Source organism: Penicillium canescens, assembly GCF_028828765.1.
Source record: "Penicillium canescens strain IBT 15451 chromosome Unknown utg000010l_segment0_segment0, whole genome shotgun sequence".
In the NCBI taxonomy this organism is placed as follows: domain Eukaryota; kingdom Fungi; phylum Ascomycota; class Eurotiomycetes; order Eurotiales; family Aspergillaceae; genus Penicillium; species Penicillium canescens.
The window spans coordinates 1,684,328-1,821,751 of record NW_026703972.1 but is presented as its reverse complement, the minus strand read 5'-3'; the positions used below and the strand labels follow the sequence as shown (position 1 = coordinate 1,821,751).

Below are 137,424 nucleotides of genomic sequence, written 5' to 3'. Positions count from 1 at the left end.
ATCGTATTCCAATTGCTCGCAGCCCAGTACCTCTTTCTCATTTGACTTGTTAAGCATTTTTGGCTCAGTTTCCTCAGGCATCAATGAGGTACTACCAGACGAAAATAACAAGGTCCTTGCTGGATATCATGATGTTTCCCGGTGGTCAGTCTCAGCTTACATCCTGGGATTTGTTTCCACATGTATGGCTGTTATTTTTGGCGTCACCACAATGTATTTTTCTCGAGGAAAAGTATTGCTTATCCTCTCTTCGTTGGTAAGGCCCTGGCACATTGATTCTATATACACAAGCTGACCATTGCTGAGTCTGCCGCTATTTTTGTCACCGGTGCATCCATCGGGGTTACGGTAATCTACGGGTTGATTACGGGTGCCATACAGAGTATCCTTCATCCTCTGGGGGCAGATGCAAGTTTTGGGGCGCATTCGTTCGCTGCAACCTGGCTAGCAGTAACATTTTCCTTCGCAGCCCTTTTGACATGGCTGATTGAGATGTTTTGCTGCTGTATTTGATGCGGATATGGAGTAGTACAACGCGGAGTAGGTACAGGTCCGCTTGAAGTCAGTTTCACCACTTTATTCTCTTCAGTTCTTCAGTCTTGGTAAGGCCCACTTCAATCTGCGTCTGGACTAGTTCATCTCGCTATGTCGAATAGCGAAACGGTTGTGAGCAAGGGTCTGTCATTGACTAACCACATTAAGCCTGGAGTCACTATAATATGACATTCGAGAACCATTCAAAGAGAACAAAACGCTGAAACTTATTTCGATCCGCCTTGTAGGATAGACAACAATACATGGGTTAAACTAGATAGACTACCGTTTCCAGAATCGACTTCGAGAAAGAATGACAGGGAAAGAAGTGGTATTTTGAATTGGTTTCCATCCATTTGTAATAGACTTGTACTGTAATTGCGGGCAAAGCTTTATTGCCCCTGATGAGGTTGTCTGTGCTTTACGAAGTGGATGACTTTGTCGGCCTTCGTGCTTGATCTTTTGATGAATCAGGTATTCTGCTGTGTTGCAGGAATTCAGACATGCTCTTCGAAGCTATCTTACAGTCACCCAGAGGATCATCCACTGGTACCATTATAAAATGCATCGACCGTGGGCTATCACAAACACCCTGGTAAGCATGCTTCACGACCTTTCGAAGTGCTTGTATCCTATCGCCAAATTTGAAAGTTTCACAGGCCGAGTAGCGAGAGTCCAACTCGCAAAATTCTTCGCAGGCCGACTGCGCCTTACGCGCCTGGTCAGCCAGGTTATGCACGGAGGCTTGAAGCTCTTGCGCAATTTGGTAGACTGGGTAAAACTCATCATCCGATGAGCCAAAGTCGCCGGATTGGTGTAAGTGAATTAGCTCCTCAGAAGCTTGCTGGGTCTTGTCCTGTAGGTGTTTGAAAAGGGTGTAGCAGGCTCGAAAGTATACATTTTCTCCCTGTTGTCGGCCAATCTCTCGAACAATATTGACGATTTCCTCCATTGAGATCTGCTTTGCTTAACACTTGGGTGGGAATATAGCTGTTATTTCCCGCAGCGGTGATGATTTATACTGTAAGTCCACCTACAAGAGCTCGATTGCGGGAAACGCTGGCTACGGAGATGCAGGGTTCGGCGACAACCAGGCGAGAACTAAGCTCCCCTCATAAATGAGTTCTTTACAACCGGTCAAGAGGTTTTGGATTTTCAGAGATATCCGGTGAAGACTGCCATTGTGTTCGCCCGAATGAATAGCTGAAGCGAAAGTGGCAGGATCTTTAACCATAGAATTGAGGGTGGCAGGACAGGCGGTGTTGGCCAGCTTTGCTAGATCAACATTTAAGAAGAAATCTTTTAGGTCGAGTGGATCCAATTTAATTATTTCAACATGAGACGCAAGTTGCTGTGTCAGTTACTACGGGATAGACAGGGATGAGCCAGTGGTCAATCTGAGAAAAAGCTAACTTGGACCGCCACATAGATGATGCCCGCCCAAACAGGGCACAAGTATTCAAAGCATGTTCAAATGAGCTGGACATCCTTCTCAGCCTCCCTTTCTTAACCGTTTTTAACCGTCCTTTCTAAAATCCATTAGTGAATGCCATTTGTTAACCATTGCACAATATCTTACCCTTTCCCCTCTGACGTTCTCCTACTCAGTTGCGTTGTTTTATCCGAGACAATGTGCACTGATCGAGACGGCATCTGATCCAACAGCTGCTTCGCTCATGCTATTCAGCTTAAAAGCCCAGCTTCCCCCATGTCATCGCTCTAACAAGTATACCACTTAAATGGCTGACCCAAAAGCGCAGTCCCTGCACAATTTTGCGATCCTCACCATAATCAATGTCTTTGGATTGTTTTACTTCTACCTTTTTGTGATTCATTTCCTGCTCTTCTATTTCCCTTCATCCCCGGAAGGTATTCTAGAGTCCTTGTCCGTGCTAGCCTTTTGCGCAGGTGTCATATTCTGGTGCTTCTCAAGCCTCTTCTACCGCTTTCTAGAGGCTTTCCGGGGCAATGATGCGGCGGGGTGGCAAAATCTGGAGTCTGGTGCCATTTTTGTCCTGATTTGGACAGCCACCCTTCCTTCGGTGGTTGTGCTATTCCGCACTGAACCCTGCCTCCAACTCGGATACTTATCGGCCTTTACCGTTGTTGCGATCGGGATTCTGGCGGACTTTATGGTCTGTGACCCCAGTGTCTATGCGGTTCAGTACCGATTTCCGTACAGCTGCATTTCACTGGGCTTACTTTCACTCATACCAACCATTTATGCTCTGACCGGGACGTTCCAAAGCCCACCCGCAGTGGCGGTGCACTTCAGTCGAGCCGCCACTCGCAATTCTCTTGGCGCTGCGTTCTATCTGTGTTGTGATATGAGGCTGGTGCAGATCAGGAACCAAGCCGTACCATCGGAATTAATCCCGAGGTGTCTATACGAAGAAACAAGTTGATTTCCAATCAACTTGATCTACTCTTTGTGTATATATAGCCTCAGTTATTCCCTCTAGTTCAGTACAATTCAATCTTCCTTTGAACTACAACACTGTCACAGGAGAATAATTCTCCTGTCAAGTGGCAAGTTGCTCCTTGTCTATCTGGTCTGTAGAACGTTCTAGAAGCTATGTCTTCTGTCCTGCGTAAAGCTTCCCCGTAGAAATTGTACTCTCTTTGAATCCGACACAACCCCATCATCAGCCCCATTCAATCGCCAGTCCGATATCTCTAGCAGATAGCTTGTAGAAACTATGCCAATCATGGACACACCACATGAGCTTATGTAAAAATATCTCCGGTTTTTGCACTAAAACCGAGGAACCGATTGGCTTTCGGATATGGATTGACGCTGTGGGTCGGCCCTCCTGCGGCCCCGAACTTTATTGCAATCGCCCTCTGCATCTTCAGACTCCAGCGATAGAGAATCTTTCTAGTACCGCGCTGGTCCAATGTCCTGTACATGAGCAGGTAGAGAATGTGGTGATTCTATGCCAATTCTCTGGACTTCTCTTTTAGGCTGTAGGACTTAATCACGAGCAACCTAGAAAGCACGTGGAGCAGAAAATTTGTAGATAAGCTTTTCTCGTCGATCATTCATGACAGCCGCATTCTCTCACCGTGTGACCGTTTCCATGGTTCATCGAAATTCTATTTCAGGGTTCAGAGATTGATCGACGACCCCGGTAATGTTCCACCGTGTTTGGGGTAACCTTTGTCAAACCATGGCCTTGTAACTTCCTCGGTATTGTTGTAATTCCGAAGAATGATGCTTGTTTATATTTTGGAAGTAGCTGAATTCATACATACAACCACTGAGATATTCATCATGCTGCGTCTTGATTGCTCAGCTGCCACATCCTCCGTTTGTAGCATCATCCAACAACACTCATTCATGGAGAAAGTTACTATGGTTGCTTGGCGATCACAATGTAGCGCGCATGCCAGTAAACTGCTGATAGCATGGAGGTTCCGCGCATCGGTATCTCATCTTCCTGGTTGCAGAGACACGATGTACGTAGTCCCAAATCTGCGATGACGATCGCGTTTCTTTACGCCGTGACGGACGGAGTAATGACATCGCGCGGCCTGTGATTGATGATCAGCTTGTAACAAACGTTGGAAGAAGGTCACCTCATACCTCGTCTCCAGCCTTCCGTCTTGGTTGATTCAATGCTGTCGATATGGCTATGCTCGGCTGTTAAGATTGTTTGAAACCACTTTTCAATGTTGCTTTGTGCAGGCCTTTTATTAGGGAGAGTTGCCAATGAAGCCCTACGGCCAACCGAGCGTCGAACAGTTCCTGCTCGGTTTCGATTGCCTGAATGCTTAGGCGATCTGGCACCAGAGCGACGTTGCTTGCGCCAGATATGGTACATTTTCCCTCGTAGAGACTCAACGCTTCGGTCCACCTGATATTGTTCATAATATGCGTCGGACCGGGTTTCCACGACAGCGCCCGATGGGCATCCAGCCAGGAGAGAAGGTTCTTCTCCTCCCATTCCGACCAGACTACCTCGCTTCGAGGAGGCATAGCGCTCGCATGAACTAACAGGATCCAGAGAGATCTTTTGAGCAATGGCACGACTTAAACTCCGCATGGATGGGAAATGTGAGCCTAAATCCCCTCCAGGTCCCAGTAAAGCTGAGATAGTATCCTTGGTTCCTCTGAAATTTTCTGAAGGCTTGTGGCATGATCATGGACCACTCTGGACAGTCGCTTCGGTCAGTCTGAGTTGTACTCTATCGGCTCCGTATTTCAGAATCCCCCGGACTCCAAGCGCCCGAACACATTCAGAGTTACAAGAACGATCACCCTTCAGTTTAGTACTTGTCAATATCTCGAACACAATGACTGTCTGTGGAAATGAACAAAGTAATGAGTTCTTAAACCGAGCCCCACCGGGTACTAAGGTAACATGGAACAGACTTCAGAGGCAAAAACTTTGCCTTCTGACGAAGTCCCTTCCTCTAAAGTTGAATGACTTTCGTGCCTGATTGGCTAAAATGTATTCCAAATTAAGCGACGATTGCGGTACGTACTGAGGGAAGATAGTGCGCCTTGCAAACCCTATCGCAAACTCCGGTTTGGAGAGCAAATTCTTCATAAAAGCCTCAGCGACTTCTCCTGGAACATCCGATTTCAAAACTCGTTATCTCACCCTGACACAGATTCAGCTATGGGTGGAATTCGGAAACTTCCGTTTACTGATCAACGACAAAGCTTTCGGAGCCGTTTACAACGTGCACTGTCCCTGTCATCCTCCGGATCTGAGGATATCTGGATTCCGCCCAGATCCACGGCGGGGGATACTACGGAGGACGAGTGTTCTCAGGAGGACGACTCTTTTGGCAACGACCGCAATGGAATCACAGTGGATGATGGCCAGGAAAGTCCTCTGCACACCTGCAGTACGGGCGCGAGACCAGACGAAGAACTGGAACAACCCGGACAGGATCTCTCCGAGAACTGCAATATGATCGCCTTCCAATGTCTGGCAGAGTGAGTGTCAATCCGCTCCCTTGGAATGGTGTTTTGTGATATGCTGACTTACAACGCTTACACTAGATGTCCGAACGAAGTAAGTCGTGCGACCCACCAGAAAAAGAACACAGGCTGATTATTTTGCAGGTCCATGCAGAAGTCATTGAATAACCAGAACAGCTGGATTGGAAACATTCGCAGTGATCTGGAGGAAATCCGCAGTCGGTTGGCTGTCGTGGAGACGGCTATTGAAATGAGGGCCAAAAAGGGGGAGAACAATGCTACTGAGGGTGATACATCTAGACGATCGCTTCGGTCGCAGCAGTGATTCAGACCGGAAATATGATGAAATTAAGTCTATAGTCTAGAGCCGGATGTCAGCCCTTAACTGAGGTATTCTTATTACGTTGCCCTATGCGAACAATTATATTTCACCTTTGCAGACTCTCGCTTGAAGTTACATATACACAGGATAATGTCTGACAAGTCTTGGCTTTCCCCTTCCGTTTTAGTGCTCACCCCATGCCGCTTTTTGCTCACTGAGTAAAACTGAGCACACCCCTGAGTATTATATAAGCATTGTTTTCGCTCACTGAGCATCACCTGACCATTATGTAAGCTAGATGATCCCTCACTGAGCAATCCGATCCCACTCACTGAGCGTGACCTGAGCGCTCTGATTTGCTCACTGAGCGTGACCTGACCGCTCTGACTTGCTCACTGAGCGCGACCTGAGCGAAGCGGAAGAGCTAAGTCAGCAGCTAAGTCAGCAGCTCACCTCAATAAAATGCACCACGCTAGCCTCATCCAATGCAAGTTTTTGACCAAAACACTCGACCGTTGTCCCCTCAACGAAAGGATGGCATGGCGCTTGATCCTGGTTGTTTCGTCTCCAACAGCACAGTGGGGCCACATTCATTGGCATTACTATCTTGCGGCTATGCCACCATTCAACTCGTCGAGTTTCCCATCCCCGATACAGTCTTTACTTGGTTGCGTAAAATATCCCACCCTCAATTTTTGGTTTTACAAAATCTAGGAGTATCCCAGAAACTCCCAATTAACTGGTTTGTAATCCAATCTGGTAGATTTATTCTGCTTCTTTTTCCGCTTGATCTTCGACGGACTGTCACTGTTGCTGTTTGCCGCTTGCTCCTAGGAATACGACTTCAACTCTAGCGACCTGAACATCTGCAAAACCATTCTAGACGTATCGTCCATGTCTACTGGATGGTCTAGCCCCTCCCATAATGGCATTCGCGACCCCTCACTTGTCCGAGATATTCTAACTAGCACAAATAAAACACCTCATACTAAGCAAACGAAGCCTGGTAGGTATTCCTAGGAGCTTCCAGACCTTTTGTGCCACCACAATGTGATTGGTGAGACAGGATAGATCCTAGGAGCTCAAGTGCTGGTACCCATTCGCGAGAATTGGTACCGCTAATGCTAGAGTCAAAGTATATAAAGAAATACCGATCCCTCCTCAAGGCCTCATGAAATCTGTTCATAAGTTTAGCAACTTCAATCCAGGTCTGTCTCTTTTCAACCCCTCAGCCAGAGTAAAAGCCTAACTATTATGCAGATTGTCTGATGCCGCAAAGAAAACCGACAAACCTGATCGAATCCAATATTTCACATCCGATGAGAGTTGCAATGCCGTTTCCTGCATATGCCCGAGCTCCGAGTTTGTTATATATGGTCAAGAGTCAGATGGGAAGATGTACGTGACTTTCATTCTTGTACCCAGGGGAGGGTGTGAATTTGCAGGGGGCCTGTGGCTGACTTATTTTAAGAGCATGGAATCCACCGAATTTTGAGAGAGAACAGATCTTGGCTTGATTCCCTGGTCTGACTACACGTACTAAAACCCATTTTACTTGCGCATGCTCATTTTGTCAGTTACCCCGACGCAAATAGTAAATCGGGTATGGCGTGCTTCCCCTGGTTGAGCTGGACCAACGATAGCAAGTAAGCTTGATCCGTGATGCCCATTCTTCTCGATCTTGCCAGGCACGGACATAGACCAATGGCTGTGAGACGTCTGAACATTTCACTAAATTGGCCTAAACTGATACTTATTTAGATGAGATTCATACGGCACAATAGTACTACTTCGGAAACTCAGAAGGCCCCAGGTGGAGTATTACACATGAAAGAGAAAGTTTGAAGATGCCACGAATACGCATCAAAATGAGCCCTCGCCCCTTTTATCGCTAATGAGCACGTGTCTAATCTCACTATCGGCCATGCTACGATGATCAGCCTCGCTTGCCAGTCTTCAGTCTGTATCATTCCACTCTGACTTATAGGTCCTTTTGCCTCTGGCCCGTACTTGTTCGACCATGCTTCTTCCGGCTGTAGGACTTGAAAACTCTCAATCGAGACATGATATTCGAGAGAACAGGGAGAGCTCACCTATTAGAGCGAAGATGCGCATCCTGCAAAGCCAACATCAACTGAATAGCTTTCTACACTCAAATCTTATGCATAGAAAAGCATCCTCAACCTCTTCAAAACAATCCGCTCCATTGGGTCTCCGCTTTCGCTGCCATGAAGCGCACCTGATAATGACCAACAAAAATTGACACCGAAATTCTGTGGCAATTTCAACCTGTTCGGACTTAACACCGAAAAGGCCGTATTCTACCTTATGCCCTCGGCGTTCCAGCTTCATGTTGCAGATCTGGATTACAGTTTTTATTTATCTTATTATATTGTCTATGTTTGCCAGGTCGATGCAGTTGGATTACATATGACTGGTTTAGAATGTTGTGATTGGGGCTCTTGCAGAGTATGACCCAAGCCGCACCATCGAAATCGCATTATCAATAGGAATGAACGAGCTCATTGAAAACCACTTGGACTTCATCTTGTATCCCTTTACGGTGGATATATGGACAAGGCCCGATAACCTACTCGCATATACTTGTGTCAGAAATATGGTGGATCTGCGTGTGGATTTCTGGGTATTTACCCAGAATATCTTACGACATCAAATCAGACACCTCACATAAAAGTGCATATTAGTCTTTGTCAGCATATCCTACAAAATTGTCAAGTTCATAGTTTTTAGTTAGAGAGAGTTTAATATTACCGTGAGGAAACCCATACAATGTTGGTCACTGATTTCTGTTAACTTGGATTATCGCTGAAACATGTTGAATCTTAGAAAATTAAAACTCGCAGGAAGTGTAATTACGTCTTAAGACTCGATTGATAAATAGCCGGACCGATTCGGTCATCTGCTTAGTACAGTGGTGTAGCAAAAGTATTTGAAGGTCATGTTCTGGGCCCGTATTCGATACAACTTCTTGTTATTTACCAATGTAAGGTAATTACAGGGGCTTCGTCCAGCCTGCACAGCCACCGCTATAATACAGATAAGCCACAATACTTGGAACATCTGTAATCTGAGAGTTACATGAAACAGGTATGGTCCTGTAAGATACTATTATCGTATAGTGCCGTTGCGGCTCAGTCCTTTTGGGAAATGATACCTCTTATGGATCGTGGGATTTCATTTAAGCGCTCCATAAACGAATACCGAATCATGAAACTGTCTTAGACTAAACCTTGCTTCTGAGGACTACGGCCTCTCAGAGGTCGATGACACTTATCCGAGGGCTTACCAGAGTATCCTAGCAGCAAGTGAGTTGGTTCTTCTTGTTCCTGGGAACTTCTAAACTTCACAAGTACTCCTAGGAGCTTCCTTAACTGCTGTCAAGGATATAGATGAAGCATGCGGAACGGATGGAGATATGATCCACACGGGACCCACATGGTGTACATGGGTTCCCCTGAACGCGAGGAAGCTACCTTTCTTTTGCTTCCTCGCGCTACGTCTTGTATCTGGAGTCAACTATAGTTGTTCTTAATACTGATTGTTCATCTTGGAACACTTTCCACCTCTATGTATACGTGAGACCCTCACAACTGCTGGAACGGTTTGTGGATGCTTGGGTTTTACCACTACGCCATCTAGCCGAAAAGGCACGTTTGGTCGGCGACCAAACACCCAAGCTTGATCTCTGACACCCCTAGCAACACATCAATTCCTAGGAGCCACTACAGTTGCATTTGAGAGTAAAACTCTTTCAATTCAATATTATTTAAATACCGTTAGGGATCACGGTTGCTTGCTTTTTACCGCTAGCTAAACCGATGAGAAATAACTTTAACAGACCGGGTCTGTTAAGGTTTATGCACCCTTTTACGGTATAAAAGTAGCTCCCCCCCGGGAACTTCCAATTTATATTTGAGGAATTCCCACTATGGGAAGATAAAAGTCCTCCCAGGTCAGTAGGTAGTGCAAAAACGGGTGACGACTTTCCCGTCAACAACTTATGTCGTTGGTGTTCCATATTCAGGTAACTGGTGAAGGCAATTGAACAACTCGCGTAATCGGCCTACAGCATGGACAGTAAAATTCTTTAGAAAGGGGTTTTCCCACACGTGTAGAATGGAACAGATGAATTTGTAATACTAACAACTGCTGGCTATGATATCTTTGCAATTGTGGGGGCTACCACGAGACAAAAAAATATTCAGTTCCTGATCTGTGATGATGGGCAAAAACGAGATTGGTCAACACAGCAGTGTGTAACTGGATGATTTTTATTTTGATCCCACCGCCTGGTCAATTGCTACCCTGGACAGCCGGTGTAAAAGATACGTAGAATTGAGTTCAGGAATGGATCTTAACATCCCCCATTCGTCATCCGCCGATAAGATATCGTTTTAAACACCTCTCATGAATTGGACTCGTGGGAATACTAATAATGGACAAATCAACGATATGGTAGCTTTGCACAAAGTTGAAGTGGCAAAGCATGCGATGGTGCCGTGCACATTTTGACCAATTTATTATAGGCCAAAATTTCGGGGGCTGGGGGTTTGCACGACCGACCTTCTGCTTATTCGCAAACGGGGTGCTTTTCGGTTATTGACCCCAGGAATCCTTAGTGCGTTTGTTTGCAGTTTAACTTGTTCTTAACTTGTTCTTAATTTGTGCTTAACTTGTTCTTAACCGTCTGCTGCTTACATAGTTGGTCATACTCGATATCATAGGGCAGTTGGTGCGCAAAACTACACACAACTTCTAAATAATCCGGTTGAACGGCGTGTTTATTTCGTCGAACCTAGCACTACACTCTCCCTGCTCTCACATGATTGCCTCTTTTGTTATCATCGACCCTAAGCCAGTTGATGTATCTTTAGCTAATACGTTCAAATAGCTATCAAACACTGTCAGCAGGATCGCTTGCTAGGCTTCTTCAACACTTTCCCAGCTTCCCATCCCCATACTCAACGAACCGAATTTCATCCAAAAATGTTACATAATCTTGCTCGGACAGGTGTCGACAACACTATAATCGACAAATCTCCTAATAGTTTCTAGTAACCAGACAAAATTCAGACGAACTACAGTGTATGTGGGGAGGACCACCTGGCGCCAAGTAGCTAGATGACCCGGCTGGAGAACTCCTTCCCCTTCCTCCTTCTGTACAGCGGTGCTTGTCATCACTTGTGAGGGTATCTCTCTGGCCCGGAGAACCTCAACGAGCGACATTTTCACTGAGCAAAACACCCTGGTGCTGATTGTCAATGGCGAAGATGACCCGGTGACTCCACTGGCCCCTGCCGAGCGTTTACGGAGTCAACTTCCTACATCGTCCCGGTTGGTGACCAGACGAGGCCCAGGCCATACAACAGTCAGCGTTGTGTCGTTGGGTCTAGTAGAGGCAATCCGCGCATACTTCATTGACAACACCCTCCCAACCAGCGCCGTTCACGACCTCAGCCAGCTGGTGTTCTCCTCGGCAATCAACGCCGGGACATTAACCACCCCCCTCTGGTGTTCAATGGCACATACACTGACGCAGAACGGACTATATTGAACTCTACATATAATATCTTATTACCTTTCCTCAGCTTGGCATAAGTGAGCCAGCACAGTAAGTATGGATAGCATGTAGAGTACTACGAAATACATTAGTATGTAAAAGATAGAGAAATAAGAGGAGTGAGAGGAGTGAGATAAAACAAAAAGGCCTCGTAAGAGTTGCCTGTATGGACCCTTTACTCCTCCCAGTATCCGAGTCTATCCCCAAGGGATGCTAGGTTCACAAGGAACCCATAATGGCCGATTTGCTCTTAGCCATCACCACTAGGGTAACGGACTTCGCAGCCCTCAGGCTAAGTGAGTAAATGTCAGCACGGGCTCAGACTCAGTGATCTGGTCAATGCAGTCATGTGAGAAATCACTATCCGATTCCCACGTGACTGGCCCGCCAACCCCCGCAAACCTCGCCAGTCCTGTCTCACGCAAGGTTGGAACGCCAAAACATTCTGCTTTTTTGAGACAGCTTGTAATGGCGGACCGGCGGAAGGCTTCCGCGGCCACTTAAGCTAGCAATGTCTGAAGATGAGCACATGCTGAGAACAGTGCGGAAAATTGCCTGCTTTAGGTGTGTGCCCCGTCGTCATGTCACCGTGTCTGAAGTGTTAATGTACTGACAACGGACTGAGGTGTCGGAGTCGGAAAAAAAGTGCGACCGCAGGATTCCAGTCTGTGGTGCATGCAGAGATGTTGGACAACCGTGCATGCAGATACAGTCGCGCCGACTTACGCAACAACGATCAGATGCCCACCCGGAATCCTTGCTTTCCTTCATCAAAGCTCTCGAGACGCGAATTGAGAATCTTGAGGCACGCTCAAATGCCACCTCTCTGTCGACGCAGCAACTTCAAACGCCTTCGAAGTCAAGCGCAGCATACGCGCCCAAAGAAAAGGAGGGCCTCGTCGCCTTCACTACAACAAAGGTATTTCCGGTGACAAACATCGCCTCCGACCTCAGTGAGTCCAGCGATGAAGTCACTAGCAGTCTCCAACGAGATAACTTCGGCACACGACTATGGTATTGATACCCCCAGCAACTTGTTTGAGGCATGGTCTTATTTTTACTTTTCGCTCAGGTCTAGTCCTCTCTGGCGTTCTCATCCATCACGCGATTTTTGTGACATTCTGGAGGGGGAAGGAGCCGGTTCTATGGCACAATCGCCTTCAGCGGCCCAAGATGATTTGACCGGCCAGTATTGTCAGGGTGGCAAGACTTTTGGGTCTTCTGAGCGAGTCTACCTCAGCCTCTACTTCCAAATGATTCAGCCTCAGTGGCCCCTCCTTAACCAAAGCCAATGTCAGGCTTGGTTTGCAAGATTGGAAACTCATGGCAGGTGTGAATTCGGTTACCAGACTCCTATTATCTTCATGATATGTGCTGTAGGAGCTTTGTTCTGCAGTTCCTTCGCACGCAACTGCCCACATCTAGCAGGGTCGATATTCCTCTCCCAGCAATCGATTGCCGATCAAGCCGACCGAAGCTCTCCGAGATCGATCGCACGGTTACTAATTCAACTACTGCGCGTTATTTACCTGCTACACCAGCCCGATTCAGAAACAATCAACGACGGCTTTACCACGACCGCTAAGGATTGTCGAGAATTGTTGAAGGACGTGGGATGGCGGTTGTTAAACATATCTGATGAGAACACGGTGTCCTTGCAATCCGAAGCTGGCGAAGATTTCAACAAGGATACTCTAGATGCGATCATAACCACCGCTTTCACGATTAACGAGGTAGTATGCTCTGTGTGGAGTATACCTGGATCAGGCGAAGATGGAAGACTAGATCAGACAGTATGTATCCATTTTTCGCCCCCTTTCTGGTTAGCTGAAATATATGGAGGCTCGCCATACATGGCAAACTGACTTGTCCTTCCCACCTAAAGCTTTGGGACCAATGTGCACGTCTTATGGCACGGCGTCCATTGAACCCGACTGCATCAGAACACCTACTTGAAGTCCGCTGTCTTCAATCGGAGATTCGACGATTCAATCGCAATACAGCGCATTTGGCACACGGTGATGCACGACGTGCCACGTGGCGGAACAATCTCAAGGATAGATTGGATAATTGGAGGGGGAAGATTTCTTCAGTATCCGATGACACAGATGCGTCACTCAACCACCATACTCAAACGATGAAAAAGATGTATGATTATTGTCTCTGCAATCTTTTTCAGGAGGAGCTTCTCACTCTCGATGGCTTTCGCCTTGATTGTGTCTTGCGAGCCGCGAGCGAAGCTTGTTTTTCATTCAGAAAAATCCAAGAGAATGAGGCAATGATCTATTTTACGTGCTCAGCTGTAAGTTTTCGCTAATAGCTGACTCATTGGACCTTCAGTGATTGACTAACCTTTTCCTTTTCCTCAATGTTCGTTAGCTCCTAACCCAGTTTCGCATGGGGATGATATTACTCTGCTGCTTTTGGATAACGGACTACTATGACCGCACTCCAGTGTACCTGTCTCCAGAGACGCTCGAGGCTATAGAATCTTGCTTTGATACATTATCTCGATTTACGGCTCGGTGGCCCAGCGCTGCCCTCTGGCGGGATACATTCGAGATCATAGCCAGTGCAACGCCTCTTATCCGTTTGCCGGGCCAGAAAACCCCTGTTTTCCCTGCCCAGCTTGCTCCCAGGTTAACGCAGCTTCGTGAACAGCTGAAGAAACGACATACGGCTGATGTGGTTATTGTTATTATAGATAGGATCCTATCAACTTGTGTAAACTAAACAGATATACATACAGTCTTGGTTCCAAGTCATTAGCAACGGTCCAGTATCTGAGCCTTCACAGAAGAGCCCTCAAACCCCTACTCTTTCAGAAACTCCTTGGGCTGATGTTGCCTAACAAGTAACTGGACACATTCATCATAACTTCCAGGATTATCCATGGAGCTCATGCGGTGACCTTGAGCTCCTTACACCCCAATGCCCACCCCATCAATGTAGCGAAGGTTTTTTCCCCGTCGTGTCTCAAGTCAAAAGAAGCGCGTGTGGATGCTAATTCGTCCTCATCCATATTTCCTGAGAATGCGCCTCCGTCCGTATCGAGTACGTTTCTCGAAATAGCAGATGTAAACTCAGGGTGAGCCTGGAGGCTTACAATATTTCTTGAAGGGTAATAGAACATTGAGTTATCTTCTGCCAGAGCAACCGCGTCCGGAGCAGGCTGAGCAACTCTGCGCATTCGGAAATGTGGTAATTTCTAAGGCGAATCGACGTTAGCAGGAACGTGTGAACAATAATCATATCGAAGCAGCCAACCTTACCAGAGTCTCTGCTTTGAAAAGCCTCTTCCCAGTGGCGGTGAGGCGTTCGAGTTTAGTTCCAATCTAAATCGGCACTATTACTATCATATGGCCACCATGCCAAATATTTAATATCTATGCCTGGAACATACCACATGCTTGTTGGTCACAAACGCCACTTCACCACCTAAGGCACGGGCAATTGCTTGGTGACCCCAGCAAGAGCCAATAACCTTCGTGGCCGGTGCTTTAAGGTGCATGGCCCGAATATAATCCAACTCTCTCTCAACCCAAGGATCGACTTTCTCCAGTGCCAGATTGTAGACTCCTCCTGTGAGGAAGATAATATCGTAAGTATTTGGACATGGTAGAGCCAGATCTGTGACCGCGTTGAAAAATTCGATATTCGCCTCAGGAGCCGATACTTTAATCAACGAAGTAAAAGACTCGAGCATCTTGACAGCCCATATCGCCTTGGATTCGCCAAAGTTCTTAATGATGGCCACATTCGGCCCACGGGTGTGCACAGTCATCATCGAATTAATTGTCTGTCAAAAGGTAGAAGAACATGTACAATTCCCAGAGCAATGTTGCTGTGTAGGGTTTTATGGCTCTCGGGAATGGCAGTGCGCTTCAAGGTCCCAGCTCTATTATCGTCTGCTTTGTCGGGTGACTCCATTGGAAACGGCGTGTCGGACTTTCGGACTTCAAGGCCGCCAAGTGGATGTGGGCTAAAAAGCCCACCCGCATCGTCAGAGTTGCATGCCCAATCGCAAGCCGTACCTACGGGAGTTCGCCTGGGAATGCTGACCCGATTACGGGTCTTCAACAAAAGCCCTTATCAACTCGATGGAGCTAGCGAACTTAACAACTGCTGGCCCAAATGACCATTACTCTTTGGCGTGACGTCCTCTTGCATTTCTACAGCTCCAGTCCACACGTAGCTGACTGCTCTGCCCAATGAACTCGCATAGCGGGCTGATTTCCGCAAGACAGCGACAACTCTAGTCTGGGTCCCTGGATTAGCGTAAGTATATATATCTGTGAACTGGTCGAATGGACAAAAGCCCAAATTGCACAGAGACCAGATAATAACTTTCCTACAAGTTCTATACTTGTCGAACTTAAGCAAACAATCAAGATGGCCATGACAACCGAAGCACTCGTTGTGGCGGAGCTCGGCGCGAACCCTACACTGGAGACAATTCAAATCGACGAACTGCGCCCTGACGAGGCTCTTGTGGAGATCCATACCGTGGGCTTATGTCATACGGATATTTCCTGCATCGAGGGAACGATACCGGTCGAGTTTCCCGCAGTTCTCGGGCATGAAGGTCAGTATTTCATATTCCTCTCAACCTTCGCGGTTGGATATGGATCGTCTGACCAGGGTCCAACGGTTCAGGAGGAGGAGTCTTACTCAAGGCGGGCGCTCATCTTACACACCTTACCGCGGGAAGTAAAGTGCTTCTCAGCTTCAACTCCTGTGGTATTTGCCGGGAGTGCGTGTCTTCCTTCCCTTCCTACTGTCAAAACTATTCAAGCCTGAACTTTGGCGGACGGCGCGAGGACGGCAGCCAGCCATTATCTTTACCGTTGGGGACGAAATTGTTCAGCAACTTTTTCGGTCAAAGCGCGTTCTCTAAGCTTGCAATAGTCAATGGTCGGACGATTGTTCAAGTACCACAGTCAACAGATCTAGCGCTCTTTGCACCACTTGGGTGTGGCATCCAGACGGGCGCGGGGACTATCTTGAATACTTTGGACGTGCGCCCCGGCCAGAGTCTGGTAGTCTTCGGAGTCGGGGCTGTGGGATTGGCCTGTGTCATGGCTGGGAAGCTCCGAGGTGCGGACCCCTTAATTGCAGTCGATATTGATCCGACGCGATTGGATCTTGCGATAAAGCTTGGAGCCACGCATGGGATTCTAGCTTCAGACATCACTCTCGGCATAGTGGAGGAAATAAAACGGCTATGCCCCGGAAACGGCGTCCAACGTGCTGTGGATTGTTCTGGAGTCCCGTCGGTGATCGAGCAGATGATCAAATCCCTGGGTTCGAGAGGGAAAGCCGCCACAGTCGGGGCTCCCGCGCCAGGGAAATCTGTAAACATTGATGTCTTCACCCATATCATCAAGGGTACACACTACATTGGAAGCTGTGAAGGGGACTGTGTTCCTTCAGAGGTGAGAGTCCTACTCGTTGAGAGAAATGGCACATGGAAATGGCGTATTAATGATGGCTCTAGATTATCCCTTATCTGATAGAGAAACATTCGCAGGGGCTTTTCCCGCTTGAAGAATTGGTGACAGTCTATGACGGAAAGGATTTCACAAAAGCGTTCGAGGATGCACGTAAAGGAATGGTGGTCAAAGCTGTGTTGCGCTGGAAGTAGGAGCCGGGGCCCCTCAGTCAGAATTTTAACTATAAGCTCTGGTATTCCACTGATATCATTGATAATTACAAAGACAATTGCTTGAAATACCCTGATGTAGCTTTATCATTATCCTGGCAAGCTAGGAGGGGTGAGCGACGGACACTCAAGTTTGTAAATTGTTCCATCTCAGCGTTCAAATTAGTATTTGGAACAGGGTACAAGACCCGCTTATTTTTTCTGCCAGTAGGACTCCAGAACGTCAAATACTCGCTGGAAAGTTCAAGTTCTTTGCCTTGTGCCACAGAGTCAGCAATAGAGAAGTCAGTAATAGACGAAGCCGTAGAGAATTAAAGTGAAGATAGGACGCTGTAGCCTCAATAATTGGCGCATTTCTACATGCAGGTGCAGCAGATGGATAGCCAGGCCGCATAGAAAAGCGGTACTAGGATTGAAGTAACATCGCCAACTAGGAATGAACGGTCCCTGTATGAGAATGAAGCTCGTTTTGTTAAAGAGCCGGACTGGTAAGCCATGATTAACGCGCCGTGTGGGAGTGTGAAGAGGTGCGTTGTAATATGGACTTGCGGATGCGCGGCCAATGAGAGCGCATGTAAATCAAGAGAACCTGGTATATTTAATGGCATTATTGATGAAGTACTCCCGCTTCATTCATACCGTCCTAATTCAGTCTGCTTCCTTGATACTCTGAGTTCTGAAATGGTTCAGGCATAACTCATGGAAACCAGATCTAGGAGAGTACATACGCTGCCACTCTTGCAAGTAACCCCTTTCTCGCGGGCGACTCCTGGTCAACATGGTGGTAGAAACGCCGTCCGTCGTCCAGGTCAATATCTGAAGCCTTCGGCCACCAGCGCCCACGGTACACAATTCTGCCAAGAAGGAATATGGCAACTGACACAATGACAGATAAGTAATTCGTGAAGAAATTCTTCGCCGAACTAGGTGCCCCAAGGGGCCAAACCGCGAGGTAGAACTCGATGATCACAATAAGCACACACCAGAAGAGACCCCAGCATGCTGACCATGGGAACACCCGGGATTTCCATGGGAGTTCACAAGCGCTGCGCCCTTGTGCCTTCCAAGCATAACGCATCCGAAGGTGTGATAAAAAGATCATGCTCCATCCAAAAAGAGTCACTAAGGACGTGAGGTGAGAAAACCAAGTAAACACGGTCGCCCCGCTGTTATCGACGTTGAGAAAAGCCAGGGCTCCTCCAAATAAGAGGGATGGAATGAGTCCTGCCCAAGGGCGCCCAGATTTATCAGCTTTCGAGAAGATAGCTGGTGCCATACCCAGCTCTGACAGTCCCAGCAGGGTACGGGCTCCAGCATAAGCCTGGATACTCCCCGTAGACAGGACGGAGATCAAAATTATTGCGTTCGTAAAATGAGCCAACACATCGAGTTTCGCATCGCGATAGGCAATAACAAAGGGGGATGCGTTGACACCAACACCCCCGTAAAGGTTGGGATTGAATGGCGAGACTGTCAGAGTCACCATTACCGATCCAAGAAGGTAAAAAAGAGAAAGCCTAATCCAGACTGATACCACTGCGCGTGGAATAGCTTTGCGTGGATTGGCTGCCTCGCCAGCGACCAAGGCCGAAGCTTCTGATCCAGCCTACCCAGATTGTGGAATTAGATCAATTATTTGTTAACTGGGCAGTTAGACATACCATTGCGAAAATGCAAGTTGGGATCGTATTCAAAAAACCCTTGAACCCATTTAAAAAGCCACCAGTCTCTCCCCAGTACCTGAAGCCAATTGGTGATCCAGCTGGCGCTCCGCCAGCAGTTATGACTAAAGACGAGTTATTAGTTATCAGACCTGGCAAAGGAGGAAACGTGTCTCTACCAAGGAAAGAAATGATAACGACAATCATCCAGCCAAATTTAATTATGGACAACACTACTTCAACCTCTCCGAAAATTCTAACTGGCCCTGCATAAATTCATCAGCTGGACGCCCAACTGTCCACGAATTAATATACACGTACCAATATTTATAAGAATTATCACGGCCCAAACGATCATGAGTCTTACAGCGACAGTTGGCTCACTGGTCCAAAACGAAATAACAGTTGAGGTTGCCTACACAAATTAAATGGTGCAAACTCCCAACTCAGTTTCAGATACATACCGAGATCTCATTCGCCATTGTGATAAAGTGACCGAAAACATAACTCCATCCCAGTGCTAGAGCTGCGGCGCGACCCACGAACTTACCCGTCCATTGGGTAAAGGCCGATGGAAGCGGATATAGGACTGCCATCTCTCCAATCGAATGCATCACCGACCACACGATAGATGAAGCAAGAAGATACGCGATGAAAATGGCGGCGGGGCCACCATGTTTTAATGCTGTTCCGCTTCCCAGCCAAAGACCAGTGCCAATTGAGGACCCAAGAGCAATCATTGTGATGTGGCGGGTGCTCAATTATCGCTGGAGTTGAGATGACGCTCCATGATCTTCACTAACGACGGTGCCTTTGCTGGCTTCAACATTGTGATCGCCAACAATGGTGGCGGATCCTTTTTCAATCTCTGTAGTAGTCATGTTCTTTGTGGCCGTATTTTTCTTGCTGGATGTACGGAAATACCTACTTCTTTCTGCATTCCGGGGAGATGTCTGTTTAAAAATGACAGGACCGCTTGCCTTCTATATCTCTTCTCTACCTGATGAGCACGCCACACTTGATATAACGGTTTCCTATTCGATGACATTTAGCAGGAAATTCTTCGGGGTGTAGCGGACTTTGGAGTCCGACTCCCCACTTTCCCTCTGACCTGGAGCCAATACCCCGATCCGACCTGACGGCGTCGATCGAACCATCGGTGGAAGCCGATATCCGGCGTTCCGTGATAGAGAATACTCCATGATAGCTGGTCGCCTGGTAGTAGGTACCCCAGTTTCAATAATGCTTATCGGAAGTGGAGGTGGGGGTGTGGTGGGCTTGAAGCAAGTGCAGATCGAACTTGTGGAGCAGTCTCAAAGTTTGGGTTGAGCCTTCATGTCGCACTTTCGGACCCAAAAAGTCCGGTAGTGATGTGGAGTCGGGTAAGGGTAAGCCTGGGTCTCCATGACGAATTGAGAAAAGACCTACCGCTTCTCCCTGGTTGCTCCGCGCTGTTAAAGGGATATTGTGAAGTGGAGTCCTAGGACTGTGACAAAATTCTCTCTTGATATTCAGATATCTCTCTGCTGAAGTTGATGACCATTGGAGATCATGGAGTAAGAAATTTGGGGTTTGATTTGATTTTGATTTTAGACTATTTAACGTCGCTTGGCGGGACACGCTGGCACGTAACCCGCTACCGGACGTGCTACCTAAGCAAAATGCCTGAAAGTAAGATGCTGAAAGAGTAGAAGGGCCCTAGAAGGGCCCCGAGTACTACCCTGACTCGGGTTCCTATGGGCAGATAAGCAGGCCTAGTTTTTCCCAACAATGAAATTTTTCCTAGCAATGCCACAGATCCCAGGTCCCTGATCCCGCGGTGTTGCAGTTCCCTAAAAGAGCCACTTCTTTAGGTTATACCAGGCCTTGCTAGTGTAGAGGGGAAACGACCCAAAACCCGTAGGAAATGGGGGAAAAGACCTCCACAAATGTTGGTGTAGACATGAGAGGGAGTGGATCCTCCCTAAAGAGGAGGCGAGGCTCACGGGGAGCCCAAAGAGGCGCTCTGCTCCTGGCCATCGCTAAGGCGATGTTACCGGGCTGAAGAACGAGGAGGTGGCAGAGTCGGTCTTTGCAGCCCTAAGAAATTGGGGGCGAGAAAAGGGAGAAATCGATTGCACCGGCTAGTGACGTGACTGTCGCCTTGTCTTGGCAAGCACTTGACGTCTGTATTTTAGCCGACCAAGGCCAGAGGGTTCCAGCCATGCACCGAGTTTGTCGGGCGCTCTGAGTCCATGATGGTGACATTCGGAGCTGGTTCTAATGACTTTTCGGAAATACAAGATGAGATGCTCGCCGATACAGATGAAAGTTTGTGATACCGCCTTCACTTGAAGCTATTAGAATGGCCAAGGTAAGCTCGAATCTTGATCAGGGTTAAGATCAAAGAAGGCAATTTATGTTGTAGCAGGTTTGAAGTTCTGATAGTTTGCAAAAGGAGACCCAGCACGGTGGTCCCATTGTTATAAATACAACAGCCTCTGCTATCCGCACACTCCGCTTGCTTGCGGATTTCAAAGGCTCAGACCTCGTTAACAGAAAGTTGCCTATCACGGTGTTACAATATTGAATCCAGCGACCGGAAGCCTTATAAACGAGACGATCAGTCGCAGTTTCTCAATACCGTCCTCTTCCATCCTTTCGACCTCCTGAGGCAAACGGCCTGTACTAAGAGTCGTCAACAATTGGCCCTTGGTGAGGGAGCAAGCCGCGGTGCCATCTCTTCGGTTTGCTGGGCTGTTCTTTCGGCGGATTAGGGCGCCATTGCTTAAGAATATCCGGTAATTCTCGTTGCTGTCAGTGATGTCCAAATCTACTGCTATAGTTTCATGCTGTGCGCGCAGACCATCTATCCGCACTGCAAGCGATGAAAGGATCTGGTCGACATTCGCAGCAACTAGAACACCGCCGCTGATTTGCGCCGGAGCCGCCTTGGGAGAACCCTTGCGTAGCTCAAGAGCAGCAACCAGGTAGCTATCCCTCCACGGAGCACACATAGAGCACCAAGCTAGCTGCTCATATACACAGGCCAACCGTTCCTTCGCTTCGGTATGTGCTGGCTGGGAGAAGACAGCGTGGTTGAGCAAGGCTACGGCGAACCTGAGGTCGCCTCGATCAACAAACTCTGATGCCTTGCGAACTGTTTCATCTATGCCTCCCATACAAGCGACGTATCGCTCTGCTAGTTGAACTGGCGGATATTCCCACAAGTGAGCGGGATTTCCATCGTACCACCCCATGTAACGCTGATAGATACTCTTCACATTCTGGTTGAGGGAGCCATAGAAACTCTGAGCATGCCAGGCCGTTTGTAGGCCTTCGGGAAGGGTCAACTCCTCGGCAATTTCAGTGCCCGTAAGGCCCTGGCTCATCATGAGAACCGTTTGATTGTGGAGGTAGGCGTATAGATCACGCTGCTCGGACAGAAAGCGAACAACACTTTCTTTGCCCCAAGTTGGCCAGTTATGACCACCAAAACAGACTTCCACATCTTCAGTGAAGAGCACGATGGCTTCGTCCAGATATTCACTCCATGCCTGCGCATCTCGAACCTGTGACCCGCGCAGGGCAGTGATATTGTGTAGACTTTGACTGGCGTTTTCAGAGATGCACAGCGCGCGTCGGTCTGGAATAAGGAAGTTCATCTCGGCAGGCGCTTCAGTGCCAGGCGTCATTTGGAAGAGGAATCGGACACCATCAATCACTTCCTCCTGGCCGGTTTTTATGATATCCTTATTCGGTGGGATCAACTCCCTTGACCCTTTGGAAGTACCAAGACAAGTACCACACGCCACATGTCCCTTCGGGCCTATCTCCAGGCGGCCACCAAATTGGAAACCGGATCTTCGACCCATCGGTGGACCGGCGATCACATTTTCGCTGACCGCATGGAACATAAAATCCTTTGGTGCATATATCGGAACCATTGGTTTCTCCTCGGGAAGTACCCCACGCGCCCCTCCGTAATGATCCCCGTGTGGATGAGTGTATATAATCGCCGTAACTTCGCGATTACCTCGATGACGACGGTACAGTTGCATGCCCTCAGCGGCTGTCTCTATGGACATGAGAGCATCGATTACAATGATCCCCTGATCACCCTCGACGATCGTCATATTTGACGCGTCCAGTCCTCGAATCTGATAGATTCCTTCGCTGACCAGGAAAAGTCCATGAGGGAGACACAGTTGAGCCTGACGCCATAGCATCGGTGCCACCGTACTCGGGCATTCGTCTGATCGCAGGAAATCGTACTCGCGAAGGTCCCACACTGGCCGGCCATCCGCTGTTCTAATGACGGTTTGTTCAGTTGAAGCGATGTGCCCGCGTGCTGCGTTCTGAACGACTTCTTCGGGGGGGTTGAACGTCAATTGCATGATTGATTGAAAAATAGAGAGAAAGAATCGAGAGAAAACGCAGGGTTTTGCGCTCGAAAGATACGCGATACCAATCAGGATTGCGCTCTTTTAAGTTCAAAAGCCAAGACAAGCGAAGCGAAGGTATTCAGGCGCCAGAAATCCGCTAGACCAAATTAAGATTAGCTGTCGGACATGGCGGACTCGAAGTGCGTTGCGAAAGTCCTTATCAGAGGTGGGACAGACCAGATAGATACGAAGATAAGTAGCCACTACAGATTCTCGGAAGAGGTTCCGAACCCTCTCCTGACGGCAAAGTCACTCACAGGGATAGCCTTCCAGCATTGGTGACGTCGCCCAGCCCCCGCGCCCTGCACTCCCCGTTTCCCCAACGACCTTAAAGAGTCAAAGAGAGTCGCCACTCCCCTTTTCCCAGACCCATAATCGGCCCAAACCTCAGTCAACGTCCTCCCTCCCGGTGTCCATCAACCACTGCCCAACGAGATCAGCTTACTTTGATTCTGTCGCATCGTCGCCATGTCTTCTCAGATCAATACTACGGTCAGTCTTTTAACCAACTAGGCTATGTAAAGACGTATCTGATGGGTAACAAGCATTATCCGGGGAACATAATCAATAACCAGTTCGTCCCTACCGCTAAGACCCGCCATTCCATCAACCCTTCTACTGGCGGGGCATTATATGATGTACCTTATGTCACCGAGGAAGATGTCGACAAGGCTGTTGAGCACGCACGCAATGCCTTCAAGTCCTGGTCCAGAGTTCCTTTTCAGGAGCGTGCAAGGCTCCTTGTAGCGTATGCGGACGCCATTGAGGCAGAGCGTGTGCCACTAGAGAAGCTTCTGGTTTTGGAACAAGGCAAGCCTCTTGGACTGGCCCAAAAGGAGTTTGATATGAGTCTTCATTGGTTGCGAACATTTGCCACTATGGAGGTCAAAGATGAAGTCCTTGACGATAATGAGGAGAGGACTATCACCCAGACCTTCCCGCCACTGGGCGTGTGCTGCGGTATCGTTCCCTGGAACTGGCCTGTGTTGCTTGCACTCGGTAAGGTTGGACCAGCACTCATCACCGGCAACACCATGATTGTGAAACCATCCCCATTTACTCCTTACTGCGATCTGAAGCTCGGCGAAATCGGCATGCGCATCTTTCCACCCGGAGTCCTTCAAGTACTAAGCGGAGGAGATGACTTGGGACCAATGCTCACACAGCATCCTGGCATCGATAAAATCACATTCACAGGTTCAACTGCAACTGGAAAGCTGGTCATGCAGAGCTGCGCCAAGACACTGAAACGCCTTACACTTGAGCTGGGTGGCAACGACCCGGCCATCATCTGTGAAGACGTTGATATTGATGCCGTCGTTCCCAAGATCACTACTCTTGCATTCCTGAACTCGGGTCAGATTTGCATGCTCATCAAGCGGGTATACATCCACGAGAGGATTTATGATGCCTTCCGTGATGCTATGGTCGCATTTGCACAGTCAATCAAGACGGGAGATGGGTTTGAGCCCGATGTGCTCGTTGGCCCGATCCAAAACAGCATGCAGTAAGTGTGGAGACTAGGTCCCTGACAGGATTTCACAGTAGTTGAACTGTTATTGACAAAAGTCTTTAGATATGAGAAAGTGAAGGACATGTACTCTGAGATTGGAAAACGCAGTTGGAAACAGGCTCTGGAGGGCAAGGTGTTCGAGAATTCAAATGGTTATTTCATCACCCCTGCTATTATTGACAACCCTCCCGAAGATTCCCGCATTGTTCTAGAGGAGCCTTTTGGGCCCATTGTGCCCCTTCTCAAGTGGTCCGAGGAGGACGACGTTATTGCACGTGCCAACAAAGTGAAAGACGGATTAGGTGCCTCCGTCTGGAGCAAGGATCTCGATCGGGCGGAGCGAATGGGCAGGCAATTGGCAGCTGGTAGTGTTTGGTTGAACTCGCACTTTGATGTTGCTCCTAATGTTCCATTCGGCGGACACAAATGCAGTGGTCTCGGCAGTGAATGGGGTATGACCGGCTTGAAGTTGTACTGTAATTCCACCTCACTTTGGAGGTGGAAAAAGATCATGTAGTCATCCCTAAAGCATATAGTGACTCGTTTGCATGGTCTTGAGTTCAGTGGGCTTCTCAGGAATTTCTTTTGCTTTTTCGAAGGAAATATTGCACCATACAAGATAGCCTCGTGTTTCACCAAATCCCAAGAGTTTGACGCATTTATGAGTTCCTCCCTTTTCCGCTTGGAGCAACCATCAATCTACGACTAGTCCTGTACCGCCCGATCGGCGACATTCTTTACCAACCGTTAATCCACGAACACATCTTTAGTGCCAGCCACGTTGCGCCAAAGCTTCGCGCGAGTTGGTACCAGTTTTCCCAACGGCCAGCGAAATTACCTGTTCATTCAAGCTCTAACCCTAAATCTTAGTGTGCGAAAGGCGGAACAGCCTCGAGCCTATTATTAGTGAAAGCCTTTGTAATTGTAGCTTATGCAGAGCAAACTTCTTCAGGAAAACCCCCTCGCTAAGAGGCAATGACTAATAGTATCTTGCACAGGTAGGTTTACTGGAGCACGACACTCAAAAACCAGCGGCGATCTTTGGTGGATGCCACGTAGGAAATGCCACTCTAATCGATACTTTGACCATTCCCTCGCTTTCTCTTGAACCACAAACCACAATGTAAATAAACTGAGGACTGTGAATTCAACAATCTAGTTGAATGTTGGTGGTCCAAGTCCACCGTTCCATATAAGTATTCCAACCAGATGAGCCTCCGTGCTACGGTAGTCCATTCCCCAGATCCGCGGTCACCGGTAAGGTCGAGCCTATGGAATTTGTCTTTCTCGCCAAAAAGCTATTGCATATAGTTTGGCCATACTGTACTGCGGTACTCCGTACTTTCGCTTCATTTTGGGTTGCGCGACTGGACTGGAGGATTTCGAGCTCATATTCATTGATCTTTGGTAGAATATAAATGCGAACAAGATAAACCCCGCTCCGTAAACCACCAACAAGGGAAATTCGAACGAACGTCACCCTTGGCTTCCTCCGTAACCAGAGTATCCTTCACAACTCCTTCCACTACACCATCCTTTGCGCGGCCATCCCGGCCGTCGGCTGCCGCTATTATGTTCGCTTAGATCAAGTTACCGCTCCATGTCTCAACGTCAGGTTTGCTACCACATCCGATTGTTCAACACTGTCTACCGCATTATTAAGCTGTAAAAGAGGCGACCTTGGTATAAGACAAACCTGGCAGACTTCGCCATTCTATACAGGTTAGTACTCTTAACTATATTGCATAATGGTGGGACCTACCGGACAAGAACCTCTAGAGTAGATGATGCCAGCTTCATTGCATCCACCGACAGCAAAACAGCATTCGCCACCATCATCGCAGTAGGCATTAACGTCCTGGTCCGCAATCTGGTAATCGGTGCAAGGATCTGCAATAGTGAAGGTAGCAAGGCTAACAAGGCCTGCTACTAGAATAGTCAACTTCATAATGTGTTGAGTAGCGACAAGGAGAGGGGTTTCACAGGAGTTGGATATAGATAAAACAGAACTTGGTTATCCGATGGGTATTATATATGTATTTTCTGGGCCTACTTCGTAGCTTCCTCATGTGAGGCTTAATGACAAACTGAACTTATTGGACAAGCACTCTGGCCAATGGAGAAAATGCCTCACGAGTACACGTATTCTGCCTAGCTTATACCGAGCTGTCGCTCTGGACTGACTACTCAGTGCGAGAAAGCGTCGGCGAAGATGGGGATACAAGTTGGTAATTTGTTTGGGGGCAGATTGCTCTTTTTTGCTGGAGACCGGGATGCAACGTGTCCTTCTTCCCTCCATTAAACTATGTACTTAAGGGCCAAACTGACTGGAACGTAATTTCAAGTCATCCTAATCCAAACAGAACTCTGCTGTTCAGCGATCACAGTCTCCCTCCCCACGCTCAGGCCCCTTGTTCGGCAGGTACTTGGTGTTAGTTGGTTGAACAGTGGTTCCTTGAGTGATACCCATTCCTCACGGACGCCAATTATAGCGTCAAGACCAGCCTATCATATTCCTCTGGATGCATTCGGGGTCACAAGATGGGAGGAGCGAGATCATTATGAGCCCGGCCACCCGAGGTCCGATCATGAGGGGGTTGAGCTAGGGAACAACACGACGTTCACGGCGGAACCGCAATATGAGGGTGCTAGTGGTCTGACGGATGAAGGTGATAGCTTGAGACTATAATTGAGGACTCCTGCAAAATCCTGCCATGATCGGATACATCCGTATATTAGGCAGGAGGACGAAGTCCAACTGTATTTGTATTAGATATAGTAATTCTAAAGAAGGCTATAAAATATTATTCCACCCAGAAGTTATCCCAACTACCAATCGCCAATTTATCTTATTCCTAGCTGTCAAAAAACGTATTCCTAGCTGTCAAGAGCGTATCACTCTGTGTATCTTCTCTCTCAACATACTCAGCCCTTGGCGTACAAATCCGTGGTAATCAGTATTTTACAGCCCTAGTCTACAATTATCATCTGATGTATGAGATATCTAGGGCATTGGATTATGATGATGAAATGAACACAATATGCATGGTAGTTAGCCGGGATATATTGATTGCTTTATAACCTTAAAAGTGTATAAGGATTGAGATTTTAGAGAATGATAATCGGCATTACTTAACGCTAGATCCCATATTTCCCATTACGGATTAGCGTTACAGTACGTCCCGAAACCGGTGTGACCACTTTCACTCTTCCACTGAATCTTATCAGTTCAAGCTAAAAGTGTATGGACTAGTATGCATATTTGACGAATGAGATCAAGCGGAACCAATTCAAGATGAAAAAATGATTGATTGAACAGAAAGCGTGCGGTCGAGGGCAGGTTGAAATACCCCCGGAATGTGGTGATACTCGGTGGTTATAACACCGAGATTGCGAATTCAACCAAATTACTATACAAAACACAAAGAAAGGTGGGTTCCTGGGCAACCAATCGCATGCTAGTGGTAAATAACCACTCCCTGCGCTGACAAATCTCTAGCGCCGATGCCAATATACACTAGCCTATTTCTGGAGTTGTTCCGGCGTACACCTGTCAGTTCTACACACATGTAATTTTTTATACACATATTACATATGTAGTACCTCCAGGTTTGTATTAACGTGTTTGCCAAGCGAGCCGCCACCCCAAGCGAGCCGCCACCCCACCGCTATCTAATTATTTTAAATGCATTTATCTTAACCAAAACGCCATTAAAATTCGATAAGCTAAACTCGAGGTCTATTAGGACATGTAGTTATTCTATGACCCTGAATTCCACATACACTACACTTCGTTTTTGCCCTCGTACGCGGCTGAGAAGGTGCCGGAGCTAGCCCTGCCTCATAGGATCCTTGTGCTAAAACTGCTTGCTCTGGCTGTGAAGGGTCGAAGCAAGTCTTGATTCAAACTAGCTAAGCCGTCATGCTGTCTATCAAAAGCTTAAGGAAAGGAAGATCTACGTGGCCGTGCAGCGGTGTAAACATGCCTAGTCACGTGGTCAGCACGTGATGTATACGGGCCCTGGCCCGTTACAGTACCCCCCCTCCCCTCCGTCACCCATTAAGAGTGAGTTAACGTGCGTTGAGTCGGAGATTGGTCTATCGTGTGTCGAAACGTCACCGAACCGCTCCTCAAACGCTTCTAATGCGGAGCAGTCTTGCAAGTTCTTCACAGGTTCCCATGTTAACTCCGCGTAGCCAAGCCACTTCACTAACACTTCGCGACGTCGCCCTCTACCAATCTTCCTCGTTCTTGCTGCTATAACTTCCTCGACCTGGTATTCGAGTTCGTTACCGACTTGTATCGGTGGCGGCTGTGAATCGTCTACGAATTGAGAGTGTAGCGGATCCGTCGCGGCTGGCCTAACGAGTTCGACATGGAAGACTGGGTGTATACCGGACGGGACGTCGAGTTTAACTGTGTGTGGTGTCGGGACTTCTAGCACTGTATAGCGCGCATGTAACCAGTCGAGCTTCTTCGATAGTCTCTGCGAGCGGACGTTCCGGAGGTTCAACCATACTTTATCGCCCGTACGGTAGACTGGTGCAGCTTGCCTTGTCCGGTTCGACTGATTCTGTTGCTTCTCTTGTGCGTTTGCGATTGCTGCTTGTGCCCATTCGGTGGCTTCTCGTAGGCGGTTCACGAACTTTTCGCCAGCGTTTTCCGGTCCACTCGCTGCTTCTTGTACGTTTCCTTGTTCAAGCAACCCAATCGGCTCGATATGATAGCCGTGTGTGAAGAAGAAAGGTGAAAGTCCTGTCGACGCTGCTTCTCGGTTGTTTATCGCTCCCGTAACAATAGGCAATAGACTTTTCCAGTCCGTTTGTGCGTAAGAGGCGAATATCCGTAGGATTCGTTCGACTTCTTGATTCGCTCGCTCTGTAGATCCGTCTGATTGAGGGTGAAAGGCAGTGGATAATCGGCGTTGAATCCCTAGCCTTTCGCATACGCGTTCCCAGAACCCACTCACGAATTGTGAGCCTCGATCACTCTTGATAGCTACCGGTAGTCCATGATACATGTAGAAATGTATTAGGAATACGTCCGCTAGGGCGTCCGCTGTAATCGACTTTATAGCTACGGTGATAACGCTCTTAGTGAGTCTGTCCGTGACTACTAGGCAATTCGTAGCGCCTTCATGCCCCGAGGGTGGTAGGTCGGTAATAAAGTCCATTGAGATCTCGGCCCATATTCGGTCAGGTATTGGAAGTGGTTTAAGCAGGCCCTGCTTAGTGTCACGCCAAATCGTGCTTCTTCCGCAAACTGTACAATTTCGGAGGAATCTTCGTACGTCCTTCGCCGCACCGGGCCAGAAAAACCGGCGAGACAGTATCGCATAGGTGGCGTCTCGACCTGGGTGACCCGTAATATGAGAGTCATGGACACGTTGTATCACTCCAGTCCGTAAGGGTTCGTTATCTGGGATCCAGATACGGTCACGGAAGCAAAGAAGTCCTTGTTCGTTCAACTGGCATTCGGCGAGGCTTATTTTAACGTCTATTTCGGCTGCGATTCGTCGCTCTCCGTCCTTCAGCGCTTGAGAGATCGTACGGTACACTTGGTCGGACTTTCGGCTCGTTTCCCAGAGAGATTGTAGTGTGGGCTCCTCGAATAGAGGGACTGGGGTCTCGAAGTCTAAAGTGGAGTCGTCTACTTGGACCCGTTCAGTGTTCACGTTCACCTTTTCGTGTATAGACCGCGGGTGGTTCGATGTCGTTTCGTCGGCGTTTTCTTGGGGAGTTTCCACGGTCTGGCCCGTATCCACGTTCACTTTCTCGAACATATATCGGAAGCGATTCGATATCCTTTCGTCAGCGTTTCCCTGAGGAGCATCCTGGGTTCGTCTTGAAAGGGCGTCCGGTCTAGAAGCTAGCTTTCCAGGACGGTACTGTAGGTCGAAATCGAACTCTGAGAGTAGGTCTGACCAACGCATTTGCCGTTCGTTTAGGTGCCTCGCTTTTGCGAAATATCGAAGGTTCTTATGGTCTGTGAGAATCTTGAATTTCGGTACCATTTTGAGTTCAGGCCGCCATTCACGAAGTGCGCGTATAATCGCTAGTAGTTCCTTGTCGTGTATCTCGTAGTTCGATTCCGCCGGATTCAGTTTTTGAGATAGGTAAGCGACAGGTCGTAAAGAACCATCATCGGAGACTTGGGATAGGACTGCTCCAGTAGCCCAGCCGGACGCGTCTGCTTCCACAATTGTTTCTCGGCCTTCTTCGAAATGAGCTAGTATCGGTGCATCGATAAACTTTTCCTTCAATTCTGTGAATGCTCGTTGGCAGGCGTCGTTCCACGTGAATAAGGCTTCTTTTCGCGTTAACTCGATTAAAGGTTTCGCATAGTCAGCGAAACGCGGTATAAACGAGCGGTAAAAGTTGGCGAATCCAATGAAACTCCGTACGTCTTTTACTGATTTAGGCACTTCCCATGATCGAATTGCGTCCACCTTCTTTGGGTCAACACAGACACCCTGCCCAGCGCGGATGATAAAACCAAGGTATTTCACAGAGTCGCGTTCGAATTCGGACTTCTTAATGTCGCATTGAAGTCCGGCATCCCGCAGTTTTCCTAATACTTCGCTGACCTTTCGTTGGTGATCCGCTAGCGAATCGCTAGAGTAGATGATGATATCATCTACGTATGCGGACACAAAATCATCGAGGTGTTCTTGTAGCACTTGGTTGATATACCGTTGGAAGGTTGCGGGAGCGCCAGTAAGACCGAAGGGTGTTACGTTCCACTCGTAAAGACCGTATCGTGTTCGAAAGGCCGTTTTCCATTCTTCGCCAGATTGTACACGGATTTTATGGAAAGCGGCAATAATATCGAGTTTCGTGAACCAGCGAGCGCTGGCCATATTCCGTAAGGTTTCCTTGATCAAGGGTAATGGGTATCGGTCCTTAATCGTGAGTTCGTTAAGACCTCGGTAGTCTACACAAAAACGTATTCCTCCACCAGGTTTTCGGACGAGTAACACTGGCGAAGCGGCAGGCGACTTGCTAACTCGAATAAAGTTCTTATCGAGTAACTCTGTCAAGGTCTTTCGTAACACTAGTAGCTCTTCTCGATTCATGCCGTAAAGGGGCCCATAGGGCGGGGGAACTTCGTTGCCTGACGCGTCTTTTCGTAGCGGTATACGATGATCGATTCTTACTCGATGAGGAGGAAGTTGGTCCGCTAGCTGTTGACTAAACACGTCTAACCAAGGCCAGTACTGCTTAGGGAGTCGCGTTTTCGGGTCGACTGGGTCTTTCGTCTGTAAAGCTTTCTCGATATCAGCCAGAGTTACTTTGCCGATTCGTAAGCGTTCTGGTTGCGTTTCGTTGTCGATGATCTGGTAGAGCTGGGATGCTGAGATGTTCGTCACTCGAAGAGGTTTCATTCCTGGAGGTGCGATCGAGGGGTTCGCTCGATTCCAGCACCGGGTCGTTCTGTCCTCCTTGTCTCGAATGTCAAGATAGCCTTTCGCTGGCGAATAGACACCTTTCACCTCGATTAACCATGGGTTTCCGAGAATCATTGCGTCGAGTTGTCCGTAGATAACATACGCATAGACTCGTCCTTGTCTGTGACCATGGATATCGGCGTCAAAGTACGTCACATACTCGATTCGTCCCTGGTTCCCCACTACACCGTCTAACGTTCGAGTAGGTATACGAATGCGCGGGAGATCAAAGCTTTCGACAAGAGAATGACTAACAGTGGCGTAGCAAAGACAGCCACTATCAACTAGTGCTTGCGTTGACTGAATTTCGTTTAATTGTACATCAACTTTGAAAGGCTTATTCTCTTGTTCACACAGCTTTTTCACTCCGTTTCGCTCCTGTTTGCGACTGATAACAGGAGCTACTCGTTTTCCGAACTCTCTTCGTCGTGTGATGGAGTAGCCGCTCTTAGTGATTTGCTTCTCCAACTTGTTTTCTTCTTTAGTGTCGAGACACTAGCATTTTGGTTGCTTTCCTCTACCGCTGCGGTAGTGACACGAGGGCGTTGAAGTGCTTGCTGTGGTGGCTTCGCGGGTAATAGAGGGCATTGACGGATGCTACATCCATCCCTTCCGCAGCGGAAACATCGGCCTTCTCTCCGCCGGCATTCGAGTACGTCCGGAGAGACCCATTTCGCTCGTTTTCCCGCTAGCTGTTGGTCTTCGCTAGCGTTTCGTGGCTGACTTGCCCGCTGATAGACGTTATTCACGGTAGTCCGAGTAGGTGTCCAATCCATAGGATCGTGCGTTATGTCACCAGCATGTCTACCTCTCTGGGGTCGATTGATATCGAGGGCGTCCCTATCGGTGCTGATCTCGTGTAGGCGGGAGATCAGTCCCATAAAGGTAGCGGGAATGCCGCGATTCATTAGCGAATTGGTCATAGTTCGATTTAACGAACCTAGTAAGATTTGTCGCTTTGCTTCATCATGCCACTCGAGTGCGCCAGCGTCCGCGAATTCCTTTTCTAGTTGAGGAAGGAATTTTGAGAAAGGTTGGTCTTCGCGTTGCCGTATCTGGTGGAGGCGCCTCGCTGCTCTAGCTTGCGAGTTCGGGTCTCCGTATATCTGCTCTAGGTGGTCTAAGAGCTCCTTCGCAGTGCCGTCGTTTCGCCGTAGTTTCACGTACGTTCCGGTGTTTTTCCACGCGAGTTTCTCCAAGCGGGAGAAGACATACGCGAATTGGTCCTGATCGTTACCGATAGCAAGACCGTCCACGCTTAGCTTATTTTCCATTGTAATCCGCCAGGTAGGCCATTCGGTAGTGCTACCAGCAAACATTGAAGGGTCTGGGAGGCGAGCTCTCGGAGGGTGAGCTATAACTCCAGTTTGTTGATCGGACCTTTTCGTAGGTTCTATCGTTTCACTCGTGGTTCGCTGGAGAGTAGGGGTAGGTTCGCTAGGTGTAATGGTACTCCGTAACAAAGCCTCCAGTCTATCAATTCGTTCGTCTTGTGCTTGGATCGCGTTTTCTTGTGCTTGAATCACGTTTTCTTGCCTTGCATGGTTTTGGGCAATTTGTTGCATTAGGGACTGAGCCCAATTCGGGGGGCTTGATGATTCGCTGCCTCCCGCCATCGTTTCGTCTACGTCTCGTTGCTGTTACGCTATGGTTTCGCTCGTTGATCGCTATAGCGGCACTCAGTAGCACACGCTCTTTTTCGTTCGTTGGTAGCGGTTCTCAGTGACACGCGCTCGTTCGTTCGTCGGTCTCGTTGGGTGGATAAGAAGCTTTTGATATGTGAAGGGTCGAAGCAAGTCTTGATTCAAACTAGCTAAGCCGTCATGCTGTCTATCAAAAGCTTAAGGAAAGGAAGATCTACGTGGCCGTGCAGCGGTGTAAACATGCCTAGTCACGTGGTCAGCACGTGATGTATACGGGCCCTGGCCCGTTACAGAAATGGGCCATTTTAGGATAGGTGTAATAGGAGTAGTCAGCAAAGCCATGAATTGCGAGGTCCGTTAGAAAGTATAGGTAGAGAGATAAGATATATTAGCTAGTATTATAGTAATAAACGGGTGAGGGTTAGTATTAGTGTAAGGGGTAAGGGTTATATTAGTGAGAGGGGTAAGGGTTATATTAGTGAGAAGGGTAAGGGTTAGTATTACTAAAAGGGGTGAGGGTTTTAAAAGATATAGGGGGTAGGGTTTTAATAGTAAGAGGGTGAGATTTAATAGATAGGTAGGTAAAGTATAGTGAGAGAGGTGAGGTGTAATTAGACCTCGAAAGGATCCGTTCTGATCTGTATCCGGATCCGCCCCGATCCGCCTTTGGGGCGGATCCGGATCTAGTTCTTCGATCCGCGGGGCGGTTCTATAAATCTTTGATCCGCCCTGTACGGGGCGGATTGATCCGCCGGATTAACAAAAAGGACAAACATAAGAAACCCTGTGATATGCATATTTTATGTAGATTTGGGCTGTATTTTTAAGTATTTGGCTTACAGATTAATCAAAAAAGTATACTAATGAAATAGAAATTGATTTGGAACTCTCTAATTCTATTAAATCTAGGGCTTTAAGTACTCCCATTCACCATCATCCCGCTTTGAACGCTTTGGAACCCGCCCTGATGTACGCCTCTGAGTACCACTTGCATCCTGCAGATTTGAATTATCAGGTAGCGGGATCTCATCCTCTTGGACTTCTTCATCCTCGTCTCCGAGTTCAATCAGAGGTGTATCTCTGATATCTCTAAGAGGTCTTTTACCAAGCGCAACCCTGCTCGGGCCCTGCGATGGTTGAGCCTTAGCTGAGAAATCTTCTTCAGTATCACTGATTAGATCAAACATATCATCATCTAGCCTTTCGCTCTTCCTTTTCTCCTTCACTGCTTGTATCTCCTGTGCTGTAAGATACTCCTCTATCAAAGTATGCTGATCACTTTCAATGTCAAACCTCGATGTACATAAATACATCATAAGATCCTGGATAGTTGTCGGTTTAAGAGACCCTCGGCGGTAATGACAGATATCACGAGCAGTATTGAAGAGTCGTTCAACACCAGAACCAGTCGCAGGAATAGAAAGAACATCGCGTGCAAGGCTCGCAAGAACTGGGAACTCATACTGATTACACTTCCAAAAGACACATGGATTAATCTTGCGAGTACCTAGTAAAGGATTAGTAAGAGATAATAAAAGGTATTTAGTAATGATTCACTTACTACTTCCAAGATATTGTGTAAGCTCATCGTCTTGGTTGATCTCACACCCCTGGGCTTTCTGCCTGTCACCTATCTGATCAACTATAGAGAACTGCTCTATAGAAGAAACTCCATGCAACGCTGGCCGAGTTTCAAAGTAACGCTTCTTGTATGGCTCAAGGTATTTTTCAAGACTCTCGCGGTATTGTTTGCGATAAGGCCCATTCCAGTCCTTCCCAGAGAAGTATTCAAGCTTGTTCTGGGGTGCCATGATAGTCGCAATCGCATAGAGATCACCATAGGCCTTGTCGGTCTCGGCATAATAGTCTCTTAGCTTCTGTGTTGCATATTCGAGAGCGGTTCGCATTATTATCTGCCATCTTGCTTTCTTTCGTCTAAGCTGGTCCCTAGACCTCTCGAGATGATCGAATAGCTGATTGTAGATACTAAAGACTATATGGATAGTGACATCCTTAGTCTTTGAGAGAACACTTGTGAAGTTGAAGAAGGGTTGTGTGATAGAAAGAAGATAGTCAATCTGCTTCCATTCGTCCTTAGTGAGCACAAGGTCAGAGAGGCCACACTCAGAGCAATACTTGTCGCAGATAGTCTGTAGTCTTTTGGCACGCTGGAGCATCAGAAATGTAGAATTCCACCGGGTTTTAACGTCCTGCATCAGAACAAGCTTTGGTTCTTTGGACTGGAGCTCGAGGAATTGCTCTCTACGCTGAGGGCTTCTATTAACCCAGACTGCTAGTCGCCGAACCTAGGTTGATATTAGTATAATATTAGCTAAGAAAGAAGGAGGGGGGGGGGGGATTTCTTACCTTATTAAGGGTAAGCACGATATCTTTCTTCTCTCCATGAGCTTTACCCCGGGACTCAGAATCTGTCCATTCCATTTCTTCTCGGTCATTCTTTGGGGCTGCTTCCATCCTGCCGAGAAGCTCGTTTAAACTGAGTTGAATAACATGTGCCATACACGGGATTCGAACAATAGGGGTACCATCTGGTAACACGAGTGAATCAAGAGCTTTCATGATACTATCATGGAGCGTCGTGTTATTTGATGCATTGTCAGTGGTCATTGTTAAAACCCGATCTTCGATGTGATGTTTTTTTAAAAGATCCAAGAGGACAACACTAAGGTCGGCCCCTTTATGGCTTCCATGAAGTGGCTCAAATCCAAGCAAGATCTCACGGTAATGCCAGTCTATATCGATAAAATATCCGGTAATGGCCATAAAGGCTTGGCGGAAGGGCGAGGTCCAGCAGTCTAATGCAATAGAAAGCTTCGCACCTGACGGAAGCATCTGTAGAAGGCCTTTTTGGCGTTCTATCACTTTCGCCTGGATCTTCTGTCGTACTAGATATGCAGACAAAACCCGAGGCGGAGATGAGGCGAGACTAGCCAGTTTGACTAGTTTATGAAACCGAGGATGTTCAACAAACTGAAATGGTAGTCGTAACTCAGTAATTAGAGATATCACACACTCATCAAACTCCTCGAGGGTAAATTTCTCTGGCTGAGGGCCATTAAGTACCTAAGATAAACAAGTTAATTGTAGGTTCAAGGAGGAGTAGGCATAATAAAAATAAGTTCTAACATACCCCTGATTGAAGAAGCTTTCGAATATCCTGTGAGGGTTTCGATCTCCGGCAATTAACACCCTCCCGGACATGCTTATTTAGGGAGGATGTCCCACGATTTCCGACCGCGGGGTGGATGATAACCTGGCTGCATACTTTGCACATGACCTTAGGTGACCCATTTTGAATCATAGCAACCTGATAGAAGTGTTTCCAACAGTCCGCTTGGCGTCGTTTCTCGAAGATATTCCTTTTCATCTGACTTCCATACTCTGTCATCAACCACCACCCACAGAATTCATCATTCATCTCCTCAGTCCAGAGTATAAAGTGCTTCTGGTTTGTCGTAGGCCCAACACGTTCTAGAGTCGGTGGAACAGGAGGTACTATTAATGGTCGAGCGGAATCGCCGTCAGGTGTAAGGGTGGATGTCTGCTGAGATAGAGCACTAGGGGTAAAATATATTGCTCCGTCAGAAGGAATATCTGAAAGGTTATCTAGAGGATTATCCTCAAAGATAGAGGAAGGGTAGGTATCCGAGAACTGAGAGGCTTGACTTTGTGACATAGTGAATAAGTATCACTACTAACTTTAGTAAAGAGAAAGAAGGAGACTTACAGGGAGGAAAGAAGCGAGAAAGAAGGGAAATTAAAAGACGCGACCAGGAGCGCGAGCTGAACGACATTGTAGATATATCAATTCTAATATGGGCTAGGCGACCTACAGCCCTACTATATGATTGGCTTTAAGAGCAAAACGAGCCCACAATAGAACGGATCTTAACGGATTGATCCTGATCCGCCCTGGGAAAATCCTGACTGATCCGCCCCGCCCCGCCCTCCTAAAACCTTTTAGTATGTTTGAATTTGCCTGACTCTTTAATCCAAAGTATGCTATGTAGGCTACAGAGATAGGTATTTCGGTAGGAATCACTTATTAAAAACAAAGGAAGAAATGAAGTACCTTAGTTTATCAGCTAACTAATCATAAGGATATAATGATTTTAGAAGGCTTTGCTTTAAAATAGTTCAAGAAAGTTCCGAAAAAGTGTGACATGATACTTGGGTGAGAATATATATTTCCCATGTCATTACAACACCTCAACTTTACTTTAATAATTGGCTAACAACCAAGGTCGGAAATGATGTTACGACTTCTATTATTCAAATTCCATCGGTAAAATGATTTACATACGGTTTCAAAACATGAAATTTCAACCAAAAAATCACTAAATCTTAGGAGTTATTGACAAACTAAAGGAGCGGTCAAATACCGCTATGGCCTTTTGGGATAGGCTTGTTCATCGTTCACCCAATTTCCCCTAGTATTTGTATGGTATTCGGACTAAATTCGGATACGGTGTCATAACACGCCAGAGCACGGACAGTAGACTCCAGAGATCGCTGAACCGATCTACACACCTTCAATCAATCATCAGATTCTATTGGACATGTGCAGTACTAGCCAGTACATTAATTCCTCATCCTGACAGTTATGAGCCCGGTTGCCAGACTGTCTGAGAGATATTAGACGACCTTGCACTGTATCTTGCAGTCTACGAACCCCCTGAAGCGCTCGGTCGGATACCCCTGAACGACAGTCACCTCTTGTGAGCTCTTACGTTCAGCGCACGAAGATCCGCACCAAAGAAAAGCCGCCTTTGGAATCGACATAAGAGGAGAATCTGAGTATCTGAGCTACATCTTGTGCGAAGATGTCCGATATCACGAGGGAAGATCTGATGCAGGTCCCGCTTGACCAAAAGCTTCAATCAGAAGCGCAGTGGAGGGTCTGGATAGGCCATATCAAGTCAGCGGCTGTTGCAGAAGATGTATGGGACTACCTTGATCCGGAGAAGGCGGATGACGAGGTCCTGCAGGTGCCTAAGGCTCAGGAAGAGCCCTCGATACCACGGGATAACCGCCAACGGGAGAGAGATATCATGGAGCTAGATGATGCCGAACTCAAGAGATATACGTTCGCCGTTCAAGCGTATGATCGCCGCGACCAGCGCCGGCAGAGGCTATTGAAGACTATGTCACGGTTGAATAACCTCATCACCCGCTCGTTAGCTACGGAACACCACTATCTTGTTGTGGGAGAGGACTCACCGCGGAAGAAGCTAATAAAGTTATCTGAAACGTTTAAACCAAAGCCTCAAAGCCGCCAGCAACAACTTCGCCGAGCTTGGAGAGAAATGATTAGACAGAAGCCTCAAGGCGACACTAACCACTGGTTAACTCAGTGGGTTAGCCTATTTGAAGAGGGCAAGATCGCAGGCATACCCGACTGCTCCAACGGAGATCACTTCGCGATTCGAGATTTCTTGGACGCCATTCAATCAGTTGATGACACTTGGTGCACAGCCTGGCGCGAAAGGCTCGCAGATCAAGAGAAATCTGTCACGTTTCATGAGGTTATTGCTAGCTACCGTAGCCGCCGGGGGGATCTAGCGATCTCTAGCGGACGGAAGCAGCCAAAGATAGCTCTTGCTTCTTTGAACGGTGAACCTGAGGCTAAGCCTGTGGAGAAGACCTACCGGAAGAAATGTCCGTGTGGTAACACTCATCCCCAACATCACTTCTCTAAGTGCTTCTATCTTAATGAATCTATTCGACCAGAAGGATGGAAACCGAAAGAGGGCACTATTGAACGGATATCTGAAAACATCAAGCAGATGAGTCCTCAAGATCAAGAGAAAATCGTGAAAATACAGCAGAAGAAGGCCGAATCAGCTCACCTAGCCGGTACGGCTCCACAAGAGGGTCAGCCCCTAGTGTTCTTCGCCAATGATACTCAAGCTATCGCATCATCAGCGATGGACGAAGACCTTCTCAAAGATAGCTGGATTCTGGATTCTGGATCCACTGTTCACATCTGCAACGATCGCGAGCAATTCTTGACATATGCGCCGCGAAAAAGCACTGTTAAGACGGGTAAAACCGAGACACCGATGATAGGCTATGGGCAAGTCAGAATCACCGGAAGACACCCTCATACAGGTGCTGCGGTGCCTGTCATCCTAGATGACGTGTGGTACTCACCCGGCTTCCATACAAACTTGATCTCACTCTCTGTAATCGAGGACAAGGGCTTCTGCTTCAAATCTGATGAAAAAGCAGTCTTCAAAGGCAATGAAGCTGTTCTTGAGGTCGAGAGATATCACGGCCTCTACACAGTCATCTACAGCCCGAACCGCCAATCAGCTTTTGCCGGACGGCATTCGGAGAAGCCTCACCTCTCAGTGGCTTCAGCGAGGCGCTGGCATCGTCGGTTGGGCCACGCCTTTGATCAAAAGTTAGAGAAGCTACCGGAGATGGTTGATGGGGTCAAAATCGACGGAATATGCGAGGATAATCAACACGATAACCCTGAGAGATGCGAGGTCTGTCAATTGACCAAGGCTAAGCGTCAGATCTCTCGGCGGGCAACAGGCACGCCGTATGGAAAATACGGACGTATCCACTTCGACCTTGTTCAAATCGACCCAGGCTACAACGGAGACCGCTGGTTGACGCACTTTTACCTTGAAGGTGTTCGTCTCCACGCGGCCTATACACATGAGAAGAAGAATGGCTGCCAAGACGCGGTTAGTCAGTTTGTTGCACTAGCTAAGAAGCAGTGGAATCTTCCCATACGTGCATTCCGATATGATAACGAACGATCTGCTGGTCGCACAGTAGAGGACTTTCTGTTGAATGAAGGATTCATCATTGAACATAGTGTTGTGGGCACTCCAGAGCAGAACGGCTTCGCAGAGCGATCTGGGGGGTGATAATCACCATGGCTCGCGCTCTTATAGCCGATGCAGGCCTCCCGAAGAGTCTTTGGCCTGAAGCTGTCAAAGCCGCTGTATGGATCATCAACAGATCGCCCACAAAGCTACCAAACGGCCAGTGGATAGTCCCTTATCAAGAGGCTTTCCTTAATCAACCACAACAGCGTGTGAATCTCGCGAATCTAAGGATCTTCGGTTGCCGAGCGTATGTGCGGAAGCAAGGTATTCCGAACGCCGCGAAGATGGAGCCACGTGCCGAGATAGGCTACCTCGTCGGCTATGAAGCATCGAATATCTGGAGGGTATGGTTTCCACGTAGAGGATCCGTACGATCAGTGCGAGATGTTGTCTTTGATGAAAATGTGTTCTTCAACGCTCGAGAGCTAGAGAAGGAGTCTATCAGTGACATCCTAGAGTCTATGCCATGGGTTGTTGAAGAAAATGAGGATATCGACCACGGCACCTTTGCCTCCGGAATAAACCTGGATATTCCTCAACCAGTCAACGCGGGCTCGCAGGTGACGGAGCCACAGAGCTTGGATACGCCTTCCCAGGAGAAAGAAGCTACTTCGCAACTAGTGGAGACTCAACAAATGATGTCACCGTCACCCACGCCTCCCGTTCAGCCAGCGCAAGCCTCAGAGCCTCGTACGGCACCTAGAGACATCGTGGGAGATATCTCATCTCGCAACATTGTGTCTGGCTCACGCAGGCGAAGTTCCAGAGACACTAGTAATCTAGCCTTCTCAGTGGACGACGACGAAGAGGGTGTACTCGCTGCCTTCGCAACTGGCCTCAACGGATCCTACTCACACACGAGAACACACCGCGATGATCTACCCCCAGAGCCTCAATCTTGGAGAGAGATGTTGAATCACCCGTTTAACGAAGGCTTCCTAGCAGCTGCTGGACTTGAGGTCAAAACCATCGAACGGAAGGGCACTTTTGAGGTTATACGGCGTCCGAACGACCGTGGCGTGCAGGTCCTCCCATTGAAGTGGGTCTTCAACTATAAATTCGATAGTGACGGATATCTCGTGAAATTAAAGGCGAGAATCTGTGTGCGAGGAGACCTCCAGAAACTCTCTACAGAAGAGAAGTATTCAGCTACACTCGCCGCACGGACGGCCCGCGCCGTCCTCGCCTTGGTCCCTGCGTTTGACCTTGATACACATCAATTTGATGCTGTCAACGCCTTCCTAAATAGCTTGCTAGACGAAACGGTGATAACAGAGATGCCCGAGGGTTTTAGGCAGTCTGGCTATTGCTGGAAGCTACTGAGAGCTCTCTATGGCCTACGGAAATCTCCGAGGCTCTGGCAGCGCGAGGCCTCAAGGATCTTGACCCAACTAGGTCTCAAAGTCGTTCAAGAAGACCTCTGTCTCTTCGCAGCAGACGGTATCATTGTGTTCTTCTATGTAGACGACATAATTGTCGTCAATCACCCATCTCAGCGCCAGCGCGCGGCTGAGATCAGAGAAAAGCTTAACACCGCATGGGAATTGAGACACATGGGTGAAGCTTCATGGTTCCTTGGGATTCGTATAGTCCGTGATAGACAGCAGATGGCCCTCTGGCTCTGTCAGGACTCATACATCTCCTCTATGGCAAGCAGATATCACCTTACCACCCATCGTCGCTTTGATACACCCCTTGCGCCAGCTACATTAAAGCCGTATACTGGGCAAGCCACAAGTGAACGGATTAAGGAGTATCAGGAGAAGGTCGGCTCCGCTCAATATGCAACCACCATCACACGGCCAGATGCAGCCAAAGCAACCTCCACATTAGCTCAATTCCTCACGAATCCGGGTCCGGACCATCTAGAAGCCATCAACCGCGTGATATCATACCTCTATCACACACGCTTCCACGCCCTCACTTATCGCCCACGCCAATCCGAGGAGGATGAAGCCGTTACTCTCTTTAGTGATGCCTCGTTCGCCGATAACCCTGACCGGAAGAGCTCGGAGGGATATATCTGCAAGATCTTTGGAGGACCTGTTGACTGGAGAGCTGGCAAACAGCGCACGGTGACTACTAGCACAACCGAAGCGGAGCTGCTAGCGATCTCTGAGGCTGCGAGGACTATGAGCATGTGGAAACGCCTCTTTGAGGCTGTTCGCTTTGATCCAAAGCACGAGCTTGCTATCCGATGTGATAATCAACAGACAATTCGGCTTCTCACCAAGGAAGCTCCTCAGCTGCGGACGAAGCTACGTCATGTTGATATACACCACCTCTGGCTTCGTCAGGAGGTCCAGGCAGGCAGGATTCTCATCAAATGGACTGAGACGAAGGGTATGGCTGCGGACGGACTCACCAAGCTATTGCCACGTCAGAAGCATGCAGAATTCGTTCAAATGATGGGCATTGAGGATATTGGAAATCTGCTAGATTAACAAGAAGAGGTTGGAATTGTGCGAACGCTGGGGGGTGTGACAAACTAAAGGAGCGGTCAAATACCGCTATGGCCTTTTGGGATAGGCTTGTTCATCGTTCACCCAATTTCCCCTAGTATTTGTATGGTATTCGGACTAAATTCGGATACGGTGTCATAACACGCCAGAGCACGGACAGTAGACTCCAGAGATCGCTGAACCGATCTACACACCTTCAATCAATCATCAGATTCTATTGGACATGTGCAGTACTAGCCAGTACATTAATTCCTCATCCTGACAGTTATGAATGCATTGACCAGAACAAGTGTATATTACAGTATTTTATTTAGATAAGTCATCATTTATATCCGCCAAAACAGGAAAGTCTTGGCGAGTTTATGCAAATCAGGATCGAAACGGATTGATCCTAATCCGCCTTGCGTAGAACCGCGGTGCGGATCCGGATCAGGATTCAAAAGTTGGATCCGGATCCGCCCCATTTCGAGGTCTACGCGTTTTTGGATGGGGTGGCGGCTCGCTTGGGGTGGCGGCTCGCTTGGCAAACACGTTAGTTCGTGAATTCAATACATCTGACACCTCATTACCCCACCTCTTAAAGCAACCTCCCGTCCTTTTTATGCCAGGGCATTTTGATCAGCACAAAATTTCTACAAGGCTCACCGCCAGTTCTTGCGGAACTCCTGGATACAAGCAGTTATTCAGGCCGAAGCTGTTGGATTGTCTCCAAGTTGCGAAGGTCGCCTGGCTGCATGGTCAAATCATGATCGCTTGGGGTAAGTTCTGGGTAGTAGACACAACCAGTACAGAGTTAGGAGAAGGTGATAGCAAAATATTACAAATCTCGCTACTACGGTAGGATCTGCGTGATTGAAATCCGTTGTTGGACTATTGACTGCTAGGGTGCATGATGACCCCTTACAGCTTATAGATATTCGGTAGTGAGGTGACAAAGTTTGATAAATAGCAGCTCTATTCCTTCAACACTTTTTGCTTACGACCTCTTCTCGCATTAGAACGAAATCGGTTCTCTTATTTGCTCAATATTTTACAATTATTCGATACTTCATTGACGCTGGGATCGCTCTTTGCTAACGTCGTTGGACTATGCGTTATTGATTTTTATGTTTATATTCGGTCTTGCTAAAAGTCAAGAAGTTTGCGTTGGCACGGAAGTAAGTATTTATCTTCAAGTGGAGAGTATGATTATTGTGATTTAGGACTGACTGTCAAGGTTGTTGTTTGTGATATGGACGGAAACAAATACTTGGATGACTGTGCTTTCAACCGTGCTAAGGCTCGTAATCCTGAATTAACGCGAGCTCAGTGTAAGTGATGACCACTAATTTTATGAATACTACTGAAACAATGTGTTAGGTCCGGGCGCATACTGTGAGTGACTATCTCTAAAAACGGTGTATACTATAAAGGATTAGGGCTAACAGGTTGTTGAAAATGCACAGAATGGTAGTGAGAATACACGCTCTCATTTTACGTTCCTGCGCTAGTCTTATCCTTTCACTGTGGATATTTATGCAGAAAGATTTCGTAGGAGGGCATCTGTGTTAGGAATGGAGCGACCCGGATGTTTTAGATTTGTCTCGTTATAGGTTTGTCCTGTTCTGTCAGGTTTCCCTCTATCCTTAGTGCAGATGCAGAAACCCTTGAACTATTAAAATCTTAGCTGTGCTTTCTAGCCTAAGCTTCTTGCGTTAATTAAATATCGTTGTTACGAGGAGCTAGATGACACCCGAATTGCTAAATATAATGACATATCTTAGTAGGGTAATCTATCAATACAGTAGTGGAATGTTGAACCTAACTCGTTGAGTCGGCGTCCAAATCGTCATAATCTACGTCTCCAATCAAACAGTGCGCACAGTGCACAAATAAGAGTGTTCAAATGCTCAATTGGTTTTCAATGGTCAAAGCTGCGGGCTACTGGGGAAGAATTATGGATACAGCATCACCATTGTCGACAGATTGGCAAGAAAGACTACGATTGTTAAACGCGATGGCGATTGTTTAGCTGGCAAGTACATCAACAGTCATAAGAACCCATGAGTAAGATAAGTTTAGCATTCCCGGATATTCATTGCAAATTGCGGATGCGACGCTCCAGTAATGATCAGCCTGACCCGGTGCCTCTTCAAAATCTTTGTGTACAATCGTTCAAGTAGAGAATGACAGCCTTCTCGATCAGGATGCAGGCGCTTGTAGGTCTTGAAGACTTCTGACTTCTGACTGGCACTCGGAAGTATTATGCACGCTCGTCAGAAACTCAACAAGGCTTTTAAACCAATTCCAAAACCCTCCGTGGCAGGCAGCCTCCTAGTTAAACACCATCTCCATCAATAAAAGGACGGCGTCTACTGTCTATTTAACATGATTGGCTTTGAGCTCACAGCCTCGCCTGAGATACGTGCATTTCCCATTCCACGATCGTCTAAAGCTACTAGACCACTTATCGCCACACTCCTATCTCTTTCAGAAATCCTACCTCAATTAGATTATCTGTTGGCAGCCGGAGGTTAGCGATTTTGTTCCTCGCGTTATCCCGGATCCATAAAAGACGTGTAGCAAGGATTTTCGGACGAGCGCTGTGTCGGGCTTGATTTCCATCTGGTCCTTCCCCACAATATAGAGCACTTTGTGTGTATATGCCATTCAAGATACTGTTCTTTAAGATAATCTTCGTTCGGAATAATGTTTGTTTGGATTATGTTCACTCAAGGTAACTCAAGATAATGTTTGTTCAAGGTCATCTTCGTTTCAACTAATGTTCGCCCAAGACAATCTTGGTTGGTCAGATAACGTTATGGTACATCCGCTATGCAGCAAAATGGCAGGACTATTGAAACTGCGATGAAGCTATGTTTAAGCGAGAACACATATATGATGGCCAATTGCCGAGAAAGACACTACTGGAAATCCAGTATACCGAATCCGGCTGCGATCTGACTCAATTTGCCTTTTCTAACTTGCGACGCTATCCGCAATCATTCCACTGGGCGGGAACACATCGCATATGAAGCGGATTCGGGTGTGAGTGGGAACGTGAAAATAAATGCGTCTGGTGACATCAGATATTGTCGCTAGTGATCGTCCGTGTAGTATGCAAGTGGTGTTACCTGGAAAAGCGCAGACAGGATAGATGATTAGCTGGCTGATGAGACGGTGGAGTGTGCACATTTGTAGATGCATATGCTGAGAAACTCAATGAGAAATATGTACCGGAAGACTATTCGACAGAGCATTCTGGGAGTGTGCTTGTTGCTGCTGTTGCCCAAGTTCGAAGTCTGCCATTGTTGCGTAGCGTATGCTGAATGGACTGGTGGAATCCTTGTCGTAGGCGCTTTTGCCCGCCGTGTGCAGTGAAGGAAGCATAGGCACTACTGTGAAAACTGGATCGCTGTATTCCGTCTGATAGGTGGCAATTTCGTTGTAGTTAATCGAGGTAGCATGGTAGAAAGGAGACTGGAAGTAGGCTGATTGCCGGTGGGCGTCGTATGGGGACATCGAAGGATAGTAGAGGGCTTGTGGGGGGAATTCCGAGAGCTGGCGAGTGCATACTTGAGCGAAAATGTTTTGGCGATCATCTGAACTCGTGTAGCACTCGTAGGACGCAGGTCGGTCTGATGAATGCGAGTTGTGAGGCTTGACATCTGCCACAGACATAGACGTCCGCATCTTTGTTCGGGTCTTGGTCGGAGACGACTTTGGTAGAATTGGCTTTGCGTGTGATTGTTCCGGAGAAGCTGAAGACGCAGCTCGTCTCTCCAGATCCTCCAGTCGGCGCTTCAGCTTCTTGCCTATTAGGTCACGGCAAATGAGAAATATATACGAGACTGCCAAGTCAATAACGGGTACTTACGGTAGTTACGCTGAGCTATGCGGTTCTGAATGCGACGGCGCTCTGCGAGATCGGAAATTTTGGACCAGTCTTCATTGGCGTGGGCGTTACTGTGACTATTAAGAGAGCCTGAATGGTTATCGTACTCAGTGGAGTAATGCATGGTGGAGAAAGATGGAAGACGATCGGCAGAATGAGAAGTATAAGAAGAATGAAGAGTACAGAACTGTATAGGAGCCCTCGAAATCAGTTTCACCATTTCACCATTTCATTCTCTCTCTTTTTATTTTATTTTTTTATTTTTATTTTTTGGCAAACTCTACTCTGAAACAACGCTCTAGCCTTGTTATGGCCTAGCATATGTAATTACTCGAAATGTACTGTAAAGGAAAATCACACGATGGGTCGCTCCGTAATTTTCCGGAAGTAATCATACGCTACCCTTTATCCGCAAAGGACCAAGCGACTGAGGCCCGATGCCACCACCCTCACCTTCCCTCATGTGGGTTAGGTTCACGTCAGTAGTACTAAAGTGGGATTTATGCCAGCCAACACTGACGAGATCAATGTGTCATACAGGAAATGGGACCCTACTATAATAAACTTTTACACGGAAAAACCTCAGACACCCTACCCTGCCCTGTGCATGCTCCCGAATCTAACTACTGATAGAAGAAGGAAACAACAAAAAAGGGAAAAAGGAGAATAAATTATCATGGCAGAAACCGGTTCTCCTATCTCGGATCGCTCAGACTTCTCGGACCCCCCAGAATCACCCCATCAAACAATGACCAGGCGCAGAAACCGCCTCGTGAACATCATCAAGCAGAACGACCTCGCTCAACTCCATCAGTTCATCGCCTCATGCTCTCCCGAGGCTGTGATCGCCCCTGGGACGCCCTACTTAGAGGACACCTTGTTCAATGCAGCCTCATACGGCAGTCCTGAGGCTCTTCGCATCATCTTGGAGGTGTACACTGCGGCCCCGGACGTTGTCGAGAGGTTCAACCCCAAGATTTGTCTGCTGCTCGACGCATGTGGTGCGGCAAATGTTGATGTGGTGCGCTTTATCTTGGACAGCCATGACAGTCCGGAGAATCAGTCACCTCTCGGAACGGTGGATTTGCATCAGAGAGATGACTCCGGAGATACGCCGATCCTCGCGGCTGCAGGGTCGCTGATGTGTCTTGCCAAAGATGCAGATGAAGAGGACGAGACTGAGTGGATTCAGGATCGGATTTCAAGGGGCCATCAGTTGATTCATTTCCTTCTTGACTGGGGCTGTTCAGCGACAGATGTCGTTCCCCCTTTGCCAAATAATCTCTCTCCTTGGGGAAGTCAGGTGCAGGATAGTGTGCTTGGGCTTGCTGTGTCGAGGGCTAATGGTCCATTAATTCAACGGCTCATTGACTCCGGTGCCGATATCTATCTTAGGCATCAACACTTGCATCATGCCAAGGTACCGTTCCAGTTGAGGATGACAAAGGATCACGCATATGATGTCACAACGCTTCATCTGGCAAGTTTCTTCTACAATCCTGATGCTGTTAAGTTGCTCTTGGATCATCAACATTACAAGAACAATACCAACCCTGACCTGGCTTCCTCCCGTGACAGTGATGGGCGACTCCCACTGCATTGGGCAGCCAGCGGCCCTGGAGGTTTTAACTGTGGACTCCTGGATAAGCAGCTCAGAATTACAGAGACCCTTCGACTGCTTCTTAACTATGATTCTACTGGTATCAACCTCGTTGACAATACTGGATCCACGCCGCTGCACTATGCTGCTATGGCCCACGCTATGTGCGGTTGTAGCCAGCACGCTCAGCTTGCTATCCGCACTTTTCTCGAATACAAGGCTGACCCCCGGATCCCCGATGGCTCTGGCCGTACCGTCCTACATCTATTAGGGTACCACTCCCATCAAGGTGAACCCATCGAGACCACATTCCTGGATTTAATCCTGTCACACGGTGCCAATATCAACCATACCGAGAACAACGGCAAAACGCCATTGCACGTCTTTGCTCAGAACCTGCGGCAGGTCTCGGCGGCAAAGTTCTTAATTACGCATGGGGCGGATTTCCGCGCTCGGAATAGTCTCCGGGAGACGCCCTTTCACGCGGCAGCGCGGGGGTTTTTGAATGATCATGTACGCCGTGATGGGACAGATGAGCAAGTGACAACTGTGAACAAGATCAGGCTTCAGGATGAGATGATGCGTGCTCTGCAGGAGGCTGCCGGGGAGGATACTGCCATCTTAATGAGCCAACCAAATGCGGAGGGTAAAACTCCGCAGGACTTACTAGAGGAGACGAGAAATCGGTGGCAGGGGCGGGACCAGCGCATACCAGGCCCCGGAAGAGGCAGAGGGCAGCCAGTAGGAGCTTAATTACAGTTCCGGAAGAATCTCTCATAAGGGTAGCCATCGTAGCACTTCTGACATATTTTGGAACTATTAGAGTTTATGTTTGCTACACCAACAAGGGTCCTTGCCATGCTTCAGGTCATTATAGTAGAAAACTAATCACAAGCTCTAAACAAATCAGTGCCACCCCATGAACATAGTCGTGAAGGGAGCTCTATAGTATCTCATAAGTTCCACACGCAGACCATTGGTCGTGCACAAATCCTGGATCAAGTACTAGGTCGGGTTGCGATGAGATCTCTCTTGCAGCCCTTCAGCAAATGACAGACACCTCTTCGCGGTGCTGGAGACTATTACTCGGTTTAATCTGAGCCGAGGAAGCCAAGGGAAGCCAAGATCTGTCCTCAAATTTTACACAACATTTTACACAGTGCGTGGAACTGGCAAGAAGTATTCAGAATTTTAAACTGTCAACATTATTCAAAGACCCTGTGTCCGCGCAATTAACACCGTCTTTAAATGGCATAGGATACCTGAAAGAGGCAAATAATAATCGCGGAACGACAAGATAGACTCTAATTATCTGGTTGCAATGAACAACACCCTGCTTCATACAAACTTGTCTTTATACTGTGGCAAGAAGGTCGTTGTCTCTATTAATGGGAAGCCGTCCATCCTGCCTCTCTTTATCGGAGACGGTTGTGGGCGCTGTAGTATGGGGCCTTCAATTAGCAGAACATGGAATTCAAACGCCGCTCCGGGTTGACCTGAGTCATGAAGTGCTTCAAGCGCTGTCTGGAGACGCCTGTCACGCTGGCCACGTAGAGATTTCCTGGGAGTTTTTTGATGAGCTTGTCTATGAGTTTGATGCGGGTACCCCAAGCAATGCTGAGATTGCCACCGCTGAGTTTTCTCCTTCGTCCGGGACTCCGACATGGATGGCGGCAGGCTCATCCGCTAGCTATGCTCCTGGCCCATGCATAACCTGTGTGGAAAACGAGTGGAAATGCGGTGGTAATGTGCTTGAGCAGCGCATCGGCAGTACCTGGGGCCCGCGTGTTACTTGTGCGGTGGGCACCAGCTGCCAGGGCGGTTCTAACCCTTATTGCGGCTAAACCTATAAATGTGACAGTCGTCTGTACCACTACAGTATCAGTGAAATCAGTGGTTGGGCCTCAACAGGGCTTCTGCAGCAAGGCATAAAACCAGACCTTTTGAGTCCCGGAGGTGCAGATGATGATAGAAATACATGAAGAGCCAGCAAAACCCGAAGGACCGATGGCGAGGCATCGCTTATTATTCTTCTCGATCATGGCATCAGGTAGATAAAACCAATGCAGGATATCATGTCGTGGACAGAGTGAATCAGAAAGTCACCTTCCATTCGCTGAATTTCTGCCACTGAACAGTCTGATATGACGGTCGAGGTTAAAAAGGGACGGTTGCTTATCAGCTTATGGGAGGAGGCGGATAAGTGTATATCACTTAGCAGGATGGTTCAGCCACAAATGGGTCTGTGCACACGATTTGGGGTAAGTTACCCGCAAACCGAATGCCGACAGATAAAGATGTTGGAGAGATTGGAGACCGAGAAGATAAGTTACTGTCATTGGAGAGGCATAGAGTGGACCTTTCCCAACCAGATTGGAAATCTGTAAGTTAAGGGGCGTCGCTGCGTGTGACATGATGACTACCTAGGTTTGTAGAGTGAAGCGAATCCATGCTGAATGTTTATTCCCCGAGGTAATTTTTAGCTAATTGTGCTTTCGTGATATATAGGATATCTACGGAGCCAACTACTTCATCACCGATGTTCCAGCAGAGAACTTGACCCATCTTGTCTTTGCTTTCGCCAACGTCAACACTACTACTGGCAACGTGTATGAACACATCCACATCTTCGGGGGGTAGGCTAGCTAATAGATGTTATATATAGGATATTGAGTACACTTGGGCGGATCTCCAGTATGCGTACCCTGGAGATAATACCAGTGCTTCGGGAGAAAATGTATATGGGAATATCAAGCAGATGTTCCTGTTGAAGAAGAAGCACCGCCATCTCAAAACGATGCTCTCCATCGGTGGCTGGAGCTACCGCGAGAATTTTCCCCCTATGCTTGCATCTAGCACCAAGCGGCAGAACTTCGTTGATACGGCCGTCCAATTTGTCGCAGATCTCGGCTTCGATGGAATTGATATCGATTATGAGTACGTCGCAGACCACAGCCAAGCGGCGCAGATGGTCGATTTGCTTAGGCGTCTGCGCCAGAGTCTGGACCAACTGGCAGAGAAGACAGACGCTACATCCCCATTCCAGATCAGCTATGCCTCTCCAGCGGACAAGGACAAGGCTGTCATGTTAGACCTCACTAGCATGACCCCGTATCTCGATTTCTACACTGTTATGGCTTTGGACTATATGGGACCCGGATTCAGCAATTACTCTGGCTACTTGTCAAACTTGTTCCCGGAAGTCCGCAATCCACGTGCAACTGATTATGATACAAACTCGAGCCTTGATTTTTACATGTTTAACGGTCAGGTTCCACCCAACAAGATCGTTCTGGAGAACCCGCTGTACGGTCGTGTCTTCAATGGCACTAATGGCGTGGGCGATAAGTTCTCCAATGGCGGCACACAGGGCAGCCTTGGTACCGCTGGGCTTTGGAATTACAACGCGCTTCCCCTACCAAAATTCGACGCAAAGGTTGTCAACATTCCCCGTGTCGGCGGAAGCTACAGCTACGACGCCAAGCAGAAATACCTGATTAGCTATGATACTCCTGAGATAGCCGCCCTCAAGGCTGAGTATGTCCAGTGTTTGGGTCTTGCTGGCACCGCCTGGTGGGAAGTTAGCATGGACCGGAATGATACTCTGAGTCTCATCGGAACCACTGTCTCTCTGTTTGGAGGCGCTGGCGCTTTGGATCAGTCTCTTAACAACTTGAACTATCCCACCAGCACATATGTTAACCTGAAGGATGGCTTCACTAGCAATTAAATCAGCCACCACGTTAAGGGAACTCGAATTGTGTTTGGTTGACCAACTGCAAGGTTTTCTGATACCTGGCATGGCCAGCCACCCTACTGATCTTGCGTATTCCTCGTTTTGTCCGACTTGGATTCAATGACTAGTCGCTTTCCACCCTTTCGTTATTCATTGCAGAGAGGCTTTCTTCCTTTTATCATTTCCTGCTTTTTACTTTTGCACGTGTGCCTCAAGGTAATCACAGCCACAACCAGTTTTGTGCCTTTTACAGGCCCTTCTGGTCCTACCAGACCTTTCCCTCCTTTTCTCCCCATGGCCAACATTGTCCCTTCTTACTAAAAGTCAGCTCAATCAACTTTCTTAATTTGGCTTTTCCATTTCTCTTTTTAATCCTTGTTGTTTACCAAGTGTTATTTCTCCCCTGTCTGCTCGGGAAGCAAAATTAGCGTTGTTTTTAATGCATACAATTAGTGGATTCTAACAAGGATTCTCGTACATCTAGTGCTAAGGGAGCCAATTAAACGAACTATTGAAGAATTAATTACCAGGTCGCAGCTGGGATAAGGACTTTCGCATGCACTAAAATGACTCAATCATGAACAGCTAGATCATGTGCAGAGGCGATGGCCAGCCTAATCTCATCTACTTTCCCCCGTATCAGGTGCACCACTAGACAATATGAAATCGCGTTTTCTTTTCTGTATAACGGTGGTAAACCAACGCAGGGATTTCCAGCCTAGCAACCACCTCTTTTTTCTCTTTTTTCCCCTTTCTTCGAGGTCCGCAAAGCCGCAAAAGCACCCAAGTAGATCCTTACAACGCTGCTTAAATTTAGGAATAATACATTGAGGGTATAGAACTCACCGGTGAATCGACAACAAGAGTCGGAGAAAGCGTCCCTAGTATCCAGCCTATAAGTTGCTCCTTGGCTTCGTAATCCATCAGAATTGGGGACCTGCTAGTGTACAAAAGAGTCCAGGGGCAAAAAAAAATCCGGGAGAGATAGCCACAGCCGCAACGTCGGCCTTCATTTTATTTTATTTTATTTTATTTTTTTGCACTGGATTATTCGCATAAGTTTGAGAGACAATGACATTAAAATGAGAGAAGAGGTATTTCCTGGCCGATTTAACCGAGAACAATGAGATATTTATTTTTGCCCCTATTCACAACCAATGTGAGACCTGTATAAATGCACATGTGCAGCTTCGGTCGGAGCTTACAGGTTGTGTCAGTTAGATTAGAATCCTGGTATTGAAACATTTTTCGCCACATTCGATGGGATCAAGCCATGTGGAGCTCTTGCATCTATCTCAAAGACTGACGGGAATTCCAGTTGCTCCAACCTGAGCAAGAGATTGCAATTCGTCTAGCGTAGTAGAATGGCCAGCAGATGTGAAGCACACTAAACAGATGCATGCACGCATTCGAGGAAGATTTCCGTCAAAACCGTGCCGACATGAAACGCCACATTAATCTATGGGACGATTTGATGCTAAGCTCAGCCAAGCTCGGTTCGGTTCGTCTTGTTTGTCTTGAGTTTTTTTCCCGCTTCTCCACTACGTAGCTGGCTAGTTATCGTGGCTCTTTCGCCTGAACTTTCCATGATTCTTGGCATCTATAACCGAGCTAGCTAAATATTAGTATCACCCACCCAGGTTCGGCTCACAGTAGGTTCACTCTCTCGCCATTCCACTTTTGAGTTCTTCTCTGGAGGTCATCCTTCAGACCGTCAGCGTGATCTCGCGGCTCTGGATGCTCGTCGCAGCGGTCTTGGCAGGCCTTGTGCCTCTGTCATTTGCACAGCAGTTTGCCAATACCACGATGTTTACAGCATATGCAGGGCTGAGCACTGAGTGTCAGGAGGCTCTGGCGACTAAAGTCATTTGCTCACCCACCTTGGGCCTAATATCTCAAAGGTAAACAGCCCCTGCATCAGCAGTCGTTGTTTCGAGTGACTGATACATGTATAGCCCACCAGGAGGGTACCTCAATGACACCACAGTCATGTCAAGCAACTCGACTGCGCCTGGAGCCAATATCACCACTGCCGCGGCTGTGCCAACGAATGCCGTTGAGGGGACTAACACAGACTGCGGTGCCTGGCATACTGTAAGTGGAAACTGCACTCCAGTCAGATCTGAACGGAGTCGACTAACTTGCACTTAGGTTGTGACAGGAGACACATGCAGTCTTGTATCCATAGCTAACGAAATCTCTCTCACGGACTTCTATTTCCTGAATCCAGAGATTGACGCCAATTGCACCAACCTACTCCTCGGCGAGTCCTACTGTGTGGCGCCCGTGGGTTCCATCACCACATACGCTAGCTATCCCATTACAACACCTCTTTTTACAGTAACCCCGGCCGCCTTCTCCTCTGTTGACACGTCAATTTCTACTGCCACCAACGACCCAGGATATATCTATACTCCGACCTACTACCCGATTGCGCCCAGCACGAAGGCGGGTTGTGCCACGTATCGCAATTACACGGACAGAACGAACATAATTATCGATTCCACGGACACGATGATTACGATGCTCAACTCCTGCAAATATGTCGCGTTTGCCTATCAAGTCACTACTGACCAGCTCATGGAGTGGAATCCTAGTCTTTCAACAAACGCGAGCACCTGTGCCTTACAACCTGGCTATAGCTACTGCGTCTTGGAGAGCGAGGATTCCAGTAGGTCTCAATAGTCATTCGTCGTCTTGCTCCTTTAAACTTACAAGAAACATAGTAACCCGGGAGGACAGCGGCACCGTCTGCCTATCCATCAACGCCACAGAGTCTACTACTGTGTCAAACTGTAACTGCTTCACCAAGGTCTTTGGCTACATGAGCAATGGTAAGCATTCCACTAAATAGGGAGGACGAACACAGGATCAAAGGTGGTGTCCAGCCGACTGATGTATACACTAGATTACACTTGTGCGGGTATTGTAGACGACGTGGACATCACAGAAGCCGAACTGCTGGCATGGAACCCCTGGCTCGCTGGTGATTGCGATACCGAGCTTTACGTGAACATCACCGGGAATGATGTTCGCGCAGTGTGTATCGGAATTGATACCAATGCAACAACAACTGCCTCGAGCACCCCAGCAGTTCGTTCCAACCCCGGCCGACACTATTCCTATTTAACTATTTTCCGAGGGTGAAGCACCTCCCTACAATACTTTTTGGTCAGTGCTTGATTGAAATTTCATGAAAAGGAGGGGTTGCGTCCAAACTCGAAAACACTGGGAGACGCAACAAAGTGATTTGAGCGCGGGGTATTCGAGAGTATGGAGTATTATTGATATGATATCAAATGGCAACGATGTATTGTGGTGTTTATGTCGAAACGCGCAACGTTGGTGGTTGTAGGAAGAATTTTGAGGGAGGAAGCAACGAGATCTCCGGTCCAGAAAGACATGACAACTGAGTCGTACGACTTTATGAGGGGTGAAATGATTTCGTGCGCCTGGAAGGTGCGGGATTATAAAAACTGCCGGTGATGAAAGGCGGTGAAATGCAAATAAATCAGTTTCCAATTAGTGATGGCTTGAGTGGATGGATGCTCGCACCACATCTATTTGACCATTTCACATTGTCACATCGTTAGATCAACCATCAAATGACTCCACGATTATAGGACAGGGAATCAGATTGGCGCATACCAAGTTTTGTTACAGTATGTGGGGTGTAATTATCATCTTCCCAGGAATGGGATATGTTGTGATATGAGACTGGTGCAGATCAGGAACCATGCCGGAACCGTTGGAATTAATCCCGAAGTTTGTATACGAAGAACCAAGTCGATTGGAAATCCACTTGACCAGGAACGTGACCGGTGGCCTGTAGTGACGATGGGTAGTCTTACAAGCTTCCTGAGTCTCCACCTTTTTCCTTACTTGGTATAACGCTGGCAACACGACAAGTGTCTCTTATGGAAGGCCTTCTATCCGGTCTACTTTGAATAGCCAAATTCCACAGTGACAATATATTCTATCGAACATTGAAGAGAGCTATCGCTTTCCCAAGCCACGAAGCACACTCGTCCACACCAACCACTCTGTCAACCCGAGATTCCATTTATGCGGCAGTATCGTCCTACTCTGCTTTATTTACCATGTATCTCAATGCCATTCATCCATGAGCAATACAGTCACAGATTTGGTTTCTCTCTTAGCCAATCTCATTTTTTTGGGACTTCTACCTCTTGTCGCTACATCCTGGGTTCGGGAAAGCAGCTCCCCTCTGCCTACTTCCTGCTGGGCCAGCTTAGAATCATTCTTCACATATGGGGGACGTCTGTATAGTCTTGCTTTTTGAAGCTACTGGTGGTGAAAATAACAATTTCATTTTCCTAGAAGAGTCACACTGGGCGGGGTGGTCTGTGCCAATTATTTGCTTACATGTAGGCATGAACCATAAATAACCCAATTACCCAAGTTCTACCAATCCAATTTAGCGAAGGAAGAATCTGACCATGATGTTGCGTTCGTATTGCCGCATTGACTTTTGTGGGGTATTTGAATTAAGTGCGTATTCTGAACTGATACGACGAAGGTTGAATTTGTATCTAATAGAAAAAGCTTTTACTCGGGTTACAACGTTTATATGCCCTCAAGAGAGGATGCATGATATGCGGCAGCGGGGTTATACGTCTCCGCTGTAAGCATGGTGGCTCCAGGAATTAACAAAAGGCCCTTCAGAGCAAAGCATCTGTTCCTGGATTAAGATTGTGACCCAGGAGCTGAAGTACCGGGGAGCGCGTGGCAGCGTTCCTGGGGACGGTTCCTGTATCCCTAGAGACAAGCCAGCCGGTCTCCAGGAGGGTCGCGTCTCATTTTATTTCTCGGATTTTATAGGTGTCCCCACCTGCCTAGGAGCGAACATTAATTAATTGATTCATAGGCTGTCCACAGCCGCCCTATCGAGTTAGTTTACCCAACTAGACCATATAGTGAGTTTCGCGCGGTCGTAAGTCATGCCACGGGGAGGGTATTTTGCTCATTTTACTCATTGACTCACGCTGTTTATTTCGACTGAGAACTTACGGTGTAGAGGAACTATTCAGAATACAACATGAACATCGTAGATCAACGTAATAACGCCTTGCATAACATAGTGAGTTGGTTAAACCGTCGAGGTCAAAGGAGAGAACAACTTTAGTTTTAATTTCGTAATGAACAGAAAGAGGACTGCTCGAGCCGACGTGTTAGACTGAATTATCCGTTACCCTTTGTGTTCGTTGCGAATGTGTACGGCGGTTCAACCGACTACGAGAGAACAGTTGGCTTTCAGCGGATAAATAAACAAACAGCAAAGGTTATTCAAGTCAGGCACGCACAGACACAAGCAAACAGACAACTCAAATACAGCATTTATGTGATCTTAACCAGACGGAGCATTGTCTACTGTTGTATTATCTTATGTGTCTTAAACGTTTGTGTCGGCCTGTGTGCTGGCCAAACTCTGACTGACTGACTCGATCAGGATACCAGCTGACTGGGCCAAGGATAAAACAGATGGGCAAAGGACACGACACTTGCACGCCATAGAATCTAAGCATCCGTAACACACAATTCGCGGAGCTACATGAACACCAAGTCCAGTGCATTCCGACGAAGCCGAATGGACATCATGGTCAAATTCCTTTCGCTAAAGTGGATTGGTAGGACTGTGGGTAATTGGGTAGTTTGGGGTTCATGCCTACATGTAAGCAACTCGTGTAACGTATTTGTCAAGAAAAGCGGTCCTTACAGTACTAGCTTACTCGAGTTTTAGCAGCACCCATTTTTGCTTACTCATTTGCTACAGTATAAATGGCTACTTCGCCAAGCCATTCACCGCTTCATGAGCATTGGTTAAATAGCGCAGCATCAGCTTGTCCTAGAATTTACACTCATTCTATGATATCAAGGCCGACCAATGGTCTGTTGTAGAACTAGCGCGTACCGTATCTCTTGGAATCGACAGTTATGAGCCCGGTTAGCAAGCGTATCATTGAATAAATCAGTATTCGAGATCGCAAACCTCGAAGCCTTCCGAGCAAGCCTTCGAGCCCCTGAGCAAGTCGCTTCCAGCAAAGTCGCTTCCGAGCAAGCACGCTGAAGCCATCACAAACTCCCTCCGAATTCAAACAAGAGAACACGCCGAGATGTCACTCCCATACGACGAGCTCTACAGACATGAGCCCGCCGACGCTCAACGCTTCGGCCTAGTCCGAGCGAGCATTGTGCTACACTCCTCCGCCCAGTGGAGGACTTGGTACAGCCAAATCCAGACAGTTGCTAAGGGCAATGACGTCTGGGAATACCTCGATCCCGAGGACCAACACCCACCGGCCCTACCGACGAAGCCAGTGAGACCGAGCAAATTCGACTACGAAAGAGAGTCAGAAACAAGCGATAAGCTCACGAAGGAGGGTCGCCGGGAATACCAAGAAGACAGAAAGGAGTATGATACCGACCTAGCCGAGTACAACACTATCAAGCGAGCCATAGACCGAGTCACCGAGCGAATTCGAAACTCACTTGCGCCAGAGCTCCAGCAACTTACCGTTGACGTATTCGACGTACATACCCTCCTTATCGCACTTCGAGACCGTTTCTCACTTGCTGAAAGAGAAAGGAAGCAAGAGCTACGCACCCAGTGGAATGCTCTAGCTTCAACACCAGTCAAAGACTCTGGACTTGACGCAATGATCATGAGATGGGAAAACCTATACCAGGAATGCAAGGCTGCAGAGGTCTCATTCACGAAGGATGCTGATGATGCTATCTACGACTTCCTTACTGCTATCAAGCAAGTGGATCCTCAGTTCTCCTACACTTGGTATCAGAAGACTTTCAGGGAGGAAGGCAACGTAAGCTTCACGAGCATGCTAAATGCGTTCCGAACGGAGAGGACCGTTTTTCGGCCGAAAAAGGGTCTCAAGGCAACTCACGCTTCATTCGCTACGCTAAATGGCCAGGAAGAAGCCGGAAAGCCGCAACCTCAGCGCAAAGCTGGTAGCGGAAATGACCGAAAGAAACTGCCTAGCAATCCTACTTGCGTCTGCGAGGATAAGCATCTCTACCAAGCTTGCCCATATCTCGTCAAAGCTGTCCGACCATCAGGATGGAAGCCTGATCCTAGCATCAAGAAGAAGATCAGCCAAAACACGGAAAAGTTATCTTCAGCAGCTCAAAGAAAAGTCAAAGACCTCACTGCCAAGCTAGCTGAAAGCACCGCAAGCGATACACAAGCGCACTTCGCTGAATTTCGAGAGGACGAATCTCCCTTTAGCTTCCTAACATGGGATGATAAGCCGATAACAGCATTCCCTACCACACAGCAAGCATCAATCAAAGACAGATGGCTAATTGATACGGCTTCTACAAGGCATATCTCAAACAAACGAAGCCTATTCACTGATTTTAAGGAATCAAACGGCACTATCAAGGTCGGAGACACCTACTGCACCCTTCAAGGAAGTGGAAAAGTCAGCATCAAGGCACTTAGTCCTACCACAGGGAAGCCAGTGACAATTACGCTTGACGACGTCGAGTACTCACCAGGATTTCACACAAACCTGATCTCACTTGGAATCATCAAGAAGCGAGGTTTTATAGCGGACTTTGACAACTTAACGATCGTTAGCAAGCAGTCCGGCAAGTGTATTGCAAAGATAGAGGAAATTGGTAACCTCTTCGCACTCTCAGAGGTAGACATACTGTTTCCTGCCTCATTCGCAACAACTGCATTTGCTTCAACCACTAAGCGTTCTACCGTACCGCTTGTCTCAAAAGCAACCGCTGAAACATGGCATCGCCGACTTGGTCATATGCATGATCAACGTATCGAGAAGCTTGCCGATATGGTAGATGGCATCGAAGTCACAAAACCTACTGGTCAAGCACAACAAGACAATCCTGAGCACTGCGAAGTGTGTCAGTTGACAAAAGCGCATCGCCAAGTGTCTCGAAGAGCTCAAGGAGCCACATTCGGACCGCTTGGTCGAATTCACTTCGATCTAATTCCGATCCAAGAAGCCTATAACGGCGACAGGTGGATAACTCATTTCTATATTGATGGCATCCGCTACCATTGGGCTGCAACGCACCCACAAAAGAACGGCTGTCAGGAAGCAGTCACTAGCTTCGTGTCACAAATGAAGACTTGGTTCAACTTGCCGATCCGTGCCTTTCATTATGATAATGAGAGATCAGCAGGCAGAGCTGTCGAGGATTTCCTCACTCACTGCGGTATCGTCATCCAACACAGCATCCCCGGCACTCCTGAAATGAATTCGTTTGCCGAGCGATCTGGGGGGTGATAATAGCAAGGATGAGATCACTTCTCGAAGACTCTAAGCTCCCCTAAGAATCTCTGGCCGGAAGCAGCGCAAGCAGCTATCTATATACTAAACAGATCGCCCACCAAGCTCAATGATGGCCGCTGGATCATCCCACAACAGGAGTTTCACCAGCAAGGAACTAGCACATGGGTTCCGATCAACCTATCAAATCTTCGAGTATACGGTTGTCGCACCTACGTCAGAATTCAGGGGATCCCTCAATCCGATAAAATGCATCGCCGAGCTGAAATTGGCTACTTGGTCGGATATAAAACAGGCAACATCTGGAAAATCTGGTTTCCTAGGTCTAATACCAGCAAGTACGTCCGAGACGCAGTGTTCGATGAGAATATGAACTATTCACACCAGCCGAAAGAAGCTCCAATCATCAGCCAGATACCCTACACAGAGGTTTTCGATCAGGAAGAGCTTGAAGCAGAGCTTGAGCAGGCCCTACGCCGACTTGCTACATCACCAATCATACAAAATGAGCCACAAGATCCGCAAGAAGCAATTGAGACCCGATCTCAACAAATGCCAATTGAACAAGCCGAAGCATCACAACAAGTGTCAAAACTTCAACAATCCACTTCGCCACAATGGCAACAAGTGACCCCGTCACTCACTCCACGAATGACTCCGCTGCCAGCGAGTCTTCCGCCAAGTCCGATACCAAGCGAGGTGCCGCTGCCGACCAGCGTACCAAACTCGCCATTACCGGCACCACTCACGGCCATTCCATATGAGCCTGTTACACCGGATCAAGCGCTTCGTCCAGCTTATCCGCAAGCACCAGAACGAACAGCATTCAAGCAAGTGGACGTAGTTCCAGTACGACCAATTGTCTACACTCCGTCAAGTCCAGCACCGGCCTCCTCTCCAGATCAGCAAGTTCCGGGAAGCTTCCCCACAGCTTCACAAGGTCACCAAGCCATTCGAGATATTAACGGAGACGTCTCTACAGACAACGTTATCCAAGGCACTCGAAGAAGGACAGTGAGAAAGGACCCATACCTTGCGAGTTACTTCACGTACGATGACCAAGATGACCATGAAGGCGTACTAGCTGCATTTGCTTCCGCGCTCTCATCCACTCGCCCAGAACCTCGCTACCATCGCGATGATCTTACTCCTGAACCCCAAAGCTGGAAGGAAATGATTAATCATCCGTTTCGGGACGGTTTCATGGCCGCAGCAGGCCTCGAAGTGGAATCTATCAAGCTCCGTCAAACATTCAAAGTTGAACCACGCCCTCAGGACCGCAGCATTCAGGTCCTACCACTCAAGTGGGTTTTCAACTATAAGTATGACAGCAATGGTTTCCTCACCAAGCTTAAAGCACGAATCTGTGTTCGAGGCGACCTACAAACCATTAGCTCAGACGACAAGCGAGCCGCCACGCTTGCTGCCCGTACAGCCCGTGCAATATTCGCACTCGTTGCTGCATTTGACCTAGGAACCTTCCAACTCGACGCTGTTAACGCATTTCTCAATAGTGATCTCGACGAAGAGGTGTATACGTATATGCCTGAAGGTTTCCACGATTCAACAAGCGTCTGGAAGCTCCTTAAAGCACTTTATGGCTTACGCAAGTCTCCGAAACTATGGCAGCAAGAAGCCACACGCGTTCTTAGAAAGCTTGGATTTCAGCACGTACCAGAGGATATATGCCTATTCACGAGAAATGGAGTCATTGTGTTCTTTTATGTGGACGATATAATTATCGTCTACCACCGAGCGAGATACCAGGAAGCTTTAACGCTGCGCCAACAGCTTAAAGAGCACTGGGAACTTCGGGACATAGGAGAAGCAAGCTGGTTTCTCGGCATTCGCATCCTCCGGGATACTAAGCAGCATAAGCTATGGCTTTGCCAGGATTCCTATATCGCATCAATGGCCGCCAAGTATGGTCTTACCAACGGACGAAAGGTTACAACACCTCTACCAGTCAATCGCATGACTCGGTATACGGGACAAGCAACTAAGGAGCAGATTCACGAATACCAGCAGAAGGTAGGATCAGTCATCTATCCAACAGTCATCACACGTCCAGATGCTGCCAAAGCAGCAAATCACTTGGCCGAGTTCCTCACGAACCCCGGACCCGAACACCGAGAAGCAGCAAACCGCCTTATCCAGTATCTCTACCAAACAAGGTTCCTTGCTCTCGAGTATCATCCAACTCTCACGGAGTCTGCACTCCACTTCTTTAGCGATGCATCATTCGGAGATCACGTTGATCGGAAAAGCTCAGAAGGCTTCCTCTGTAAGCTGTTTGGAGCAGCAGTCGACTGGAAAGCCAGCAAGCAACGAACCGTCACAACGTCGACAACTGAAGCCGAGCTGCTAGCTATATCTGAGGCTGGCAAGTCAGCTATGTGGTGGAAAAGGCTACTTCACGCAGTCAATCTCGACTATCAATCAGGACTAGACATCCACTGCGACAATCAGCAAACCGTCGATCTTCTCACTAAGGAGCAACCTCAGCTTCGCACCAAGCTTCGCCACGTCGATATCCACAATAACTGGCTTCGTCAAGAAGTTGAAGCCGGCACTATCTCAATCAAATGGGTTCCCACAGCCGAAATGGCCGCCGATGGACTCACTAAGCTGCTTCCATCACAGTCCCATGCGCAATTCATTCAGACACTAGGATTGGTCGACATTAAGCACTTGGTGGAGGACAAAGTGGCATGAAAGAGAAGCAGAATGGCTGCTGAGGGGGTGTGTCAAGAAAAGCGGTCCTTACAGTACTAGCTTACTCGAGTTTTAGCAGCACCCATTTTTGCTTACTCATTTGCTACAGTATAAATGGCTACTTCGCCAAGCCATTCACCGCTTCATGAGCATTGGTTAAATAGCGCAGCATCAGCTTGTCCTAGAATTTACACTCATTCTATGATATCAAGGCCGACCAATGGTCTGTTGTAGAACTAGCGCGTACCGTATCTCTTGGAATCGACAGTATTGTGTAAGCGAGTGGAACATGTAAGCGAGTGGAACACCTACGCGTTAGTTTCGCGTCATGTTCATTACATCAATTTTCAACCACCCACAATGCCACCAATTCGCTCTCAAAGCTCTCAAAAACGTATAGAGCAAGAGGGTAGGATCTTATTAGCTATTCGCTCTCTTCAGTCCGATGAAAAATGCTCAATTCGTCAATTGGCTCGCGATTTCGACGTCCCGCTGAATACGCTCCGTCGCCGTATGGCAGGTGTCAAAAGTCGCGAAGAAACCCGCGCCAACAGCCATAAATTGACTTTTTTGGAAGAGGAATCCCTTGAGAATTGGATCATCTCATTAGATGAGCGTGGAGCTGCCCCTCGGCCAAATACCGTACGAGAAGTGGCCAATTTGCTCCTCGCGGACCGTGGGACTGACCCGACCGAGACAGTCGGGGTGAAATGGGTCTATAACTTCGTCCAACGGCATCCTAACCTCTCCACGCCCTTAGATTGTAAAGATATCTCTCAGATCAACTCGACCCCACTCATCGGGGGCTCCTAACTGATATACTGTCTATTCAGGAGATGTCTCGGTAGCTTACAGAACGGGCCATCATACATGTCTTTTCCCTGCTCTTCCGTTCAAGCTAGGTTCACATACAGTCAGGCCATATCCACAGCCACAGGTTTCACCTTTTTCGTCGTCCCTCATAGCACGCCGTCCAACCGCAAGTCCCCCAATCACCCCCTGCTTCTTCCCAACAACCTCAATACTGCGACCGCACTTTCAAATTCCACACCTATTAGCATGGCTAGCGGGTCCGTTGCTGAGCTCATGACGTATGTTAAGCACCTTTTCCTGAGACGTAATAATTACGTTAACTTAGTGTCCTCCAGGAACGAGGAGTATAAGCGGAAAGTCGAGCATTCAGTTGACCCAATTGTTGTCACCTTCCTTTCCCCTTTGGACGATAAATGCAAGGCGGTCGCTTCGAATATTAGGGAGCTAAGCGACGAGTTCACAACCGTCAAGTCTACTTTGGGAATAACTGGTATCATACTCCAGAGCGGCCATATGTGGTGCCGGTCGCTCGTTATCGGGCAACATCGTAGCCACAGTCACGTATCCTGTCGGCCCGTAGGCAGCGATGCTGGAGGAGTAGTGCATAGCCTTAAGACGCTGATGGTTGGCGAATTCTAATATGGACAGCGTTCCCATGATGTTTGAATCCCGGTGACAAGAGTACGGAGCGATGTAACTGACCTTAGCACCCAGGTGGAAGATAACACTCGCCCAGGATGCCCAGTGGCCGTATTGGGACGTGTCAAGCCCGAGTTTAGCGAGAGCAAAATCACCAGGAACTGTAATAACTTTTCGGAGGTCAAGCGAGAGCCCGTACATCGGGGCTCTGCCAGTCGGGAATTGCAGTGCGTTGTGGCCGCAGAGTCTGGCCCAGCTGGGCATCCCGTATTGGATGATATTGAAGGGAGAACAGAATAACCGGGAGGTTCATGAAACGGGCTAAGGGTGGCCAGTGGACAAAACTTTCGAAAAAGAAGCCATATTTTGTTGGTGATTTTGTATCTGCCATTACATACGTGGTAATTGCCGTTGTCTGACGTCCTTGCTACCTGCCCTTTTGCCTAGAAAATCGCCTTCTCGCGGTGCTTGCCGAACTGACATGGCAATTTCGTCCAAAGCACTCCCGTGATTCCTATCCCTTGGTAGATATAGGTCTAATACCCAACATTGTCCATTGAAATTACGCAACGAGGTTGCAGTAGCCAATTAGCCACTTGCCTGCATTTGATTAAACCGTATAATATACCCCATAGCGACGACTATTCTGCAACATGTAACGTTGAAAGTCAGCAAGCGCTAGACTGGGTGGCATCACATATTGTCCTGTTTCACCAACTGCCCTTGCCAATTCAATCTGGTACCGTGCAGGAAAGCCAAAGTCTTTCGGAAACACTCTCTCATCTGTACCCAACAAAAGTTTCTTATTCCTATCAAGCTTGTTGTCCGTGTGTTGCGACACGAAATGGCTCTCTAGCAGCTCCTTCCATTCGTCTGCTCCCGCAAGTCCGATAGAATAGACCCCAGAGCAGAACAAAAACACGAAACCGTCTTTAAATTCTTTTTCTTCCCGATGGCACATTTTCAGATACTCTTGAAGCCGCTTCAGTGACGGTTTAACGGGAAATACTGTCCAGAACGGAATCAGATTATACCTGATTGCCAACCAGGGCTCCATTAAAATGAAACTTTCAACGAGAATCGAATCGATCGGGCGGCACAGTTGCTCCTTCCATTGGCGGTCCGCATCAGCAACGAGAGGACTGACATTTTCAGGACTATCGTAGTCAAGATACGTGACCTTAAAGCCATGATCCTTTGCAAATTTGCTCGCCAGATTCTAGAATCAGAACTCGCATATTTAGGATTTATTTTCCGGAAGTCAAGTCCTAAGAGTGTGTAGTCAAACTGGTTTCGAAAATTACTGTATCCTAGAACAGACTCCACTCTAAATCAACTGTCCACGTGGAACTGTGATCTCCTTCGGGCCAATAACTTTATTGGTTGCTTCGATGGGGGAATGCCTTATTGCAAAGTGTCATCCTCTTAAGTGTTGTTCTCAAACGGCCACCGGGCGGGCACCCCTCGCTTGTTAAATATCACGCTCTCCGGGGTCATTTCATCGTTATTCCACAAGACCCAGGGCCACTGCTCGATATCCTACCAAGCCCAGAGTTAACGTTACATAGCCTTATCAAGGTGTTCTGGTTGGGTCCTCGTCCCTTCACTGACTCACGTGGAAGACAGGTCGTCGGCTGACACAATTATCCGGAGTGTCCAAAGAAAAGTCGTAAATTTTCGAAGGTAGATTCGCTTTTCTAAGGAGCTCACATATCGCGTGAACTGTCAAACTGCCTGCGTCGGGTTTTAACATATGGTTTACTTTTCTTCAGACTTACATAACTTTCTTATTTAACTATTTCCTTTTCCCCTCTTATCTTCAATTCATTTTTAGTTTATGGGTAAATTTGTGCTTTCATGCTTGTCCAATCATCACACCCTTGTTACGCGGTGCCGACTGGTCACTGTGAGTTAGAAGGTTCACGGGTTATACTTGCCTGGTTCTAACTGCAAATTCCAAGAGTATCTCGCAACCGTACCGTTGCTATGCAAAGCCTTACGTCGGGTTCGGGTCCTGTTGAGTATCTTGCAGAACGTGCCAGAAGTGCGCGCCAAGTAAGTCAATCACTAAGTATTACCACTGCGTGAATCCCCTACTTGTAGGTTGGGTTGTCTTGAGGTGAACTGTGAAGTGCAAAGTACTAAAGGTAGTAACCAAGTAACAATGTGCAATTGATCGCGAAGAACTAAATACATGATGGTAAAAGAGTGTCCTTATATATCCAGTCCTTCCTATCGGACGGTGAGCCGTCCTGTCCTGTCGTGGGATGCGTCCTATCCGCTGATGGTATTGGTCACGTGGTTGCTCGATCGGGTAGTTCGTTGTGCCGGACATTACTCAGTATATATGCGGCTATACACACAGGATATTGTCCGCCCCAAGGACACGGTGTCCTTGATCACCCTGAGCGATCACTGATCGTGGTTGTGTAAGATGTCTTTTTACACGGACCCACTTTGCTCCTGGGAGCACCTTGCCCTGAAACGAAGGAACGTAGTGAAAGGGTTTACAACCCTGCGCGAGCTGCCCGCCAACCTTTGCTGGCCTCTCACTGCCAAACTCTTCGTTTTTTTCGTTGCTAATTGGTGCTTTCTCGTGCCAAGGAATGCTCCTATTGACTGCCAATACGCTCCTTCTCGTTTGCTGCTGCGACTCTCCAGGCTCTCCTCCGATTGCTGCTCTGTCTCTCCGCGCTCTCTTCTGATTGCTGCTCACCTACTTTCCTTTCCTTCCTCCTTAGGCTTCGTGCTTCCCGAATTCGTATTCGGCCTCTGTTGCTTTTTCTCCGTGTCTAGGGATCCCGGTGTTCCCGCTCGTCTTGGAGTCGGTGTTCCGGCCTTCTCGCCTTTCTATTATGATTCCACGCTTATTTGTCCTGAGCATCCTGCAGATAGTACTATTATGCACTCATGTGCACGGTGACGTGTTCGACTTCTACTATATGAATGATCAACACGGATCTTTCTCGCTGGCCCGAACTTTTTCCTGTCGCTCCTCTCCCAGTGCGCCTTGGAACGGATGCCGTTTGCTGGTTTCAAGTCATCTCTTCTCTAATGACATCTCCTCCTGCGCAACGTTCTTTCTGCTCTGGTTGCGCCAGACCATGGCGCTCTACACAGTTTCGGTCCTGCGACAATTGCCGCAGGAGGGCTTCTCAACGGGCGGTCAGAGCCCGACAGCTTTCAGCTACTGTAGGCACGAGTAATATTTTAACTGGGCCACCTCCGCCTCTAACTTCCCCTACTGTTCCTGCCTTTTCGACGCTACATTTTTCGTGCTCTACATGTGCACGCCCCTGCCGGTCGTTGTATCATAGGACGTGTAATCGCTGCCGCCAGGCAGCTACACGGAGGACGGTAGCATCGTACCAGGTACTGGGAGTGGTCCGTCCTTCTTATCTGCTGCATTGTTGACCCTGTTCAGCACACACTGCAGCCCGTTCGAGACCTGGAACGTTTTTGCCTGCAGGAGGTTCTACTCTAAGGCCTCTGGCCCCAGTTCCACACACGCCACATCCTGTTCGTGATCCTAGAGCATCCTTGCCCGCAAGGGCATCTCCTTTGAGGCCTCTAGCACCAGCTCTCCGCATACCAAGTCCTGTTAATGACAATTCTGTACATGATACTGTAGCATACTTGCCAGAAAGGAGATCCCGTTTGCGGCCTCTGGCACCAGTTCCGCAAGCGCCGTTGGCTCCGCCTCCATCGTTCGATATTCTAAACGCTGCGCTTCGGCCCGTCCCTGTGCCATTATATTCGAGAACCGGGCCGGGACCCCAGAGAGTGCTACTTCCTGCAGGTCCTTTGCCGGTGTCCTCCCCACAGTCGCCACGGATCTCACAGGCATCTCCCATCAATATAGAGACAAGATGCTATCCGAATCCTTTACAGGCCACGGTCAACAGGGAGAGAACGGTAGATTTGGAGAGGTCGCTGGCCAATTTAAATCGAGCGGTAGGTTTCCTGCGTGCTGAGCTAGAGGCTCGTGCCGTCGCCTCCGATGCTTTTCCCCCGGATATCTCCTGTTCGCATATACGAGCATCCATAGCCAGATACGAGGATGAGATTTCTGCGGCTGCGAAGAGATGCGTCTGTTGTTCGTGCGGGGAACTTGTCTCCGACACAGATATCTACCGCGCACATAATGAGGATCCTTTGCTGCTGTCACTGTTGGGGAGTCTTGATCCCTGCGGCCGACATGGTAACACTTGGAATCTGTGCTCGTCGTGCCATGCTTCGCTCAATCGAAATATGATCCCCAAGTTCTCTGCGAAGAACCTTGTGAATGTGACTCGGTGCCAGGACTATCCGTCTGCTCTGGAAGGCCTCACTCTGATAGAAGAATGTCTCATTGCAAAGTGCCATCTTCTCGGTGTCGTTTTCAAACTGCGACCAGGTGGCCGCTCCTCGCCAATCAACTACCGTGCTCTCCGTGGCCATTTCATTGTCATCCCACAGGACCCAGAACCACTTCTCGAGATCCTACCGAGCCCGGAGTTGACATTACATAGTCTGATCAAGGTGTTCTGGTTGGGTCGTCGACCTCCCGTAGATTCGGACCTGATTCAATTCCTACTCGTGCGGAAGGCGAAGGTTCTGGCAGCCTTGGAGTACCTTGTCCAACATAACCACCTCTACCGTAACACCATAATTAACCGTCCCATGATCGATGACTGGGGCGATGACTTTATCCCGCCGGACCTGCGGGATACCATCATCTATCTCGACGAGCCGGATCACCACGAGCGCGAAGGTTACACGGTAAATCTACAGACAGGGAACTACGAGAACGATCTTCAGGCTGCCCAGGATAGTGCATTCGACGCGAGTGGCGGTAGCCCTTTCAATACCGGCTCTGTCGCCACGGACATAAACGGAGAACGTCAAGACCTGGATCGCCGCGTTTTGGACGCATTGTTCACCGTCCTTACGAACCAACCGGCCCCGTCGAGTGAGAGTACCTCAGCCAGAGAACGTGCAAGAGGCACACGGCCCCTTGGTCATCGAAAGATACCATTAATTTCTTACACAATCCGTGGCCAAACCACCCTGGTAAATCACTGGACGGACCCTCGTTACTTTACTGCCGCGTTTCCAACCTTGTTTCCGAGAGGCATTGGGGGCCATCTCGATGAACGAACTGTCCCGGTGTCAATTGGAGCGTTTGCCGAGTGGGCTTTGCGTCACCACAGTAGAAGGTGCGTGGCTTTCTTTGGAAAAAAAAAAGAAAAAAAAAAAAAATTCTATAGATACTGATCTTTGTCTCTCCTTATTCCTGTAGGTTCGCACGCCACAAAACGTTCATGTACCTGCTGTATGATGTGATCCAACTCCGAAAATCCTCGCTAGGGAACGCATTCCTCATTAAACGGCAGAACTGGCAGTCGGCAGTGGACGACATCGCCTCTCTAACAGTGACCCAACTCCAGAATGCAGCGAAGACCATCGAAAGCGGCCAGAAGATTGAGGATCCGGTCATCCGACGACTGCTGCGAAATATCGAGACTGTCGGGATGCAAGTCCCGGGATCCTTCGCCCAGAAACTAAGAATGCGTTCTGAAATTCGAGGACTGATTACACGGTACGGTATGCCAGCTTTCTGGATCACTATCAACCCCTCTGACCTACGTAATCCTTTGGTCCTGATCCTGGCTGGCGTAGAGTACTCTGGGAACAACTTGGCTGCGGCAAATGCCGCTATCCGTGAGGCCGCCGTTACCTCTAATCCGGTGGCAGTCGCTGAGTTTTTCCATCAAGTCTGTAAAGCCGTTCTGGGCGGCCTTTTCGCTACTAATACTGACCGGATCGGTATCCTTGGCGATCTCTCGAACCATTTCGCTGTTGTCGAGACGAATGGTCGAGGCATGTTACATCTCCACGGATTAGCATGGGCGCGAGGAAACCTGGCTTTCACTACTTTGCGAGATCGGCTCCTCCAGGATAGCGACTTTGCGGCTCGCATGATTCGCTACTTAGAGTCAATCATTACCCAAGGCGTTGATGAGAGTATTTTGCAAGACCCTGAAGTGAACCTTCCCGGCATGCCACCGTCGGCCAAAGATTTTGAATCCGATGACGACTTCCATCTTCGACTATCGTATGACAGCAATTGTGTCGCTCGTAAAACACAAGTCCATTCGAAACACCATCTCGCCACATGCTTCAAGTACCGGCAAACAGGTCCCGGAAAGAATGCTTGTCGATTTGGCATGCCTCGAGATCTGGTCCCTGCCTCTAAGGTAGATGATTTTGGACTGATTCACCTCGCTCGAAACCATGCCTGGATAAACCCGTGGAACCCCGCCATTGCTAGTTGTGTTCGTTCTAATCAAGACATCTCCTGGATTCCGACAGTCTCCAAGTCTTTGTCGCTGATCTATTACATCACCAACTACGCCACGAAAGATGACGTCTCTCCCTGGCAGATGGTTGCCAAGGCGGCTTTGTTGAAGCAATCTATTGAGAATGCAAAGGTTGCTGAGCCACCAACAGCGACAGATCTCCGACTTCGAGAAAAAGGTGTCAATAATTTTGCACTACGCTGCTTTAATGCCCTCTCTCATGACCGAGAGATCAGTGGTGTGCAGGTCGCTAGCGTCTTGCTTCAGCTACCAACCTATTACACGATCAGCTACAACTTCGTCCGTATCAACCTCTGGTGGCTAAGGCGTTATATTCGGGCAATCATTCAGCCAGATAACCTTGAAAGCGGCCCCTCTTCTGATCCCATGGCAGAAGAACCTTGCACATATGAAACGGGCGACACCGGCCCCGTAAGCATCTTTGACAATTATAAGTGGCGTGGACCGCACCTGGCTCCTCTTTCATTATTTGAATACTGCATGCTTGTAAAGACTAAGAATATACGCGACGCTGTTGCGAATGACGTGGACTTCGAACCAACCCATCCTAGATATGGCACGCATGTACAGCACTTGGCGCGCACAACGTCCCAGGTGGCCGCCGTGACTTTCAATGGACAGCTAACGGAGTTCCAGGCCGCAGAAGACGCGATTCCGGGAGGCCATCCGAAAACGACTGCGATTATAAATGACATGGCTGAGATATTACTGGGCCTTTTTGTTCCCTGGGATCACTTGGTTGATCTCTTCCGCCGGCATGCGACAAAGCGGGACGCCCATGTTCAAGTATGGGCGGCCGTTGAACCAACCCTCCCATTTCACAATCGGGGATTTGCAAGAAACATCGAGTTGCTGCGGAAGTCTAAGGAAGACTGCCAAGCCGATGCAAGCTTGTGGAAGTCGGCGAATGGCGCAGCTGATTCATTTCACCATGACGTTGACGGATTTGAGCCGCCAAATTTTGCTTCTGATGGCGACGAGAACGATGAATGCTTTCAACTGCAGGATGAGACTTTTAACACCGAGACGTTGATCGCCGCCTATCACTCCATCAGGAAAGCATGGCATCGAGAGACGCTGGTCACTGGACGCCGGATTCCTCCCTTGCTCCGCGCCATAACCCCAGTGCGAAGCTTGCTACTACAGAGCCTCCGGCCGCTGGATATCTTTCATACTCCTGCATACGAAACATCTGGCCTAAAGTACCTCCCACCATCCACTTTACAAGCGTGGGAGGTTCACCTGAAAAGTTTCGCCAATCTTGATCATGGGCAAAGCACAGATCGTAATGCCACCAGCTCTAACTTCGCACTCGACGATTTCGACATCCAGATTGAAGATGGCATCTTGGAACCTACACTGGTTGGCTCATACACGGTCCCTGCTATGGATGACCTCCAGTCCCGGGTTGACCAGAGTCCCACTGGCGCCTCTCTGGCGTCCCTGGTCGTTGAAGTGATTCCCCTAAATCAGAAACAGCTAATGGTCGTGGAGAGGGTGCTATCTGAAGCTTTGGCCTGGGCGGACCATCCTTATGACTCAGCGCAACGCAAACAGACCCTCCTGTATGTCGGGGGTGAAGGGGGCACGGGTAAGAGCCAGATCATCAAGGCAATTGATGCCGGTATGAACCTTATCGGACGAAAACACGAGGTAATCCTCATGGCCCCAACGGGTGCAGCGGCCGATAACATTGGCGGGAATACGTACCACACATCTTTAGGGATCTCTATCGACCGCTCACGGGGAACTGCGATGACATCTCGAGTTAGACGACTCTGGTCTCGCAAGACCATCATGTTCGTGGACGAAGTAAGCATGATGGATCTGACCATGATCAAAGTCATTGATAATCACTGCAAGATCGCCAAATCCCTCGATAGATCCTCCACTGATCTTTTCGGTGGGCTTCCTGTCGTCATCTTCATCGGTGACTTTTTCCAGTTTCCACCTGTTCGGGGACCGGCCCTATGGAAGGAGCCTAGAAGGGGTAGAGATGAGGATGAGAACGGTCGGCTCCTCTGGCATCAGTTCAAACAGGTAATCATCTTGGATGAGCAAATGAGACAATCAGAAGATGCTCCGTTTCGTGATCTCCTTTCACGAGCGAGGACAGGAACTTTGACAGAAGCCGATCGAGCCTTTCTTAACAGCAAAACTATCACGTCCCTGGTCAGCCCGCTGTTGGAAGACGCCACCACTGTCGTGAAGTTAAACTCTCTGCGTCACCAGGTAAACCGCGTTCGAATTGAGCAATTCGCGCGGACCCGGTGTCAGAATGTATATGTCTTTCCTGCGCTTCATACGCGGACCAGGTCTACTGGTCCTATCAACCTGCGGCTTCGTGCAGACGACTTGCTCCAGCAACCGGACCAAGGAACCAAAATCCCTTTTCCCGGACTCTTTCTCTACACCCCAAATATGCCTGCCGTTGTACTGACCAACATCTGCACCCTGCTCGGCCTGGTTAATGGCGCAGCGGGGACTGCTGTAGGAGTCGTGTTAGATCCGGCCGGTATGTTGATCTTTCGTAAACAGTGATGAAACCATCCTCTTGACACCTCCCCACTAGCTGAATTCTTTGAAATCGACGACCTCTATATCATGTGCACCAAGCCACCTGCCTGCATTTTATTCAAACCAGACAGACCAAGACCCACTGCATTTCAAGACCTTGAACCTTCCATCGTGCCAGTCTTTCCATTAGAGCGATCTATCACTATGAAGGGCTATTCGGTCCGAAGAAAGCAGGTTCCCATGTGCCCAGCGTTCTGCCTCACCGACTACAAAGTTCAAGGCTCGACTCTTGCAGCTGCGATCCTAGACCTTAAAGATGACCCCACCATCCGGGGGCAAGATCGCCATCGGAAGTATTGCTCGCTATATGTGCAGCTATCCCGGCTTCGATCCTCCAAAGGACTTCATCTTCTGCAGAAACTCGAAATAGAAGACCTTCGATTCGGACCCGATCCTCGGCTGTTGACTGAAATGCAAAGACTTCAAGAGCTCGAGAAGGAAACGATTGCTGCATGGCAGGGAAATTGAAACATACAAGCAACTCTTCACTAAAGGGTCCTTTTGCAGATATATTCTATTCTGCATCGATACTCATCCAATCACACGTTACGCCACAGGACAACGTGAGGTGGCTTGCATACAATTAGCGTATCCTAGCGAACGTTCGTGTAACTTTCCGGCACCTTACCAAATCCAAACTTTCAATGTTCATGACATCTGTAAATTCTTCCTCATTTCCCCCGGTTTCGTTTCAGGGCCACAGCGTGCGGTAGCGCGCGTCACCAGTTTCTATGTGATCTTGCTCCTGGGAAGCATATGTGTAATGCTTCCTATTGGTTGCACGTGACTCCTGCAGGTGTCGTCTTTCTTGCGGGTTTGGTTGGCTGTCGTTATCCCCCGCGGGTTTCTGACGGTCTGCCTCGTAACAACCCTACGCCACACTTTGCTACGTCACTCGGTATGTATATAATTAGCTGGTCCTACGTTAGCGGACATCCGTGTGAACCTTTCCGGTGCGTTATCAAAACTAATAGTTCAATATGCGACAGCGCGCGTCACCAGTTTACAAACCACGATCAGCAGCTAACCTGGATAGAGACTAATGTATTTTATGATAGGGTTGGAAAATTACTTTCTGAGTGAACGCGGGGGAATCTGATTTCGAATATGGCAGTAAAGGAAAAGGAATAAGGTAAAAATTGATATAGAAAATTTGAATCCCCATAGCCAAGCTAGATTCATCTTCAGCTAAGCTTGCAGAAACTGTCCGCTAATCCTCCTAGGCCTTGGTGCCGCTTAAAATAATGTGGCTGCTCCGTATACTGTAATGAAACTATTGAGTTTAAACACGTGAGCTCACCACCCTGAATTTTTCGACTCCGCTGTGTACTTATCTTTGTCTTTTATAAGTCAATTTCCACACGGAGGGCGGCCTTTTAACGAGTTGGTTATGCATGTTGCTCTGGTTGGGCCAGGCGCAAAAAGCGTTCTGCAACACGCCGTAATATCGTTTTGTGATACCGGAGCTGCCACAACAGTAATAGGGACTAGTGAAATCACTAGTTCAAAAAGGATCCATTTGTTGAGAATATTCATGTTGTTAATATAGAATTCTCACGTATCAAGGCAACTAAATTCATGGATTAGAAGCAGAAGGAGAGCATAACTTTATAGTTATTAGCATTTTTATAAAGTTCATTCACTAGGTGGCAACTATTATAATGAGTGGCAAAACCTGTAGTGTAGAACATCTAGTATTGACGTCAGTGTACTATAATATGATGTTAAGGGCTCTAGACACTGCCTGACACGGAAAGGGGCATATGAACCAAAATTGTACATATTGTCTACCCTTCCCAGTAAATAATCTCATTTCTAACTCACAATAATATATCGAGGGGCAAAGCCTTACGGTATTCGTATCCAAAACTATTAAGGCGATTTTTTTTTTCGACTTTTTGCCATAATTCTCATTTATGAAGCTGCCCATAAATGAGGGACAAAATGGAAAGTGACTTTCAATAAGATGAGGAACCGCGGTTGATAGAAACGCTGGGCGAATCTCGCCCAAGGTTGCGGTTGCATATGATCGACATACGTAATACCGTGTACCCGAAACTAGCGGCGGTCATCGGGTTCCGATGATACAGTGACGCAGCAAATGTTTTAACACCCTTGGACAGACCGCTTTTGAGACCGCCTATTGTAGACCGAAGAGCAAGTTTATGATATCTTACTTTTTAAACATTCTTGTTTCAGTAGGTGTTTTTCATAGAAGGTATGGTTCATTCAATACACAAAAGCCAAGTGTTTTATTAAGAAACCAGTAAAGAGTGTTGAAAAAATCGAATTTTTGACTGGCAGAAACTAAAAAATCAGAGGGGTGTTAAAACTAGTACTAGAGCAGTCACCGTAGTTCGCGTCACAATTATGCCACAGTAGTTGTTGGTTGAGCCGCTAAGACGGAGCAGAAACAGTCAGTTACCATAGGTCAAAGTGTACAGCGGCATTTTGGCTCATGTGCCCATGTCTGTACCTTCATCACTGGGCAGCTGCGCCAGTGTCCGTACATATTATAAACGGGATGTATTTGTCCATGTATGTTGAGCCAGCCGAAGGGGGTTCTCTCTCTGGTGTATCGTGGGCACTATGTGATGCAGACCAAATTCTGTAACGAACCTCCCGAATATAAAGGTACGTGGGAAACCTTCATCAACCGTAGAGTTTTCTTATCCGAATGCGCTGCGCGAGGAACCAAGCGTTCTTGTCTTCAACGGACATGAGGCCGCCCTGACACAACAAAAAGCCTATCAAAACTACCTTGGACGAGACGAGGTCCAATACAGCCTTCCAGAATTAAAAGCCCCTTCCTCGCAACGGTACCACCTAAGACAAAATGACATGTTAGCAGTCCGCGGCCCGGGTATTCCTTAATATCGACAATAGCAATTGAATGGCTAGGTTTCGCTTAGATTAGAATTTCTCTATTGCTAAATCCACGAGTACCTACAGATCATGACTTAATGCGCTAAGGTCGGCTTTACCGGAAACTGCACAGTCCAAATTCTGTGATGCATCGGTTCGGGAGTTTTTGTGGGGTTGGGGCGGGGGGAGTGTGGAGAGTGGAAGCTTGGTATAACCCTTGCCTGTTTGGGCCTATTAGGCCTAGGATAACCCTGTACCCCTGAGCATAATCTAACGTATTTGCAATACTCCGTACAGCCCACGATCCCCATCGGGTCTTCAATTTTTCTTTTTCCTTTTTTCCTTCTTTTTCCCCCCTTCTTTTATTCCTTTTCCTTTTCTTTTTACTTTTGGTTTTTTTGTTACTCTTACCCGTTCGCGGTGTCTCACGTCCGTGTACTCTGTACTCCATATGTTTCCTACCCGTGGCCGCTTATCATTCAATACATGTCGCTCCGGCATTGATATTTTTACCGCCTTGGATCCCCCTTTCTCGCACCCATCCTTCCTACAAATGTTTTGCTTTCAGAGTATCTCCTTCATGATCTCAAAGCACCCAATTCTCAGTACACAAGCACCTCAAATGTCTTATCTACCGCCAGGATGGACCCTGGAGCGACTTCAAACCGCAACAGTCGATGATCTGCGCCAAATACCGGAAGATGTAATGCAAACATTTAATATTTCTCCTGCCAAAAACAAGAGAAATAAATTGCTAATTCTCTGAGTCATTTAGAGACTCCATAAGATTGACGACAATTTATTTCCCATCGAGAATGTTCCAGTCCGGTTAGTCATTGGCCGCGCAATTCATAACGAACACCGACGAAAAGTACGCGCGGAGCGCGGCCTGCCACCTGCCCCCAGCATGCCGCTTTTTGAAAAGAATGATGATCCAGCAGTGAAGGCAGTAGAAAGAGGAGGATTCGACGACTTTGGGTCTATCGTGTTTCGAACCGATTACTCAGACGAACAACGCTGGGAGCAGTGGCATAAAGAGTTCCACCGCATAATAGACGCCTCCATGGAGGGCGCTAGCGGGGGAAGGAAAATCGAAGATAAATGCTTCATTCCAACCTACGAGGATGAGGATATGGCTGATGCCACTCATAAACAGATCCTGCAGTAAGACCATATTCCTATCCTTTGCAGCTCTGGATTTTACTGATTATCGCGATAGGGCATACTATGAGTACCAAGAGACTGAAGGTGTCCTCCCGGGACTTGACATTGGTATGTGCGTGGTTGTAGATTCAGCTGTCATAGACTCTATAACAACGGATAAGCCGTGGATATATGTATTGGACCTGTCATTCCATCATGAGAGTCAGCTCGCAGATGGAGAATATCCAGGCTACTTCCGAGTTGCCGTGGAGTCCCTTATCACGGAACTTTACCCAATGCTCACAGCGATGACACCGTCGGAGCTTTGGCCTTCGGATAACAGAATATGGGAGTCAGCCGTTGAGTAGATTGCTTCGAGGGAACGCGTCTAGGGAAAGTGCCTTACATGTTAGATAATAAGTGACGATAGATCGTATCACGAGTTTTATCGCTATACTTTTTAACTTCCAAACATCAAAGCCAATCCATCCAAACCACCCAAACATCCAAACCTCCCTCGAATACCGAGTCTCTCCTCTCAGTTGGACATAATGTGTGTGCACATGCGATGTGTCACAGCTGGCTCTTTCTTCTTCAGACACCTCAACAATGCATCTAAGGATATCTCCTTCCCTCATGCATTGTTACCTGATCTTTCACGTGATCTCATGTCCCTAATCGTCTCAATCGTCACAACAGTACAGTAATTATCAAGGCAAATAATTGTCACAGTTCCAGAGCTTCAATAGTGACGAATATAGTTACAGTCTGTAGCACCTTTGTCCTAGCCTTCCTATACTATCGACTGATTCAAACATTCGAATATGGATAGTTTAGCTACCAGATGTCAATAGGGTCTATTGCCATGCTATATTTCCTCGGTGCGTTGTCCAAGAGTAGAAGTATCATATCCATGGGCTCCCAGATATTCACGGAATTCGCGATCGTGCTTGGTGATAGTATCCTAACGAACGCGTCAGTCACTGAGGCCAGTATACAAATCCATCGACTATTGAGAGACATGTGTAAACTCACCTGTCCGATATGGGGTAAGCCGAAGTACGTAATAACCGATGCGAAAATGCAAAGGGAACTGGCAACAAAGAATGGATTCTGGCCAGCGGCAATAGGGTTAGGGTTGTCCTGGAGGAGAGGGAACACATAGGTGCCGACGAAGGCGCCAGTTTTACCAATGGCGGCAGCGATAGCGTAGTACTGGCCTCTGACAGCGGTTGCGCTAGACTTCGAAGCGAGGAGGCCGATATTGTCGCCAGGGCCAAGTTCACCTAGAGAGAGGAAAATACTAGACTTGTCAGTCTTATCATTCCGTGAAGAAGCATACACGTGAGCACTGATGGTGAACTTACCCATAGACAACAACAAACCCAGCGACGTTCTTAGGAAGCGACAAGAATTCGTAGCAGCCAGACATGATAAAGCCAACCACGGCCTGAGCAGTCATGCCGAGAATCAAGCACATGCGCGGGCCAATCCAATCACTGACGAATGCGCCCAACAGCGAGCCAGGCAGATAGAAGAGGTTAACCACAACATTCCAGCCAAAAGTCTGCCACAGAGGAGTGCTGGTTCCGAGGATGTTCGCCAGCCAGACGGAGGAGTAGGTTCCAAAGGCAAAGACGGAGAAATCGTAGATGAACCAGACGAGAGATACAACGAGCTGCAATTTGTTAGAGTCAAGGCGAATGGGGATTTATAATGGAGAGATGATCGCCTACTAGATTCTTCCAGTGATACCTACGATGGACGGATCGTTAGCGGATTGTTCTTCGTCAAAAGGCGAAGAGTTGACTTACTTGATGATCAGACCGTACGGGAACCGGTGCATGCGCTCCCGGTTGAACTCCTCGGGCTCTTGGAGTTTCAGACGGAGGTAGACCAGACTGAGTGGCGGAAGAACACCCAGACCCAGGGCAAAGCGCCACGGGGCCTCGAGACGGTCCTCTCCAAAGATCAGAACAAGAACCATGGGCACGAACGCGGCCACAACGAAGCCAAAGTCGATGATGAAGTCGGTGAAAAAGATGAACCAACGGTTGCGATGGCCCTCCTTCAGTTCGCCTGTGCCTTCCGCCGCAGCAACAGAGCCTGCAGGGTATTCACCGCCGATACCAATACCCATCAAGAAACGATAGGCTGTCAGAGCAGCGAAGAGACCGGTCGGGCTCCCGTTAGCACCATACGAGCCGGCGCTGAGCGCAGCAAAGAGAATGACCAGTACGGTAGACGCCATCAGAGACCACTTGCGTGACCAGTAGTCACTGGTAATACCGAAGATCAGCATGCCGACTACCTCGCCAACGAAGACGAGGGAGGAGACATTGCGGAGGGCGGGCGAATTCTTGTAGCTGTCGGGATAAATTCGGGACAACATGGTATTGACAGATCCAATAACCTGTGACGATGAGCTGTCAGATTCTTTTCTCCCAGCAACGGGTCTCGAGGGATTTCAGTGCAACACACGCCATTGAGATAACCATCGGAAAAGAGACCAGCACCGCAAGCAATGACGGGCCAGCTCCGTTCCCAGCGAGACTTGGGCACAGCATCGAGAGGTACCTGCAGCTCCTCGTGGGTCAGGTCGGCGACCTTTTCAGTCTTTTCGGCATCGGTAGCAGCCATGTTGCGTATCAAGTTCGGATAGAAACACCGCTAGCGACGTCAGAAGACCGGACAACTCGAGAAGGCCCTTCACGACATTTCAGGGGCCACATAATCTTTAAATACGCTCGAATGACCCATGAAGGGTGGCACCAACGCCACAGAAACCGATCTTAACTCAAGCAGATGGGCAGATAGCACAAAACTGAGCGGCATTACAAAAAAGGTCAAGATTGGGGCGTCTCACCAGTATGACCTAGGTAGCGCCCACGCGGGGACGGGAACAAAGGTCTATGAGTTTTGACTTCGAGATACTATCAATACCTACTGATGGAGCACTTTGGTGCTGTATTCTCCGCCGAATTACCAACGGAGCGTGTCTAGGTAACAAGGATAGGCCACGTGGGTCCCCCCCCCACCTATGAACGAACGCCGTTGCATGTCCCCCAGACCGTCCATACTACGCCCATCCGTCAATGACGCGAGATTCACGCATCCGACGGCACTAGTCGAACGCACACTGCATGCGGTGATACCCCGACAAAGAATCCATGTACCTCCGTATTTCACGGCGGAGTAAAGAGCGAGATTCCCAGACTCGCAACCCCTCGGAGAGGGGAGGCGCGGAACAACCCAGAGAAGAGGCAAGGCACGTGTGGGAGATAAGCTTTTTGTTAAGAAAAGCTTATGCATAACCGAGAAAAGTCACACACAACAAAGTTTCCGTGTGACAACACCCGACTAATTAGAGCATTTACACAGTCGAGAGTACCTTCCCAATTGGCATACTGGCTTCTCGAAATCCCTCCTTCCAGGATCAAGTTGGCTTCCCAGGAACGCACGTGGGTAGCCGCTGCCGCGACCAGCCAGGTCAAGCCCCGACCAGCGGACTGGCGGAGTAATACTTAGAAAATAGAGACTATTTGATTTTGGTTGCAGAAATTGAAAGGCCAACCTCTTAAGTGGGGGGATAGGTGGAAATGACACCATTGTCCATACCGTCCTAGCTGAATCCAGTTACACAAAAGGGAAGACATCTAATCAAGAAATAGACTATTCATCCCCTGACAACGCACCACACCAGCTCACAAATCCAAAAGTATTTGCACAGTTCCATTCCCATGCCTCAGTCGCGCAATGCGGAGAGCTTGTCGCAGCAGCATCCTTCAACAAGACACAGTCGAAACCTTTACTGAACGCATCTGTCAGCGTCCCGCCGACGCACTGGTCGGTATTGACCCCCGCGAACAGGAGTGTCGTAATCCCTTCCTCCTTCAGAAATGCCTCGAGCTCTGTCCCGGAACCCCAACTGCCTTGGTATTCAACCCTCGAACAACAATCATCAAGAAGAACAACTATAGTTAGATCTAGTTACGAGACATAGCACAATGCACTTAATCAAAGTTCTGATCTTGGCCAGATTTTCAAGTTTGAATAGTCTGATTTTCTACAATATGCACTGTTTAGCTCAGCCGCAGAAAATTGGCTTATTCGAACGTCGGATCAACGAGTCAACTCCTATATGTCCAAAGTCAACTTCGTCCTGCGTGTTTCCGGTGTAGGTAATAGAATATGAACTGAAATTATCTAGGTGACGGTAAAACTACCGCCTCGGGTAAGCCACCGCGACCGCGCTTTTAAAGTTTGGGCGAGGCGACGGTTTCCACTGCCTGATCTTGCTCAATTTTTCTTCTTTCCTACATCATGCCTGATTTCCGACATCCGAGAGACATGAAAAAATGCTTGTATCCGTACGATTCCGGGGTCATCCAACTAAATGTGCAACGCTTAGGGCAGAACTCCGACAACAACTCGTCCTGGACGGCTCTAGTAGACCAATCCATAGACAGTGGAAATGATGTTCCGGCACATATTGCGAGACAAATTACGTGTGCTTTACACCCTACTCTATCCGGAAATGACCGGTTATCCTGGGCTTTAGATAGATTACGACTGAAGTGAGTCTTTTAAGTTCCACGGAAGGATCGATCTAGGCATTTCATCTGATCTGACATTAAGCTATTTAGGTACATCAACGGTGTGGATATTGTATCCGCTGAAAAGCAAATTCGTGCAACTTCTGCTATAATACGCTGCAATCTTCCGCACCTTTATCCAACTGCCAGCAACAGCGAAACATCTTCAGAACTCGACGTGTCATGGGGTGCATATGACGCGATTATCACTCTTTTGCAAACTCATTTCCGTCACTACAAACAAATCATGCTTGTACTTTGGACCGATCGCACTATTAGCTTATGGAGGCGCGAGACAGGACAGGAGAACGATGCTATGCTAGCCCGGCTTGAGAAAGTACTTATCCGGGCGGATGAACTTCATCGCACACTTGCTCAACAGGGATGTGAGTTTTCGATTTTTCCGTCTCCGGCCGCATTCGAATTGTGCCTAGATCAAGCAAAGGAATCAGGTGGGGTTCTCGAAGAGGGTGACTGGGATCATAACCGGGGTGCTGAATCCCGAGTCTGGCGCAGTATTGAGCCACAACTGGGCTATTGGATTCGAACAAGCTTCTTTGACATGTTTGAAAGGGAGGATATGGAATTTGTGTGACATTGGATTAAGGGCATGTAAGAGCCCAGGCGCTTACTATGAGCCCAGGCAAAATAGGGAACAAGACTTTTCATGTCTCTTTAAGCAGCTGAAAATTCATACATCTGGAGATAATCCTAGGGCTGACAAATACGATCACCACGTACATAAACTCTTTAATATCAAGCTCCAATTCTTGAAGACAAGATCTAGATGAACGTAGCTCCGCAGAGTTGTAACGATTCAAGCTGTTTGTAGGCACTCCATTACAGGAAAATAACAACACTCGCACTGGTGCTTAACAGACCGTGGCAAAGTTAAACGGCCGCTGAAAGCCCCTTTGTGCTGTGCAAGGCGACAATAAACACGAGCCAATCGTTGGTCACCGAATCATCCAGTGATAAAATTGGGGACACGACGGTGACGTACAATTAGTGTTGAGTACCGGCAAAGTTTACGAACAGATAATAGCAAAACTAGCATACTTGGTGAAAGGTGGGGTTGCTTTACTTATTCACCTGATATGTTCATTTTGGCTGAGAATCTGGCGCATAGAAAAGCTAAATATTGAGACATGGACTTCATTTTCTGACGGACACTTGAACGAACACTATCTTGAACGAACGCTTTCTTGAACTTCATAATCTGACGAACGCTTGAATGAACAGTATCTTGAACGAACAGTATCTTGAACTAACAGTCTTGAACGAACACTATCTTGAACTTCATAATCTGACGGACACTTGGACGAACAGTATCATGAACGAACACTACTCTTGATGAACAGTAGCATGATTTGCTTTTAGTACTTAGTGGAGCCACTAATAATCAAAACCTTGTCTGCAATAAATGAATAGTTAATACAATACGCGGCACCTGCGTGTATTTTTGCGGTAGGGGGATGGTTTAACGGAATCATAAGTGTAAATAATATGGCCAAACAGAAGATAAAGTTTTAACTACTTATAGAATGGCCATTTTGAACAGGTTCGAGTTTGACTTGAACAGGTTTGAATTAAACAGCTTAAAGCTCGGGCAACTCAATGAATGTGTAGTCACAAAGTTAGGTGTGGGGTTTATATTATACTGGTTTGGGTATTGCGTGGGCGAGATTACCTATCCTGTCGCTCTGCGATTATTATTTGCCTCTTTGAGGTATCCTATGCCATTTAAAGGCGGTGTTAATTGGGCGGACATAAGGTCTTTGAACAATATTGACAGTTTTACGACTCTAGTTGGTAGATCAAATGATGGAAGCGAATAAAGTGAAGATGGGGAGGTGCGGAGTTAATGTATGTTTAGGCTGAAATGAATAACGTAATCCTACAACCGATGCCAATATGTTAGGATTCTTCCTTCCCGTTCGGGTTTAGCGCCCTGATGTAGTCAGCTCACCCAATAGGCACGCTGTGTGCTTCCCATCTCTCACAGAATCCAAGCGGATTTTCGCCGCTCCCCACTGCAAGTTTCGAATCAACACCTATCGACGGGTCCTTTTCACCATTTTTTTTAAAAAAACTCTACCACAAAGAACCCCGTATGCAGATGGCTATTTATGCAATATAAGAAGCGAGATATTAAACCAAAACCGAACTCTTCGAAGATATTTGGTGTACCTGAAAGCACCCTTTGCGACCAGCTTGATGGCATCAATCCACGGTCGGAAACACGCGCCAATGGCCAAAAAATGAGAGCTATTGACGACGGGTCCTTACCAAGCTGCTACTAGATGCTGATAGAGGAGACTTTTCAAGCCGACCGAAATTTCTACATGGGATGGCGCAGATTTTGTTTCGCAAGCGTAGACAGGATTCTATTGCAACCTTGATGTTAACTGGACATATAGCTTTCTTAAACGTTACCCAACGCTACGGATAAAACCGGCGTATACTGTATCGTACTAACGTGCAAAGCAGGAGGGCCCAGAGGTTATAAAACCGTGGTTTATGACTGCACGCGAAGCTATTCAGGAACATGGTATCACCTCTTATTGAAGTTGAAGGTTCCATCTCATCTGCTTTTCAAATATCTCAGAATCCTCACCAACTCGATAATAAGTTCCGCAGCCTACAAGGAAGTCTCGAAATAGAAAGCTTTCTTGCAGTCCACTCTCACATATTCATTATCTTGAAAAGGCTGCGCAGATGGCGATGAATACAAACCTCATTCTTCAACAAGAAATGACGGTCCTATGGACTGAGTATGAACGAGGAAAAAGAAAGAATGCCAGGAATGCGTGCTACAGTATTACTGGTAATGATCTTGTTCTATTTGTACAAGAAGGTCAAAGTCGAGTTCAGCAGCTTGGTACGTAACATAATAAGCAGATTAGTGAGCCTACACCCAGGCCAGCTCCACAACGCTGTAGTAGCGGGGAATTATTGGACACACTATACGGCGTTGTCCTATTTAATCCTTACCATTTTCCTTTTTTAAGATAATCCTATTTATAATATTTGTTGTTGAAAAGTTGTAGCGCTGTGGTTTGAGCAGTGAAAATGCGCGGCTCGGCGCGGCTTGGTTGTGGATTACGCTATGGAATGCTCTTAGCACGTACATAATCCTATGAGAAAACCGTCGATGGAGTCCTACGATGAGGCCTTGTTATTTGGCTACATATCATGCGTCTATTTAACCCCTATCAAGTGTGAACATGCGCAGAGAAGGCTACAGATATTGATTAATCTATTGGCTTCGCTTACCAAAGACAATGCGCCCTTTCTCGTCTTTCTTTCGAATCCATTCATGCTTTGACAGTAACCAGACGTCCTAGGGAGAATACGACATTTCCAAATGGCACTTGCGTCTCCGCGGGGCCGCTTTCGGAATAAGCTTTATGCTAAGCTTTAGCAAGGGTTTTCAAGGCGGTGAGAAAGAGGGGTTATGGAGCGGTCGGGGGCAATGGTGGCTTGAGGATCTTATAGTAGACACACTTGCTGACAACTTGTGAATAGGAGCACGCAGCCCCAAGATTGGCCCGTTACTGGTAAGAGGTTATTGGACTCTTTGTTATCACATACACATAGTGTAAGAACAACAATGCATCCCACTGGACATCAGCGGAAGCCCCGGATAGCAGAGCACCCTACTGTACACAGAAAAAGTGGACAGGACAATCCCAATGATGATCTCCGAGTCCCACCAGTCTCGCTTGTCATCAGAGGGGAAAATTACGCTTAGTCCTCGGCAGTCAAAAAGGCCGTCAAAGGGCTCCAAACACGGGACGTAAAGTACAAAGTACACGTCCGAGTGATGGGAAAGGGGCCGGAAATAAAGCATTCGCAAATTCAAGGGATATTCCAAAAATATTATCATAATGAACACGCTTAGCCTAAGCATAAACATAAAAAGAAACCAATAATCACAATAACCGAAAGCCCGAACAGTTATTGGGGTGGTATTTCGTAAAATATGCCAATGGCAGCCGAGGCAAAAGCGGAGAGCTGTTTCAGGTACAGCGTCCAAGAAAAGAAAATATTATCAATAAATGGCAATGGAAATGTGCCGAATGGGATCAATTTACAGCATGGCGATGGCACCAGCGACGGCGGCCAGGAGGCCACCAGAGACGCGGTTAGCGACACCGGCGTTGGTGGTGGGCACGGCGGACTGGGAGGCCGAGGAGCTGGCGGCGCTGGAGCTGGCGCTGGTGGAGGAGGCAGTGCTGGAGCTGGAGCTGTCGGTGGTGCTAGCGGAGGTGCTGGCAGCCGAGCTGGAGGACTCCGACGAGGTGCTGGAGGTCTTGCTGGTGGTGGAGGTAGAGACGGAGACGATCGAGCCCTCGACAGTGAAGCGGGGCAGGAAGTTGTAGTCGTTGTCGTTGTCGTCGGAGATAATCTCGATGGTGTAGTCGGGCTGGGCGGCCAGCTTGGAGGGCACATCCCAGGTGTAGCTGCCGTCGTTGGGGATGTTGGAGGCGATGACACTACCGGAGTTGGCGGTTGTCACAACTCCCCACTGCAGGCGCAGAGTGACTGTGCCGCTGGTGGAGGGAGTCCAGGTCAGAGTGGTGGGCTCGCCGACCTTGAAGGTGTAGCCATTGGTGGGAATGTTGAAGGAGTTGTCCGTGCTGGAAGCAGAGGCAATGGCGGCCAGGGCGACGACGACGAAGGAAGTGAAGAAACGCATGGTGATGGGTTGCTATGTAAGGACGGAAAGGTCTATGTGCAGATAAAAGAGTAAAAGAGTGAAAAAGGGGAAATCAGAGCCTTAAAGGAAGGGAAGGCGAAGTTTAAGAGGCAAATGGAAGACAGAGCCGAAAATGAGGCGCAAGCGGAGGCTAGCGTTATAAGAGCGAGTCCATGGTTTGTTAGCAGGAGACTTAAGGGACTTCCGAAACCCAAAAGAGGCAAGAAAACCAATAGCGTCAAATGCAAGGTACTGCGATCGGTTGTCACCCCAACTCTCTCGTGGCGGAGATCCACGAGCTTGCAGGTCTGTGGCCATTAACGGCTTTGGCTTCCTCGCTTGGCAGGGAATCTCCTCTGCTAACTGGTGCACCAACGGACTCCCTCTCCACTGCCGGCCTCGCTCGTGGCTTATCGGCCTAGCTAGCTGTAGCTGTGGGTGTGACTCCCGGGATATCGACACAAACATAGTCGCCCATATCCAAATATGCGCAAGATGTCCCAACAGCTGGATTCCAAGCGTAGAAATCATCTAGTGAAATTCCGGCTGTAGAAGCTACAGCAGAACAGGTATCTCCCGGTTGAACGAGATGAAACTTATCGCAGTCACATACCATCCCACTCTGAATTGGAGAAGGAGTGGAGATGCCACCTGAGGTAGTGCTGGTGGTAGTGATCGTATAACCGAGAATATCAACACATACGTAGTCACCCACATCCAGATATGAACAGCTGCTTCCCACTGCCGGGTTCCATGAGTAAAAGCCAGCAAGGCACTGGCACAGCCATCCTCAGACTCAAATACTTATGCAACTTCCGGTTCCTCATGTTTGGCTTGTTTGCATCCCTATGGAATGTTCTTTTCGTAAAGTCGAATTCATACAACGATAATACGTAGGGCCATGTATTCTTCAGTGTAAGCCATTACATTATGATAATTTCCCTCGTGTGATCTCCACCAGCGCCTTTAAACTACAGGATGGACTTGAGGAGCTCAGCCACATTAGACGGTTGGCCACACAGGTCCGAAATGGAAGGTCGTTAAACTGCAGTCAAGAAAACTTTTTTCCAACTTTGAGGCAATTACGGTCCAAAAAAGGTATTGTCGGTGAGCGAATGGGCGGCCGTCGCTATTTTGACCACCAAAATGATTGCCTGATTCCTGAAGAACGTTAGTCTAGGTATGAGGGGTTTATGTAGTCCTATCACAGCAAGACAGCCGCGGGAGCCTATTTTCTGCTAAGCCTTCATAACCTCGCAGGCCTAGTGCTGTGTCTATTCCACACTACCTCGTTTTGGTGCAAATCCGCCCTGTGGCGTTGCTGTTCTATGGCATTTCGAACCCCGGCCGCGTAGCCTCGTATAGGCTGAGGTCAAAACAATGGAGAATCAATTTGTCACCTGATTCATCTAGTAGGATCGCTGCAATAAGCTCTGATCAAGCCCTCAGCAAGTTCACTATGATTTTAATTTTAAGCAGCCTTAACGCGCCTCCAGCCGGGAAGACACCCTAACCGTGCTTCCATCTCCTCCCGCCATGGATCTCAACGTCGCTCCACTATTGGCTAGCTGTTTCTGACAGTATGGCGACCATAAGGACCGCAGATGCCGCGTACGCGGGATATGAGCCGGGACAGCCACTGTCCTGCGATGATGGATCATCTATGGGCCCGGCTTTCTCCAAGTCGCAATCGATGGCCCGATCTTATCAAGAGGAAATCCACGAGAGCATCTACAATATCCGTTCTCGCTCCAGGATAACGGAGCGGATCAATAGCAGGATCTCGGCTGCGGAGCAGCCAGACGACGACCCAGGTTGCGAAACCCGAGCGACTTCAAGCAGAGACAGGTAGGCAATGCGACCATGAAGGGCCATTAAGGGCGAACGTCACTCACCATTAACAGGTATTCAAAGGCAAGATGCTGTTATGGCTGGCATATCAATCCGTGGGCGTGATTTATGGCGATATTGGCACCAGTCCGCTCTTCCTCTTCTCGTCCAGCTTTTCGTCCCCTCCCTCTCGACAAGACCTGATAGGCGCCCTCTCCATCATTACTTGGAGCCTGTTCATGATGGTGACTGTCAAGTATGTGCTGGTGATCCTTCATGCCGATAACGACGGCGAAGGTGGCACTTTCAGTACCTATTCCCTTCTCAGCCGCTATGCCGTCTGTCAGTCCTCGCCACATATGTTATCGTTCTTCACGAGGGAACCGTCATTTACAAACCTGTCGATCGCCATCCGTCAACCCTAGCCACACAGTGATCGCTTTTCCACAAGGGAACCGTCACTTACACCCTATTGATCTATCCGTTACTCTTGGCCCTCTTGTCATCTCCCTTCTACAGGGGCCATGGGGGAGGGGACATCACTTACACTCTGTCCAAATGCGAGCAATAAGAGTGGGCAAAAATATTGTGTAAAGACACTGTTAGAAGAGAATGATATTAAAATAAACATCTTCAACAGTGCTCTCGAGCTAGCAGTAGAACAAATAAAACTAGACACCTAGTGGTATAAAACCTATAGCTGTGAAATTATGTAGTTCGACGGGCAAGAAAATATTTACAGCGGGTCAATAAACAGTTAGTTGTTTCAGTAATAACAACAAAGGTCTTGAGCATCTTCGTCAGAAGAGACTGCAGTCTTGGATTTCGCGAGTAGCCGATCCATGGTCCCCGCAGCAGTCCAAAAGTGCTGCTTCTTTGCCACTCATTTTAACAAGCTTGTCTTGAAGAACATTGACGGAAAAACCGCCTTCCGTGTCGTAAATATCGTCGCCAACAGAGGCATCCAGGATATCCTAGATTTTCGCAAATAATGGAGCAATCTAATATATGTTGACTATATCCTACCTGCATCATCTCTTCGGTCGGAACTGTAACTACATCAGATCGGAAGTCGGCCGAGGCCTTCTTCAGCGCATTTCTCAAATTTTTGGTCTGTGTGTGCTGAAACATTGGTTCGATTCGTTTCTTGTTTCAGTTTTCTTTTCCTTCGCAGGTCATGACGGGCCCCGCTCTTCGGTTGTAGTGGGCGTATTGTTTACGGACGTTACTGTAAATCGTCGAATGTTCAATTTATTGTCCCGAAATATTGATACTTCCTGGACAGATCAAATCACCCATAACACATACACCACGTGGCACCGCTACTCCAGATAGCTGTCGATATCAGCTCAGTAAAACAATTATAGTCTTGACGGCCACCTAAACTGCAGAAATCGTCCGGACTCTAAAATGTACCCAACCCACAAATCAAATCAAAAAGAGTTCTATTCTAACCATTGCTACACTGGCACAAATGGAGACGGATGAGATATTTTGGCTCGCACGGGGCACCTGCGGTCTGAACACTGGCGATGTAGGCCTCGTTGACGGAGGGCTACAGCGCCGTGAGGGCTGCAGGCGGGCCCGTGGCACTCCGTATATTCTAGGAGGAAAAATAGCTATGCGAGAGCATACGTGGTATATACATGAGGGGGTTCCGCGGTGGGCGGGAAGAAACCGTCGCGGAGAGAGCCCGGCTCTCCCTCGAAACGGCGATGTTCTTTTCGAGGGAGGGGAAGGCCAGGCGATATTTGTGTGCGATGTCCAGCACGGGATATCGTGGGCCCGACGCAAGGGGCTCTCACGCAACAGTCCCGAATAGAACCTATCATAGACTCTGATGGAGCGGTCTGCAGTATTTTCTTCGACGTGCTGGGCAGTGGTGTACGTCTCCTCAGCCATCCTCTCCTTCTCTGAAATAACCTCATCCCGCTCTTGGGCATCCTGATTGCCATGCAGTCCGATCTTATACCAGGGAAGCTGAAACAGATGATCCATGCTCTCCAGTGTCCGTCCAGCTGTTTCCGGCAAGCTAAACCATACCCAGAGACCACCAATAACAGTGACTGCCGCGAAGAACCAAAAAGTGCCTTTAGGAGCGAGGCCGCCATTGGCAGTTGACAGCAGCATGTTTGGGAGTGCTCGTGAACTACCGTACTGATTGGCAAAGTGCAATGTCATAGACAGTGATGTTGACAAGGCACGGATGCGCAGCGGAAATAGCTCGGCCGTGAGCAAGTATTGCATGGAGTTCCAACCGAGCGCCCAGCCAAAACCGGAGATGAAAATCATGGCAATAGCACCGCGACTGGCGCCTTTCTTTGACTCCGGCAGAACAAACTTTTTGACTATGCCCATTTCGGGAACAGCAGTGAGGAAGGCGGCAATATAGATCATCGAGATGGCTTGCAGGGTGATGCCGACGAGTAGTGCGCGCTTACGACCGATGACATCGACAAGGAATAGAGCACAGATGATCGCTGCTGCCAGCTTGACAATACCAAAGACGGCCGTAACTAGCAGTGACTCATTGGAGCCAGTAACGCCAAGCAGTTTAAACAGATCAGGGGCGTAGAGGGTGATGGATCCAGCCCCGGACCATTGAGACAGAATCTGACCCATGCAAGCGATATAGAGTCGATACAAGTTACTTGTGTCCAGGAATATCTCCTTGAGAATGCCAAACCAGCCAGCTCCCATTGTTGCCTCCTTTTCTGTCTGCAGTGCAATCTGAATAGCCGAGATTTCAGAGACCACATATTCGTGATCAACCGGAAGACCGCGCAAGCGGGCAAGAGTCTTGCATGCCGCCTCATCCTTACCGTCTTTGATAAGATAGCGAGGCGATTCATACTGGAAAAATGACATGATAAAGATGATGCCGGCGAACATGATGTGAAGACTAGTAGGTACCTCCTAAAAGTTAGGTTAGTCTAGTTACTCAGTTTGATTATGAATGTTTTAACCAGGCACAACTGAGTCCTTACCCATCGTTTGTGAGTCGAATCGCCCATATTGACCTGACAGCCGTAATTGGCAAAGTAGGCAAGCACGATTCCCAGGTACACAAAACCGGTGAAGACGCATGTACAAAGACCTCGAATGGATGCGGGGGCCTAGAGTAGGAGGTAATTAGCAAAGCAAAGGTGACACTATGTTCAGAGTCCATCAACTTACAATTTCAGCGAGGTAGACAGGTGCAACGACGACAGTCTGTCCCACACCCAGGCCAGCAATAAATCGGCCGGCATAGACGGCACCTAAGTTTCCATTTGCTCCCATAAACATGGCAATACCCACAATCCACAGAACGCACAGTTGACGGGTCGCCCAGAGACGGCCAATGCGATCACAAACTAGGAATGCACTATAACAGAAACAGCGGACACGTGGTTAGTCTCTTGGACAGAGCAATCGTCATGATCATGAAATGGCATGGGAGCATACAAGAGGGCACCACCGACAGAGCCAATCTGAACCATAGCGGACACATTGGCCTTGATATTTGTCTGTTCCACCAGGCTGTATGAGCTGTAATGGATGGTCCTCTGGAAATCCTTAGAATTGAAGGCGCCTGAGATCAAACCCTCATCAACGCCACGAGCTGCACCCATGAGGCCGAAGGATATCACGGCAAACCACAGTCTCCAGTTGAAGACCTCTCGTGGCTCAGGTAGATTCTTCAACCTGAAGATATTGACTGGTTTCTTTGAGCCGCCCGCCATGGTAAAACTTCTGTGTGCAATTTTAGGGGAATCGAGGATAACAGAAAATGAGGCTCACTGTCAAGGAGTTTCGCGGGAAAGCCCTTAAAGTAAGCAAACACTGCTGGTACCTTGTCACAGGGACGGGGGATATATGCGGGGATCCATGGCACCCAAAACGAAGGCTTCATTCAACCTCCGAGTGGCAAAGGTACGGTTTTGCGGAACGCCACGGCATCAAATTATTCCTCCGATTAACGGAGTCCGGCCTTTTTGAAGGGGTTTTGAGCGAGTCATGGGGGGCGCTTTTGACCCTAACCCCAACCAGCGCCCGCCGTAATGTCATGTGGTTGTCGGCCTGCTGTTGGACTCCAACATTAGGGTAACTTTCAGACCACTTTTTACCTAGTGTACGGCAAAATATTTCCGGATGCGGCCAGACCCCTTGGACGCACCGACGAGGCGTCTGGTTGGTCAGGGTCACGCGTGTATTCGAATCCTCTACCGAAGAATCAAAGTACTCTTCCTCCACGTTCCGTAGCGCGCAACCACGGTCGAGGAGGTACATTTAAACAGATGCTCAGGGGGCTGGCTCATGGTTCACATTCATTCCTTCCTTCTCACAAAAAGTTCCATGCCAAATCTCTTGAGTTTTCGGCACCGCCTATTCTCCATGGCGTGCGTCAAGATAATTATAAGGGAGCCTTGTTTTCAGGGGATCGGCAGTGGAATGTTGGACTGGTACTTGGTATTTCGTTGGCGCGATTTTATCTCCTCCTAGGCAATAGGGAATTTGACGTTGACAATACATAACTTATTGGTAGGATGGTCCTCGCCATTTCATTAGCATTTGTCCTTCGGGTCTTTCTGCCAATCATAAGACTTACAAACATGCGTTATAAATGGTGCTAATATTTCCCATGTTTCATGCGGCGCCTTATGAGGAAGCACCATGTTCTTGCCACAAAAACCCGATCAAAACATGTTGCACTGTTTTTGATTAGGTTAGCCCCGGAAATTGCAAACTCAAAGACAATAAGGACATGCCATCCTCGCGTTCTGGAACACTGCGACAAACTTTGACGATACTTAATTATGTTGAACTGTGTGGGTTGTACGTGGGATGCCGGATTTCTCTCCACATGGCGTTTCTCCACATGGTTGCCTGAACCTTGTTTGTCAGCTCGGACAAGCTTTCGAAGCATTTTGGGGCGGGGCCCCCATTCGTTTTGATTATTATTCCAATTCCACTAGTGTGGATGGTGAATGCAGACAAAGGCCGAAAATGAAGGCTTGGCTATGGCTGAGACCCTGAAGTCACAGTCACATGGACAGGAAGAGGAGGCAGAGGACCTTCTAAGGAATGAAACAATTAGATTAACGACTGAGCCTCGACTTAGCCTGGTAGACAGCTATTTTTACGATGCAAATGTATATGATTGGCTACTTCGTCGCCAACGGGGACCGAATGTAGAAGTGGAGTCCAAGACTATAGCGCAATTCTTTCTAGGGTCTTTGCCCGGTCAGGGTCCGTACAGGGTCCAAATCAGCCCCTGGTCCCTTTAATGGCCATTTAATGGCTCATGTCCCCAACAATGCGAGCCTCGGGGGTCCGAAGGTGCATCATGACGCCTTACCAGGAAGAGTGATCGAGTGTGCAGACTTCCACAAGTAAACGGGCCGAAAAGGCCCAACGTGGGGAAGCATAGCCTGTAAAACGTCTCAGTTAAAGGGAAAAAAGCTCGAGTTCGACCATATTTGACCAATGTCCGTCCAGTTCCGCCCCTTAGTGGAGACTAGAACCCTCGACCGATCAGCGTCTCCAGGGCTTGTTTGGATCATTGCAGCCTGAAATGGATCAGTTGGCTTTCTCGAGGAAATTTGGGTCCGGAAAATTTTGTTCATATTAGACGCGAGACCTGTATAACAGAATAGTGACATTGTCCTCATTAAAGTTTTCTTCCGCCTTCCCCATTCACAGCACAACACCATGCTTTCAGTGGCTCTTTTCTCTCTCTTCCTCGTTGCTGGCGCTCAGCCGCTGGAGCAAACGTTGACGGTCGAACCTGTCAAATACTGCACAGAGCTCCCAGATTACAACCCAAAAACGAAGATCGCCGGTCCATGGACGATCAACGTCGATGGATGCTATAATGGCAAATCATCCCGCAGCTGCAGCATCGAAGGGTTTTCCACCGGCGCCGATACCACACGTCAATTTGGCGATGAAGGCTACCTCAACGGCCTGGTAAGTTCCATCATTCCCTCATCTCAACCAACCAAAACCACAGCATCAGAACTAATAGCCACACAGGTCACAATAACAAGCCAAAAAGAAAACATAAAAACTCAACTTCGCTGCAACGGCAACGAAGAAATAACTCAAATCGAAGCAAATGTCCCCTACGGCTCCGGTGATCTAGCCTGGCAGCCCGTCGGCATCAACCACCACCCAGCCACAGGCCGACTCGTCTGGGGGCGGGACTTTGAGCCCGTACAGGTCTACCGGCACTCAATGCAGGGTACACCGCTCAAGGGACTCTTCCTCGGCTCGAATGGTCAGACGCAGTGGGTTGTCCATTCGTCGGGTCAGGATGTTAGCATTGTTGATTTCAAGCCGTATTGGGTTCCCAGGCTTGTTATTCTTGATATGGTTATGAATGCGGAAGAATATATGACTTTTATGAGGATTGATGGCAGCTGAGTTGGGGTGGTTGTCACTTGTATTTATTGATTTCCTTCTTTCTTCTTTTATCTGATTTTTTTATCTCTTCTTATACCCCAATTTATGCGTCTCGGACGGCGCGTCGCGCTCTTTTCTACTTTGAACATCTCGCCCACTCCCTTTCTTGGAAACAGTATACTTCAGAAGTTAGAAGAATGAAGTCACTTTAACCATAACTAGGTAAAGTACTTACATCAGGTCAGACCTCCATCCCGTGCTTCTCCTCTCACCGTTGATCAAACTACGCTAACCCTACCTTCGTTGTCAAGACAGCCGCTACCCCCAATCGGATCACCCCTTCCTCAACGCTACTCGATGCGATCAAGCACGGACTAGCATTATGGGAGCCGTACTAGCTGCAAATGATTTACTAGCTGCAAATGATCTACTAGCTGCAGGCGTGAAGTACGATCATGAGAGTTACGGCTGCGACGTTTATGTGGCTCACACATCGACCGGGAGCTGTAGTCCAAGCCGCTACAGCCGATTGTTTCACTTTGTTTCTGTGGATTCTTCAGTTCGCGCAGCCCAGTCCCGCCTCCCTCTTCGCATAATGAGCATGGCGCACGGGCTTCTACAAGTCATATAACAGCCATATTTGGGTTATGGGAATGGAACACCAAGAGCCACATAATTGAGTGGCCTCTTGAAGCACGCACACGATAAGAAGTGTCTACATTCAGAGCGCACAAAGCACAAAACAAGGGATTTTGGGCATGTTGTCATCTGCAAGACGGCCATCGGTGCATGGAAGAGCTGCAGAGCTGTATGGAAACTCCATTTCGACGGATTCTGTTGGCCGAAGTTGAGTTGACCATAGCTCTGGCCGCAGAGCTAGATTATAAATGTTTTAATAACAATGAAGTTCGCATTTATAGCTATTGTGTTGTATCATAAGGGCCCAGCATGCATAACGTAATTCACATGCGAGTTAGTTGGGACTGCATAGGTACCTATTGCCCCAGGAGCTTATAACGTTAACGTATCGTGTAAGCGAGTGGAACATGTAAGCGAGTGGAACACCCGCCCGCTATATCTACTATTATTATTCAATTTTTTCAACCACAATACGAATTCATTAAAACTGAGGCTATTCAGACCTCTCTAGGCACCTATTTCTCTTATGTCCAGGCGTTTTACAGAGACTGCATCGCTGTGGGCGTCTCTCATTGGTCTGATTAGGTGTCGGCGATGCTCCGCCGGCTTGCTCATGTATAGCTTCTTCCACCTGCCCCGGTCCACTAATACGCGTCATTGCTTCTTGAACTAGTAGACTACCTTCATGCGCTATTTGAGCTTTCGTACGCCGCTTTCTACGCGTCACTTTCGCATTGGCGGCAAGCAATTCATTGATTTGCTGCCTCGCGATAGTGAAACTGTGGATAGCAAGCTGACAGCCTTTCTCCATTTGGTCTATCGCATCACCTAGACGTCTAGGGTCATCGGCAGCGAGCTTCCGAATAGATGAGGCCTGTCTCTTCACTTCTTTCACTGTTCGCGGCGTCTTTGGAGTAAAATTGCGGCTTGAATCGCTACTATGGCTAGTAGGTCGTGGGGGGTGATAAGGCGGACATTAAGCTTCGAAATAACGTGCTGCGGGTCGAATGGCTTGATACCAGCGCCGGCGAAGCTATTCACAATATTGCTCTCTGTAAATGCCTTGATTCGGGCCTTCTTGTATGCCTCTAAGAAGTCATTCTTATCGACGCGGTGTATGCCAAGCCTTGTCTGGGACTCAACCACTTCACTATAAGCCCGTTTCAATACCCCAAAACAGCCGATATCGAGAGGCTGTAAAAGGTGCGATGAATGCGCCGGCATACAGATCGTGATGATATTATTTTGAGCGCAGATTTCGTCAAATTGAGGCGTAAGATGGCTGCCATGTCCGTCAAGGACGAGGAGACGATATACTCCTTTCGTACGGCTTATAGTCGATGGGATAAAGACCTTTTGAAGCCATTCAAGGCTTATAGAATGCGTAGTCCATCCTTTTTCAGTAACTGCGAAAGCCAAGTCGCCGGTAGGTCTGTATCGCCGAACCAGGCCTTCATAAAGACCTTACCCTTAAAAATGACGCATGGCGGTAACGTATACCCCGACGCGCTTATTGCTTCAAGTGTCGTCACCCATTCGCGATTTCCAGGCTGTAAAAGAGCTCGCCGACCGTACGAAGTCCTCGTCACAACTTTTGCAGTGGCTGTAAGGCCGAGAGCGAAGCCAGTCTCGTCGAAATTGTAGATATCCTCCTCAAGGATACCGTATTTCGCAATCGTACTTTGAAGGTAGTTAAACCACGTTGTAATCATCTTCACGTCCTCGCATTGAGCTCGCCGGTAATCGTAAGACCTCGAGAATCGAGGTTCTCGGGGCAATTCCTGAAAGGTCCTGCTCAACCATTAGAGAAATTTGTGCTGAATATCTCGGCCCGTATCATGCTCGTTGTCACTTAAGACAGTATATTCCCCAGAACACCATGCAGATGCGATATATCAAGATAAGTAGGAGGAATAGTAATCCCGGCCCAGATTGGAACAGCCCGGTACTGACCTTGGCTTTTCGGCCAGTCTCAATGGACAGAAATCAGGAGTCGAGAACGTCTCCGCAGACAGCGCCTCAATCCTAGGCGAGCTAGCACTCGACGCTGGCATAGCGAAGTGCGTGCTCTGGGCCAGGAGGTGGAGGTTTGGAAGCTATTGCGCTGTGACTGGCCGCGTGAGTGGCCAAGGATTGGGCCATGGTTAGAGTGCGTTGGCGTAAGGCCAGAGATGGAGCCGGAGGGTGTGACCCGTGACTCACAGAGTTTGATGCAGAGGAAATTTCGGCGCGGAGCCTAGTCGGTCTCTGAATGGACGCTGTATTTGGATGGTATCGGGGACTGTGGGTTGCGCATCTTGCACTTTGTCGGTAGGGGTCTGGCCCGGGGTGGGGACTTGTTACTGTTGCATGGTCCAGTTCGGCATTTGGGTATTCCATGCTGGGGTGGTGGCTTGCTGGTTCACGTACTCTGGGACCTGGGCTGAGTTGGGGCCTATTGAGCGTGTGACCATCGAGTATTGCTCCTCAGAGCCGGACATGCAGTACATGTAGGAGTTGGCATTGTGGTCGAAGGATGTTGCTGACGAGAGGATGTAGCTGTCGGCTGTTGCCAGATGGCTTGCCATGGAGCTTGAATCTTGCGAGAAGGACGAGTGGATGTTGGTCAGGTCACTTTCGCAAAGCTTCGGTCTGAGGAAAAGCGGCTTGGTTTAGTAGGAATATCCACTCTGCATTTTATTGTCGCCGGTTTACTCATATACATAACTGTTGCTATCCGCCGGTATAAATGCGAACCAGTACGGCGAGACGAATGACCGAATCGACCGCCATTTTCAAGTAAACTGGCTGGGCCAATTTTATGTCTGTAACCTGCCTTACCCACTGCTGCACAAAACGTCCAAGTTCCCCAACACACCTGCCCCCCGAATTGTATTCGAATCATCAGAGCAGCATCGCGCCGCACCGGAAGAAGTTCATTTTGCTTCACTTGATGAAATTAACAACGACAAACTGAGTCCTACTGAGCTTTACGGCCGGTCCAAACTTGCAATCATCCTAGGAGTCAAGTACGGTCTCGTAGAGCGCGTTATTAAACCAAACAAGGATAACATTTATGCGCTCTCTGTACATCCGGGTGCCGTAAGTTCGTTAAGACATGGAGATGAACTTGCGCCATGACTAACACCTATCCTAGGTCAATACTGCCATGCAGCAGCAATGGAAGGAGGCATACCCGGGTCTGACGGGGAAGCTTATCACAACAGCTATGCTTGCGGTGGGGCGTGATGTTGAACAAGGCTCTTTCAGCGCGTTGTATGCCGCGTCGAGCCCAGACATTGAAGTTAAATAATGGAATGGATACTACCTGACGGACCCTGGCCAACAGGGCGAGGAGTCTGTTCAAGCTTCTGATCGCACTCTTGGTGCCGCCCTTTGGGATTTAAGCCACCGAAAATCAAGGAGAACGTTAGCGACGACGCCATCGCAGACTGGAGCGCAAGTGTTTGAGACATTTAAAATATCTCCATACAGGGAAAGGAGGCGAAATGGCAGAATTCCGGAGGAGATATTTTAGCAAGTTACCGGCATATTGCCCCAGTAAACAAAACAATATAGGTAGAGTGTTGGCTTTCACTACTTGAGATCAGTACCTGAATGTCAAACTACTGTTGTGGGCAGCGGATAATTTTTTACAATATAGATATATATGAAGTGTACAGACGCTAACCAGCTACGATAAGATATTTGGCAGTCTCGCAACACGGCCAGCGTTAAGCACCCGAGGTGAAAAGCGCTTTAGGAAAACCCAATCGAAAATATACTGGGAGCTCTTATTTAGCTCCCCCATTACTTGATCTCCAAAGTGCCAGGATTGTGTGCCACCATTTTACCATCCTTGTTCTCGAAGCGAACCTACCAAAGGCAGGGTTCCATTAGCATGATAAATTAATCTAATTCTAAAATAGTATCATCCTACTCACTTTTGGTGGGTTTTTCACGTCAACTTCTTCCGCTCGTTGCTGGTCTAAGATGATCTCATCCACCTGTATATATGAGGAGTCGTTAGCGCACTCTGCCCACTAGGCTCATATATGTCCAACCAATGGTTGTTAATAAGATGTTGTCCTTTACTAACGTGTCCTTCATGCGTTCCGCCGCGGATTTTGGTAACAACATAATCACCAGGATGGATGATCTTGCCATGCTTGTCTGTAACTTCCTTATCACTCATTATGTTAAGAGTTTCTGTAAGAAGTGGAAGAAGTAGATGAGAAATTATTGAGGGTATTAGAGATATGGGGATCATGGCATCTCGCTACATATATGTGTTTGAGCGATGATTGCCATCCAGGAGTCATGATGATCTCATATAAACTTCACCCCTACGAATCTATTTAATTAGACCTCTCTAAAACCCATGGCACTACCGAAATACCCCAGCCTAGTGGTGGTAACAAAACCCTTGGAACCACGGTGGCTGATCGAGTGATACGACCGGGGTACCCGGCCGCCCATATCAATATCTGCAACGCAAATACTGCACGAATATCTTGATGGTTGACCCACAACATCTATGTGCAGTCATAATACAGGATGCTCCGGAACAATTGTACTAACAGCAACTTAGCCCGTAAACTACGCTGGGAACGCTTTTCCTCTGATTCGTTAATCTAATGGCTAGATACTCTGAAGGAGAGTAACCAGGTTCTCTAGAAGTGCGGGTTCAGGTTGAGAGGGATCGCCAAGTTCGAGCTACGTATAAGATCATCATTCACCTCACTTATCTGGGAAAACCTTAATTTCTTCCTTCTTCTTGTTCAGAGACCTGCTAACTTTAAACACAGCAAGCTTTTTCTCAGTATCAAGCGAGTTGTACCCATACAAATAATATCTCATAGGAAACAATTATAAACCAGATAATCTTCTGGGTATTTGACCCGGGGGACCATATGACGTCACGAAAACTTGAATGATGATCCCGCCGTTTCTGTCTCCCATGCGTTCCTTATAGGATCAGCTAGCGGCCATAGTCGATTAGAAAAAGAAAATTTTAATTTTGGAGAACAACACAAGATTAACTATACGACCAATATGAATATCGATATGGAATCCATCAAAACGTAAGTTAGGCAACGGCGGGTAGGCTCTCACCTATGTCTAGGGCATGTGGTCGCAGATTATCTATACTAACTATTGATGCAGAATCGACGAGTTCCACGAGTTGGTCAAATGCAAAAAGTACACCATATTGTGCTTTAGCGGTTCCAACGTTCCACCTGGATCTGTTGTGGAAGCGACCTACACGCACATAACTACCGCAATACCTACTGAAATGCTAAGCATAGTCACTATTAACTTGAAGGAAAACCCTGCTATATCCTTGGTTGCCGATGTTAAGGAAGAGATGATGCTAGTTTTTATGGATGGGAGGGAGATAGCAAGATATCCTGGCATTGCGCCTGATCAACTGGAGTACGTGGTATCAAAAACTTTGTGCGGATTGGGGGACGCCAATGAAGGCTTTGCGCAAGCTATTTGCTCGAAAATTTGATGCGGGTCTACTGCACATTAATCACGAAGATGTGTGTGGTTGCTGCGTTCTACCGGCTCACAAATAGTCTGTATTGCATCTCTGATCTGGCTTAAAGAGGTCGCGCGCCACGATAGCGTTTTCAGGCGACTGTAAGCTACTCCTACAATCAAGGATTACCAGTAATGGTATTCGTGTTTCGGGGGACAAGGATTGGCACAAAATATTCGGACCCCTGTAGTAAAAGGCATGAGTGATTTGCCTAGCCTCCCGAAAATAATAGACGTGCCATGCTTCCGCGCAACGAATTTTGTAATTGAATATCCACACCTGTTGTTGGCCCAGTGGTATAATTCACATTATTCCACCTAGGGCATGCTGTACGGTTTGCAAATCAATTTGCTGCAATCGTAATGCCAGCCTAGGACCGAACAGGCACTCATTTATTCGTGCCCAGCATCTGCTATAGCCTGATAATCGCAGGGCTGGGGAAAATGATATCTTCACAATGACTACAGTTTTCTCACTCTTTCACGTGACCCTCACCTGTGACAGTTTACTCGGGAATAGATCAGCTTTAGAATGTGCGGCTCCAAATCGTGACACCGTGGGATGGTCTGACTAGAGTATTTTGAAGTGTTATTTCAAATTGTTGTTAAAGTACACTCGTCCTTATCTCGTTCATACGGGGCGATAGCTGAAGTCGCTGTTACGATCTAGATGATAGGGAGAAGATACACTTGGCTAAACAGAGAAAAAAATAAGATGTCATTGTATTTTTACTAATCCAAACAACTCCTATCAACAAACAACCCCACCGAATCAGGCGTCAAAAACCGACGGCCACTGGGCACGCACATATGCCAACGCCTTCTGGAGATTCGTTGCATCTCCCGAAGGCTTGGGAGCTTTCCACGTCTGTTCCTGCCACCGAAGCCCAAAATCTAACAGTTGCGCGTCCCACTCCGTGACATTGTACAATGCAGGCGGGGTTGAATTCAGATACTGCACGAACATCTCCCAGCGGGGCACGTAGTACGTGGACACCAAACCGGCCCAGGACTTCGAGGCGTAATCATTAATATGGCCCTGGGGTCCCCAGAGCGTGATCTGATTGCGCGCATTATACTCAAGATAAGAGGATAAGCTCTGGTTACCGCCGGACCAAGACCGAGCAGCGTCGATCCATGTCGAGAGACAGAAGTGGGGGTTTGTGAGAAGGACGGTATCTAGATCCTTCAGCAGGTGGACGAGCTTTGCGCCCTCGTCCGTTAAGACGCTTGAGGAGGAATTCGAGCCGTAGTAGGTAGACACTAGATTCATGTACAACGGAATGAACGCATTGGCCATGACCTGGCGCGTAACATCGACCATGTCGTATTCATAGGCTGGGTTGGTCCAGAGTTGTGGTTCTGTGTGGGCGGCTTGGTGCATCAACTGCCACGCGTGCACGAGCACCGATGGGTCGTAGTTAATGGTGGTAGGATGGTGGCCGGTGATCCCAACAAGTCCCTCGGTGTTAGGCCGAAGCTCGAAGATAGACTTACTCACAGCGATGGCGGACGCCAGGTCAGTGTTGTTGTACACAGTGGTGCGTATTAGGTCCCAGGCCTCATATAGCTCCCCCGGAATCAATTTGAGGCCCGCATACCGGCTAGTGACCCACTGATGGAAGTACTCATGCGTGTCTAATGGAGTTGTCGACCACGCCTGGTCAAGGAACAGGTCGTACACTACCTCGTTGCCCTCCTGACCCTCCATGCTTAGACCGTAACCGACCATGGATGGCGAGTGGAGACGCGCGTCGGTCACGTTCTGAGTGATATTCATGATCTGCCCGTATAAGCCCATGTTGCCACCGTAGTCGTGCAACATACACCAAATCCAAGGCTTGCCATAGTAGGAGTTCGTCTGTTGCCATACTGGGGCTGATTCCGAGTATAGGTCTAGAATTAGCATGTCCTGGTTATGCTCGACACCTGAGAGATAGGCCTCAATCCGCTGATCGGTCCAGAAGGCCGAGTCGGAATAGAAGAGCCAACCCTGCATCATCCAGATAGCCTGGGGATCAGCCGCTTTCAAACTGCGCCAGGTGTTACGAGTGACATTGCGTAGATAGCTCAGGTCACCAGAGTAGGGGTCGTTCTCGTTGTATTGATCCAGCGTGTAGATATGGCTCACGTTGCCGTAGGCAGCCTGTTGCTTGTGGATGAAGATACGCTGGATCTCTGCATAGTGGCTGTCAAATGGTTCGAGGAACAAGTCATTGGTGTATTGAATGGGAAACTCCGACCATTGGGAGCCTCGCACCACGCTCGCATTAGGCATGACACGGGTGATGTTATTGGGAACAAAGCCGGTAAATGCGGGCAGCACCGGAGTCATCCCTAGCTCCACCATACGTTGCACGATCTGTTTCTGCAAGGCAAATTGATCATCAATCCATTGCTGGGGCAAGTCTCCACCCCAGGAACCCTGGATATTGCCGAATCGGTTCCATGCCTGGAACGCCGGCCCACTTAGAAAAGTTGCAATCTCCGCGTCCGTGAGACCGATTTCGCGAAAGACCTCAACCATGATTTTCTCGAAGCCCACCCAGGCTAGGGGCAGGTTCACGCCGCGGAGGGCAAGCCAGTCTAGTTGCAACTGCCAGTCTTCCCATGACCAGAAAGCAGCAGTGTAGGAGAATGTTACTAGCAAATGTTAGCCAGAGAACAATGCGGCACAGTTGCGGTGGGAATCCAACCAGTGTTGAAGTGATAACGCCACGGTACAGTGCTAGAGCCACTGATGGGACTAGCAAGTTGAGGCAGCTTGGCGGGCGCAAGGTCCAGGCGACTGCCAATGTACCAGTAGATATCAACGTGGGCAACAGCGGTGAGATAGCGATGGAGGCTATTGATTCAGATCAGCATGGATAGGAATAAGGATGACGACAAGGGGTTATGAATACCCTGAAGACAATGCACTGAGTGAGCTACCCTGCACAAGAACTGTGCCGTTGGCAGCGGTGCTCACGACATACTGGTCGTAGCTGTTCGCAGCTTGGGTAGCATTTACTAGTGTGAAACGAAAACTGTCAGCATGGTTCGGCAGTCGACGCTGGACGAGATTGTAAATGCCCTCAGTGGACTGAGCGGCCACCGTGGACGCGGCACACAACCAGAGCAGCGATTGAGACCACCGCATGACGACAGAGAAGCAAGTAGAGAGAGAGACTTGAAGAGAGCCAGCCTGGAGAACTGACTTCACAGAAAGATCAAAAAGCAGGCCTTATACTTTTCTTATTGTTCGAGAAATCCACGACCTGATGCTCCACTGCCAACGACTGGCCGCGTTTTTTAAAGTTTAATTAAACTTAAGCTTTTGTCTTCCCTCTCAAACCAACTAGCAAGTTCCAGCATGTGCTGTCAAATACCCCTGTTACATTACCCTGGTTAATTTCTATGAATTTCCAACCAATCGTGGGCCAATCAAGGGGTACTAGACCCCTCAAGCCATGCGAGGTCGTGGCACTAACGGCGAAAGGAACTATGAAAGTCGGACGGAGACTTTTTTTAATTTCGGGAGAAAGTCCTTCCGCCCCTGCACTCCGTGGGTCTTGATGGCTCGTTACCACGCAACAAAGATGTCTTCGCCGTCGAAACGTCTCATTGAACATTCGCTCTGCATTAAACATGCCTTGTGATCCTGCATGAGGGCGTGGATCTAGTCTAATTGATCAGCGAAAATTTCTCCGCGGACAGAGGGAGATTTACATGCGGCGTCAAACAGGGGAACAGTAATCTAACGATTGGGAGTCGGCATCTAGAAACCTTCACCGAGACCAAACTCACACAGTAGTACAGTGGTGTTGTAGATTAACGCCACCACTAGAAGTTCGAATTTCGATTAATATTGCAGGAACTCACGTGCTAGATCATTTGCTCCTCGATGCCACGGTGTGGCGACACTTGGAGCAGGAAACCCAAAGAACTAGAGCCAAGGTGAGGCCTAGGCCTCCAGGGCTGGATTCGGCGGATTAAGCTGACCTTAGGTTGCTGCGTCGAACACACTTTCCGGCACACGTCTATGGGCAACGTCTAAGAATAGTCAAGAATTGGATTGGACGTACAATACTGTAAGTAGGTAGAACACCATCTTCGAACAATTTGAAGCAGGCCGCCTTGATCTTCAGCTATTTTACGAAGACAAAAGTGGCTGCATATTGATTGTCATACCACGCCATAAGGTCTCGCATCAGCGCCATCGGGGTTTGGGATATATAGAGTAGAAGACATGTCGAGTCACATTGGCAAATCCTGGTTCTCAATTGCAACATCAAGCTTTGCAGCTTGGGCACACGTCCAAACAAGGCAAAAGGAATCGTTTGGTCGTCCGAGTCCCCTTAGCTACAGGATTTCCAATATGACTACTCTTTCAAGCAAACCTTGTCCACAAAGCCCATGTTCGTCGCAACCGCAAACCGATAGTCTATGCTTGGTCAGCCCACATTATGAATGCAGTTGTGCTAGAGTGTCTTTCACCTGTCCAAAGCTCCACTTGGTTCATTGATTCAGCAAATTGTCCAAAGACAGTTTTCACCCTCTGATCCGCCTCTCTCCTTGTCAGTACCTGCGCAGAAAGGGATTTAGGAAAGGTGGACAGTAATGGAGTAAAGAGGGACGAAAAACATTTAGTCGTTCTTTGCTTTATTGGTTTGATCTCCTGTAAATTTGAAATCGGAGGGTCCATTATATTCATAGCTTTAATTCAAACCCCACCTCAATCGAATCTGTTCTTCCTCAGCCCTGCCTACCACTTATTGGGTGGTTTTTGGGAAGGAAGGGGTGGGGTGGGGTGGGGCTCCCTGGAGAAGAGGAAATGCACGGACAGCTGGAAGAGCGAGTTATGAACATCCAATAGGAGGTCGCTTGTTCGACTCAACTAATCCAAAGTTCAAGATTCAACCGATTCTTGCACGATCTTGTTTGTCAGCCAGTGCGACGATGCTGAGGTGTCGATATTTCCCGGACAGATGTCGCCCCCACCAATTTCACAGTGCAGCCATCTTTTGTGGCCATTCCAGTGGAAGCCGACTCGGGCGGATAGAAAATGGTGATGTCCTGTATCTCCGCAGAGTTGCGGGCTCATGTACCGCAGCTGTTGGCTAGGGGTTGCGATAGTAGAGTGGCTGAAGTCACATCAGAAGTGGGGATAGACTCCCTAAATGACAATTGAAGCTAGTTCCAAAGAATTGGAAAGCAGAAAAGGTTGCATTTAACGCGATCAATTCATCTGGCTCGGTTGTTGAGGGACACGTCGGAGTAGCCCAAGGATCCAGCTGCGCAGATTCCACATTCAGGCCAAAATCCACGCCCGCTATGTTTTCGCTGTGGTTCAGGGGAGGGAAAAACCAACGTGGAATCAAGAAAATGCCGAGAATCGCCAGATTATCGACTTCACTCTCCGTTGTCTCAACCATGCCACCGTAAATCGGCGGCTGAGTTCGGTGTTTGTCTACCACGAAGACAGAAGTCAAATCCCGCCCCAAAAGTCAATTCCAGCTAGAACGTACACACCCCTAATGAATAGGCTACCAAAGCTGCTTCGGTTAAACTATTCATGTAGTATCAACAACATGCCTAGTGCATGGGCCCCCTGCCCCAAAATGCTTCGAAAAGCTTGTCCGAGCTGACAAACAAAGTTCAGGCAACCATGCCGCGAAGCGCCATGTGGAGAGAAATCCGGCATCCCACGTACAACCTTCAACATAACTAAGTATCGTCAAAGTTTGTCGAAGTGTTCCAGAACGCGAGGATTGCATGTTCTTATGATCTTTGGGGTTGAAACTTCCGGAATTAATCTAATCAAAACAGTGCAACATGTTTTCGATCGAAGTTTTGTGGAGAGAACATGGTGCTTCCTCATAAGGCGCCGCATGAAATGCGGGACATATTAGCAGTTTCCTATACACGAGGAACACGCTGTGAATAGTCACGTCTTTGGTCTTCATAAGAGCCATAGTGAACATGAAATGAGTGCGGCACGTATATAATGAGGGTCGCGTATAGACGTGGTTGAAGTTGTCAGGCGACAGCGATCTTGCTTTCCCGCGCCAGTTCTTCTATGTTTGGGCTGTTTGCAAAGAATATCCTACGGGGTTCCATGGAGTCCTACTGTATCGAGTCATTTACTTTCTGTTCAAGCGGGAAAATACGGCTTGACTGGGGTTCGTGCGGAAGTAACTATCTATAAAGCATCCATGTACTTGTCCATATCAGAAGCTTTCCGTGCCTCCACTTGCTTAAGCAATAACCGATCGGGTTCGTACGGCCCTTTTTTCATCCACGCAGACCATTTCTCAATCACTGCCATGGCCTTCGTGGGTGACATCTCAAACCATTCTTCGTGTGTTTTTAAACAGCCCTGACAATAGATAATCACTTGGCGATGCTTCAACTCCGCGTGACATAATTTCTCAACACGGCGGGCGTTCGGAACGAGCGCCGCATTGACCCCAGGTATTGGGAACAAAGGGTTTGATTTTCGGTTGCAGTCAAAGCACCACTCCTCGTGGCGCTTTTCAATAGTGCGCGTGGTGTACCCAATCTTGAGAAAACCTTTATTTCCTTCAACTTCATAGATGTAAAGGTAGCCATTTTTTTGATCAGTTGCGCTCAACTGCTTTTTCATCTGGCTTCGTACACCATCATATGAAGCCCTATGATCATCAGGCCTATCACTTCTTTCGACGATGTCGAAAGGTGTCGTATCGTACTGGTCCAACCAATATGTAACCAGATCCTTGACGGAACCGACAGATATAGAGTATGGCTTTGAATATCCTTCCAAACCTGCCGGGGATAGTATATGCTTTTGTTCAGTGAAAAATTTGCGAGTTGCCGGAGAGCTTTTGATTAACACCTGTCTTTGGGGATCAACTGTGGTGTTGCTTTCCTTTAATGGCTCAGGAACCGAGCTTGCCCTTTCAAGGACGTCCTCAATCCTTTCCTTCCACGATGCCAGCTCTTTCAATGAGCTCTGCTTCGTATGAAGATGACATTTCATATTTGTCGAAAGAACTCGAAGGAAGTAGTCCAAACTTATCTTGTTTAAGTAGACGTCGGCGTTGGTAATTTTCTTGATTGTCTTGGTGCAATTTTGAGCCTTTTGCCCTCCAATAGGTTTATTGCAGCGCTTGTTTTCCCCAGTAGTTCCCATGCACTGAGTACTAATTCGACCAAAGCAAAGTCCAATTTTTCTTTCGATTGATGTGCCATGTGGGGCCCGGCCAGGTCCAGAAGGTAAGGAGTCTGTCCATGTATCCAGCCGCATCTGTTTTACGTAACCGCGTCTGTGCTGGCGGCAATGCATAAGATCGACCAGCTTCTCCAAGTCAAGTTGAAATTGAGGGGATGACGGATGACGCACAATCATTGAATCAATGTGATTCTCAATACGGTCACGAAGCTTGTTTGCTACGGGGCGACTGCATGGCGTCTGATCTTTTGTGAGGCCACCACACCGCCAGTCGTCAATACCAAAGAGACTTTTCAAGTTTGATGCTTCTGGCAGTACTGTTTCATCTCTCGGATCTGCATCTGGAGTGCTCGAACGAGTGACATGGTTCAGGGAGTTGGTGGGATTGACCGCGCTCGCCGACAAGACGGCTGTAGAGGAGCCTAGCTTTTGACCAAAATCTTCACAGGTAGTAAGAGGAACACCTTCTCTTTCACGCGGCGAATTTGGAGGGCTTGGATAGGCAGCTACATCTCTGATGTCGGGGCTCTCGGGGATAAAGGTTTTACCGGATGGAATAGTATGTGTCGTTTTTCTGTTCGAATTCATAGCTATCAGAATACGGATTCGCTACTCGACAGTGCGAATATCCTCTTCGAGAGATGGAAGAAGCAGCTAGGATGCAATAAAGAATGAATGAGCCGCAGCCCTCGGTGACGGTTTGGTTCTTGTTGACGCCGTAAGTCGGGTGGCTGCGTGGAGCGACGAGTATGTGTTGTGACTCCCTTGGAGCCTAGAAGACAGTGAATATAGGAACCTGGCAATACCAGACGTGATGAATGAGGTAGCGATCACTTGGACGAAATGTAAGATAACTTGAGTGTTCACTGGATGAAAATATTTCGCGGTCAAGTCGGGGAGATGAAGAAGGAACTTAAAAGCCGAGCGGAGCAGGCTATATGGATGCCCGTACCGAGGGATAGGGTGGGGTGGGGCATCGACGTGCCAAGATGTTTGTTATGTATATTACCAGTATAGTCCGATACTTGTTACAGCGGTGTTTCATAAGTACAATATTTGATCTCCGATACTTCGGACTAGGACCTACTTTTAAATACTGCTAAGCAGAAACCTCGGAATTTCATTCAATTTCAATAGCTAGTATGCCCTCATATTTAATAGCTTCAGATATAGTAGGCGGTCTAAAACGGCGGTCAGCCTAAAATTGGACCCCACGTATCGGAGGTCAAATACTTATGAAACACCACTGTACTTACAATCCGGGATTACTATTGTCTTGGCATTGGGGGCTGATAATTAATTGAAGAATGTCGAAGGTGACACCGATTTCCGGAAGTACTTGTACACCTCAAGGAGCTCTACGTTGCAAGTTCCTGATAAGACAAGGAGTGATCCTGGGTCCCTGGTTTCTCCTGGAGTCGCAATTGGCGTTCCTAGATTCCCCAGGCTCCACAGGAGTCATTTACTTGTTCCGGGGAATCTTTTCGCTCCCAGAATTCGTGCTTGGAAATCTCCTTAGCGCTGTGATAACTTGTGCACTAGCCTGTGTCCATCCGTCTCTGGTGGGAACTCATGCATGCCACATTCACCATTTTGGGTGTGGATGAACTCGTATCTTTCCTTCGCGGACCACTGCGCAATATCATTCATTGAAGACCGGAATCAGGGCTTGAAAGCGCAGCATACCTGCGGTTGAGTGCATCAAAATCTATTTAGTTGAAGAGGGGAACCCTGTCACTGACCGTCATTTACTGGGTTTGTGCAGAGAATTTAAAGGGAAAAAAGTATGGATAGATGTGTCGCACTTTACGGACAGGGGGTCCTTGGGCAAAATAACTAACTTTCGAGCAACGCTGACCAGAGCGGGGTACGGGGTGTGTGTCCAATAGATGGAGATGCATACGACCCGGACGGCCGCGCCCGTGAAGGCATAAGCACATGAGACATGTGTTCCAGGTATTTTACCAAGATTAAGAGGCAGCCTCAAAGTTAAAAAATGTGAGCAGATTGACTCTCCTATCTCTTCACTGCATTTTAATAAGTGATGATAGCCTTGAATTTCTCTTTTGTGACACAGATGTATCCTTTGCTGTGGTCTTTCGGACGCTACTCTATATTCTGTACTTATTGTTGAACGTGTCCATGCGAAAGTAAGACGTCCATACTGCGTTTCGGGGCTCGGAAAAGGTAGAATGAAACTGCCGCCTTTCTTAGGCTTATTGTAGCAATTCGGAGCTATGCAGCATGTAAGTAGCGTATGATGATGGAGTAGTCAGGGCGCGTACCGTCACAAGCCGAGTCTGCAGGTTGGCTTTTATACAGGCAAGGATTGTCAAGCCTAATAAAACAAGAAGTAGCCCCATTGAACCAATGGAAGCTCCCCACAAGGCTCGTTGGCGCCTGGCAGTTTTGAGGTCCGGACTTCGCCAAAACAATTTAGAAGTACTTGTTTGCATATGCCATGGCCTCAAGCAAATGACCCAAGCTCGAATAAGTTGGGCATGGACGAAGGTGAGACTAGCCAAGCTGAAGATCATATATGAAGAAAACAAAACATTGTGGTGCTCCTGCATTTTTGGTTAATTAAGCAAGCACGGTAGCCAAGGAAGTATCAGTCGAATCGCACCGGAAAATACAACGAAAGTGATAGAATAGTAATTGTTCCCATCAATAATAAGGCATATTATATGGGTTAACGAGGATTGCAAAGTAGAAACACTTAGGTACTGGAGAGATTAGTGTCACTCTCTTTGAAATTCAATGCCCTTACCTCATTTAGATTGAGGAGAAGAAATACACTGCAATTTTCCTGCTGTAGTATTTGTCCTTATTTCGTTTCATACGGGGCGATATCTGAAGTCGTTCTTACGATCTAGAATATAGGGAGAAGATACACTTGGCTAAACAGAGAAAAATTCAGATGTCATTGTATTTTTACTAATCCAAACAACTTCTATCGACAAACAACCCCACCGAATCAGGCATCGAAAACCGACGGCCACTGGGCACGCACATGGACAAATACACCCCGTTTATAATATGTACGGACACTGGCGCAGCTGCCCAGTGATGAAGGTACAGACATGGGCACATGAGCCAAAATGCCGTTGTACACTTTGACCTATGGTAACTGACTGTTTCTGCTCCGTCTTAGCGGCTCAACCAACAATTACTGTGGCAGTAATTGTGACGTGAACTACGGTGACTGCTCTAGTACTAGTACCCTAACATCGACAGCCACATCGACTAGTGCGACCCTATCTGCAACTTTGAGCTCCAATGTCTCAGCTAATGGACTCCGGCGCTAGCAATAGTGGCCAAACCTGCCTCGGATCTCAGTTCGGAGATTGCTGCAGGCAGAACGGATACTGGTAAGGTAGCTCTAGATCCATGCAAAATGGGATTGGCTGACCAGATTGAAAGTGGATCGGGGAGTGACTCCTGTTCTTCGGCTAACTGCGACTCGAGCTATGGCAGTTGCTCATCGTAGTGATTACTGGTAAACATATAGCCTGGGGCCCGTAGCATTTGTGATTGTTTTTTACTATAACGAACGACGCATGGCAAGGACCCTTGTTGGTGTAGTAAACATAAACTCCAATGGTTTCAAAATTTGTCAGAAGTGCTACGATAGCTACCCTTATGAGAGATTCTTCTGGAACTGTAATTATGGTCCTACTGGCTGCCCTCTGCCTCTGCCTCTGCCTCTGTCTCTTCTAGGGCCTAGTATGCGCTAGTCCCATCACTACCACCGATTTCTCGTCTCCTCCAGGAAGTCCTGCAGAGTTTTACCCTCCGCATTTGGTTGGCTCATCAACATAGTAGTATCCTCCCCGGCAGCCTCCTGCAGAGCACGCATCATCTCATCCTGAAGCCTGATCTTGTTCGCAGTTGTCACTTGCTCATTTCTCCCATCACGGCGTACATGATCATTAAAAAACCCCCGCGCTGCCGCGTGAAAGGGCGTCTCCCGGAGACTATTCCGAGCGCGGAAATCCGCCCCATGCGTAATTAAGAACTTTGCCACCGAGACCTGCCGCAGATTCTGAGCAAAGACGTGGGAGAACTCTATGCGATGGGTTTGGGAGTGGTTCCAGATATAGCGTTTACTGCTCAATGCCTTAGAACCGTCTGTTAAATCTATCTTTGAACCTCATATATTGGTGGCTTGGAGCTGCAGATAGTAATCTGTTTATAATGGCTTTGAGTAATGAAAGCTCTTGCAGTCCTGGTGGCCTACAGATATGAAGTTGCTGATGCCAAGACTCTCTCATGGAAAATCTGACAACCGCTTTTTCTCAGAGAAAATAACTGTACGGAGTAGGCGCGGTCGACGGGCTAGCTGAAATACAATGGATAATATTGCATACAAGCGCAATATTGTCGAGGCGGAGGAGGTCCAGTTCGGCAATCGATACTATAGTGAGTGGCAGCCCGATATTTTGATGCGCAGTATTACTGACACGCTCAGATTCTAACCCCAAGGAGGCGTGCAAAGCCACACTGAGCTCTGACACCTTGAAGTTTATCTTCACGAGTAGACCATATCCGACCATTCAAAGCCAGCTTCGAAGCCTGTTCAGAAGAAATTTGGACTCTGTCACAATCCGAGATGAGCACACTCTGAACTCGATTATGATTCGGCATGACATTGACATGTTTATCGACACGAAGGTAGATCAAGTGCTGGCGGAGTTGCGTCCGGGCCAAGATAACGACAGAGAGCACCAGAAGTTGCGCAAGTATTTAACGCGGAACCTCAAGGGCAGAAGCATTCGGAGTTACATGTAGGCTAGACTGGTCCTTGCCGATCTCCAGCAGTCCGGGCATACGGATATAAGTAGATTGAGGCAGTATCCTAATAAGGTCCCGACGAATCTTGATGAATCCTGCACATCATCCATGCCGAAATCAGGTTTGGTGTTCCACACATCAATGTCATTGAAATCGCTGTTGGACCCTCGTTGTCAGATTCAAGTTCTATTGAGGCCATATCGTCGTCGTCATGGTCTGATGTGCTCTTGGCATCGGCAGAGAGTTCCGCTACTGTGTCCAACTCTCGCTGGAGCTCCTTTTTTACCTCGAGATTTGTCAACAAAGCTAATACTAGCGCTGCTCATCCGTCACGCGGCCCTCTAGAGGATAGATAAGCTTGTTTCGAACAAGAGCATAACAACTTGAAGATTAACAGAACCAGAGATGATGCAGCTATTCAGTATTACGCCCTTCAGACGGAACATTAACTACTGTTGTATCATCTCATGCATCTTAAACGTTTGTATACGGCTTGTGTGCTGGGTCAAACTCCGACTCTGACTGAACTCGATCAGGATGTCGGTTGGCTGGGCCAAGAATAAGACAGATAGGTAAAGGACACAAATCGTCTGGTCTTGACTCAATCGCCTCTAGCAGCGCGGATAAGAATTTAATTAATGTGTCCTTAAACTCCATAACCGAGAAGATGATAGTCAACTTTTGCGGATTCTGGGGGCGATGTGAAGGCGACATCACTACAAGATTGCGGTGCAACACCTGTGCTTGCAATCCTGCTGTCATATTTGAACGGCATAAACATTAGCTTATGTACGCGGGTGCAGCAGTCCTCCAATCCTCCTTCGACGTGGCTGTGGGGCATCCTGTCATTCGACGTGTCAATACTGGCAGGCACGCCGGGGGTCTGTGCGTCAAGATAGCGGAGGCGGTTTGCTGATAGTCAGTATCTAATCCCGCAATCTCACCGACCTGTTTACCGTTACATTCGACCCCCAGTCGACTGGCGTGGCCAGTTACATTTGATGCAAAGCGGGGTCTGGATCGAGGGGTTTTAGGGCGCTGCATACGGGGATGAAAGGAGAAAGAATTCTGTCCCGGAGCCCTAGTCGACCTGGGCGGCACGGCTAGGAAGGTTTGACCAACTGTCGACCAGGGTCTCAGTTGGTCGACAGTTGGTCTATCTCTTGTGATCTCAGTGTTCGACCAGTGGAACCGAGGTGCTGGGACTCCTAAGTGAAGTGCTAGATGCGAAGAAGATCGAACCATCCCTGTTCCTCCAGTGCCGTTCAATAAGCGGACCGAGTCTACTGTTTGTCTTCCCTTACTACTCCTATCCCTTCCCATTTTTGTGATGTCAGCGGTCGGGATGGCCAGCACAGAATCCGAAATCGAAATGCACAGAGCGGCCTCTCGAGCCTGTTGTTCTCTTCCAGAAGAAGCGTATGCATATACCGCCGCCATAGGGCCTAAATTACACACTTTTACAGAACAGAGACATGATGCGCCAAAGTCCAACCACCCACCACCAAATGGCGGCCCTGTGGCCTGGCTGCAAGTCCTCGCGGGCCACCTTGTCGTGTTTAATACCTGGGGCTATGCCAACAGCTTCGGCATCTTCCAGGCCTACTACGCCTCATCGCTCTCCCTGCCTGCCTCCACCATCTCTTGGGTTGGTAGTGTCCAGGTGTTCCTCATCTTTTTTATCGGCTCAGTCTCAGGGCGGGCATTTGATACCGGGTATTACCGGCCAGTTTTGTGGATCGGATGTGCAATGCAGATAGTGGCCGTGTTCGTGACGAGCCTCTGCACAAAGTACTGGCAGGTGTTTCTAGCCCAGGGTGTGTGTCAGGGCCTGGGCAATGGCCTCATCTTCTGCCCAACAATTGCGTCAGTGTCAACATACTTCACCACAAAGCGGACAATCGCCACCTCCACAGCTGCAAGCGGTGCTGCAACCGGGGGAATTGTCTTCCCTGTCATCGCAGAGAGGCTACTGCCTCGAATCGGCTTTCCCTGGACTGTTCGGGTTATGGGCTTCGTGGTGCTGGTAAATGCAGCGATCGTGCTGTCCACCACCCGAACGCGACTCCCACCACACAAGACGGGCAGAATAGTCGAATTGGCAGCCTTCGGGGAGCTACCATATCTACTATTTACCGTCAGTAATGTTCTTCACGCTCTGGGCGACATACTTTGCGTATTACTATGAGAGTTGACCTTTGCCCTAATATGAAGACTTTCTCTCCCCTTGGGGTTCCATGCCGATAACGGCCAATAGGTTCGTCCATACGCCCTAGATAACCTACATGTATCACAAGCAACATCGTATAGCATTCTTCTTATCTTCAACGCCGTTGGAATCCCAGGTCGCATCATTCCAGCCCTGCTTGCAGATCGCTACTTCGGTGCTATTACGGTACTCATTCCGGTCATCTTCCTTGCTGGTTTAAGTGTCTACATATGGCACTCGGTGCAATCCCTCGCATCTGATATAGTCTGGATTGTTTTCCTTGGATTCTTTGGTGCCAGCATTCAGGGTCTCTTTCCCTCGACTCTCGCTAGTCTGACACAAGATTTGAGTAAAAGCGGCACCAGAATTGGTATGGTATTTACCATTATCAGCATCCCATGCTTGACCGGACCTCCGTTGGCGGGCAGGTTGATTCAGGTCGGGGACGGGAACTATATTGGGGCACAGGTGTGGGGTGGCACATGTTTGCTTCTAGGGTGTGGGATTCTCTTTGCGGCGCGGGTAGCGAGTATGGGGTGGCGGTGGAAGCCTGCTGAGCAATAGTTAATTTTAGAAAAGGTCTCAAGTGGACAAAACGGTGTAATGCTTGTATACACTCAACCGTCCAAGCCGTCCAAACCGTGGCTTACCCGTTCACTTAGTACATGAGATTGAAGCCCCTTTCAAGACACCAAGAAAGGCTCGGTGACCAAATGAAATGTCACTAGAATTCAATTTACCCGAATCTTGTTGGATTTTTTTTGTTTGCTTCTCCACCGGTTCTCTCAGTCCATTCAAGTTCCCCGCCATTTGCAAAGTCCAGCTATATCCTTCTGACGCCAATTTACACGCTCTGACAACATTCTAACTATGCCTTCATTCGATCATCACCCGGAGCTAATTCTGGTCATTATCAAATACACGCCATCAAAAGGCGACGTCGCTCATCTCGCACAAACATGTCACGGTCTTTATGGTTTGGTCATGCCTGAGCTTTATCGCCAGAGCTACCGGGATAATGAGGCACAAACTCTTTACTGGACAGCGAAGAATGGTCACAACCAGGTTGTGCAATTTTTCCTGGAGGCTAATGGCCATCTCGGATTAGAAATATTATTGCCACATATGAACGATGCGCTTTCACTGTCCGCGCAGCGGGACAGATAAGTGTTGTGAAAACTCTCCTGTCTATGGAAGGAGTTGATCCAGATAACATTGACCCATACCGACGAACACCGTTGTCATATGCCGCACAAGGGGCACACCTCAATATCGTCAGATCATTACTGGAGACAAACCGTGTCAATCCGAATTCAAAGGACCGAGCTTTTAGGCAGTCGCCACTGATCTAGGCAGTGCGAGGCCCACAGGACAAATTAGGCTTAGAACTTGAACCGGCGGCGACTGGAATGCCATCTTTGGAAGACAGTACAGTGATATTCGAAATCAGCTTTACCGTCAATCTCTCTCTTTGTTCCCCAGGCCCCAACCAAACCGCACTAGTCTTGATTAGGGTATCTTTCCGCCAGCCTGATGTACCTTCGACGAGCTCGCGTAAATTACAGTAAATTACCTCTATTCATTTTGGCATATTCTTGTAACTCATCTACCACCCGTCACGATACGAACGGTGCAAATGAGAGGTTTCTTTGTGAGCTACATATATAGTACTGTACATCAATCTCCTTACGGGCTCCAGCGTCCTGCTGATGTTCGTTACTTACTAACCTTAACTAACATGCTGATGACATAATACACCGATCGTGCAGTACGAACTTGGAATGCCATCTTCGCTCGTTTCTTTGGCCTTGTCGCTAGCCAGATTGGGATGACACCGTACAAATCACGGCTAGACTTATACTACGAATCACAATAAATTAGGCCTTCAGAAAGAGCGAAATGTTGAGGTCTTGTTACCCAAGTACTAGCCATCAAAGCCAACGAGGATTCCATCCCTTGCATATACATTGCGTATGCAACGACCCTGGCCATTTACGACACGCTCGCAAGAGTAAGGGGAATTAAGCGGCGATCATAGTTGGATAGCCGCCCAATAAGTTTATATGTCGCATGTTTAGTTTCTCATTCCTCGTTCGCCCTGCAGTTGTCAGTCACATTCTCGCAGATTCGGTCAATTTGATTAAGGCGCCTGGATGTTTTGGACGACTGGAGACTGAGCTTTCGGTGTTGCCGAGAACAGTAAAAACAGAAGTATAAATGGGACGAAGCCTCAGGGAACACTGAACCCAAGCTGATCCATTTTTTTGACTAGTTACCAATGACAGTGAGCGATTTGAAATCTTCCGAAATGGCTGTACTGCCTCCAGACAAGCCACCTCTTGGGCATGACTATTCTTACACACAAAGAAAGCTCAGTCTCCAGTCATCCAAAACATCCAGGCGCCTTAATCAAATCGACCGAATCCGCGCGAATGGCGTTGGCGACCACATAGCGCTACCACAATTGGTAGTTTGTGGAGACCAATCCGCAGGGAAAAGTTCGGTCCTTGAAGGAATTAGCGGCATACCATTTCCTCGACAGGATGGGCTTTGCACTCGATTCGCAACAGAAATCATCCTTCGACATGAATCCACAGATATCAAAACCACGGCAACTATTATACCTCATTCTTCCAGAAGTGAAGAAGAAAAACGTCTCTTGAGTGCTTATCACCAAGTTTTCCACGACTTTGCCGAGCTGCCAAATATCATCGAGCAGGCGGCGAAGCTCATGGGGGTGCGTGGCATTGATGCACAGGCTGAGGGTCCGGCATTCGCAGCCGATGTTCTTAGGCTTGAGCTCGTTGGCGATACAGGCCTTCACCTTACCATCGTGGATCTCCCTGGGCTCATATCAGTCGCTCAGTCTGAAGAAGATGTGAAGATTGTCGAGAAGATGGTGGACTCTTACCTGCAACACTCTCGGACCATAATTCTTGCAGTCATACCGGCAACTAGCGATGTTGACACGCAGGGCATCATCCAGCGTGCGAGACGTTTTGATGAAGATGGTATCCGGACCGTCGGAATTATTACCAAGCCAGATCTCATCAACGCTGGCACGGAGGCACGTATCGCTCGGCTTGCTAAGAACTGCGACCGCACCAAACTCACCCTTGGGTTTTTTATCCTGAAGAACCCCAGCCCGACGGAGCTGAAGGCAGGCATGACCACAGAAGAGCGACGCAAGACAGAACTGGCGTATTTTTCTACCGAGGTTTGGAAGAAACAGGGGCTGGATCCTTCTCGAGTTGGAGTCGACAAGCTGCGATGTTTTCTGGAAGAAATTCTTGACAGCCACATCGAGCGCGAGCTACCCAAAGTCCGTGACGATATACGACGTCTTCTCCGGGAGAAAAACGAAGAGCTCGATGAGCTTGGAGCGGAACGGAAGTCTCCAAACCAGATACGCATGTTCCTGACAAAGATCACCACTAATTACTACAATGTCATTCAAGCTGGCGTTGATGGATCATATGGCGGCCGTGATGCAAGCTTCTTTGAAATACGAGACGGGCGACTCTCAGCTCGACTCCGTGCTGCTATTCATATAGAAAATGAAAAGTTCTCTGACGATATGAGGCAGCATGGCGAAAATCGAAAAATCGTCTCATCGGACCACCCAGACGTCGGCAAAGACAAAGGTGGACAACATTTCGTGACAAAAGAAGGGATGCTTGACTGGATTCGACAGGTATGTTTTTATGCTTCCGGATACCTTTGAATCATATCTAATCAATGCAGGTATATGATCAAACGAGGGGCCAGGAGTTACCGGGCAACTACAACCAAGCTCTCCTGGCGGAGTTATTCCATGTGCAATCTTTGCGATGGGCTGAAATTGCTCGAGAACATATCTTTGTGGTCTCCAAGATCGTTTTTCAGTTTGTAAATGCCGCGCTGGCTTACGCTATCAAAGATGGGAAGGTTCGTGAAAATATTGGTCGCCTAGTGAGCACCACGTTGGAGGCCAATGTTGAAGCAGCGGAACACGAACTAGAAAGAATACTTCAAGACGAGACTCGACAGCCAATCACGTACAATCATTATTATACGGACAATATCCAGAAAGCGAGAAACGAAGCCTCGAAGAGCCTCATTGAGGATTCTGTGCGTGATGCGATCCACAATGATTGGGACGGTACTCTCCACTTGCGGGACACAGAAGAAGACTGTGTTAGATTGTTGTCATCCCTCAAAAAGCGTGTCATCGTCGATATGAAGGAGCAAGCATGTTCTGAAGCAAAGTCCGACTTGACTGCTTATTACAAGGTCAGTTTTCGGCGTTTTTGAGTGGAAATCGCACTGACCATTCATCTACTAGGTTGCACGTAAAACATTCGTGGATAATGTCTGTCGACAAGTCATTGAGCGACATATCCTAGCCCGGTTGGCTGATGCATTTAGTCCTATGACGGTTAGCTTGTATTCGGAAGAGGAGCTTATCAACTTGGCGATTGAGTCTCCGCAAATTTGCCACCTTCGTTCGGATGCTCGCAGGCTTCAAGCTGCTCTAGAGCAAAGCCTCCGTGATTTAGCTGGATAGGGTGATTGAGAGTTAGTCTGCTCTGGCGTGGTTTTTTCCTTGGGGGTTTTCCCACGTTCGCTACGCGAATGCGGGAGCAAATGTACATACGGGGCGTTTTTGCTGCATTTTTTGATGAAGAACCACTTTAATTGTTTGTGGTGTACCCATGTGCCGGCCGCGTTTCATTTCATTGATTTCTAAAAGATCTTTTGAAACGAAATTTTCAGAATTACTGCGGACTTCAAGCCGCAGTTTTGAGATCATATTGCACTGTCGTAGTTAAAAGAGGTAATTTTACTGTAATTTACGCGAGCTCGTCGAAGGTACATCAGGCTGGCGGAAAGATACCCTAATCTAGACTAGTGCGGTTTGGGTGGGGCCTGGGGAACAAAGAGAGAGATTGACGGTAAAGCTGATTTCGAGTATCACTGTACCATTTCTGGGGCATGGCAAGACTCAATGGATATCTCTTTCGAATCAACGCCGCCGAGACAGATCAATGTGCATGTGGACAGGCAAGAGAGACCGTGGACCATTTCCTGTTTCGATGTCGGAAGTGGGCCGCACACCGGACGCAAATGCTGCAATGTACCCACATTCATCGAAGTAACATGTCCTTCTTTCTGGGTGGAAAGTCACCCTCCGATGACCGGGACTGGACGCCCGATTTGGAAGCAGTGCGAGCCTCGATACGGTTTGCCATCGCCACGGGCCGACTTGACGCCACTTGACCCTGCCGACGAAGTGATAGAATAGCTCTTCTTACTAACCCCCAACACCTTGTGACAGACGGTAGACGCGCTTCAACTGCCGAGGATAGGATGTTGAACACTTGAAGAAGCGTCTTCAAGCTAGTCTACTAAACGATACTAACCCACAGGGACCAGCTATGAGATTGAAAGCCGAGATGACATAAACTGAAAGAAATCTGGTATGGGCTCCAAGGAGGCACAGTATTAGCTAAAGCATGTATATTTAGATCAGTGATAGTTGCCCTTTCGGTTCAGCCGCCGGGCGTTAATGAATTGTGTGTGTGTGTGTACCATTTCTGTCATACAATTGCTTCTTGAAAACGGTGCCAACATCGATTCTCTGGACTATGTTATCGAAGTGCCCTATACTGGGCTACCGCCAGGGGTTTTGGCTCGATTGCCATGGTTCGCTTGCTTCTTCACAATGGCGCAAGCCCAGATGGCCATGTGAGTGAGAAACAGCGAGCGATGGTGAAATCAAATTACCTGATCGGCTTGCAGGAGCGTGGCGAGCATCTATCTTCAGTCAGGGGAATCCGCCTCCCTTTGTCACTCGCGGCATGGAATGGGCATGATGAGTTGGTTAGGACCCTACTTGAATATAATGCGAATATAGATTGTACGAGTATCTCTGGTCTGATTCAGAATCGACACCCCCTTGCGTGCGCTGCGGAAAAAGGTCATTTGTCGATTGCCCGCCTGCTCATAGAGCGAGGGACATGTCCGGAGTCACGGGGGAACCCTCTCCAATGTGCAGCGAAGAATGGTCATGCGGAAATGACCCAGATTTTGTCGGATGAGATGATGCATCACTATTCCCAAGTTACAGACAGGGTGGAAAGAGGGGATGGGAAGGTTGAGACACGGGTATGCTCACGAAAGGAACAAAATCACAGCCCCGGTTATAAGGCCATGGTGGCCATACCAGATGCTGTGAAATCTGGAAGTGTATGGGTTGTCAGATTACTTCTTGCTGTCCCGGGAGTCGATATCAACCATGAATATGCACGGGCGCCATTGATGATTGCAGTACGGTCTCAACCACCAAATATTGAGATGGTCAAGGTTATTCTGGCTGTCGTGGGAGTCAAGGTCCAGATTAATGAACCTCAAGACCGGGAGGGGAATACTGTGCTCAACTGGGCTGATCACAATGGATGTGATGAAAAAATTATTCAATTACTCATCGATGAGGGAGCGCAGCGAATAGATGAGCCACTCAGGTCTCAAGTGGATGTTCCGCAAGATGGGCAAATAGAAGGACCACTACTGAGAAATGCTGCCACTCTACAGGCTTTGGCCTGTGGCCCGTTCAACTTTATGTCTTCTTAGATCATGACTTTAATTTTAGGCTCTCATCACCTCTTTCTTTTAGTTCATTATGATTTTGAAATAGATTAAGTTTCATACCTCGACAGTCTCCAAAATGTGTATTGAGAGGGACCACAACAAGTTTATATCACAGGCAAAATCAACCGCCACTTGTCCAGGTTCGTTGGTGTCCCCTACATCAACAGACGGGTGCAAAACCAGCCCCGTCCCCTTTGCCACGGAGACAAGCTTCCTATCTCAAATTGCGTGAATACCGAAGTGACTGGTGCCTGTGATAGCAATGGACGGGTCATCACAAAGGAAATCCGACGTCTGATCGGCAGTCCAAAGAAAATTCAATATTGAGCGGCTCGGACCTTATTGGAAATCTCACAAGCGATTAAAGCACGCTCTCTCAGGAGTGACGACCTTGTCAAGCTGGAACGCGTAACTTAGCGATGCAAAAGTGCCCATGTATGGGCGCCGTCTTGAAATATTTCAGTAAATGTCGAATAGCTCAGCCCCAAACAGGCCATTTTCCGATGTAGAAGACGTCCAGCTTTCTCTTTCAACTGCTGCCAGTAAGATCTTGGTGGCTGAGTCAGGTCTTGTTCTGTGTCCTTCCTAACAACCTGATTATTGAGAATGACTTTCCACTTAACCTGGTAGTGAATACAACTTTGAGATTATCCATGTACTCCCGCCTTCATGTTCAACTGCAGTATGAACATCCAGTTTATCGGATAATTGTCGATGGAATGCGGGAGGATGTTCAACAAGTATGCCCTCGGGATTAGGTGAAGGGCAAATTACCGATGGCGTCCATTCACGGATCAAGTAACCCGGGATAGGGGCATACGAGGGAGTCCGTTCCAAGAGATCAGGCAAAATTCAGGCCGGTAGGTATCATCACCGTTGAAAGGAGTGTAAATCATTCCCCCCAGGCAGAAGGTGCCGCTGAGGAGTCTAGTACCATACTTGTTTAGATGGAGGGCGCAAATACTCTGGAGGTAAAATGAGCAAATAAACCAAACGGTCACCCCAGATCACCACCCTCAATTTGCCATCGCAAGTGCTCAACATCTGCATGTGATCTAGTGTGTTTACTGAAGCTGCAAAAGAAAGTTGTACCGGATACGAGGCGAATGGCTGAACTGAATAACCGGCCTCAAAGTTTTAATAGGCTTTAACAAGAACATACACGCTGAAAAATTGGCTACTTTGGCCAAGAGGGACATGTGGTCATCTTCTAAGACCCTCGGAGCATTTGGTGCGTAAAAGGAGTAAATACAGAAAACCGTGTATTTCAAACCCCGGAGCTGATTGTTCATGTCATCGAATCTACACGCCATTCCCTGCCACTAATTGGTTGCCCGTTTACTACTATAGGACCATCAGTCAGTCTCTGTCTTGCTTTAATTTAGACGTCCAAATTGCCATCAAACATCGCTATTACATAAGGTAGGGCATTAAATTACCCATGATTTACTATACAATAACATTGTGTAATTCAAGCCTTGCTCATTTTCCTACCGGAAAATTATGTATTCCGGCTTCCCTGCCACATTTTCGACCAGGGTAGAGGATAGCCGTGCTGTTGTCCTGATTTTATCGCTGTGTATTCTGTCAACTGGGGGTTATTACCCATGTAGCTTAGGTGGCTTCTATTAAAACAACCGCCCGCTAAGATCATCTGAACAAAAGTAACTTCTTGAACGCGGCCCGGTAAAAAATTGAAAGGGCTGAACGAGATCAGTTGGCCCATTCACCCAACAATTTAGTGACAATTTGGAGTCTCGGAATAAACGAATGCTGCTAGGTCCAGACATTCACACCGAGTGCACGTTGACTTCTTGCCGCCGCATTTCCACTTGCGCTGTCAACAACCGTCGCAAATATTTAGACGATCATTTCTCCTCTTGACAACCTGGCCATCTCCACCGTTAATTCAGTAGGTAGTGCAAAAACAGGCGACGAATTTCCCTTCAACAACTTGTGTCATTGGTGTTCCATATTCAGGTAACTGGTCAAGGCAATTGGACAACTCGAACTTCTTTAGAAAGGGGTTTTCCCACTCGTGTAGAATGGAACAGATGAATTTGTAATACTAACAACAACTGCTGGCTATGATATCTTTCAATTGTGGGGGCTACCACGAGACAAAAAAATATTCAGTTCCTGATCTGTGATGATGGGCAAAAATGAGATTGGTCAACACAGCAGTGTGTAACTGGATGATTTTTATTTTTATCCCACCGCCCGGTCAATTGCTACCCTGGACAGCCGGTGTAAAAGATACGTAGAATTGAGTTCAGGAATGGATCCACTCCCCCACTCGTCATCCGCCGATCGTTTTAAACACCTCTCATGAATTGGCCTTTGGGGAATACTAATCATGGACAAATCAACGATATGTTAGCTTCGCACAAATTTGAAGTGGCAAAGCATGCGATGGTGCCGTGCACATTTTGACCAATTTATTATATTGTGTTGTTTCGAGATCAACAGTGCGTGGGATTAAATTAACCATGAGCGGTTTCTTGTCCCAAATAATATATGCACGCTGATTGATTGTATGCCCTCATACATCCTTGGGCATCAATCAATACACGGCCAAAGCCATCTACCCACTTCATCACTTTACACGGGCAGGGCGTATCTAGTGTCGGACAGGTGGTTATTTTCTTTTGCAGCCATAATGGTACTTGTTTGCGTGCATCGGAAGCGGCCATTTCAACATCAAGATTGGGAGTGTTTACTGATCGGAAAGAATAACCACAGGCGCGTCCAGCGGCATAGTTGAACAAAAAGTGCAATATGCGAATAGTCAAGTTTGGTAGTGGGAGGTAAAAATCTCTTTTACTTGTATGTATTGACCGTTTTCCCATTTACCCAGAAGTCAACTATCTATTTAATTGCAAGAAAATATTTGGATTGGAATTTCTCCAGAGCCAAGAACAAACAGCATGGTCAACTGTCCAAATGTGAAAGATTGGATCTTGTTGCAGGCCTGGCGTGTATTTAGGTCATAAATTGCTGAGGCTGGTGAACTGAGCTCAGTAGAGCCTTCCCAACCAGCTGCTGTGGAGAGAGGTTGTATTCTTTCATTATGGGACCGTGACCAACATTGGAGTCTAACTGACCAAGCTCCTACGTTAGAGCAGGAGGGAGGTTCCAACAATGGGCTCCCATGTTCAAGTAGCTAAATTTTCCAGGACTTAACCCATCGGAGTATCCTAGGAACAAGCGAGTTTGTTCTTCTTGCTCCTGGGAATTTTAAATCTTCAAGTGAGGGTCTCACGTATACGTAGAGGTGGATAGTGATTCAGATGAACAATCAATATTAAGAACAACTATAGTTGACCTAGATACAAGACGTAGCGCGAGGAAGCAAAAGAAAGGTGGCTTCCTCGCGTTCAGGGGAACTCATGTACACCACGTGGGTCCCGTGCAGATCATATCTCCATCCGTTCCGTATTGCTTCATGCATATCCTTGACACTACGAGTCTTGATCCCTAGGAGCGACCAAGAGCGTACCATACTATAACCTGGGGCCAGATATGATACAAGGAATGTCTTTTTCACTCGCGGGATAATAAGCATATAAAACGCAGGCAATAATTGCGGGCCGCAAGGAGATGATGTGATTGACTGGGCAAAACTATAATGCAAAGACACTGGTTGCAGAAAGGCATGACTTTGATGAAGGATTAAACACAAAGACTATTTGGGTGTTGACGAAACAGGCAAGTCAAACAACGCTTTCCACGCTACCGGTAGAATAAACAAGAATAGACACATAGTGACACAAGACCTAGCATGATGAAAGTGTAAGAGGCGACGGGCAAGAAAATATAGACTGGCGAAGCTGTGCTTAGATTTCGCCACGGGAAAGGGGAAGCGACCATGGCTGAGCGCCAAGAGGCAAAGGGCACCCGCAGTAACTTAGCCAATTGGCTTATGTAAGCTTCCCAATTAGGGGGGTTCAACTACTTCAAATCTATCCCACCATTTTCCGTCTATCACAGTCACCTTATTCCAACAACTACTCATATAACGAGCGGGGAATTAATAAGAAATATTATTCTTATGATAACGGTATATTTCTCGTATTGAAATATCAATAAAAAGGGTAAATAAATATGTTGTAAGTGAATTACAACATATGTGTCGGAGGGCAAAATATATACAAGCGGACAATATATATTCTGAACGAGACCCCCATTTTTTCGCCCTGTCTAATGATTATTCCCTAGAACGGTCTGTTCAATTACCCTGACCTTGAACATACTTTTCATTTCAGATATTTGAGACACGTAGTATTCCATGCTGTACTGTAAACGTAGCCAACAACATCCTGAAACTAAGAAACCACAAAATTTACCAGTAAGCGACCGACACGCCACTAACAAATGCCCATGCGCCCCGTGTAGCAAACACTCGACTAAAAATGAACCACGAACAAGGGAGTGGTCGCTGCGGTGGGTTGAGCCCACCGATCTTCCAGTTGAAATACAACTTGAAGGTGTGCGGGGAAAAACAGAGCAATGTAGACGATCAAAACTTGAGATTGAAATCACCAATCTCCCTGCGGGCAGGGGGTTGAGAAACTCCACCAAAGTTGCATGCGTAGATTAGGATGCACAATTACTGAAAGTTGAACGCACTCATGACCGATAATTGCAGATCACCTTTGGAGTATCACTAGCACTCCTCCCAGCCCCGCATTAAGCTATTGTTTAATCCCACACGGCACCCCCAAAAAAGGACTGCGCTAAACTGCTTAATTTCCCATACTTAGAGTCATTCAACTTTGATGAATTTTGCCCGCAGACAAAAAGTCCACTAAGAGAGTACCACGATGGCCATGGTGAAAAGGGGATCCGTGATGACGAGTGTGTCGTGGTTAATTCCGAGTCATAAGTCTTACTAATGTCGGCGAGTCAACGTGTCTGAATGGAGTCGGGGAGGCTGGGGAGGTAAAGTTTCATTGGCAGATCTGTCGAGCGGTGTATGACTAAAGAGCGGAATTGCATACGTGGCTTTCTTTGAATACCGTACAAGGAAATATAAAGCTCAAGCCTGCCCCGAGTCTCAGAAATGGTTCGCACACCGTGACTCACCGTGAAGCACACAGAGGGCCACAGCTTTACAGCGTTCGGTTTTCTGCTTCACAGTGACTTACCGCGACTCGCCGTGACTCGCCGTGAAGCACACAGAGGGCCACAGCTTTACAGCGTTGGGTTTTCTGCTTCACCGTGACTCACCGCGACTCACCGTGAAGCACACAGAGGGCCACAGCTTTACAGCGTTGGGTTTTCTGCTTCACCGTGACTTACCGCGACTCGCCGTGACTCACCGTGAAGCACACAGAGGGCCACAGCTTTACAGCGTTGGGTTTTCTGCTTCACCGTGACTCACCGCGACTCACCGTGAAGCACACAGAGGGCCACAGCTTTACAGCGTTGGGTTTTCTGCTTCACCGTGACTCACCGCGACTCACCGTGAAGCACACAGAGGGCCACAGCTTTACAGCGTTGGGTTTTCTGCTTCACCGTGACTTACCGCGACTCGCCGTGACTCACCGTGAAGCACACAGAGGGCCACAGCTTTACAGCGTTGGGTTTTCTGCTTCACCGTGACTCACCGCGACTCACCGTGAAGCACACAGAGGGCCACAGCTTTACAGCGTTGGGTTTTCTGCTTCACCGTGACTCACCGTAACTCACCGTGAAGCACATAGAGGGCCACAGCTTTACAGCGTTGGGTTTTCTGCTTCACAGTGACTTACCGCGACTCACCGTGACTCACCGTGAAGCACATAGAGGGCCACAGCTTTACAGCGTTGGGTTTTCTGCTTCACAGTGACTTACCGCGACTCACCGCGACTCACCGTGAAGCACACAGAGGGCCACAGCTTTACAGCGTTGGGTTTTCTGCTTCACAGTGACTTACCGCGACTCACCGTGACTCACCGTGAAGCACATAGAGGGCCACAGCTTTACAGCGTTGGGTTTTCTGCTTCACAGTGACTTACCGCGACTCACCGCGACTCATCGTGAAGCACACAGAGGGCCACAGCTTTACAGCGTTGGGTTTTCTGCTCGCCGTGACTTACCGCGACTCGCCGTAACTCACCGTGAAGCACATAGAGGGCCACAGCTTTACAGCGTTGGGTTTTCTGCTTCATGCTCTAGTTGCCTCCAGCAATGGACAGACACCTCTTCGTGGTGCTGGGGATCAATAATCAAACGCGTAGTCGTTCGATGAAGCTAGGATCTGTCCAAGTCTATGCGTTATACTTAGATTCGTCTTGCCCATAATCTAGCTGTTCAGTGTATTCGTGCTGGAAGATGCACATTTTCTTGTATTGTCTAGAAATGTACAGTTTCTCCTCTAAACATAAACACTGAACATAAACACTGAATATTATGTGTAATAGCAGCTTGTCATCTTGTTTATCGCTTGAACGTCTTCACCCATTATATTACACACCGTCAACCCCGCGCAAATATTGGCCTTGAAGAGCGGATGATGACCGTTCTTTCAATCGTTAATTATGGACCTGACTAGGCGAATTACACTATACCACAGCGCGTTGAAATTGCTCGGTCCGAGGTCATAAACGTGAACGATACTCTTGCTGACCAGTACCTGAGGGGCCTAGGGAATGCCAGGGAGTAAACGACGACAAAATGAGAAACCCCAAAGCGGGCGTTCTGTTCAATTCTGTCAAACATGCATATCCCATGGTTGTTCATTACCATTCCTTCTGTTTTAATCACTGGAGTCCGCCGATCTCGATGAACGCCGCGATGGTTGCTTGATTGTGTCCAGTAGACACTCGGAACTAAGAGACAAATGCCGGGATTAGGGTAAACAAAACTTCGTCAAAGGCTCAAACACCAACCATGGACCCACAACAAATGGATGGCCTCAAAATAGCCAACCGCATGTGCGTTTAAACGAGAAAATTAGGAAGTCGATTGGTTCGGTGCAATCCAAATGTTTAGAACCTAATCAATTGACCTGTCACCCCACAACAAATAAACACCTGCATGTCAAGAACACTACATGCGTCTGTTGATCTGAAAAAGACTCTATAACTACAAAACAAACAACCGCACAGCAGATAAGTGCTGTTTAAATCTCTCAGGCAGGAAGTAACAGCACGGGAGATGAACGGTCCAGAGACCGAGTCCGTTGTTCTTCTCCACCAAATAAACCAAATCGGCAGTAGATGTTTCCCTCACATCCTTTCATGAGCAGCGTCAAGCTGGGACTCTCAAAACGGGATCCGGTTATTTACCCCTCCGATGCTGTTTATTGGGGGTGTAGCTCCCGAGCTCAAGGGTCACAAAGGTGTATCCCCACCCCGTTTATTCAACCTACTCATCAGAATTGCCCGTTTACGCAAAAACAGGCCCGGACCGCTTGGTCAATCTGGCGAAGTCTATCACAGGGCCGCGAAGGGGCTCTATCCCATTGACCAGTGATTACTTCCATCTGCGTCTTATCCCTCAACTATTTTAAACCCGCAAATACAAGGACCTTTTCAGCCTCTGTGTTCTCCAAACAACTTATGATAGCAATGACGGCAGACTCCACGCCAAATGTTGAGCTGCATACTCCCAACGATGTTCTCGAAAATCCTATCAGCCCATCCTATGCGGTGGGCACTGAAATAATTGCTGTTCCTGAACCAATACCGGAATCGGTAGGTCTTCCTATTCCTTGCTCCTTGCCCCGGGCGTGCAGCTGATATTCCCCATTAGACTCAACGGCAACAGAGATCTATGAAGGAGGGTTTCACGGCGAAGCCAGACCGAGACAATTCTTCGGCAGACATACCAACCATGAGACCCCGCCGAGGCAGGTGCAAGAGAAAGAGGGGCCGTGGAAGGAGGAATCGATCGCAGCAACTCAGAGAAGACAAAGAACGGCTCATTGCTCAGCATACGCTCGACGAGATCAAGATTCAGCACCTCAAGCGGGAAATTAAGGCCCGCTGGCTCCAGCATGCAGAGTTCTTGGCCCGCAGACTGCATTCGCGCGCACGGAGTATTTGAGCCACATCGGTAGAGTCACCTTTTTACCGCTTGGGTCAAAGAGCTCCGCATGACAAGACGCGACAAGGAATCGAGAGAGATCGCAAACAAATCGATAGATACCATCGCTATGTCCAATATTATACAAGTCAATACTTGTCTGATTTTAATATACATTTGTCATTTCCTTGCAACTTATTGGCCAGTCGAGCCAATGATATTGATTATCGTAGGAAGTGTGCTTCGAGTGGGGATAATTTGACCAGCGAGCACACTGTTGAAATATAACATATTAAGAACCGTAAACACCACATCAACCACCCTCATGGACGAGCAAGACAAGCTACCTCTCCGTCTTAGCATCTTATTCCTGGAACACACTTCGACTTAATATATGAACGCAGATTCACATTCGCAGGCGTCTGCTCTCTTTCGTCGCTGCGCGTTCATTGCCACATCACGCGGTGACAAGATTCCGCCAGTAATTAACCAGAGACCACGTAATCCATAAAACAAGGTGGATGAACAGAGAGTGCCAGGGAATAACCATCGTGCCATAACTAGATGTTGGGATAAACATCTTTCTTTGCGAACAGATGATCAAATTGGATTTCAACGGCTCTTACAACACTGAATTCACCAACAACCGTCTCTATCATCCCAAGCACCAGATGTTCAAATTGGCTTGTTCCCGTGCTCCTATATAGTGCTTCTGTTCCCTCCGAGATTGATGCTGCGAGGTCTCTCACATCCCCCTAAGGACTTGCGAACTCTCACTCACCATGGGTATCCAACCCAGCGGTCCGACATCACAGGCCGATTTCTTCAACACCGCAGACCAACTGGTTCAGGAATATGGACAGATCCAGGTTCTGGATGACCTGATCCGTTTGCGAGCTGCCGATCTCGTCCAACACCCGATTCTTGCCTATCCCCGATCAGCGGGCCATGCCGCGTCCTATGACTACTATAGCGGTCAAGACTTGAATACCATGATCAACCAAGCAGCGACGATGCTTATGGACCTTGGCTCCCAGACGGTAGGTCTGCCGATGCCGTCCGGCCTCACACATTCTGACAGCTCTTCTCAGCCAAGACGAAACAAATCGGTTGTCGCGCTCCTTGCCTTGTCAGATCTTGACATGGTCGTGACATTCTTTGCTCTGAGCCGACTGGGCTACATTGTCCTCATGCTTTCGCCAAGATGGTCGGGTAAGGCGTGTGTGTCCCTGTTAGAGACGGCGGGATGCGCGACAATTGTTTACGGGGAAACCCCTAGCATCCGCTCGACGGTGGGTAACATATTGCAACGGAAGCTGGTGAGCTGCCGTCCCCTACCTCGAAGCTCTTTGGACACCAAAGCTAAGCCCAGGTTCTTCTTCCTTCGCCGCGATCGTAACCCCGACAAGACCGCCGTGATCCTGCATTCTTCAGGATCCACTGGCACCCTCAAACCGCTGTTCCTTACCCATCGAGCGCTCATGACACACCCTCTGAGAGGCCCTGGACTCACATCGTTCAATCCTCTTCCCTGGTACCATCTGCACGGGCTGTCCACCGCATTCCAGGCCATGTGGAGGAGAAAGACAGCATACATGTGGAATGCCGCACTGCCAATGACAGCGGAGCACGTGCTCACCGCCTTGGAACAAGCTTGGCCCGAGCTGATAGCTGCAGTTCCGTACATGCTGCAGCTGTTGGCGGATGATCCTCGTGGCATTGCGGCGCTGCGGAAATGCACGCTGGTCACGTACGGGGGTGCTCCCTGCCCGGACGAATTGGGCGATCGCCTGGTCAGGGAAGGTGTCACTTTTGGAGGTTCATTCGGCCTGTAAGTTCTTTTCCTTTTGCGTTTGATCTTCCGTGCTGACATCCGCGCCAGCACCGAGGCAGGCCTTGTGGCAGATTCGATCTCACGTTCCGAAGACGACCACGGTTGGAACTACCTGCAGTTCTTTGATAGCGTACGACCATATATTTGGATGAAATCCATCAGCGAAACTGAACCTCTCTATGAATGCGTTTACCTGGCCGGTCATCCGGCTTTGACCACGTCCAATTCAGACGATCCACCCGGGTCTTTCCATTCTAAGGACGTATTCGCCCCTCATCCTACGATTCCGGAGCGCTGGAAGTACATGTCGAGACTGGATGACCGCGTCACCCTCGTCAATGGCGAAAAAGTCTTGCCACTTTCTATGGAAGGTCATGTCAAGCAACATCCGCTGGTTCACGAAGCGGTGATGGTGGGAGTGGGCAAAGCCACTCCGGGACTTCTGGTCTTGCGCTCGGAGGAAGCCGAGTCTGATCCTCTGCCGGATGAGGACTACCTCGATGCTATCTGGCCGTCCATTGAAGAGGCTAATTGCCAGGCAGAGGCCTTTGCTCAGATTTCACGGGACATGGTGGCGATTCTGCCACACACTGCAACGTTCCCCCGAACAGACAAAGGCTCTATGATACGATCACAGGTCTACCAGCAATATGCGGGGTTGATCGAGACCCTGTACACCACGGAAGCGCGACCCAGGGGGCCTCCAACTAGGCCTGGCCGAGACGCAGTCTCACCTTCTTCAGCTGTGCTGGGATGAACTCGGGGTCTCCATCTCGAGTGTGGATGCCGATCTCTTTTCCGAAGGTGTCGACAGCCTAAAAGCAATGCACCTCCGCCGCTTGATTCTGCAGCAGTTCAGATTTGAACCCTGCCACTCTCCAAGTCCAAACTCGGTGTTTGAAATGGGCACTCTCTCGCAGCTAGCCCTCTACATCTGCGCGCTGCAGAGCGGAGACAGCCTCTCGACGGCCGAAGACAGTATCTTACTGATGGACAAGCTGGTCAAGAAATACTCCTCATTTCGGAAACACTTGCCTTGCCCGGAAACTCCACGGAGGACAAGGACGGTGGTAAGTACATGCAATTTTGAGACCGAATCATCAACCTGACATAGCCAAGCTGTTGACAGGAGCTACTGGGTCAGTGGGTGCACACGTGCTGTTCGAATTGCTGAACGATGACTCGGTGTCGACCGTTTACTGTCTCACACGGAGGGCATCTCCGTTAAAGGCGGTGCGCGGCAGTCTGTTCGAAAGGGGCCTGTTGCTTTCACCAGAACAGACATCAAAGGTTGTGGCACTAAACGGCGCACTGGACCGGCCTGACTTTTGTCTGGACCCAGTGGGGAAGACCTTTCACCGTATGCTAGACTCTGTATCTTTAATCATCCATGCTGCATGGCCAGTCAACTTTAACCTCCCCCTCGCTCATTTCGAGCCACACCTCCGGGGACTATACAACCTCATTACATTTTCACTTTCGGTCCGAAGACTTGAACCTGCGGTCATGTTGTTTTGCTCTTCCATCTCTACGGCGCTGGGGGCCTCCTCGGCCACGATCGAAGAGGAAGCAGTTGATCTCAACAGCGCGCAGAAGGGCTACGGTCAGTCCAAGCTGGTGGGAGAAAGGATGGTCAGCCTTGCACGCCGGTCAGGCGCAAGAGCGTACTCTCTCAGAATTGGTCAAGTCTCGGGACATTCGAAGAAAGGCCTATGGAACGACTCCGATGTAATTCCTTTGCTGATCCGATCGGCACTGACCCTACGCGCCCTGCCTGAACTACATCAGACCTGTTCGTGGCTTCCTGTGGACAAGTTGGCCACAGTAATGCTCGAGTTGGCCGAGTCATGCTCTGCGCCTGAGCGCGACGTTTTGCCAAGCACCGTGTCCGACATCGCCGGGATGGCCTATGTTGACGACTCGATCTACAACGTGTGTAACTCGCGCGTGTTTTCTTGGTCGGAGCTGCTGGCGGCCCTCCAACGGAGCGGATTTCAATTTCAGGTTTTGCCGTTTGAAGAGTGGCTTCAGTTGCTCCGCGAGAGTGAGGCACGAGGTGAAGAACATACCAACCCGGCAGTCAAACTGATCCATCATGAGATGATGCATGGTGTCCAGTCTTCCATTGATCACAGCGGGACGAAAGTGTTTGCGACGGACAAGGCTGAAAGAGATAGCGTGACTCTACGCAGTGGCTACTTGAATATTGTCCAAGACAATATTTTGGACTGCTATGCCCGAGACTGGCTTGTGAGGTGGAAGGCTTTCTAAATTAGGATGCTCGGTAGAAAGAGCCTGATGGTATTTGTTGGAACGAACGAAGCAAACAGCCAAGAGCTGAAAATTAGAATTTCATGTGCCCTTGCTTCGAATCAATAGCCCTGGTGGGCAACTAGAGTCACTCTTCCATAGGAGATATTAGATCGGCGACGAAGGCTGGTGAACAGGAGAACGTAAGCATACGTCGGCCGAGATTTAGGATGTATTTGTTTGTTTGATGCAATATGGAGAATCACCACTGGGATAGGGTGCACTCAAACAGCACACTGCTTAGCCTTTCAACTAGTCAGTTCAACCGGCATATTGTGTACTAACAAGAAAGTCGATCAACTACATAACTTGCTCTTACAGTACGTTGACCTCGAATCATATAATTATCGTCCTATTTATCGTCGGCGAGATAAAGCATGACGATGTAGCATACTGTGACCGCGATGCTCAAGCTCCATCCAATCAAAGCAAGTCGTAGAGAGTCTTGCGGTGCGAAAAGAACAAAAACAGACATGTTAATAAAGCCCATCTTACTAGCTTCATAGCATCCACTAGGCCAAAATGGTCGGTCAGCTGTATGTTTAACGATATTGCTTCCAGGAATGGGCCCTCACTTCAACAATATCATGAATTCGCGGATGTGATGGTTTCGGTACTGGGCGTTTAAAAATAGCTTAATTGAGAAAGAAAATACAACGCACACCAAAGTTGCTATCGTGGCAGCTGTGAACTGACTGATGTCGGTAAAACCTGGCGGCTCGGGTCGTAGTGCCCATGGGAGTAAAAAAAGCTGGGGGGTTAATCTCCGGGCCGATCATTTATGGTTAGAGAATTTCGATACCTGGTTGATAAAATAAAAGGGCATATGTAGCTGCTTAGACGCAATGCACAGTTCAATCTCGTGTCGCTCATTCTCGTGCTTGAGAGTGAGATCCATCGCGTCATCATTTTCAACACATAAGTTGGTGGTGGATGTTGTCAAAGCTTGAATGATGTTTGAAGTTGCTTTTCCCAATTTGTTTGTGGAGAGATGGTTCTTAATGATCGAAAAATAGCGCGTACGTATACAGTCGTAGATGTCGGGCTGAGAGGGAAAATGTTCCGTTTGTTTTGAAGGGAAGTTTATAGTTCCATTATATACAGAATTTGAAATTGCCCGTACGCTCGTCGATGATACATACCATTGGGAGCTTAGATCTGAGCCCGTGAACACTTGCGAGAAACTAGAGTCGCGCCATCAATGGAACAATCGAGTTGTCCCGAGACGACGACTACTCCGTTGTCAATTATGATTTGAACATTATTTGGACCGAATACCCCTTCGAAATATCTCTTTCTGCCGGTCATTTGAGTGATGGCACTGTAGGCAAGAGACACAGCTGAGCACTTGAAGGAAGGGGCTTCATTCGATATAGTACCACTGAAAGAACAAAGAATGCCGTCAATACCAAAGGATGCCTTAATTCGACTGTTCTGGTGTCGTAGCAGCCCTTTTCCAGAATACATCTATTGGATGAGAACGTTAGCTAGGGTCACTGTAACAAAGACCTGCTGTCAAATATTCAGCTTGTGTTGATAAGGGAGTTAATTATGCAGATTGACGGCAAAAATGTCGTGATTTGATAGCCACTTCGATGAGGGAGTGGATGAGTATCATGGCCATCAGAGAAAGGATACAGTAATTTGATGTCATTAAATGATTGTATGTCCTCATCAATCGATACACGGCCAAAGCCACCATTCCCCCTTCACCACTCTTACACGAGCAAGGCGTATTTAGTGTGGGACAGGTGGTCATTTTCCCATGCAGCAATAATGCTACTTGCTTGCCTGCATCTGAAGCTGCCATTTGGACATCAAGATCATGTGTTTGATTGATCGGAAAAAATAACCACGCCCGTTCAGCGGCAGAGTTGAACAAAAGTGCAATACGCGAAATGAACGGACTTGACAGCGGGAGGAATAATCTTCTTTCCTTATGTTGTGTCAACTGATTTTTTTATTTCCCAAAATCCCACTGTCTGTTTAATTCTAAGGAACTACGGGGAACGGAGTTTCTCCAAAGCCAAGGATAAACAGGATGGTCAACTGTTCTAATGTAAAAGGTTGGATCTCGTTGCAGGCTTAGCGTGTATCTAGGTCATAGCTTGCTGAAGCTGGTAAACTGAGCATCAGTAGAGCCTCACCAACCAGCTGCTGTGGAAAGAGGTTGCATTCTTTCAGTGTTGGATCGTGACCGACATTGGAGTCCAACTGACCAAACTCCTACCTTAGCACTAAATGCCGGTGAGTTTGCTCACGAGTGTGTCCGCCACGTCCCACATTTTAGTTACTAGTTTCTCTAAGCCCTGGTTGCAACTTCCGGTCGAGACAGGCAAGGCTCACGGGGATGAAGGGAAATAAACACCTGCCCCACAATGGGTCCAACTCGGGCCATGTCATGGTCAAGATGAGCATTTGTCGGGTTTACAGCAATACCAAATCCCATGTTATCCAATTGCTGATATTGACTAATTATGTCACACAGGGACTTATCAGGGATGTACAGAGAATGCAGTCACAGTTCTTCCAATCCAACCCTCCGCAATGATATGAGCGACCGTCGATTTCGCTACCCTTTTCTAGCAGGGCCATCTGATTGTCTTTGAACAAGCGGCTCTTCCTCCTTTAGTATCAGGGTAATATCCTAGCTAGAGTTAGCATATGCCTTCCAAATGCTAGCAGGAAACCCACCGTAGGATGGTCCAAAGGAAATGTAGACTGAATAAGACGTAGATCCCCATGACGCGATCTGCGGAGGACAATGACATGTACTACCTCCAGCCCAAACCATCTTGCCACCTTCGACAATGTCCTAGGCATGATTCAACTTGGAATGTCTCATGCTAGTATTTCCCGGACGCAGGATGGGGAGGTTGGTAGGTAAAGAGCAATGTCCAATTTTTCTGATACAGTTGATAGGGATTGAAGGGGAACAGGGTCGTGCCCTTATATTCCAAAATTACAAGGGCAGCTTCTGGGTTCTAATTTCATAACAAGTGGCGCTCCCTGATAAACAAATTCGGAGAGAGTGAGTCTCATACGAGGTGTCCCGGATACAAGGAAGTGTTGAAATAGCGGTGACGAGTAATAGGCAAC

The 137,424-nt window shown here is 48.1% G+C and overlaps 36 protein-coding genes across 36 annotated transcripts in view; 20 read left to right on the top strand and 16 right to left on the bottom strand.

The window, feature by feature from the left end:
- N7446_012380 (SUR7/PalI family protein) overlaps positions 1–491 on the top strand; it is a gene marked incomplete at both ends in the record, with an annotated part of 788 nt that extends 297 nt beyond the window's left edge. The window contains 3 exon segments of the mRNA XM_058521122.1: positions 1–256; positions 292–370; positions 382–491. The exon segment at positions 1–256 is cut by the window's left edge and continues 262 nt beyond it. Of these exon segments, the coding sequence (XP_058366488.1) occupies positions 1–256; positions 292–370; positions 382–491 (445 nt within the window).
- An 11,579-nt stretch (positions 492–12,070) lies between these two features.
- On the top strand, positions 12,071–12,391 carry N7446_012379 (uncharacterized protein; the record flags this gene model as incomplete). Its single annotated transcript, XM_058521121.1, has 1 exon — positions 12,071–12,391. The coding sequence occupies one exon, from the start codon at positions 12,071–12,073 to the stop codon at positions 12,389–12,391; it is 321 nt and encodes a 106-aa protein (XP_058366487.1).
- A 1,878-nt stretch (positions 12,392–14,269) lies between these two features.
- N7446_012378 (uncharacterized protein) lies at positions 14,270–15,154 on the bottom strand (the record flags this gene model as incomplete). The annotated part of the gene is made up of 3 exons (XM_058521120.1): positions 14,270–14,578; positions 14,643–14,705; positions 14,774–15,154. 3 exons carry the CDS (start codon positions 15,152–15,154, stop codon positions 14,270–14,272), a joined length of 753 nt encoding a protein of 250 aa, XP_058366486.1.
- A 608-nt stretch (positions 15,155–15,762) lies between these two features.
- N7446_012377 (NAD(P)-dependent alcohol dehydrogenase) lies at positions 15,763–17,014 on the top strand (the record flags this gene model as incomplete). The annotated part of the gene is made up of 3 exons (XM_058521119.1): positions 15,763–15,955; positions 16,012–16,805; positions 16,868–17,014. The coding sequence occupies 3 exons, from the start codon at positions 15,763–15,765 to the stop codon at positions 17,012–17,014; spliced, it is 1,134 nt and encodes a 377-aa protein (XP_058366485.1).
- Positions 17,015–17,744: 730 nt separating this feature from the next.
- Positions 17,745–19,433, bottom strand: N7446_012376 (putative amino acid transporter; the record flags this gene model as incomplete). Its single annotated transcript, XM_058521118.1, has 4 exons — positions 17,745–18,638; positions 18,694–18,959; positions 19,078–19,108; positions 19,158–19,433. 4 exons carry the CDS (start codon positions 19,431–19,433, stop codon positions 17,745–17,747), a joined length of 1,467 nt encoding a protein of 488 aa, XP_058366484.1.
- A 1,809-nt stretch (positions 19,434–21,242) lies between these two features.
- Positions 21,243–23,069, bottom strand: N7446_012375 (alkyl/aryl-sulfatase; the record flags this gene model as incomplete). The annotated part of the gene is made up of 1 exon (XM_058521117.1): positions 21,243–23,069. The coding sequence occupies one exon, from the start codon at positions 23,067–23,069 to the stop codon at positions 21,243–21,245; it is 1,827 nt and encodes a 608-aa protein (XP_058366483.1).
- Positions 23,070–23,585: 516 nt separating this feature from the next.
- N7446_012374 (aldehyde dehydrogenase family protein) lies at positions 23,586–25,147 on the top strand (the record flags this gene model as incomplete). The annotated part of the gene is made up of 3 exons (XM_058521116.1): positions 23,586–23,609; positions 23,663–24,624; positions 24,694–25,147. The coding sequence occupies 3 exons, from the start codon at positions 23,586–23,588 to the stop codon at positions 25,145–25,147; spliced, it is 1,440 nt and encodes a 479-aa protein (XP_058366482.1).
- A 1,103-nt stretch (positions 25,148–26,250) lies between these two features.
- N7446_012373 (uncharacterized protein) lies at positions 26,251–26,607 on the bottom strand (the record flags this gene model as incomplete). Its single annotated transcript, XM_058521115.1, has 3 exons — positions 26,393–26,607; positions 26,327–26,344; positions 26,251–26,277 (listed from the first exon to the last, which is right to left on the bottom strand). Exons 1-3 carry the CDS (start codon positions 26,576–26,578, stop codon positions 26,251–26,253), a joined length of 231 nt encoding a protein of 76 aa, XP_058366481.1. The 5' UTR covers positions 26,579–26,607.
- Positions 26,608–32,595: 5,988 nt separating this feature from the next.
- On the bottom strand, positions 32,596–33,397 carry N7446_012372 (retrotransposon gag protein; the record flags this gene model as incomplete). Its single annotated transcript, XM_058521114.1, has 2 exons — positions 32,596–32,766; positions 32,819–33,397. The coding sequence occupies 2 exons, from the start codon at positions 33,395–33,397 to the stop codon at positions 32,596–32,598; spliced, it is 750 nt and encodes a 249-aa protein (XP_058366480.1).
- Positions 33,398–46,007: 12,610 nt separating this feature from the next.
- On the bottom strand, positions 46,008–47,122 carry N7446_012371 (bZIP transcription factor; the record flags this gene model as incomplete). Its single annotated transcript, XM_058521113.1, has 3 exons — positions 46,008–46,193; positions 46,266–46,843; positions 46,906–47,122. Coding segments are annotated over 3 exons (981 nt in total), but the record flags the coding sequence as incomplete, so codon positions are not given.
- A 549-nt stretch (positions 47,123–47,671) lies between these two features.
- N7446_012370 (ankyrin repeat domain-containing protein) lies at positions 47,672–49,276 on the top strand (the record flags this gene model as incomplete). Its single annotated transcript, XM_058521112.1, has 1 exon — positions 47,672–49,276. The coding sequence occupies one exon, from the start codon at positions 47,672–47,674 to the stop codon at positions 49,274–49,276; it is 1,605 nt and encodes a 534-aa protein (XP_058366478.1).
- Positions 49,277–49,911: 635 nt separating this feature from the next.
- N7446_012369 (Endochitinase B1) lies at positions 49,912–52,253 on the top strand (the record flags this gene model as incomplete). The annotated part of the gene is made up of 3 exons (XM_058521111.1): positions 49,912–50,322; positions 51,032–51,130; positions 51,189–52,253. The coding sequence occupies 3 exons, from the start codon at positions 49,912–49,914 to the stop codon at positions 52,251–52,253; spliced, it is 1,575 nt and encodes a 524-aa protein (XP_058366477.1).
- A 1,995-nt stretch (positions 52,254–54,248) lies between these two features.
- Positions 54,249–55,406, top strand: N7446_012368 (LysM peptidoglycan-binding domain-containing protein; the record flags this gene model as incomplete). The annotated part of the gene is made up of 4 exons (XM_058521110.1): positions 54,249–54,353; positions 54,411–54,930; positions 54,986–55,093; positions 55,114–55,406. 4 exons carry the CDS (start codon positions 54,249–54,251, stop codon positions 55,404–55,406), a joined length of 1,026 nt encoding a protein of 341 aa, XP_058366476.1.
- Positions 55,407–64,330: 8,924 nt separating this feature from the next.
- N7446_012367 (uncharacterized protein) lies at positions 64,331–64,723 on the top strand (the record flags this gene model as incomplete). The annotated part of the gene is made up of 2 exons (XM_058521109.1): positions 64,331–64,362; positions 64,420–64,723. 2 exons carry the CDS (start codon positions 64,331–64,333, stop codon positions 64,721–64,723), a joined length of 336 nt encoding a protein of 111 aa, XP_058366475.1.
- Positions 64,724–76,863: 12,140 nt separating this feature from the next.
- Positions 76,864–78,062, top strand: N7446_012366 (uncharacterized protein). Its single transcript, XM_058521108.1, has 3 exons — positions 76,864–77,230; positions 77,303–77,691; positions 77,747–78,062. The coding sequence occupies exons 1-3, from the start codon at positions 76,979–76,981 to the stop codon at positions 78,036–78,038; spliced, it is 933 nt and encodes a 310-aa protein (XP_058366474.1). The 5' UTR covers positions 76,864–76,978; the 3' UTR covers positions 78,039–78,062.
- Positions 78,063–78,538: 476 nt separating this feature from the next.
- N7446_012365 (Glycerophosphodiester transporter GIT2) lies at positions 78,539–80,310 on the bottom strand (the record flags this gene model as incomplete). Its single annotated transcript, XM_058521107.1, has 6 exons — positions 78,539–78,634; positions 78,706–78,973; positions 79,038–79,348; positions 79,407–79,425; positions 79,485–80,083; positions 80,152–80,310. 6 exons carry the CDS (start codon positions 80,308–80,310, stop codon positions 78,539–78,541), a joined length of 1,452 nt encoding a protein of 483 aa, XP_058366473.1.
- Positions 80,311–86,358: 6,048 nt separating this feature from the next.
- On the bottom strand, positions 86,359–86,967 carry N7446_012364 (GPI anchored serine-threonine rich family protein; the record flags this gene model as incomplete). Its single annotated transcript, XM_058521106.1, has 1 exon — positions 86,359–86,967. The coding sequence occupies one exon, from the start codon at positions 86,965–86,967 to the stop codon at positions 86,359–86,361; it is 609 nt and encodes a 202-aa protein (XP_058366472.1).
- Positions 86,968–87,385: 418 nt separating this feature from the next.
- On the bottom strand, positions 87,386–87,891 carry N7446_012363 (LysM peptidoglycan-binding domain-containing protein; the record flags this gene model as incomplete). The annotated part of the gene is made up of 2 exons (XM_058521105.1): positions 87,386–87,742; positions 87,850–87,891. 2 exons carry the CDS (start codon positions 87,889–87,891, stop codon positions 87,386–87,388), a joined length of 399 nt encoding a protein of 132 aa, XP_058366471.1.
- Positions 87,892–88,549: 658 nt separating this feature from the next.
- On the top strand, positions 88,550–88,819 carry N7446_012362 (uncharacterized protein; the record flags this gene model as incomplete). Its single annotated transcript, XM_058521104.1, has 1 exon — positions 88,550–88,819. One exon carries the CDS (start codon positions 88,550–88,552, stop codon positions 88,817–88,819), a length of 270 nt encoding a protein of 89 aa, XP_058366470.1.
- Positions 88,820–88,886: 67 nt separating this feature from the next.
- Positions 88,887–89,222, top strand: N7446_012361 (potassium transporter; the record flags this gene model as incomplete). The annotated part of the gene is made up of 1 exon (XM_058521103.1): positions 88,887–89,222. The coding sequence occupies one exon, from the start codon at positions 88,887–88,889 to the stop codon at positions 89,220–89,222; it is 336 nt and encodes a 111-aa protein (XP_058366469.1).
- Positions 89,223–89,597: 375 nt separating this feature from the next.
- Positions 89,598–89,928, bottom strand: N7446_012360 (uncharacterized protein; the record flags this gene model as incomplete). The annotated part of the gene is made up of 2 exons (XM_058521102.1): positions 89,598–89,771; positions 89,824–89,928. 2 exons carry the CDS (start codon positions 89,926–89,928, stop codon positions 89,598–89,600), a joined length of 279 nt encoding a protein of 92 aa, XP_058366468.1.
- A 191-nt stretch (positions 89,929–90,119) lies between these two features.
- Positions 90,120–92,522, bottom strand: N7446_012359 (uncharacterized protein; the record flags this gene model as incomplete). Its single annotated transcript, XM_058521101.1, has 5 exons — positions 90,120–90,132; positions 90,686–91,713; positions 91,785–91,913; positions 91,975–92,164; positions 92,245–92,522. The coding sequence occupies 5 exons, from the start codon at positions 92,520–92,522 to the stop codon at positions 90,120–90,122; spliced, it is 1,638 nt and encodes a 545-aa protein (XP_058366467.1).
- Positions 92,523–94,491: 1,969 nt separating this feature from the next.
- Positions 94,492–95,205, top strand: N7446_012358 (uncharacterized protein; the record flags this gene model as incomplete). The annotated part of the gene is made up of 2 exons (XM_058521100.1): positions 94,492–94,749; positions 94,816–95,205. The coding sequence occupies 2 exons, from the start codon at positions 94,492–94,494 to the stop codon at positions 95,203–95,205; spliced, it is 648 nt and encodes a 215-aa protein (XP_058366466.1).
- A 1,991-nt stretch (positions 95,206–97,196) lies between these two features.
- On the bottom strand, positions 97,197–97,877 carry N7446_012357 (uncharacterized protein; the record flags this gene model as incomplete). The annotated part of the gene is made up of 2 exons (XM_058521099.1): positions 97,197–97,614; positions 97,777–97,877. 2 exons carry the CDS (start codon positions 97,875–97,877, stop codon positions 97,197–97,199), a joined length of 519 nt encoding a protein of 172 aa, XP_058366465.1.
- Positions 97,878–98,162: 285 nt separating this feature from the next.
- N7446_012356 (uncharacterized protein) lies at positions 98,163–98,390 on the bottom strand (the record flags this gene model as incomplete). Its single annotated transcript, XM_058521098.1, has 1 exon — positions 98,163–98,390. One exon carries the CDS (start codon positions 98,388–98,390, stop codon positions 98,163–98,165), a length of 228 nt encoding a protein of 75 aa, XP_058366464.1.
- N7446_012355 (short chain dehydrogenase/reductase family protein) lies at positions 98,389–99,115 on the top strand (the record flags this gene model as incomplete). The annotated part of the gene is made up of 3 exons (XM_058521097.1): positions 98,389–98,427; positions 98,563–98,904; positions 98,960–99,115. 3 exons carry the CDS (start codon positions 98,389–98,391, stop codon positions 99,113–99,115), a joined length of 537 nt encoding a protein of 178 aa, XP_058366463.1.
- A 273-nt stretch (positions 99,116–99,388) lies between these two features.
- On the bottom strand, positions 99,389–100,107 carry N7446_012354 (hypervirulence associated TUDOR domain-containing protein). Its single transcript, XM_058521096.1, has 3 exons — positions 99,902–100,107; positions 99,747–99,809; positions 99,389–99,678 (listed from the first exon to the last, which is right to left on the bottom strand). Exons 1-3 carry the CDS (start codon positions 100,070–100,072, stop codon positions 99,613–99,615), a joined length of 300 nt encoding a protein of 99 aa, XP_058366462.1. The 5' UTR covers positions 100,073–100,107; the 3' UTR covers positions 99,389–99,612.
- A 750-nt stretch (positions 100,108–100,857) lies between these two features.
- Positions 100,858–101,317, top strand: N7446_012353 (uncharacterized protein; the record flags this gene model as incomplete). Its single annotated transcript, XM_058521095.1, has 2 exons — positions 100,858–100,886; positions 100,969–101,317. The coding sequence occupies 2 exons, from the start codon at positions 100,858–100,860 to the stop codon at positions 101,315–101,317; spliced, it is 378 nt and encodes a 125-aa protein (XP_058366461.1).
- An 801-nt stretch (positions 101,318–102,118) lies between these two features.
- Positions 102,119–104,485, bottom strand: N7446_012352 (alpha-N-acetylglucosaminidase; the record flags this gene model as incomplete). The annotated part of the gene is made up of 3 exons (XM_058521094.1): positions 102,119–103,989; positions 104,043–104,191; positions 104,250–104,485. 3 exons carry the CDS (start codon positions 104,483–104,485, stop codon positions 102,119–102,121), a joined length of 2,256 nt encoding a protein of 751 aa, XP_058366460.1.
- A 3,042-nt stretch (positions 104,486–107,527) lies between these two features.
- N7446_012351 (GIY-YIG nuclease family protein) lies at positions 107,528–109,126 on the bottom strand (the record flags this gene model as incomplete). Its single annotated transcript, XM_058521093.1, has 1 exon — positions 107,528–109,126. The coding sequence occupies one exon, from the start codon at positions 109,124–109,126 to the stop codon at positions 107,528–107,530; it is 1,599 nt and encodes a 532-aa protein (XP_058366459.1).
- A 3,764-nt stretch (positions 109,127–112,890) lies between these two features.
- N7446_012350 (uncharacterized protein) lies at positions 112,891–113,329 on the top strand (the record flags this gene model as incomplete). Its single annotated transcript, XM_058521092.1, has 2 exons — positions 112,891–112,960; positions 113,010–113,329. 2 exons carry the CDS (start codon positions 112,891–112,893, stop codon positions 113,327–113,329), a joined length of 390 nt encoding a protein of 129 aa, XP_058366458.1.
- Positions 113,330–114,662: 1,333 nt separating this feature from the next.
- N7446_012349 (Short-chain dehydrogenase/reductase SDR) lies at positions 114,663–116,105 on the top strand (the record flags this gene model as incomplete). Its single annotated transcript, XM_058521091.1, has 2 exons — positions 114,663–115,508; positions 115,590–116,105. The coding sequence occupies 2 exons, from the start codon at positions 114,663–114,665 to the stop codon at positions 116,103–116,105; spliced, it is 1,362 nt and encodes a 453-aa protein (XP_058366457.1).
- A 306-nt stretch (positions 116,106–116,411) lies between these two features.
- N7446_012348 (uncharacterized protein) lies at positions 116,412–116,708 on the top strand (the record flags this gene model as incomplete). The annotated part of the gene is made up of 1 exon (XM_058521090.1): positions 116,412–116,708. The coding sequence occupies one exon, from the start codon at positions 116,412–116,414 to the stop codon at positions 116,706–116,708; it is 297 nt and encodes a 98-aa protein (XP_058366456.1).
- A 4,890-nt stretch (positions 116,709–121,598) lies between these two features.
- Positions 121,599–122,153, top strand: N7446_012347 (uncharacterized protein; the record flags this gene model as incomplete). The annotated part of the gene is made up of 1 exon (XM_058521089.1): positions 121,599–122,153. One exon carries the CDS (start codon positions 121,599–121,601, stop codon positions 122,151–122,153), a length of 555 nt encoding a protein of 184 aa, XP_058366455.1.
- A 7,571-nt stretch (positions 122,154–129,724) lies between these two features.
- N7446_012346 (uncharacterized protein) lies at positions 129,725–130,202 on the top strand (the record flags this gene model as incomplete). The annotated part of the gene is made up of 2 exons (XM_058521088.1): positions 129,725–129,850; positions 129,924–130,202. 2 exons carry the CDS (start codon positions 129,725–129,727, stop codon positions 130,200–130,202), a joined length of 405 nt encoding a protein of 134 aa, XP_058366454.1.
- Positions 130,203–130,942: 740 nt separating this feature from the next.
- N7446_012345 (uncharacterized protein) lies at positions 130,943–134,286 on the top strand (the record flags this gene model as incomplete). The annotated part of the gene is made up of 4 exons (XM_058521087.1): positions 130,943–132,012; positions 132,064–132,652; positions 132,702–133,085; positions 133,135–134,286. Coding segments are annotated over 4 exons (3,195 nt in total), but the record flags the coding sequence as incomplete, so codon positions are not given.
- Positions 134,287–137,424: the final 3,138 nt, after the last annotated feature.

Bases quoted from the DNA above. Each gene is read 5' to 3' on its own strand.
- N7446_012366 (XM_058521108.1), top strand. From the start codon at position 76,979: ATGTTTCCTACCCGTGGCCGCTTATCATTCAATACATGTCGCTCCGGC. The intron at 77,231-77,302 runs GTAATGCAAACA...TGAGTCATTTAG, and splicing joins TGCGCCAAATACCGGAAGAT to AGACTCCATAAGATTGACGA. The intron at 77,692-77,746 runs GTAAGACCATAT...TTATCGCGATAG, and splicing joins ACTCATAAACAGATCCTGCA to GGCATACTATGAGTACCAAG.
- N7446_012354 (XM_058521096.1), bottom strand. From the start codon at position 100,072: ATGATCCCCATATCTCTAATACCCTCAATAATTTCTCATCTACTTCTT. The intron at 99,810-99,901 runs GTTAGTAAAGGA...TCATATATACAG, and splicing joins GCGGAACGCATGAAGGACAC to GTGGATGAGATCATCTTAGA. The intron at 99,679-99,746 runs GTGAGTAGGATG...TGCCTTTGGTAG, and splicing joins ACGTGAAAAACCCACCAAAA to GTTCGCTTCGAGAACAAGGA.